Source organism: Falco rusticolus, chromosome Z, assembly GCF_015220075.1.
Source record: "Falco rusticolus isolate bFalRus1 chromosome Z, bFalRus1.pri, whole genome shotgun sequence".
Lineage (NCBI taxonomy): Eukaryota > Metazoa > Chordata > Aves > Falconiformes > Falconidae > Falco > Falco rusticolus.
In genome coordinates, this window is record NC_051210.1 from 30,213,304 (window position 1) to 30,355,207 (window position 141,904).

A 141,904-nucleotide genomic window follows, 5' to 3' on the forward strand; every position below is an offset into this window, starting at 1 on the left:
TATCATAAGGCCCCCTCCTTAACAAAAAATTTGAAAATCAGAATCAGGTGAGCTTTTGCCTTTCTGCTCCACAGGAGACTTCCCTCTTCCCTGGGCTCACCCTCAGAGACTGCATCTTGGTTTGACAGATACACTGCCCCAGTGTGACTCCCCACCTGACACTGTCCCCTGGCACTTGGAGCCATAAGCCCTGCGCTACTGTGAGTCACACATTCATGTAAGCTGAGTGGCCTAGCTGGGAACAAGCTATCATTATTTACCTAGGCCATTCTTCATAGTGTAAGGAAACTAAAATCTGTCAGGTGACAGTGACCCCCTGTTATCTCTTGGAGTCCCATCCTCTCCTAGCATGCTGTCCTGGAAGTATTTGAGGAATTGCTGAAGAGACATCCCTCAAAGGTCTGGCATCACTCTAAAACACAGCAGAGCCATTATGGACGCAATAGACCAGGGTAGCTTTCTCCCAACTTCTATGAACTCTCAGGAGCTCAGCCGAGCATACATGGCTAATGGCAACCTTTGGCAGAAGACAAAGTGTTTGGTGAAGCCCTTTCTTTTGCCTTCCAAGACTGCTGCAAGTACTCTTTGACTGACCACTAGGACCATGCTAGTCCCTTCGTCAGAGGTTGTTGTATGTGATTTACAAAATGATCATCTAAAAGTCACAGCAAGTTCAAACATCAGCTTTCTGGTACTGAAATGTTTGTCTTCACAAACTTTTGCAGTATAACTGCCAGAGTTTGCTAGCCAGATTTTCCATATTGCAACTTATCCCCTTATTTTAAATGAATGCCTTCTGTTTGCACCAAACTAAGTTTAGCAGATATTTCTTTCTTTTAGAACAAGCAACAATATTTCATTTCCACTAGTCATGCTTACAGGCCAGTTAACAAAACCTTACAGTTGTAAGCTGATGTATCACAGTCAGAGCAGGACTCCTGTCTCATCACAGAAGCCCATAATCCACGCATCCATACTTTTCTTCATACTGATCTCTGGCAGCAGCAGCAAAAGGCTTAGCTATTGCTAAGATCTCTGCGCAACCTCTACAATCAAAGGTGAAATTCAGAACAACTGAAGTTTTTCCACTCACTTCTTCCCCCTCTGTTTCAAGTACAATGGAGAACTGCAGTTAATCAGAGGCCAAACCCCCTTCAGCAAGACAGCTGCTGTGCTGCAGAGTATAAATTGGCCACAAAGCTAAGGATGTGCTGTCTAAGGGAAAGGGAGCCAGGTGGAAAAGAGACAGCATTATCTGCTGCTGTAGGGTTGTAAAGCAGAAATTTACAAGTCTAAGGCTGAGAATGTAGAAAACAGGCACTCTGTACCAAGATGAAAAAGATAGCATCAGATTATATAGAAGCTGGTAGACACTATTTTCACAAGCCAGTCCAGGAAGCAGATAATCCTTTTTCTAAAACCTTTTAGAACTACCCTAGGCAATGGGTCAGACTTTTTCAGTATTTTTCATAGTTTTGAACAAGGACAGAGACAAGAAGAGATTATGCAGGCATCAGACGTCTGAGGCAATGTTCTCTGAAAAAACCTGCTAGCTTCTCTCCCTGCTATCAGCAGAGGATCCACTTGCACAGCTCTTTGCAGATAGAGATCTTGCTTGGTCCCTTTGGAGAAAGAAATTCACTGCTTGAGGGGGTAAACCAGCTCTCTTTTCTGAGAGCAAAAAAGCTAAATGCAGGGGTTTATTACTCAGTTCAGCCCTGAGCTATTCTCAGGCTCAGAACAGATTTCAGAAAAAAGGGCAGAGTTTATCTCTTTCCCAGATCATTTTTCTCCTCTTCTCTGTTCAAAACCATCTTTCCTCTTTGTTACCCAAAACAGGGCGCTGTTGTGTTCAAGGCTTTGGTACACCTTATGGTCTAGGTACAAAATTGTCGCTTGACCTCAGCATCATCTGTTAAATGACTTGCTCAGTAGTTGTTTGAGCCTGTTGCCTTCCTAAGGAGATTGAACTCTGCACACCTATCTCAAGTTGTCTAAAGTCTTGGTTTCCCACTTTCTCTAAATGTAGGGTAAGGAATGGGTACACTAAAAGAAGGGGCTTCCCTAGGTCAGCACCAAGTCAGAAGAAAGCACTGACTAGCAGCCCCTCAGCTGTCAGTGCAACCCCTCAGCTGCTTGTATCCAAAATGCTCATGTTACGGGTACAAATTGAATACAGAATTCAATTAGTGTACATTAAGCAGTTTAATGCATATCAGCTGTCTTTTGATTTATAATGTACAGAGTTGTCCTGTGTTCTTCAAAGATTTGTTTTCCCATCAGCATCTTAAAAGCACTGACAAGTTTTCACCTGCCTTCACATATTTTATTCTGTTCCTTATTTCTCAGTTCATCCAGAGCCTTTCTTTTGTATACCTGTTTGCAATCAGGACCGCTTTACTGTCATGTTTCCACTTAGGTGTAATATCCACATCATTATTAAAAACACTTACAGCTTCCTGAGAAACTGTACCATTTATTCTAGGAAAGGAAACAACCAGCACAAGAGTATTATTAGTCCCACTGTATTTCTAGGGATAACAGATTTATGATTTACAATGGCCTCTTTAGAATTTGGTGTGTTGTTTCTTCCACAGCATGGTCAGCCTGAAGCCAGCAAAGGGAAATATGACTGAAGATTTATAAAAGCAGAATAGTTCGATGGAATCTACATTTCAGTCAAAATAAACTGTTATTGCAGAACACTGACTTAAAGAAAGAAAGTATGAAATTATTGTTATCCCATATCCTCTCCCTCCAGTAAACTATTGGCTTACCTTTTTTCCTTTGTCATTTGTTTCCTAAGCAGTAACTTTTATAATGGAGATTCATGGATCTGAAAGGGTGTTGGATGCAGATATCAAAATGAATAGAAGCAAGCCAAGTTAGTAAAATCCTTGTCAGGACTGATCCCTGGCTAATCAAACTTGTCTGCACTAGAGTCATTAAAATGCGATAATCAGAACACTTTCCATCCATGGACAAGAAATATCATGTGTTCTAGGAGACATTTCTCTCATGGGCTGATATACCCAATCAGGGATAATTCTGTTTTGGATGTAAAAATTTTTACTAAGGTCACCAAGCCACCCTGAGTGTACCGTCAGGCTTGAAATTTCTCGCAATGTGCCCATATTACAGGTCTGTAGCTGAAAATATAAAAGATGAGTACCCACAGGGGAAATAAAGATGACTCTGTAGGCAATAGCACCCTGTGCTGGTTTTGGCTGAGATACAGTTAATTTTCTTCATAGTAGCTAGTGGGGGGTATGTTTAAGACTTGTGCTAGAAACAGGGTTGATAACACAGGGATGTTTTCATCAGTGGTGAGCAGCGCTCACACAGAGCCCAGGCCTTTTCTGCCCCTCACCCCACCTCACCAGCCAGTGGGCTGAGGGGGGCACAAGGAGCTGGGACAGCTGACCCCAAAGGTGTATTCTGTGACATATGACGTCATGGTCAGTATATAAAGCTGCAGGATGAAGAAGGCAGGCCAGATGTTCAGAGTGATGCAGTTTGTCTTCCCAAGTAACTGTTACGCCTGCTGGAGCCCTGCTTTGCTCGAGATGGCGGAACACCTGCCTGCCCATGGGGAGTGGTGAGTGAATTCCTTGTTTTGCTTTGCTTTTGAGCATGGCTTTTGCTTTACTTATTAAACTGTTTTTATCTCAACCCATGGGTTTTCTCATTTCTACTCTACTGATTGTCTTTGCCATCCTACCAGAGGGGAGCAAGCAGCTGTGGTGCTTAGTTGCCAGCTGGGTTTGAACACAACACGTTATCAAACAATGTACATCTCTTCTCCAGCATCAGCTAAAGCATCTTCTCTTAGCTTTGTAATGTTCTCTGGCCTCTCACAAGTAAAACGCTTGCAAAACTTGGGAAGTCCTTTGACAGCATAGCATGTTGCCTAGGTTGTGAGCACTCATACTTTAAAACTAATGATGCCTTCCCCCTCTGAAGGCTGGCTGTAGTTTTTTTTTTTACTGGGATACACTTACACACTGTAGACAAACACCGGTGACCCCCAGGCATGCCCTGACTGGAAGCTACACCCATGATGTCTATTCCAGTTTGGCCCTTGGAGGCTGTGGTCCTCCCTGTCGTCCCTTCTCCACACAGGAGTCAGTAAGACACCACCTACACCAGAGACAGAAACTTCCTCTCCACTCCTCAAAGGCTGGAGGCTTGATAGGCAAAGTCAGGGTGCTGACAAAGAAAGATGGAAACCTAGACGAACTTTTCTGGAAGAAAAGGAGGAAGACAAAAGGAAAATTGAGAAAATAATTAAAATGAAAGGACCAAAGGCAGCAGCAGAGACTTTATCCTTCACTGAGCCAGGTGCACAACAGGTAACTGTGTGCTCAGGAAACACACCCACCCTGCCACATCAGGGACGCCATCTCCCAGGACAGACCACAGTCATGGCCTGTTGGTCACACCTTTAAGTCCTCCAGAGGTCTTACTGAGTTCAACAATAGCTATTGGCAGCTCCAAACCTTAAGGAGATAAACTGGTGATGGATGATAAGCATAAGTTTTCCCCTGTACGTGCGCTTTGGCACAAAAATAAGCACAGCAAGCACTTTATGGCAGGCACATAGCTCAAAATGGGAATGGAAAAGGAGGTTAAGTCACTGCTTAATTTAATTTATTTCTGCAGTATGTCAGTGAAATTTCAAATTCTTTGAATCTTTTTCCATTGAAAATCATAGGCTTGTTACCAACAGTCAGTTTCAGTGAAGAAAACTTAGTTTTTTTCAATCATTCACCATAAAACACAAAGAATTATTTAAAGGCATTTGAAAATAAATCATTGGGAGACTTAGGTCTGCACTGCCACTTTTCACACTGGCCCCTCAAATCAACAAACTAGCCTAGAGACCTGTGTTTCATCTCATTATTATTCAAAGGAGTTAAAATCAAAACAAGTGGGTTCTCCATATTAAAACTATAAGTCAAGTGTTAAATTTTAGTGCTAGATTACACTGTGTAGTCATTTCAGGTTACCTAACTGATGCAATACAAAGTCACAGAACTGGAGAAATGCCAAGAATAACACATTATCTGAGAACAGATTCCAAGCTCTGAATGCAAAACTGCAGCAAGAGCTGCAGCTCTGGTTCTGTCATTTGGTGGAGAGGTTTCCACAGGTCATACAGTAATCTGGATCTAATCTCTTTTTCAGCAAGGGATACATATGCAGATTCCTTCAAATCTTACCAATTCATCATATGATTTAACCCCAGACATTTGAGGTCCTGCCTGATTTTCTCTGGTGTGGTTTTCCACTGATTTATTTATATACTACTTCTCCCCAGGTGTTCAGATTGGCAATTGACCAAATCAGGCAGCCCCTGCTAATAACAACATGATTTGGATACATCAGTTAACCAGGTGATCAAGTAAAAACAAATACCTACTTTCTTCTTATTCCCAAATATGCAGCTTTTCCAGACAGTCTTACGCACCAATTGTTCTCTGAATTTACTGTTGATTCATAAATACAAAAGTTTTATTTTATTGTCCCAAGAGAGCAAGTGTACAATCATATCAACACTTGATTAACATTAAAAAATAACATTGGTCACTGTCAACATCTACTTCCCCATTTTCAGACCACTTTGTTTTGCACAGCTCTGCCAGGGTGTCACTCCAGTATAAATAACTGTGAAAGTCAGGAATTACATATGAAGAAAAATTCTGATGCAGTACTGTAATAACACCCCAATGATCAAGGCAGACATGATGCATAGTCTGAAACTAATTAGGACAATGGGATAATTACATTCTGGAGAGACCCAGAGTGACTGCTCAGTTCTTACTACAAAACTATCCAGAGGCAAATGCAAAATATCTTTCCTAAGAAACAACTGCAGTGTTCAGGAAGAGCATGCAGTGACCAATTTTTTACAAACTAAAAATCATTACATCTGCAGAGCCATGCAGCTGGAGCAATCAGGTGGGCACAGCAGACTGAATTAATTGGAGCTCATCTGAAACCTTCACCCCATCCATTCTCAGAAGGTAGCTCTGATTCAGCATAAATGTGTGTTCAGAGCATTACAGTTCACTCTGTTTCAGGAACATGGGAAAGAGGAACAAAGCTAGATACACAACAGACACAATATATTTGGCTTTGCAGAGACCTGTTCTACTGTTCCCAGCAGCCCTCCAGCTTTGCCAAGGTGGAGGTAGACAAGTGTTTCTCCCTTGATTTGTGAAGCAGGCTTCTCTCTTCATTAACCCATTCTGCTTTCAACTGGGGGCTTTGCATGTGCTTTGCAAAAGCCCCTTGTCCCATGATGGCGTTTACTCCATGTCAGTTAGGATGCACCATGTCAGGATCCACAGAGGATTTTACCCAAAAAGGGACAACTGCCCTGGGAAAAATGCTGCTATGGGAATCACTTGCTTTTCACCTTAGTCATTCTCAAAAGAAGGAGCACTTGCACTGTGGATTGAATTCACCAGAGACTGAACTTGGTGTAAAATAATGCCCTTAATGCTGCTTGACCCATTACTCAACAATTGTATCATCTTGGACGGTCTGTGATACAACCTGGTTCTCCCCTAGCAGGAGATACATGGTGCCTTAGGGGAACAACTCCACTGAAAGTTAGGAAAGAGAGCAACGCGACCTTGTGTTTGTTAAGGAGTCCTGCAATGACTATTCTTCCTCATGCCTTGGAGGCGGTGGTTTGTGCATTCAAACCTCATTACAAACAGCATTTCCATGCAACTCTGTCACCACTCTCTTTCATCAGCTAAACTCATTTGTATTCTTCCCTCGTAGAACTAACATAGCTGGTTAGGTTGCAAATCCAAGCTCATCTGCCTCTATATCTCTCTGGAGAATACTGAGAGGGCAGCAAGGTGGGTAGCAAAGAAGAGAATCTGCTGAAGGTAAACCTAAGCAGAAAGCTGAAAATACAGACCACTGTAGACAGGCAGAAATATCCCAGGCCACGCTGCAAAGTTTCCTCATGGGCTTTCAATTTGGCCCTGAAATTCAGACACTGAAGGATGGCAGAGAAAATCCTGTGCATAATGTGATAGCTGGAATGTTTTTACCTCCAACTGCACGTTCATTCATTTTCACATACCTTATTGTGTACAAAGACCTCTGATAAGCAAGCCATTTTGTGTCATTTGTAGCCCTGTGTCTGACTTTCAACAAGGACATGTGTGGTAGTCAATGATCTCACCTGAAGCACCACAGCATCCTTAAGAGCTGCACTCCACCACTGCTCTGCACATGCTGTCTGATGTGTAGTGCTCTGGTAAACTTAGCACGAACAGAAAATACTACTCTGCTTTTATTTCAGGCTGCTGTTTCCTGATGTTCCTAGTCTCACTAGCAAATTAGACAGCGTTGGTAAGTGACCCAGCTGACATGGTCAGTTTCTCTACCCATGCAGCCAGTGCAGTACTTTTCAGCTTTGTGTTATGACTGCAGTGGGCGGAAGACAAGGCCATGGTTTGACCAGCTAGTTTCTCAGAAGTGCTTTACCACCTGGGGATACACTGAGCTTTCAAAGCATGAAATATACATCTATATGTGAGAATCCCCAGAAAAGGAGTTAGGGCTATATTTCTGGAGCAAGGCTCCCACAGCACTTTATCGCTGCATTTCAGGATCTCATTCTACCACTTGCATACCACACCATTAAGATACTGAATGCATCTCTCAGACTGCCCTGACATTTTCTGTCAGTTCCTCTGTGTCCAGTCATTTCTAGTCGACGCATATAGCAACATTTTTACTCCTGCTGTCCCACTCTTTCTACCCTCTGTGTGCATACATCTTGCCTCTGTCTATGCACATCTCTAGACCTTAAAGGAGCAGGAATATGCTTTCCTATAACATTGGTACAGCATTTAATACCTAACAGAAGTTGCCAGGAATAAATCAACATTAGTTAGCAGGAAAAAAATAGCAATGTTAGCTGGAAAGGTGGGACCACACGGTTTGTTGCTGCATGTTCCATGTTAAAAATGAAGTAGTACTTGTGCACAGCAGCCATCGAGGTCCCATTCTTCACTAGTTCTTAGTCTGTTTCATAGGCCTGGCAAAGTCACGCAGCTTTTTGAAGGAGCTGCTCCTGCTGAACCTTTGACTTCCTGTTTCATCAAAGCTCGGCTTTGTTTTTCCCAGTACCCTCCCTAAATTTTGACAAGCACAAGAGTCTCTTTTGAGTGAATTCAAAGAGAACTCAGATAATTTAAGACTGTTGGAGAATTGCATTAGAATAAGCCCCAAAACAGCCATTACTGGAAACTGTGGTCTCACTCTGCCAGAAATCTAGCTAATTACAGCATAATATTAGAGTAGTTGACATGAAGATCTACGTCCTATTACCAAAACCAAACATTCAGCTTCTTTTTTCTTCTGAAGGGGGAACTAGGCAAAGCATATGACCTTTTCACTACTTATGTCTCTTGTACCTATGGGAATTTCAATCAATAAATAAAAATTCACTAGCAATCCTAAATAACAGACATTACTGGACATGTTTTCAGTTGTTGCTAAATAGTGTTTATACTAAGATAAGGACTTCCTAGCTTCTCAAGAGGGGTAAGCAAGAGGCTGTGTGGTGCTTAGTTATCAGCTGGGGTTATGACATGCACGGAGAATATATGACTCGGTGTAGACAGAGATGGGTGATATGGCCTTGGGAATCCATCCTTCCTTACAGTCTATCTCAGCTAAGTCTATCTCACTGCTTTTCCATATCCAACAGTGAGGTATCAGGTAGTACCTGGGGTATCAGCTATAACCTTCCCTGACTGTACATTCCTGTAGGACCAAATCTGGGCTGAAGGCTATTTGTCCTGGCCTGCTAGAACCAGCTTTTAAGCTTCACGTTTCCTCCTGTCTCACTGCCCTATCTCATCTACTACAAAGCCCAAGCTTGAATTTTCCTCCTATTTCCAGTGGCTCAGATCCAGAACAACTTCCTTTTAGCCTGCCATCTCTACCCTCTGTCTAAGGCATTTTTTAACATCTTTTACATATCCTCATGAGGCTAGAGTTGAACTAGAAGCCATAAATGTACGTGCAGGGGTAAAACCCACGTACTAAAATCTTGGCCTTGATGTCTGGCCCTCAAGGCCCAGATGTGTGTAAAGAAGCCGTGGTAAACAGAGGTACCTCAGGCCCCAGTAAGGTCCAAGGCCAGTGTGTCTTGCAGTGCTTTCTGAAAAGAAAACAGTTGGCAGTGCAGAGCTGCTCTCCACTTCGTGACTCAGGGCAGAGTCCTTCTATCTCTGCTGGCCCCACAACAGCTCTCTCCACTCTCCAGACACCCAGCAACATTGGTAAGAGGGGACTGCTGCAAATGACACTCCAGAAACTTTGGCACCTTTAAAGGCTCTAAATTATATTGTCTAGTTAAAAGAGACCTAGAACTATTAAAATTCTAGAGGACTTAACACACAGGGCAACAGCCATGACGTGTCCTGCCATGCCTCTCCTGTCCAATCCCTTCCTGGGGATCGGTGTTCAAGACAGTTTCTGGAGGTCAGTGGCTATGACTTCATCTCTGCTGTCTGCAGAAGACAACCGCCCCAATAACCAGGTGCCTCAGTGCCAGATAACCCAACATGGTGCACAATCAGAAAGCCAAGGAGTAGCAGCATGAAACTTATTGGGTCTGGGACCCTGATTCACTCTGTGAGTCATAACGTAAGGTCATCTAACAGATCAAACACAGAGACCTGTAACATTTTTGACTGCAGTCCCTTACTTGATCACCTTACATTCAAAAAGAACCTTCCTTATGTGAGAACAATAACAAATTTCCTCTTGCTAGGATGCCATGGATTTCTTGTGTAGGTTTGATTTCTTGTTTGTCACCATGTGATTTAGAAAAGCATTTCATTTCTACAATGAATTAGATAAAATAGGAAGAATAAGATAAACTAAGAAAGGTATATATGAGGAGTTTAAAAATAATGAAGACATTTTACCAAATGAAAAGAATGTTTTGCAAATTGGCAGGCCCATCTGCTGCTCTTCATGTTCATGGACTTAATTACGAATGCAAGGCTGGATCCTGCATAAAAACTCAGGAAAAAGCAGAACTGATTCACAAGAACTGCTGAATAAGATACAGTTTTCACAGTTGTGTATGGCCAATAACAAAGCAGGTACAGCAAGCTGGTAAGGTAATGCAGGTATAAATGTCTGATCCACTGCCTGGAGCTTTGGTCAGCTGGCTGTGGAAAGACTGCATTTACCAAATTTGCTGAACTTCTTTACATGAGTGTCTGGAATTAGAGAGAGCCACAGACAATAATGATTGATGGATGTGCTCCATCCCAAGTCAATGCAGAGGCATATTTTTTCTGACAGTGTATTTCCTAATTAAGGATTCAGCTTTCTGCTGCCCATACCAACAACACCTAGGATGCTATCCTGCAGTGAGCTAGACCTACCATTCAAATGTTCATGTTTCCAAATGGCTCTCATCATTGATTATTTCCCGCAAATTCCTGTATGTTATGGCAAAGAACCACCGTAGAGGTGGTTCTGACACTAAGTTGGGTAGGTTGTGTAGGTTGCCCACAGCTCATAACTATAGGCAGGTTGGGTCGGATGTTCCTGTAAGACCCTTCTCTTCACTCATCGGCTCTCCGTCCCCAAAGGACATCTTGTACCCAGAAGCAAAACTGCATCAACTGAAGGCTGGCAATTCACTTGAGGATAACAGATACAATAGCATGGCAACTAGTTTCTACTTGTAAGTATTTCCCAAGCGTTTCCCAAGGATCACTGCTTGAAAATTGCTTAAACTGCCAGAAGGTTTCTGAAGACAAAGCCTGTTGCCAGAAACAGCTCTGTATTGATGCAGAGCCAGATTTTCTCTGCTTCTTTCATCTGAATACATAATTTCATTATACGAAGTTACAAAAAATCAAATACATCAAATTACAGAATTTAAAAATTAATCCAGAAATAGGAAGGGTGCAAGCCCACAATTCACACAGTCCTTAATGCAGTTTCATAAAGCCCATAGCAATTAAGTTGCAAAGTACTGTAATTTACATAAACAAATAAAAACAGGGGTGGGTGTAGAAATGTTTGCTTCAGAAACAAAACACATGTCACAAACAGCTCCAATACAAGACTGTACAAAAAGCTACAGCATGGATAACATTGCTCAGTGATTCTGGCTGCTGCCTGCACAGACTCTGCTTTTTTCCAGATTGGACAGCATTTGAGAAAGAGTGGCTAGAAAAGGATGGACTGTTTCTATCAGAGGTTACCACTCCAGGCACAACAGCTAATATATGCCAAGAGCTCTGGGACAGCTAAGAAAAATCTCTTCCACATCAGCGTATGGCCCCAGAAAGAGCATCAAAGAAATAAGATGCAAAATGGGAATATCACCCCCACATTTTAAGTGACAGCCTGTGACTACAGCCCTGGAACTTCTGCAGGAATGTTAAAAATCTCACCATTTACACACTTCACTGGACAGCATATTATTCCAATGAAAGGGTGTTCACAGGAGTCCTACAAATGCCAGCCCTCACCCTTACCCACTGCCATGGTAAGAGGTGTCTGGGCCTCATAAGAAAAGCACAGATCACTCTCTGAGGACCTCTTTGAGGAATAACAGCCCTTAACTTCATTGGGAAAAGCTACTCTGCACCCCCATTAAATATGTCATCAACTGCACACTTAGCGTTGGGGCTGCTCAAGACAACAGCAGGAGTTAATCTCAAAGCTCCCCCACAACCTTTGGGCCATGATGTCTAATTTGAGTGTCTAGGCGTCAGTCCTGGCCCCAGTGGCCAAAGTTTTCCTATGTTTTTTCAGGAGCTATGGAGAACACGCCAGTCCTCCAAATTGTTTTTCAGCTAACTGTCTGACAGGTAGTGGGGTCTGGAGCTTCCAGCTTACTTCAAGCAGGCTGCTGAAAACTAGGAGAAATTTGTCTCAAAAGTGTATTCATAGGCTGGAAGAGAAATGTGTCTTTTTTTTTTTTGCCCTTTGCATAAGAGTAAAAGGTATGTGGAAATAATATGCCCCCCAGGAGAGAAACCCCAGCTTTAGACAGCTCACCTTGGAAATTCATCAGCATTCTGTTGTGCTTGCTGCCACTCCAGACAAAACAAGCGCAGCTCATCTTTCCCATCTGTGCATGCCAGCCACAACAGCCAAGGCTAAAGAGAGGAATTACAAAGTGATTCCATCTCCTGTCTCTTCAGCCTCCTCTCATTAAAGCTTTAGCAGATCATAGAAAGAGTACAGTAACCATCAACCACAAGGAAGGCTTTTACTGGTGAGAAAGTGTAATTGGCATTTAAGAACAGTAAATGTCTCTTAAAAAGGGCCCAGCAATTCCCCAACAATTTCATAGCTTGAAGATTTGAACAAATTTAGTTCTCCTACAATGTCACATTAGCAATTTTAGCATGTTTTCCAGCTGTTTTCCTCACAGAACTGTAAATAGCCTATATTTTAAGTAATAATATGCAGTCAAAGGCCTGAAACTTGCAGATGTCATGCTTCCACAGAAGGGTCAAAATATTCCAGGGCAACGGTTTAACTATTTCTAAGTCTCTCTCTAAGAGTATAATCTCTCAACAGTTTTCAAAACCATGCATTGTGAACGGTGAATGACACAATACGTGTCTGACTAGCTTCTCTATTCTGCTGGTGCCACACATTTCATACCAGAATCTTCCACCACTGCAAAGCAGCCCTTTTGAGCAGAGGAAAAAGCATGGTGAACTGAGAAGCACTGACACCTTCTCACGCCCAGAAATCAGTCCTGCTGCTTCAGTCTAGGATAGAAGAGGGACTCTGCTTTAAATTACAGATAGTCTTTAAGGTAACATCAAGAAAATACCAAGCAATTTTACCAAGATCTGTGTCTCCTCTGTGCTTAATTCTGCTGCCACTCTCTTCAGGAAGGTTGGATGTGTACATGCAGTGAGTCCAGCATTTCTGCTTGCATCCAGAGCCAGTAATATTTATAACTCATGCATGCTAATACCCAGCTCCTGTGATCATTAAATCCTACCAAAAGCCTTTCTGTTGGGGAAAAGCTTCCCTTCTAACTCTCATGGATGCAAAGAAGTATGGGCGCCCTATTCAGCCTTCACAGGGATTCAAGAAAGAGAAAAACCTTCCTCACACTTTCACAGGTTTTGTCACTTGAAGACCAGTGCTTTAGGCTTCCCACCACCACTGCTGGCAGCGCCTCTCCCACAGGGAGAGTCTGTCCACGGGTTGAATGCTGGGCCCATAGGATGATTGGAGGGGACTGGACCATGCAAAATACTTGTTAGAGAATATCTAAAGGTCCCCAAATGCACACACACAGAGTCATTCGGTCTTCTAGAAGGGAATGGTGGGAGTCACCTGTATGAATCACTCTCAGCTTCTTCTGCAGGAAACTATGAATAAACAAAACATAGACCTGCTTTGCTCAGTCTGAGTCTGTCAGGTCATTTGAACTCTGTTGCTTGGGGCTCCCCTGCCTGAGCCTTTGCGGCAGGCATATCTGTTGCCCCAAATCATAAAAGCAGCAGGAATCAAGCTCCTCCATCCCTGCCTTGCCGGTGCCATTACCAATCTGGTGTGGGTCAGGACAAACATGCCTGTACAGAGCCATCATTGCTTTGTCAACCAAACCAATAACAAATCAATCCTGTACCTTCTTCCCACCTCAGGTAATAGTCTGTTACATGCCAAAGCACGGCCCAAGGAGACCTGAGCCAGTCAGACTCTACACAAACAAAATCTGCCCTACGTGGGATCACCAGAGCACGTTCAACGTGTTCCCAGTTGCTCTGTATTTATTAGCCATGGTGACTGTCAAGAAAGACAGCATAGGTGGTGTCTCCCATTGCATTCCCTGGGAGGTGTCCACCACAGTGCATTCACAACTTACTCCTCTTAAGTCTGAGGACCAGTGGGCGGGGTGGGGGGGTGGGGGGGCACTGTCAGATCCTATTGGGAGCACCCAAGACCTGGTCCCAAAGGAGAGTTTCCCTGGTAACTCACTTCTCTGGAAGACAGCTGGCGATTAAAAAGTTAGAAGCCATTTGGGATCTGGCTGCAGGTGGCTCCCTCACAGTTCTTCACACATCAACACCTGCATACATCCTCTCAGAGAAGCAGTTGGGTGCTGGCTAACATTAACAGGCACAGACTTCCATCCTGTCCCTGGCACTGCCGTCTGCTGAGCAGAATACAATGCCAGCACATGCCAACACACGTCAACCTCAACCAAAACCAGAGTGCTAGCACAGATCTAATAAATCCTTTTAATTCTTTTATCTTCCCTTTGTACACTGGATGGAAGTTACTGTAAAAATGTAATGCTCTGAAATGCTATAAAAGGTCAAAATAATTTAAAATTAAATCACAGACAGAACAGACTACAAGCCCTTCTGCTTGTGGGCTGACACCTCTGGCAAGAAGCACAGATATGGAAGTCACAGTTGTACTGGCCATCGCAACAAGTGAAGACTAAAACAAATATTTGGGATTTTTATCTTCAGAACACTTCACAAGCATTAAAACACTCAGAAAAGTAGATCTCCTGGGCAGGCCACTGCATAGTCAGTGCAAATCTAGTGGCAAAAGAACCGACCTCTTCCCTGATGGTAATCTGGCTCCTGGCAAGAGGTAGAATTCCTGGCACCTTAAGCAATGGATGGACATTGCTGTAGGATTTGATCTTCCATTGGCATGGTTTGAGTAAATTTTCATATTCCCTACAATGTTTACGCAGTTCTGTTGATGCAGTTCTATTTGAGCCTGTATCTCCCTTCTGCAAGATTTCACACATTTGCTGTGGCAGCTCAAAAGATACTCCACAGCATCTTCCATCAACAAATCAGCTGCATTCATACTTAATGCCTATGTACTTCCCTTTGTCAGTGTGGCTTTGAACTTTTTTAACCTAGACTTATTAGGCTTGAGAAGATTCATAGCCCTCAAGAGGACTAAATATCTACATTTTCAAATTTTACCTCCTTGGCACTGCACTACTTCCAGGTAGTTACCTACTTGCTAGTAAATTTCCTATTTAGAAACTTTTCCTGAGCACAAATCACCTAAGAACCTACTGAGTTTTTCACAATCTTTAAAAGCATGGTTACAGATAAATGTAGGAGTTCCTACAGTCTAGCCCTCCTGCTGTAGTGGTTAACTTGAGTTATTTGAGAATTTTGATTTGCATTTAACCACAAGACTTGGGATCATGCAATGCTGTATTTCAACTGCTAGTACTACGTGCTGGTGTGATTGGATTTTTTAAACTTCTCAGATTTATTTTTCTCATTTTGGGCTGAAATTTTCTGTGATTCATTTCATTCCCAAGGTGGTGGCCTGAGAAAAGAAATTGGATCATGGATGTTTCTGAATGCTGCTTCCACATAAGCTATACCATTTCTTCATGTTTCAACTGCAAACTGGTAATTCAATAGCTAAGACAATACATACTGTTTACTTTTTAGTTCTATATGCCATGGAACAAGCTGAGATCACTTCATTAATTTTTTTTTTTGATTATATAAAGGGAATTCACCTAATGAAGATGTTTTTCACTATTTGCGATTCACTGAACAGGGTTTGCTGAACTGCCCCAGTATCGCCTATCGATGCACTGTCTGGCTCCAGTTACAACACCTTCATATGAAAAGGCTGAGGTCTGTGCTGCTTTTTAACCTCCAGCTCTATCTAACTGCAGATGCTGTGGTCCCTAGGTTACACTGGAAAGTTCATACAGATCACATGGGAAAAGGTGGGTGTGTGGGGCTCTAGGGTATGAGAGGTCTCGGATACGAACACTTACACTTCACCATCTGAGGATGGACAGACTTTACAGGCTTCTGTTTCTACTCCTTTTTGGGAATTTCTATCCAAAATTCTTCTCTGAATTACTTTGTTAAATCTAGAGTTAAAAATCAGGAAATGCATCATTAGATGAGAAAGATTTACATTAAAATAAATAGCACATCTACAACACATCTACAACTTTATTCACTGCCTCAAAATTTGACGAAAGTCTTCAAAAAAAAAAAAAGACACAGAGAAGGTTTCACAGTCAGTTAAACAAAAATTATCTTCTAATGTCTTTGAAACAGAAATTGTGCCTTCACACATAATAAAAAACCAATGAAGAACAAAGCCACGAGCCAAAGCTTCTTTTTGCCATTCCAGTGTATCTTTGGATAAAAGGAAATCAACAGTAGCTGGGAGATTCACATCAGAAAAATCAGCTTATTTAGGTATAAGCACAGCTTCCTGGCACCTTGAGGATGTCTGTGCCATCCCTAGGAGCAGGTCAGCCTGGCCTGAGGGCAAGAAAAGCCCACCACAGAGTACTCAGAAACCCAGAAGTGGCATGAGCCTTTGATCTCTGATAAATTGAAGATGTGGAGGAAGCAGGGGAAAGGATGCAGAAAGTTTTGATATTCAATATAGCTGAGGAATCTATTTTTAAATTCCTTCCTGTGCAGCAAAACTCAGAGAAATTTCCTTTTTTTTTTTTTTTTTAATTCCTTTGTTCTGCAAAATTCATTTTTCTGCTGGAGAGGTTTTCCTCCTCACAGCAGAATGGGGATATCTTCCTTAGGAGCGATGTATGTGTGTATCTATATACACCAAGCAATATACAGTATAAATATGTTTACCTAGGTACTCTAATTTTCTGAATGACACATATTTGGATTTCTGTGCCCCACTGAAGTCCCAAAGCAGAGGCCAGATCTTTGCAGCAAACACAGGCAGCTTCAGCACTGTGCTACATGGCACCTGCTGACATGTGGGTCTCACTGTTGGCCTGCCACCACACCATGGGTAAGCCCTCAAAGAAACTCACCAGCAGCCTTGAGTCTGGGAACCAGGAGAGGACATGAGGTGTCAGACTTTCAGAAGGTACCCTGTCCTTCACAAGACTGCACTAAATTGCAGCGGTAAAGAACTGGGACATGACTGCTAAAAAGAAAATACTACATTATAGAGCCAGACACTCCTCCTCTTCACTCACTTTACTGGTGCTAGCATTGACAATTACAAGCAGCTCTTCCTTGTCATATTTCTGGATTAGAAAAAAAGCCAATTCACTTCAAAAATCTATTTTCAAATCCAAACTTACCATGAATCCAAGCTCATCTCCAGCTTTGATCCACAAATACCAAATGCTGTCTAAGATACTTGGCACACAAAACCAGGAGACCAAACTGGAGGAAGACCAAGAGAGCTTCCCATCTTCCAGACTGCCTGAATTTTCTTTCAGAAAAGGAAATACTTCCATTTTTACAATGGAATCACTCATGACAGAGACTGTGAAACACAAACACCTGGGCTGGGCTTTGAACAAAGTACACAGAGCCTTTAACATCCATCACTTTTTTCTCCCTTCAGTTTCCAGAGTTCTCTCCCTGAACAAATGGTGCACATCCTGGAGAGGCTCTCTCCATGACCATAGTAGCTGCAACAGCAGTGTTGATTCAAGTTTTGTTACATTTTATTTGGAAATTTATGGGCTGCATCTCACAGACTGTAAAGTTTATGAGCACAAGCACTGACATAAATTTTGCTGCAATATAAAACAGATTGAATAAGAAGCAAACACAAGTTTAAATACCAGCTAGTACTGAGAGACTCACATCAGCATTAGAGCACACTAGTGCATCGGTAAAGCTATAATAAGCAATAGACAGTATAATTATGTTTACCAAGGTACTTCAAATTGCTGAAATTTTCCCTGGCTGTCCATAAAATGTTGCAGCCTTTGCTTTAGGTTATAGCAAATCTCATCTAGAAGGAACCGGCTGAGACTATTCAGTTTCATGAACCACCTGTGGGAAAGCAGGCAGAACACCATTCTTTCATTCCCTTATTTCTAGGAATTAAAGATGACTATCTGGGAAAGTGCAGATTTTTTTTTCAAATGTTGCTCAAAGGAGAAATTGCAAGATAAAAGAAACATCCCTTACTAAGCACATAAGAAATGGATTTAGAAAATCCCATGTTCACACTGCTCCTGTACAAAATTTGACCTGCCGGGGCATTGGAAAAATCCTCAGGCATAAGTGTGTGTCTGTACGTATTTTCTGCCAAATACCAAACTTCAAAACTTCAAACTGAATGAGAATGGGACAAATCTAGACATGCTTTAGTATCCCTTTAACCCTTTAAAATCCTGGAGGCTCTGAAGAAAACATTTCCAGAGTAATAGACAAATCCCCTGGGGAAATGCCTGTTTCCTGTCAGGAAAACACCTGACAGGCCTTTTATGCCTTTTTTGTATGTAATACGTAATGAAAGACAGACCAGATATTCACAGGTGCTGTCTTCTCTCAGCATACATCTTACAGGTAAAATAAAAGGTTTTAAAAAATAAGGTGAGAGAAGAATGTACACTTAGGTTTAGGAAGGACCACTTCCTACCAAAGATCTTTGTCCTTTGGTAAATTGTAACGGAGTTAAGCCAGGAGAGACAGAGTTTACTGGTAAAGGCAGGAATTGCTTCACCAATGTGAGCTGACTCAAGAATCTAGATGTGGAAACAGGGACCACAGAACTGAAGGTAGTGCCTCTCTCACAGCTTCGTACCTCAAAGCCGTCTGCCCACTTGACAGGACACTGCAGAGAAAACCCATTATCCTGATCCTCTGCTAACGGCAGTGGAAAGCTTTCACAGAGCTTCCTGAGGATGATGCCTCACTGTGTTGTAACAGCAGATGTGGAGGCTTGACTCCACTCAGAAAGAGGCAGTCAGCTGGGAAAAGTCAACACAAACAGACATGCACCTCACCTGTGCGATTTATCCTGACTCTCTCGTAGCAGTCTTAACACCTTTGAAATTCTCCTTTGGGAATCACCACTGGGCTGGTGTGATGAGATGTGTGAGAGTCCTGGTGAGGCTGGAAACTCTCTAGGAAAAGGAACTAAGCTAAGAAAAGCGGACAAATGAAAATAAAATAGGTTGTGTCACCCCAGGAAGACAGCATAGAAGAGGTGGCTGGGAAAAGAAGTAGTACTTCCGACCCTCTGCACATGCACATGGCACAAAGTAGACCCATCCAAAACATAAAATTCAGGGGAAAAATAAGAACCACATCATTGCCAATGGTGAGTGTGAGTGTGAATCTCCTCAAATCCTGATGAGGCAACTAGTGCAAGTCTCAGGGAAGACCAATGGCAGATTAACAGACAATTGCATCAACTAGCCAAAGGGTAGGTACTAAAGAACTATTCCCATGGGATCAGTCAGCCAAACACAAGAGCTGGAAGAAGACTGGATCCCAGAGACAGACAAATACACCCCCCAAAAATGTCATCATCCTGCAGCCTGTAGTAAAAGTTCTATTTCTGCCAATGGCTCCTATAAAGACATTTTAACAAAACAGGAGGTTTATAATTTTCTTGGGTTTAAAAATGTTTGCAATTCAAATTGAGTACCAAATTTGTTTCTGCTTTTGAAATATGTATGTGCAGAGGCTGATGCTTTCAATTTTTCTATTTTCAGTCCACAGTTCATTTTTAGAACCTAACCTTTTGTTCTGAGCTGGGAAGGAAAAAAATAAAGCAGTGAAAATGCCCATAAGGCAGAAAAAAAAAAAAGAAAAAAAAAAAGAAAGGAAAAAAAAAAGATGTTGCCAAAACACCAGTTCTTGAGGAAAACCCAGAGTATCCCCAGCCCTTCCTCAAGCCTCCACGAGATGATGCCTATGACTTCGCCTGTGTCATTGTTTTAGCCCTCATCTCCTTCCTCACCGACTCCTATAGCTCTGCCCCTCAGCAGCCTTCTTCCCTGACCACATCACACTCTATTTCTACCTGTTCCCAAGATATTTGCAGGTTTCTGCAATGTGCAAAAGCCCCATAGCAGGCAGGCCAGCTCAAACTTTGGCTATCTACATTCACGATCATTGCATAGATCAGTGGAGACTGGCACAGTACGTTGGAAAATTTTATTGTTTAGAAAACACTGTCATCTTGAAACATCCCTGAGTGTCACAGGGAAAGGGGGAAATATTTCACAGGAAGAACACCAAATAAAGAAATCTGCTTTACACAAATGCACTCAAGCACTTCTGTGTACAATTGATGTCACTGTTGACAAGTTAAGCTGTTTATATTACAAGGGAAATAAAGGAGAGCAGGTTTTCACTTGCAACTGGAGTTTAGCTTGATTCCAGGATAATATCATGGACCAAAGAAGTTTCTCACTTTTGCTTCCTTAGTCACTCATTTCAAAAAACATTTCTGACAAGAAGACTGGTCACTCTTAGTTTACGGTGCAACACGCATATATAAATTTTGCAGGGCAACAGGTGCTGGCATTAGAAAGCTAGACTTTAGGTCACATCAAAATTTGGATATGCATAACTGCTGTAAATCACAGCTTGCTTTGGCCTTCCAGATTCGATTCAAACCCAGAAACTGCATCAAGAGCCACTTATTGCACATGGCTAAGAAACTACATTGGCTCTAAAGCACTTACCCAGCATGGTTTGAAAGAAGTAACATTGGCTAGGGATAGACCACATGCATGCACCACACATGGACTGTGATTACTCAAGTTCTTTCACTTAGAAGAACAGCAACTTTCACAGTCTCAACTCTTTCACAAAGGTACTGCCCAGACAATAAGTTCAGTCAGCTCATTTGCTGCTTTGCACATGCTGACTTAAAGCCTTTTGAAACCCAGGGGTTTGGCAGTGCAGCAATGCTGGTTGCTAAGCTGCATGTGTCTCCTCTAACATGCTAACTGGGTGACAACTGCACAAGTGGAGCAACCCACTGCTCCCCTCCTCTCCACAAGATCCCACACAGGCAACCAACCCTCCCAAAGGTAGCTCCGAGGGAGTGCAGTACTGCAGGCCATAATGTCATCCCAAAAGAGCAAGAACCTGGTGAAACCCAGTGTTTTCTTGCTAGTGAGCACCGTAAGATGACAAGTTGCACTGCTGTGTCACCAGAACTGAAAAATAATCAACAAAGTTACCTTTTAACTGAGGAAAATTCTGCCAGTGGAGTCAGACTGAGGAAAAGTGTTTCCAAACACTGTTTTTCTAGCAGAGGGGCATCTATTTCTCCAGCCATGTTCCCAACCACTTTCAGCTTTCTGAGCTGAAGGAGTCCCCCAGAAAAGCGCCTCTTTCTGTCGCTGGCCATCTTAAAGTTGTCCAGTTTCCTCTCTCAGCTGCACACTGAATTTCTCAGCAGAGTCAAGTGTAACCCTTACTGTCCATCTGCTAGAAAAGCACTGTTTTAAGGCAAAAACCAACCTTGCTGAGTTTTGCAAATACTTTTTTCTCCTCACGTATAGTCAAGCAACCTGAGCATATGGACAAGACATTTCAAGAGTGTTACAGTCAGGGCCAGGAAATGGCCTTTGTTTCTGTTCTGTGCAAAGTTCTGTCAACAGAACAGCCAGATTTTGTTGCTGGAAAGCACCACACCTGTAGGTTGTTTCTCCCATGGCACAACCTGACTACTGGTTCACAGTTTTCAGACGCATTAGGAAAGACTCCAGCACCTGGCATCTAGACACAACAGTTTCTGAAGAAGGATTTCCCAGTGTTTTGCTGAAACTTGCATATCATCCATCAGCATCTGTTTTTTAATCTACTACAGAAGCAGGCTCAAAGACCCTTTTATCAGTTCTTTCAGGTGGTTTATATGAACTTCAGAAAGTTTTGGGAAGTACATACATATTTCCCATTGATATATAGATGGATGAAAAGATGACTATTTTTTCACCAAACAACTCTCTAGCTACTTTTTTCCAAGTGAGATAAAACATGAGATCACCCAAAAGAACAGAATCTTTCTCTGTTGGTAGACTCCTGCACTGTAAAACTCTTGTGCAGATAGATACAGGTTTTGTACTTTGGTTGGCTTTCCTCCTGTGGTTTCAAAAGTTCCCAGTTTTCATATGATTAAAGCATGGAAGAGGATAGAAGCATTTTTTGTGTGTGTGTGTCTGAGTATTAGATGGTACATGTTTGAAAGGACTTCATAATCCTCTTCTCCCAACTTACAGACTCCACTTGCTGGTGCATGCACCACAGCAGATTTTCTTTGTAACCTCTTCTCATCTCTGCAGTATTTGCCCTTTTCTTTGTGTCACAACCATGCACAGAGGCTGCCTTATACTGCTTGTGTGAACACTGCAAGGAGAAGAGCAATAAGGCCATTCTGAATCACATGCCTGTAAATCCAACTCTATAGCACAGCACAACGCAGTTCATAAGGGAAATGAGGAGGTGTGCCTAATCACATGCATTTCTACATCTGTTTCTGGGATGTCATAGAGCCTTGTCATGGGGGGAGTAATAGAAACCGTGAACCTGACTACCATCAAAAAAATGCCTATGAAGAATTACGATTCAGCTTATTAATTCTCAGAGGCTTGGGAATTGCAAAAGAGCAGATGCTGTAATGAAAAGGCTGTGACTGTGAATTCATCAAAGCAGTACCACTACCCATCCAACATCTTTAAAGAAAGCCAACTGGACAGAGAAAGAACAATCTGGTACCTAAAAATTTGTCTGTTGAGCCCTAAGTATGACTTTTGGAGGAGGGAAGGAAATCTTAATATACCTATACATGTACACTGGTCACTTAATGAATGTAAGAGAGGATTTATGGTGCTGTTACAGCTCTTTTTCAGTCACTTAAAGGAAAATGCCTTTGTTACTGTGAGACAAATGCGGCTGAAAACTGAGCAGAAAATTATAGAATCAGCCATAATAGCTTTGGAGAGTGGGGAATTCACAGCATTAGATTTTAGAATTCTGGAAGCCTTTATGATCTGGAGGCAAGGTTACCATTTTTCTGTTATATCAACAAAGAAATGATCACAAAGTGTTGAACACTAAATGCAACTCTAGGCCATCAGCTTTTCAAGGTAGCAATCATTACTTTTTCCTGCCTGTATAGCCTCTACTATAATGAAGCCTTCACTCTATTAGTCACACCTAAAACTTTCTGCTGCCACTGATGATTGCACTAGACTTTTGGCCAAATTCTGTATTATGAGAAAAGTTTAATGTCATATTCTTGGGGCAAGAATGGTACAGGAAGGTTTCATGCAAGATATACTGTTTCCTGAACAGCAGCTGCTGCAAGCAGCCCAGGAGGGCAAGAACAATTGAGGCAGTTTTAGGGCAGATGGAATAAGCTGTCATGATGGGCAATGCCGAATGTAAAAACTACTCTTGATGCAACTCCGCAATTAATACCCAAGTCATACCTCCCGAGCATGTGTTTATTTGTGCACGGGGAGAGAATAAGCTTGCGCTATAAAAAGAAGCTTGCACTGCCATGGATCATTTTTTCTACCTGCCAGAGTATTTCTGCACCTATCAAACACCATCACAGCTGGGCATAAACATCCTTACCTCTATGAGTCTATCATCAATTCTCCTCTGCCAAAGCAGATTTGAGCAGATTTGACTTTGATTTGAGGCTCAATAAACATAACCTGGCTGTTTGCTTTTATGCTGCTGCTTCTCTTATTTATGAATCATCAACAAGGAGGTGGAAATTCTTATTTCTCCACTTTCTGCATTAGTTTAGCCAAATGTCACACTATGGATACCAGTGTGTCCTTCCTGAAAAGCAGCATTCTGTCACTAGTTCTCCCATTATCTCTAAACATCTTTCTGTTCCTCGCCTAAGTTCCCTCATGCAACCTTTTCTTTCAGTCTTCTGCCATTCATAGCAGAGAGCTGAAAGCTCCTCTGTTTCTTTTTGCCCAAAGCTCTAAAGGGCAATGAAGAGCCTATGTGGCTTCTTCTTCTTCTGTTTTTCCTTTCCAGCATGGGCCCAGATAAATCTATATTTACCTGACATGGTTAACATGTCCAGATTCTGCTGCTGACTGGGAACATCTCTAGGGACTATCAGATGACCAACAGCCAAAGCCATGATATCTGGGGAGCCACAGACCTGCAGTACGCTGTCTCTATCAGGCAAACTAGCAGAAAATCTTCTCGTGAGCAGAGCTGGTAGGCACATGGACAACCCAGAAGTACTGAGGATGGGTCATAGTGGTGTTTGTGAAGGAAACCTGTGCCTTACAAACCCATTGGTGTTCTTGGCATGGCTTGGAAAACATGCCAGCTTGAAACAGTTTGAATGGCTTTCAACGCAGGTTTCAAGAGACATGAATCTACCATGGGATAACAGGTTAAAGTCCTCATACAGACTTAAACACATGGTTGAAAGAGAAAAGCTGAAGAGCAGAAGAAAGCAGTATTTTTTTCCAAGAGAGGAAAATCTCCAGAGAGAGGTGCAGTAGTGATCTTTGCTGTTCAACATAACCTCAAATAAGCTATAAAAGGTCAGTAGAGAAGTAGGCAGGTTAGAGACTTCCGTAGCTTCATCAGTTATCCAGAAAAGATCTGACTGTGCATAAGTAAATGGTAATACTGAGTGACTACGCTACAAAACTGAAGATTAATTTCCATGTAGATAAGCATAAAGTGATGCACACAGGGGAGCAAATGTCACTGATTTCATTTATAAAATGATGATATCTGAGTTAATTATGACCACAGAGCAATGAGATCTTGAGTGATGATATATCAAAAACACCAGCTCTGTGCTCAGCAGTAGTCAAAAATATCATATATTCAGAATTATTAGAAAAGGGGTAGAAGACACTGAGAGAACATCATCATTATCTTCCTGTATAAGTGAATAAAACTTGAATGCTCTGTACAATCTTTTTTTTTTTTTTTTCTGGCACTCAAGAAAATATAATGGATTCACAAAAGGTGCTAAGACAGCAAGAGGGATAAACAGATGTCTGAGACAATTTCTGCCTAAGGAATATCTCCCAAAAATGGTTGGAACAGATGGAGGGGATTGCGACATTGGCTGGAAGTACTACAATACAGAACCAAGGAATGATAAGCTACATGAAGTGCCAAGAAGCTCAGAGAGAATGACCACAAAATATTCATTCAGCTGTCTCCTCTGGTAAAAAGTTTGGGACATCAGATATATGTATCCATTGTAAGTTCAAAGTGACTTCTGAAACGTGTGGGTCATCTGTACGACTCCCTGCTGCAGAATGCCAGAGGTTTACACAAGTTCAAAAAAAACCCTGGAGAAATTCACCAATACCAATCAGTCCAGGGCAGCTAACTTAGATCTGTCATCTGCAAGAGCCCAGAAGAGAGTGCTAGGAAAGAATCATGCTTGACCCATTCTCACACATGTCTCTTGGTATCAGCTGCTGACCAGGATACTGGGCCAGAGCCAGACCTTTGGTCTAATTTAGGTCAGTTGAACTTAGCTTCTTAGGTTTTCATGCTGACAAAACTGTAAAGCTTATACGAGGAGCAAAGCAATACCATTCTTACAACAGGATGAGGGGTTTGGATCTGTCACAGCCCATTAGCAAGTTCCAAATTATTACCTCTGTCCTTATGCCCTATCTAAAGCTGAAGTTGAAATTGTTTTAACTGGTGGATAAGCAGAAGCTGCAAGGATAACAAACTACAATGACAAACCCATAGTTAGAAAAGTATATAACTATATAACTATAGTCTAACTGCAGACTATATCTTGCTTCCCTGACCTGTTAAATGTTGTCAATGCATTTATTCCTTATGCATCAGCATAGCACAGTATCTTAGAGAAGGGGGTACAGAACATGAAGCAGAGCTAATAGCTGAAGGAAGGAGGAGTTTACAGGGTTAAATAACTTCAGTAACACTGATGTCATTCTTTGCAGCATGTTATCTAGGCCGTGTGCAAACCTAATTACGGAGTATGACTGTAAAGCCTAGGCATGCTGGAATACTAGCACCTGCCAAAATCAATGATGTCAAAAGGTGGACATAATTAAAAACAATGTAATTGTAACCCTGCCAAGAATCAGGTCTGGCACGCTGTACTAAACAACTTAGAACAGAGCTGTTCCAATGGGTTCATCAGCATCCTAACTAAGCCATGGCCATTTCCTAAGGTTTGTAATTACTGCAATCATGTAATGCTGTTTTCCTCTTATTCACTCTTTCCTCTAAAGAAACAAGTGCTTGATTCCATTTAACCTCAAAGTGCCCAAGTTCAATGTCTTTTAAGTAATTTTTGGCTATAGTCTGACCACAAATACCTCCCCCCTTGCTATGCACCCCATTTCCACTAGAAGTTTCAAAATCTTACTTGGATTGTTTTAACTTGTGCCAGAGATAGGCTTAAAGCAGAAGTAGATGCTGTGAGCAGCTGAGGTCTTTAGCAGTTTCTTCATCTTTTTTCTTTCCATTTTCAGGTGCCTTTTATGCTGCCTTTTGTTAGTAGTAACGGACAAATCATAGCATATATTATCATATCATGAGGGAGGCAGAAATCTTTACTTCTTCTAGCTGAACCAGGAAAATCTCCTTTTCTCCCTCTCAGAGTTTCTACCTTCCAGAGGGAGCGGGGAAGCACATCCAAGCAACTCTCATCCGCATGCTAACAAATTAAATTCACTTACCAGACAGAAGAATCACAACCTGCACAGGCCACAGGGTATCTTCCAAAGCCCCCCTGCAGAGTTATCAGTGAAATATGTAATTTACCCTTATCCATAATGCTGCCCTGCACACACACATAGTGCAATGAATCTGAGGGATCAGACTGCTGTGTTAGCGTCCTTGCAGGGAGGGGAAAATTAAAATTCTTCCCTGCTTATATGTCTACCAAGATTTCCAAGGAGCCTTCAGTCTACCTCCCTTTGCCCAGTTCCAGAAGAGCCATCCCAGGCAGCCCTCTCCAACTTCTTGGTCTCAGGAGCCTTACATATGCAGGGCAGAGCTGCTGGTGACTAACCAAAGTGTTTGCAAGAGGAATCATACAGCTTGTGGCTCCATACGTTAGGCTGCATACCAAGCATCATGCCACATTACATTGCTGTGAACTCTTCTTTTGGATCATAATGTAATTTGTTCCCCATGGAGACAGAGAAGCAGGCAGGCAGTGACCTGCAACAGCCTCCTCCGAAACCTCTTCCCAGCCTCTGGGCTCCAAGGCTGGTCCTCCAGACCTGAAGAATACCAACGGCAGCCATGTCTCCGTAAGGTGGAATGGGCTGCTTCTGTAGAAGATGTCAATTAACAGTTTATGACATCATCAGCATGGCAGGAGAGAGGGGGGTGGGGGTGAAAATTTATGAGATTTAAAGCCAGTTAGAGCTTAGTGCAGTGTTGATATCCAACCCTTTGTCCCCCTCCCTGCAGACTCTGGAAAGATTTCATTCTGTACCAGCCCAAAGAGGCACGATTTGCTTACCGTGTGTGACAAAGTTTCAGTGGATTCAGAGCAAAAAATAAATTCATGTTTTAGAACAGCTGGACCCAAAGGATGTTCCTCCCCAGCTCTTCCCAAGTCTTTTCCATCCCCACCGGGGTCAATTTCACTAGCCAGAGCTTCTCTGTGACGTGAAAACAACCTTGCTGTCTTTCTGGAGGTGGAATAAGAAGGTGCTGGCATGCCCCACTGCAGATTGCTGCTGGTTTGGCCACACTGCTCAGCCAAACCTGACATCACTGAATTGCTCTATTAGCCAAAAACCATGTTGGGATTTCAGATGCTCCAAGTCAAGGGTCCATCAAGGAATTGCCAGAGAACTGTGAAATAACAGTATTTTGTTCAGAGCCACACCACATGATTAGACCTATCTGTAAAATCCATGCCCTGTTCAAGGGAACATGCATGCAGATGTGTGCCAGAGATACCACTTCCCCAAAATTTCTGGATTTATTCTGTCATAATGATTCTCTCTCTCTCTCTCTCTCTCTCTCCCTCCCCCTAGCAGGCAGCTGTCAACAGCTCAAACACTCGTCTGCCATTAACCCTCACTGTAACCAATCTCTTTACCCATTTCTCTGGTGAGGAAACAGGGCTTCGAACAAAAGTACTCAAAACCCTTCACCAGTAGTTACTGACTTTGCAGATTTAGTAAACAGTGGTTGTTTCTGCCCCAAAGCAGTCTGCTGGTCAAAAGCAGAAAAGATTTGTCCTTCCCTTCTCTGAGCTTTTGTCTTCGTCTCTTGTCCAGGCTGAGACGCAGTCAGGCTCCATAGAAAATGTAAGGATCCCATCCACTCTATTGCAAATTCCATACAAGAACATGGAGTAGAAGACAAACACTATTCCTAGCCAGAAAAAAAAAAATCTTATCTGTAGATCTATGAACAGTATGTTTTAGTTCAAAGTCTAGTGTAACTTTACGTAACAAACAGGTTCTTCCCATTCATTTTCTAGAGCTTGGCAGTGCATTAAAAATTATCTACTCTGATACTCTATTCTTACAAGGCATAAAGTAATAAATCATAGAGAAATAAGGACAAAAAAATAAATCAAAAGATGTAGTGGTACTTTCCTCTGTATAAAATCATCTGCATGACTTCCTTGGTCCCGATAGGCTAAAAAGTTTAATTAAAAAAGAACACACTTATCAGACCAGTTGCCGAAAACCCATTTTAGCATGCGTTCCAAGGTACAATCTTGGTCTCCTGGGGCAACTGGAATTGACTTTTTCTGACCCGACTTCTGGAAGCGGGCTAAGCAAAGCACAGGTACACAGGAGTTACACCAAAGAAGGTGTATGTAGGAAGTGTGCAGTGACATTCTCTGCATTAATTAAGTAATGAGACAAGGGCTTGCACTCTCAGAAAAGGTAAATACATGACAAGTCTGCCAGAAAACAAATCTAGATTACTGAACGTTCTTATGCATTGAATTAACAGGTGGTTTAGTACGCTCTGTAGCATTACACAGAGTAGAAGTTTTCTGAATATTTATAAGGGTGGGTTTCAGTTTTGGGTTGTTTTGGTTGTTTTTTTTTTATTACCCACCCAAACTACACTGCTGCCGTTCGGCTGTGGGGCTGCGGTCCGCAGAACGGGGTAGCGGCATTTCAGCGAGCACCAAGCCGTGTCGCCGCCGAAGCCGTGTCGCCGATGCACTTTGGGCAATTTTGCCAGCTGGGACCGGTCCCGAGTACAAGCCAAAGGCAACGGGGGGCAGCTGCCCCCACCCGCAGCGGCCAGTGCCCGCAGCGCAGCCGGGGACCCGCGGGCGCCCGTTACCCTTCTCAGCCGGTGCCGCAGCGGCGGGCAGCGCGCGATCGCCACCGGGCGGCGCCAGAGACCGGCGGCGGCGAGCCCCGCCCCCCCCCTCCCCCTCCCGCCTCCCTCCGGGCGTTTGATTCCCCTTGCGAGCGGCGGCCGCTGCGGCTGCGGCTGCGCCGGGCGGGAGGCGGGGGGGGCGGCGGGGCGGCGTGCGGAGGTACGGCGTGCGGGGGGGCTGCGGGGGTGCAGGGGTGTGCGGGGGTACGGGGTGGAGGGGTGCGGGGTGCGGGAGGGTGCGGGAGTGCGGGGTGCGGTGTGCAGAGGTGCGGTGTGCGGGGCTGCGGGGTGTGGGGTGCAGGGGTGCGGGGGTGCGGGGTGCTAGGGTGCGGGATGGGGGGGTACTGGGTGCGGCGGTGCGGGGTGCGGGGTGCGGGGGTACGGGGTGCGGGGTGCTAGGGTGCGGGGTGAGGAAGTGCGGGGGTGCGGGGGTACGGGGTGCGGGGTGCGGGGGGGTGCGGGGGTACGGGGTGCGGGGGGGGGTGCGGGGTGCGGCGGTGCGTTGTGCGGGCGTGCGGAGGTGCGGGGGTGCAGGAGTGCGGGCTGCGGGCGTGCGGGGGTGCGGACACTGCTCCAGCGCGCAGCGAGCACCGAGCTGGTGCGGGGCGAGTGGCGCCGGTGCCGTTGCGGCTGCTGTGCGGCACGGGCGGCCGGTGCAGGCGGAGGAGCAGCCGCCCTGCGAGGCAGGAGCCTTGCTCCAGCTCCGCGGGGAGAGCCCGAGGCGGAGGATTCCCCAGGTCCGCCCAGGGCGATTCCTGCGGCGCGGCAGGTGGGGAAGGCGGGCGGCTCACCGCGCTGCGGCTGCTGAAACAGCCCCGCTCTTCCGAGGGGCGGTGTGGGGATGCGCGAGAACTGCAAGGGATGGATATGGAGCAAGAACGACTGAAGAGTCTTAAGTAACTAAAGGCTAAGCTAAAAACTAAAAGGTAAATAATTAACTCTCTTGGATCACCTTTTTGCCTAACAAAAGGTGTTTAATAAAAAGGTGATCCAAAAGAGTTAATTATTTGGCAGCCTGTTTTTTAGACTAAGACAAACCACATGATACAAACATCTCCGAGTAATGACGTGGGGTCTTCAAAAAATGACCCTTCCCTTCTGGATCAATTTTTAAAAAGTCTTTGATCTTTAAAAGTTTTGAACTTTAAAAGTTTTTGTATCACCTTTTTGAAAGGTGATCCAAAAGGGAAGGGTCATTTTTTGAAGACCCCATATCATTACTTAGAGATGCTTGTATCATGTGGTTTGTCTTAGTCTAAAAAACAGGCTGCCAAAAGAAATATGTTCCTACTGCTACGGCTCAGCTAGGAAATCCTCAGCAGCAGTCAATATTGGCAGGTCAGGGAACGCAGAAGAAATAGTAACACAGAAACTAGGTGCAGAACTACCGGTTTCAACTGCCTTTCCAAAAGAAATCTAACACATTTTTTTTGTTCAAGTAACTGATGACAATACTACGGCAGATTCGAATGAATGAAATGGCCTGGAAACCAAGATCAGAAAAAATGCTCACGCCAGTGATGCATCAGTGTCATTAGGGCTGATTTACCCACCTGCCTCTACACACAGAAAGCAACACTAACCCACAGGCACAGGGACATGGGGGAAATCTGTCTGCAAGGTCAGTTCACATACAAACCTCCCGGGGTACTTATGTTGGAGACTCTGACTGAGGCATCTTAAGGCTTTGCAGCCATAGTCTGGAAAACACAGGCAGTCTGTATGGAATGGAGAAGATGCAAATCTGCAATGACAGAGGAGTTTTACTCAACCTGCACCTGCCGGCTGGCCAGGCCCTGGCACTCTCTGCACAGTGACATTGGCTGCCGATGGCACCAAGCTGCTGGGCAATTGCACAGATGCTCAAGTCAAAGACCCGTTTTCTTCTGAAAATCTAAAGTAGACACATGTCAGTTGGCTTACCAAAGCACAGCACCACCTAAAGAATAGCTGTCTAAAAGACAAGGTAAAGTGAGGAAAGGAAAAAAGGACAAGTCCTTCTGCAATTTAGTAAACTTTGGTTACTTAAAAAAAGTGCTGCTGCAAGTGGCCTCAGAGTTACTAAGAAACATAGCAGATGACTCCAGAGTTCAAAAGCTGTATTATGAGCAACCTGCTGGTGCCTTCCCTCTAGCAGACACGTGTTAGCTGTTTACCATCAAGCTACAGGGAGAGATCAAACAGGCAGAGATGACCACAGAGATGCCTGTTTGGTGTTTGATTGGTTTGGGGAATACTAAAGCTTATCTCAGTGGCCCACAAAAGAAGAAGCTGTGAAATAAATGAGCCCTGGGTCTGAAGCAAAATTTCTTCCCTCTCTCAGACAGAATCTAAGTCAGTGTCTGATGTCTTGCAGATTTTGCAGTGCTTTGTTGCATCTCCCATGTAATAGTACTGGACAGTACCACCAGATCGCCATGAAAACCCTAAAATATATCTTTGATTTCGCAGGTGTCAGTACCTCATGAGCATTCCTGACGGTTCTGAAGATGGTTTTTGCAGAGAAGATGAGAAGGCTGTCCAGAAGCTGAGGCCTTAGAACAAAAACCTAGGATGTTCACATGCCATCTCTGTGTTGTAGCTTCTGAAACAGGAAAAGCTGTTCGAAGGTACTGCAGGAAGGGTTCTGAAAGATATGTGCTCTGGGAGAGGTTCTGGGGGGTAGGGAGTAGAAGAAACCAGTGATTCTTTCTGCCATTACATGTCCTTTGCTAAAGCTTGAACAGAAGTGACACCACCCGACCATTCTGGTTCAGAGTTCACTACACTAAAGGTAACAGCCTTGGTGATTAGGGCATATGCTCCATCCCACTGTTCTGTCAGATTATCTGTCTGTTTGTGTATTTATCTTACTGCAGAGCAGACCTGACGTCTCATTGCTTTCAGACAGTGCCACTTCCCGGTTCAATTGAACCACTGCACTTCTTCAACCACTGATTTGTAAGAAAAGCTAGAATGTGGACGAGACATTTTGTTCCAGGCAGGAATCAGTTCAGGAACCTGGCTTGCACTACTCTAATGAGCTAAAGCCCTAGGTCTGCAAGTGAGGGTGCTTGAACCAGGAGAACTCTCACAATCTGTTCATATCCTGAGGGAAGTTTCACTAACTGTTTTGGGAGCACCCCAGCCAGTTCTAAATCCTCCATTTGCCCTTCCTGACTAAAGCAGCTTAACAGCCACTAAGCTACAGCATGCTTCAAATGTCCCCAGCTAGCGCACCAGGACAGATGGGAGAGCCTCTACTCATTACAAAGCTAATGTATTACTAGATGAGCCTCCTAAATTTTACATCCTTCTACTATGTCCTCATCATTTCAGATGTTCCTCCAGAAAGTTAAATAAAATTCCCAACAATAAAATTCCCAGAAATTGCTGCTGGCTTTCCATAGCTGAGTGCATTGCATACATCTAAACTGAATGTTTCCTAGGGCCAAGAGTTAATTTACTTCAGGTATTAGCTGTGAAATCTCACAGAATCCTGTAGTCCTTCGATGTCTTTCTAAAGCAGGCAATGATCAGCTGCAGGTTTAAAAAATAAATATTTGAATGTGAAGGGACACCATGAACGTTTAATCACTTGCATGCGTTCTTGTTAGGGTACTACAGATATTTGGAGAACAATAATCTCTGTCTTTCTCCAAGTGTAAGATAGATGGTGGTAATGAAACTGCAGTGGGTGGGTATTAAAAATAACCTCCCTGCAGAGATTTTTAGAATGGTTTATGTGACTTTCACACAGCTTTCTCTAGTACTCTTTATAACCAGCCCAGCCACCTGAGGTGCCCTTGAAATATCTCATTATGTCAGCACGTAGCATTCTGCATTCACTGCTGGTGTCCTCAGGCACGAAGCAGTTAAAAGACATCTTCCTGCAAAGAGTAGTACTTTTGGCTTTAGGTTATGTTCCAGAAAGCCCAGGAAAGCCTGGAAGAGCTCCAAAATGATCCAAAGCTCCAGGACTAACCTGAGTTACACCCACAATCAGTTTCTGTGGCAGTTGGAAAAGCTCAGCTTCACTTAACTATGTCCAAGCTTACTGCCAAGCAGCAGATCATGAGAGCTCTGCTTGTTCTGTCCTCAGCCCCATTAATTCTGTCCAATACTGTAATCAGTGAGCCAAGCCCATTGAAATACCTTCATGCCCACAGACTGCACAAAAAAACCCATGGCTGGATGAGGGAAGTTTTACAAAATGTCAGGAATAATGCAAGGCTGACCAGGCTGAAGGGAAGACATCAAAATTCACATTAAACTGAGCTCAGCTTTTGTTGCACTACCTGGACTAGGATGCATTCCACTGAACCCACAGTTAGCTTAAGAAAATTGGCTTTTGAGGGTATGAGTAGAGACAGCCCCAGAGTGAAAATCCAGAGGAGGTATAGCATAAAAACAGCCATTAGTTTGAGTGCTCTATAAATGACAATCCTCCCTCCTGCCACACAACACAAACAATCCACCCCTGACTGTGACCTCACTTCCAGACCTCTAAAAAGCCTGGTGCTTTGAAAAGCCATCAGGTAGCTGCCACGCTGCTGTTAGCACACTCAAAGCCTGTGGGCAGCACAGCGTGTGCTTCCTTTCCCAGCTATAAGGAAAGCTTTCCATTATTCTTGCCCTGGAGAAATAGATTCCATCCCCAGCAAAGCTGAACACATGAGGAGAAGAATCTGTGCAAAGCAGTTATCAGACCTCAGGATGATCACCTATAGAGGCTTTCCAGAAAGTACTGCTCCTCATGCAGAAGTGAGCAGCACCACCACCACGTTTTAGAGAATTCAACCAGCATGGTATATGATGTCAGCACACCTGTGTCACCCTACTTCATCATATATCCTCCTGCAAGGTACTTGCCACCACCCCAGCAGCATTCAAGCTCTCTTCTTTTTCCCAGGAATCAAGGCACAGTCTTTTGTTTCTGTTTTGAGGAACACTCCTGTTGCTGGAGACCTGCAAGGTGTGGAGCTGAGGAGCACAGAAACCCTGAGCTCAGATACTTACAAGTGAGGAGGAAGGTGTCAGAAAGCTAAGGAACTTTCAGACAGCATCGCTTGGGGTTCGGTGATATGAGCAGATATCTAAAGTAATTTGATAGAAAAGCTGTGTGGGACAAACACAGCCAAAAGGCCAGTTGGCCCACCCAAGCCTATAGCTCTGCTTGAGACATTCATCTTAGATTATGCCAGATTGTGCCCAATTTCTGAGCTCTCCATTGGAGTGTAAGACCTTAGACATATGAAAGACACCTCTGGCAGCAAGCCAACAAGCTTCCAATCATCTTGATTGGTATGCAACATTTAGATTTAGCTCCTCGGGAATTTGTAATTAAGTTTATTTCCACCTATGACAGACTAGTCAATGTTAAAGATTCTTTCCCTCAAACAAGTGATTGTTGTAATTAAAAGGTTTCCAAATAGCTGTGTAATGAGGCAAACAATGCTAGTTTGCCCAAAGACATTGAAAAACTTTTTTGTTGTTGGTGTTGTGTTGTGTTTTTTTGAAAGATAGTCATGGGATGAGTCAGAAAGCTCTTACAATGTGTTTCACTCCATCTCACCGATGGGACAGTTGTTGCAGCTGAAAACAAACACATGCAGTAAATACCACTTTCACTGCCCGTGCTGTGAACTCCACCTAGTGCCATCTACATCCCTACAGGATCCTGGGTATCACAGTCTGAAAAGATGAAACACTGATGGCCAGAGCTAGAAGAATGTAGATGACTTTACTGGCAGGGGATGGGGGCAGGGTGGGTTCTGAATGTAAAGTTTTTATGATCTGAATGAAAACCTGGTGGGGAAGCCAGTCTGGAAAACACTCTCCTGCAGTCAGTCTGGGTGTCTAAGGTGATCTTCACTTCACTTATCATGGAGATTACCTCTTCAGCAGAGGAATAAGTGAAAAAACAGCCAGCAGGAATGACATGTATGCCTTTATTCATGAGGGTTTAACACAGCTCCAGTGAACTGGAGAGATTATTACAGCAGAAGCAACAGTAAAGGTTGTAAAAAGCATCAAGAAAGTTCACATATATGTAATCTGGATTAAACCTGCTAAAAGACAGCTCACATCCAGAGGTCTTGGCCAAACCACTGCTATTTTTTCATGTGGTACAGCCCAGTAAAAGGATCTTTTCCTCATACCTTTCTCTCCTGTGTTGCCTTTTCAGCGTTAATGTAATAGAATATTGGAACTTGACCAGTAAAATATTGCTCTAGAGAGACCTGTGAACTGTAAATCCAAGAATCCTAGGTGTCAACCGCCCATATTCCCCTGCTCTCCTAGAGCTGTTGCCTCGAGCACTTTAAATACTACGTTGTATGCAATAGCATACAAAAACCCTCAGAACCTTCCTGTCTTTGTAAATCTCTGACTCATTACACATGAAACACGAAAGTTGAAATAGCAAAGGAACTGAAACAGAGATTTACAATATGATGCCAATAGCCATTTGACCCTCAAACTCAAGTGATTAACAGTGGCTATGCCCTCTGCATGACAGGCAAGCTAAGCTCTGGTGTGACACCAATACGTCTGCTTAAAAACATACTCTGGGAGCCCTTCAGCCAGCAACATGTCAAAGTATTGCTCCAGATAGTTGGTCTGGGCATCTGTGCTAAAGAGCAAGAACTCATGTCCCTCACAAAACACCTTCTTACCTAATGGTGGAGCAGCGTTACCCCCACCAATCTGCAGTGGCAGCCTGGACCCCGTCCTCCTCAGCCGGCAGCATCAGCACCGTACTGTTGCGCTGCACCGCAGAGCGTTGCCCCAGTGCGTGACACCCATGTAAAAGAGCACAACAGGTCCTGTATTTATGTTTTCCAGTGTGTGCTGAGGATGACTCTGGTTACGACACATATGAAATACTACTCCAAGGACAGTTTCTTTGCACAGTAAAATGACACAGCATCCGAAAATTGCCCCAGCTGAGCTGAGGGAGAGCCCAGAACTCGGCAGTGGGCCAGGCAATGGGCCACTGTATGGCAGGCATGTCCAGGAAAGTTTTAAAAGTAAATTGCTTTCCCCTCCCTACAAAGTAGGTGGGGGCTTTAAAAAGTTTGTTCAAAATGCCTTGGAAAATTTGTAATGTAATTTAAAAAAAAAAACAACAAACCCACACAAAATAACCCCCCCACACAAAAAAACCAAACAAACCAAACACCACCAAAACAAAAGACCACAACCTACCTGTTTTACGGATTAGTGATAAAAAACAATACTAAGGCTGAGGGAATTTGGTGGTGCTTGAGCCATAAGACAAAATATGCATCCCCATAGGGCTAGCAGCATGTTTGTGATGCAGCATCAGCCTGCCCATCCCTCGCTTCTCTGCATATTTCGTAAGCTTCAGGGTTACAGGTGCAAAAAAGAGACAGTAACTTACTCAAAATGGCATCAGGCAGCAAGAAAACCAGGTGGTGGTGTGTTACTAGCCCTATGAACGGTCACAGTAAGGTACTTGGGCCATCTAATGAAGGAAATGGGCTCCATCCCTGGTCTGGCACTTCCTTTCTGCCGTTACCTGGTTGATTCTCCCCAGATAAAAGCCAGGCAAGTGCTTTGTTCACAAAACACAAAAAGTGTGTGACAGATGGTTAATCCCCTGTTGGCAACCATCACCTCTGCAGCAGAATGACAGTCTGACTGCCATGCATGCAGCTGAGCTGAGAATGTGTTTCGTCATCCATGCAAGGATGACTTGCAGCAGTGAGAATCCTGTCCAGTCTTTCCAAACGAGATGTGGGAAAGGCCTGCAACCAACTATCCTCTGCTACCTCTCCCACTATTCTGCACATCCACAGCAGAAAAACTCATTTTTGCACCAGGAGGATTTTTTTTCATCTCTAATTCTGAACTGAGGCAAGTATACCACTGGAGGATATTTATTTGCGCTTCATGTCCATTTCTAAGGATGCTTGAGGGCAAAGGAACTTACTAGTAGCCATGTTATTTGCATTACTGAGTCTTAAAATAAATAGGCTGGTGGATGGCAGCAGGGGCAAAGGGGTAGGAGTGCAGAATTTATTTTGTACTGTAATTAAACGTTATAATTTAGCATTTGACACCATCACTTGACCATATCGCAGCTGTCCCAGGAAGCCTTGAGCAAGATAGCATCCTCTGAGCTAGGTCTAGTGGGACAAACAAGCAATCTGAGGGGCCAGAGGATCTCATGCAACTTTGCCATGTTTGTACATCACCTGTGAGACCTGTTGTTACAGCCCCCATCATACTCCAAAAGTGTTCTGCTCTGTCAGGAAGATGCCTCTCCTGTCAGATGCACGTACCCCAAGATGGGCATGACCCTGACACTGCCACATGGGTTGGACCTCATGTCTCAGTCTTTCCATGTCACTTCGCCTAATGCATAGTTGTTAGGTTATGTGCTCATCACTTCAGCTTATCTGCACACCTACAACAAAGCACAGAAAGGCAGAGGCAGAAGGCAAACAGTACCCTGCTGGGCTGCTCCCAGCCCCACCATAGGAGCCGCCAGCCCACAAAAGGCCATGTCACAAGCCCAGAGGAGCACAGGGGCACAATGGCAGGCAAGTTAAGGACTCCAGAGAAGCCTGGTCTGGCCCCTCCCGGGGCTGTCCCAGCAGAACCATCAGCCCAATGGCCAGATGTGTAACAACCATGATGAGTCATCAAAGCAGCTATCCAGATGAGGTATCTGAGGGGGCTTGCTGTTGTCCTGGTTTAACCCCAGCTGGTAATTAAGTACCACTGCCTAGGGCTGTAAGACATACTATGGGATTCAGGGGGAAAGCAGTTCTGGATTGCACAGGACTTATATGTGATGTTTAGGAGAAGAACCAAAGGCAGGAAAAAGTAGGAGTTTAGGTGGTTTGGGGAGGAAAAAACATGGGAAAAAATAAAGGGAAGGGGATTGAAATGGCCAGTTTTGCATAAATGTAGTCAGATGGCCCAGTATTAGATGAGATACATGCATATATGTGGTTAATAAAGGATGAATCTGTTATTTACCTTGAAGTTTAGACAAAATATGTAAATATCTATAATGAAAAACAAGAAGGAATTTGAAAAACGGAGGATGTTCCAAACAGTTAACAAAGCATGGCCTTGGGAGGAGGAATAGACTCCATAAATATGTCAAGCTGGGGCATAACAGGATAAGCTCTGGGAGGACCAAATGGTTAACAAGACCAAACAGAAAATTACTGGAACTATGTGTGAACCATCCCAACCAGCATACTAAAAGACTCCTCCAGTAATGAAAGGTCCCTGCTAACAAAGCCCCGTCCCCACAGAATGTGTGTGGTGAAGGAAAAAGAATGCTGTATCTTTAAATGGAGCCAAGGCTCTCAAGAACCAGTGGGAATTAATTTGTAAACAATTGTTCAAAGTGTATAAAATGTTTCACTTGGTGTTAAGAGGGGCCTAGCTTTGTGGATTACCACCTACTACCCATCTCTGAGCAGCCCTGCAGTAGATAACCTCTGGGCTCTGTGTGAGATTGGCTCTGCCTGCACTGGGTAACAACGGCATCTGTGAGACCACATAAACAGCTGCTGGTCAGTACCACCCGTAACCATGCCCTGGGCCGGATCAGCACCTGTCTTATCTCCACCGTGAATTCTATGTCCTTCCTGGGGGAGCGGCTCTGTTCTGTGTGTCTGGGGGTGCTGGGTGCCAGCCGCTCTGCGGGTGCAGAGTCAAGGCAGGTGAGACAGTGAATAGGTGAAGTGGCCTGTGAACAAGGCGTCAGGTGGGCATGCAAGGGCTCCAGATGTGAGAGTGCCTGTGCATCCAGGGGTGAGAGCACAAGGGGGGTATGTGTCGGGGAGCAGGGGAGTCCTGGCCAGCTGTGCGTGTGTCTGTACCAGCAGCTAGAGGGGACCAGTGGCCTTGAAGGCATGCATGCCCAAGTGTCAGAACTGGGGAGACTACAATCCAGGGGCCAGCTGCTGGGCAGGCTGAGGGTCTGAGTCCAGCTGCTTGGAGGGTTCACCTTGTACCAGTTAAGTTTTCCCTGTGAATGACTACGTGTGAAGCTCAGGAGCCCCAGCACACACAGGCATACCGAAGCACACACAGTCTGCATGTTTTGTTACTGGTGCCAGTTCTGAGCTTCTGTTTCATCTTTGACTTCCAAATAGAAGAGCCTGTGTTTCTCAGTACTTTGCTTTTCCGTAGATCCCTAAGGACCAATACCATCAATCTGTTCTTTGATTAACAATATCAACTAAAATCTGTAGTTCCCTCCATTTTCTGCTCTGTCAAGCACATACCTTACCTGGTGCTGTCAGAGCACAACCTTTTCCACATGGAACTGAGCTCCAGGAACTAAGCACAGCTTTGTATGCTGGACTGCACTGATCAATTTATGGGCAGATTAAGAAAGATGAGGATAAACTGTGACTAACCCCAGCATCAGGACCATGTAAGGAAGTTAAAGAACAGCAGCTAAAGAGAGCTTTTCTCCAGTATTGACAGAGGAACCTAATGTATCCAACAAGCTTCACTGAGCCTGAAATGTGGCTGTGCTACATGGAAGCAACATTGGAAACAAAACAGCAGAGTGCTGTTCAGCATCTGGTTCTTCTGCTACATAGCCATCTTTTGCTGTTCTAAAGCAGGCTGCGAATGGATCACCAGCTGGTGATGAACACAATTTTGGAATAGAAACCCTTTGCACAGTAAGACAAAAACAGATGCACGCGCCTTAAGGAAATCCAGTAGCTCATACAGCTCAGCTCTCATGCCTGCTAAGCAAGAAGCCAGGCTTAAGCATGGTGGAGGACAAAACCAAGAGGCTTCCTGCATTACAATTCTTAGGGTGAAAAAGATGTATTAGCATACATCCCCGTGTACCTGTAACAAAATTAACTGTCACTAGTGTGCATCAGATTACCTGCAGCCACCACCTACCCCATCCACTTCTCTGCAGATGTATAGACCCTGTAGTTGTAATGAAATTCCTAACTGCTGCTGTGTTGCAGTTCAGAGCACAGATCCACTTTGCCTTCACCCAGCTGCTTGCTCTCATGGTGAATTTTTTTGTCAGCTGAGCAGTCCAACACTGTCCTGTTAGCATTAATAACACTTGAATAAACAAGACAAAAAAAAAATAACCTTGGGAAGGAGCTGCTATTGTGTTAAACAAGATTCCTTAAAGGGAAACAAGATAAAAGGGAAAGCCAACCCGTGTTCTTTGATACTTAGAAAGAAAAATTGCAGCTAAGAAAGAAAAATGGCAGCTAAGACAAGAACATCTAGTTCTAAAATAAGCAGAACCATTTCTGCAGTCCAGGACTAGGACAACATAAAAAAAGGTGGGACAAGCAAGGAGCCTGAACATGCTATGAAACTATGAGCACTTTGAATGCAGGAGCTGAGCCTGCTTTCATGTTGAAATCTGGCAGCCCTGTGCTCCCAAGACTCCGTGAGTCCCTGCCAGAAGATGGGTGGGATCTAGCTGACAGTGGCTCTGGGTCAGTGCCAAGTTTAAAATAGTTGCATGCATCTCTGACAAAACGGATCTGTCTGGATAGATGGACCATTAACTTCTCAGTTAACGACTGCACCCTCGCTGTCACTTTTCTGGTGTGGCACACCCATTCTCTGAAAGATACAGCTTCTCTGCCCTGATGCTGCCTGGCCAGTGGCTATGTGTTGTCCCCATCTTTGGATGTCCTTCTTGTTACTTCCAGGGCTTGCCTCCCCCATTGGTTGTTTCATCACTGCAGAGGTGTTCCAACAACCCTGGGATACCCCAGGACATAGCTTCTTCCCCACCAGTTGTGACTGCCAACCTCAGAGTTTCTTAACGAGGATCAGACTCCCTTACAGCCACTCAGTACTGGACTTCTTGCATTACCTTCTGCATTGGGGCTGTTGGGTCACCAGGACATTTGCAGTGATGCATGCTCAGCAACCAGCAACATGCAGGGGAAAATTAAGAGGTATTCAACTCAAAATTCAAAGCGTTGTTATGTACTGCAGTAGGCATTTCCCTACTAGTCTCTCTTCCATTGTGCCCTTTTCCAATCAGCTAATAACTTCACACTCATACATAGATTTGTGAGTCATCCCAAGTACTCCCTGTGAGGTCTGTGCTCTTTATGTTGTCCAAGCATGGCCTTCAATGTTTCCAAGTCAGCTCACTCCTCCTGACAGCCTTCAAGATCTTCTGCAGAATTTCATTTTTTCTTTGACCATTAATAAACAGCCTTCAAATTCAGCCTATCATTAGTTACGTAACTGTGGCTGTACTTTCAAATCCACAGGCACAATAATTACATCTTTTATTTTCCAGGCATTTAGCGTGTTAGTCTACACACAGTTCCTACCTTTTTCCATGAATTGTATCTAGTAGCTCATTAGTGATAAAACCAGCCTCTTCTCCCAGTTCCAATCACAAAACCAGACAACTGTATGCAATTTGTACTATCATCAATACCTATGTATGCGTTTTGTACAAAAAAAACGGATCACGACTACCTTTCCTGTGCTTCACTGCCTCTTCTACCCTAACACCCCATCACTTATAACGGGCCATTGCACGGGCCATGCTCTGTCCCACAGCTACTTGGAACCCCTCAGGACATTTTAATGCAGCATTTGTTTTGCAGTAAGATGCTTATTCTGCACTGCCCTTGGGGAAATTGAGTGGGGCTGCTGTTTGGCTGCAAAAGCCTGAAGGTTGCACTCCAGTGTGTTGAGGGAGTTGTTTGATTTGAAGCTAGGCAGTGGCTGAAGCAGACACACATTTCGATGCCTGACTCTGCTCTAACCAGGCATTGCATGACAGTGGCACCTATGCTAGGAAGGTCTCTGGTTTCTCTGGGACAGCCATAGCAGCAGATTAAACTGTACCCCTGGCACTTAAAATCTACAGGAACATGCCAGTGCTGCTCTGGCCAGTGAGGATCGATGCATCTCAGAGACCAGCCATGCACCGGGTGATCTCTGCACTGTACCAGAAACATAGGGCTGTGCTTAAGGTGCCTCTGCGTCTCACACCCACTCTGCAGGGCTGTGTTTCCCTGTCACAGCAGGGCACTAGCCCTTACTGTGCCACCAGGCACTGCGCCAAGCACCTCTGGCTCCTATTGCAAAGCACAAAGCTGAATTGTCATCTGCACCACTTGGCCATGCTTCATGGAGAAGTTCTCTATTTGCCTCTTTTTCTTTCAAAGCATGCTTACACAGCTCTGGCTTAACTCAGCCAAGGCACTGTTAAGCACTGAGCAGTCAAACTCTCCAGCAGCTGCCATTGATTCCTTGGCTTTGCCATTTTGCCTAGTATGACAACATTTAAAAGAGCCTGCCCTGCTCCTAGTTAATGCTCCGGTATGTCCTCAAGTTCAATGGTAAGCCAGGAACACACAGCAGCTTTGCTAATATTTGCAATGTGTTTTCCTGGGCACAGAAACACTTTGTTTACAGCTGTGCCTGTCTTCAGCCCATGGCAGTTCTAGGGCAGAGCACAGCTCTTATCGCTCCAAAGATAAAACAGAAAGCATACCAGCCAGAGATGTCCAGGTACGGAGTCACCAACTGTAAGAAAGATCAAGCCCATGTGCAAAACATGCTGTAGGACCTGTGTTCACCTGCTCTGTTACCCTCATTAGTAATTTCAGCTTAATTCATTCAACTGGATAACTAGCTCTTTTTCCTCTCACCCTGTCTCCTCCCTTCCCCTTTTCTTATTTCATGGTAGTATAATCATGATAGATGTCTGGCCAGGGCTGCTTTGCAGCCACCTCTCACATGCTCTCTCCCCAGTGCCATCCTGTGAATCGTAACCATCAAGGGGGCAGATCTGTATTTGCAAAACTGCATCACCACACCCAGTCCAGGGAGCACTGGACTAGCAATTTGTACAGCTTTCTTCATCCCAAAGCAGCATCAAAAGCTCAGGTACACATTTGGTTTGGTCTGGCAAGAAGAGCTTGCTGCTTTCAACCTCTAACCCTACCATTCTTTTGACAAAGAGGAGGGCAAATTCAGGTATGGTTAGCATCTTCCCTCCTTCCAAGCCTCACCAGGATGCACATGTCAGGTGCTCACACAAACAGCTTGTGAGATGCTTTGTCTTGTCCCAGGAGCAGAAAGCTGCTTTGTGGAGCAGATAGCATAAGAAAAATTTCCATTCCTCTTCCTCCAGGTAAAGTCAGAAAAGCATCAGGGAAGTTTGGCACAGGACCACTTAACAGTTCACTAGAGCTTCCTGCACAAGAAAGCCTCGAAGGCAAGTGCCCAGTCACAGGGAAGACCCTGCAGAAGCAGGAAGTGGGTCATACTTTTCCATCTCCCTGGCTGCAGCTTGCAACCAGGACACTGCCAAGGTGATGAGCTGAAGCTCAGCAGCTGCCTCAGCTGGCAGCAGGAGGTGGAGGGGCCGGTGGAACCAGCACAGAAAGAGGTTTCCCTACAGTTTCACACCTCAGAGTCTGAACAAGCAGCTGCCTGAGGAAAAGAGCAGAGGGGCACATTGCTGTCACATTTCACAATAAGGGAGAAAGACTCTAGTTCCAAGATCGCCAACCCAAACTGGCTGCTTATGAGAGTTTCTCATGTGCTGCAACATTCAAGAAGCCTGAAAAAGACAGAGTGATTCACTTGGCAGTGTGCAGGAGAAACGCTAGTCACTCTGTCACCAGAGCAAGAACAGCTCTACCACAAGTGCCCCTTCTAACAAATGTGCTTGAGCTGAGACTACAGTATCAAATAGACCATGTACCAGGGTAAGTGAACAAGGAGAGATGACAGAAGTTGATGAAGCCTTCTCATCCAGCAAGAAGAGCTCCCTAACCACAGAGACAAAGCCAGTCAACACATCAAAGCCAAGGAAGCAAGAAGATGAGGCCCAAAGCAGTTGAAAGCATGCTTGGCTAAGGAGGACACCCAGAGATCAGATGAATGATACTGAGATGCCAGTCAGCTATGGAAAGTGCTGAAGAAGGGAGCCATCTAGTATCTCAGAACTGTGAGGTTTCTGCAAGGCAATGTGAGGTATTACAACTGCCCATCACAGAACACAAACTCCCCTGCCAGCAACCCTTCGCGTGTGTTTAGCCTCCAGCTATTCTGACCAAACTTTCTGCAAGACTTTGTGAACCAGAGTAGAGCAACATAAGCCTTGTCTGAATACAAGAATCCTGTAATCTCAAAAGTTCTTGAAGAGAGCAGTAGTGAAGCAGTCCTTGTCATATCAAAATACATGCAGAATTGAGACTGTTTTTGAGGGAGAGGAAAGAGGAGGCTCTTTTGCCTGAATAAGAAGCCAGTTGAGTCTCAAGTCAAGACACTCAAGATCTGTTGAGGTACTGTCCTACTTTCAGCTGGGATAGAGTTAATTTTCTTCTTAGTAGCTGGTGCAGTGCCTGCTGTAGGGGCTGGAGTAGCTGCAGCACCAATGGTAGAGGGTCCAGAAAGAATTACTCATTCTCTTTGTTTCAAACCAGCACTATCACCATTTTCAAGTAATTTCCACTGCTGCAGTAAAATTCAGAGTTAGCCCCAAAGCTGAGCAGAGGAAACAGTTGAAATCACCAGGTCTCAGGTGTTGCAGCTGTAGACCATAAGGCTGAAATGAAGCAGAGAAAGAAAACTTTTCAGGGGGATGTGAAAGCCACTCCAGAAGATACATTCTACTTGACATGCAGGTTCACCAGTATACTATCAGCCTCTTTCCAGTCACCCTCACAAATCAGCAGAACACATTTAAAACAATAATCCAAGAAATGCTGTCACAAGCCATTGTGATACAAGAATTATTTATTTTAAAGAAGAAAAACTAAATATGTGAATAGCTGTAATGAAAAACAAGAAGGAAAGTGAAAAACAAGAAGGAAAGTGAAAAACAGATAATGTCAGTTAATCATTGCAAATAGTTAACAAGACATGGCCTTGGGAGGAGGAATAGAAACCATAAACATGTAAAGCTGGGGCATAACAGGATAAGCTCAAAGAGAAACCAAGTGGTTAATGAGACCAAACAGAAAATTACTGGAACTATGTGTGAACCATCCCAACCAGCATACTAAAAGACTCCTCCAGTAATGAAAGGTCCCTGCTAACAAAGCCCCGTCCCCACAGAATGCGTGTGGTGAAGGAAAAAGAACGCTGTACCTTTAAATGGAGCCAAGGCTCTCAAGAACCAGTGGGAATTAATTTGTAAACAATTGTTCAAAGTGTATAAAATGTTTCACTACGTGTGGATTACCACCCAGCACCCATCTCTGAGCAGCCCTGCAATAAACACCTGTCCCAGCTCTGTGCGTGTATCAGCTCTTGCCCAGGGGGTGAAGAACCCAGACTGGGGGTAAGAATTGCAGCTGGTTACCAAGGCACTGCTTAAGTGGGAAAACAAAAGCATTTAGTGAATATATTGCATTATGAAATATACCAAAGCAGAAATTTTGCTCTGCAGCCTGTTGAGAACTAGCAGTACAGCCCAGAAGCAGCCATTATTTGCTGCATCAGCATTTTTCACAACAGCAATAGAGACTATCATGTGATGTGCCCTTAGAGCATCCAGGATCAAAGGCTTTGCTTTGTTTTGAATGAAGGAGTCAGAAATCAGGCAAGGAACAGTGATCTTCGCATCAAAGGAGAAATTAAATAAATAAATAGCCTTAAAGACTTTAATGAAAATCAATCTTCCCTCAGGTGTGCGAAGGAACAATGACATGCTACAGGCAGGGGCAGAAAACAAGAGGCAAAGCTGTAACGGCAGCATCCCCTCATGCAAACCACCCCATCAGTCTTTCTATTGAAGCCAGTTGCTTGGATTTTTGCTCTGTTTATTTTCACAGATATGGTGTATGTTTGGATACATCAACATAAAATCATTACACACAATACAGGAAGCACAGACTTGTCTAAATCACACCTATCAAGACAATATCTCTAGACAGTGACAGTACAAGGTCCAAGAATATCGTCATGTGAAAGACTAGACACGTTTGGATAGATGTGGCCCACATCTTACTCTTAGGGGGAATCTGTCTGAGTTGTCTTGTAAACTTTTTTCTCCACAAAGGCCAGGCCACTGCCTGAATTTCTCACAGAAAAGCTAAGCAGAAGGAAGCTTGGGGGGTTGAAGGGGGTGGGGAGGCAATCAAGAAAAGAAAAAGCTAAATGAATCCCATGTTAGAGGTTGAAGACATGCAGGGACTTTCTACATAAAGGTGCACAGAGAGTTGCATTGCATTGTAACTCCATTCAGACACTTACTCAAATGTTGTACTGGAGAAAGCTTAACTGAGCCGAGATCAATTTAATTCTGACTAAGTCTATACCTGGGTTTAAACGGCTGAATTTATCGATCTTAAGTTCACATATTCAATTGATATGGATTTTTTCTGACTGCACCAATCTCGAGGAAATCCCAAGGAAGCAATTTCATAAAAAGAGATATTCCACTTATAAGTATTGATTTTTATCGCAGAATACTCAATCAATGGAATATCAGTTACATATAAAATAAGAAATACCAGTTTTGTCATGTTGAATTACCCTCTGGGGAAAAAAATGCAGTTGGCTGCCATTAGCTGCAGGGCAGGTTTATGCTTTCAGGGCTAGCTAATGAGTATTAGTACAATTTCTAGTTGTGGGGCTTGGGAAATTCAGTCAAACTGGAATTGTTTTTACTCTTATTTATTACATTAGCACCATGTTCAGTGCTAATGAGGAGTTTGGATCCATCACGTATTTCTGTGGCTTAGGTTTTCCACAATGTTTTGCAGTCTAGTTTTAAATGACTCGAACACAAAGTAATGACAACAAGAGATAAAACTTTGAAGAAGTTATTTTTTCCTGTCCAAATCAAAGCCAGAGAACAGAACAGTCTGGATTTCTGGAAGTATATTTTACATGGGACAATACAAAGCACTGACTTACAAAACAATTTTTTGCCACAACTATTTCAAAGGTCACACTCATAACAGATGCTGATAGTGGTGCTTTAATCATTCCCCAAGTGAGGTATACATGTTGTTCCTCCTGCACATCTAAGCCATTTCTCCACAATAAATGTGCCAGAGAAATCACAACTTGTGTACAGCAAGAAGTGACTATGTACTTCTACTTGCATAGAGGAAAGCTTATGCCATCTCTTAACTACTTCAGCATTTACAGAGGTCAGAAAATCCGTAATCACACTCCCACGAAACAGAACACCTCCGTTTGCAAACATCTTCTCTAGATTCTTGTAATAGCTCCTGAAAATGCAGGAAGGAGAGAAGCAGACTGAGCCAGGCCCACACTGCTTAGATCACAGGCGGAGGCAACCAGTAGTACCAAAGTTCAGGGAAGTGTTAGAACTACTAATAGAGAGCACCGAAGGGTTACAAAATGTAATGCTTGTTCAATTAGTGCTAACATGCACTCACTTTTAAGTGAGTATACATAGGCAAAGAGACCTTTCTGCATTAAGTCTCTCAGGCTGGTATTTAAATTAAGCCAGTAAGTGGCAAATGTCCAATTTCCTCAGGACAATTATACATCAGTACTATTACTGCAAGAAATATGTGTATGAATATAGCCCTGAATTCAAGCCATTCCACAGCTGTTGGAAAGTTCCTAACAAGCCAATAGCAGGAACAAAAGCCCTTCCTGCCCTTTGTATGTATAGAGCAGTTCACAAGCGCTAAGTATGCATTACTGCATGTAGATACTGCAAGAAATTCAACTACTGTAGCATCTGATTTGCAGCTTTACTCTATTGTCTTGACTAGGCATTTTCAATTAATTTTACCAAAAAATTCCCCCATGCCTTTGATCTGTTCAGGTATTGAAACTCACAGGTCTTGAAGCTAAAAAGATCTTAAGTTATAAACAGGGCAAGCACCAACATCTGCCAAATACCACAATAGGCCATTTTTTTCCAAAGGCAAAACATTTTCACTTCATTAATCAAAGCTCCCTGTAAAAGAACTCTTTTTTTTTTTTCCCTACCAGCACACTGAAGCAAAATAAAATACAACCAAAATGTGTGTGGATATGCTTTTTCATTTGGCGTTTGTCTAAGTGAATGTCTGTGTTCCAGAATACTGCAGTCTGCCCCTGAGCATCTCCACCAGGTAAGGGCAAGATCGAATGTAACACGTACAGGTCAGGTAAGTACCTTCTATCCACATCCACAGATACATAAGGACATCAGGGAACCTGTGCTCTTCCTCTTCGTAGCTGAAGCAGTTTTGTTTCCTAACTGGCATGTGCTTACTCGCCACACACTTGCCACAGCCATACTGCCGTTCTGTGCAGTGCAGTAATACTGTGGCCATGGTTGCGTTTTGAGTAGAGTCAATCATGACAGTGGAATGCCACACCACCATTGTTTTTGTCACACCGTGTTTGTTCGGAGCTATGATGATGGCTAGTTCCTTATGTTCTTGGGGGAAAATGGGGCAATAACTTTCAGCCTGACAGTATTTCAGTTAGTTTCTCTGCTTTTATTAACAAGCATATAATATTAATTGGCAAAACACTGGATACAAGCTTCACTATCATAAAATCAAAACATTAAGCAATAATCCCAAAAGGCTTATTCAGACAAAACTAGCCACCAATAGTACAAAAATTACACAGCAACACAAAGCATAAAAAATTGTAAACTTTCAAATGAAGCTAAGCCAAAAATATGGTTTTACACTGTGACAGTTCCAGAATCTTTATTATGCCACATATGAGGATAAAGGCTTAGTGGTTGCACTGGCTTATTGTCCCTTAACAATCAAATAATCTTGTTGCAGAAGGAAAGAACAAACTCTCCTTTTGTCCAGACAAGTCACTTGAATTCAAGATTCTGTTAAACCAATGCTTTGAGTTTCAAATAAAAATACTAAAAAAACATACTGGAACATCAGTATTCAAAAACCAGGGCTCCTTCCTTCAGCCACACCTAACCGTTTGCAAGAATGATCACACTGGCTTCTTCTAATAATCTGGATGGTTCCACAAAGTTACCAACATCAGTGTTCATAGAATTGGACATTTAGTTCCTACCTTACCACTAGGATCTGTACAGGTCATTGTGGCTTTGAAAAATTTCCAAGAATCCTGAAGGATGACCAAACATGGATCAAACAGCAGGACAACAGCTTTAATTTGTATATAAATAAACCATAACTCCCCAGTAAAACATTACTGTTGACTTGCCACAAGACACAAATTCCCAGAAAATGTTTGTACTGATTGCAAGTTTTGATTAAAGCAGAGATTGAAGTATTGTTCCATGTTGCCTAATGTTTTTCTTTCTGGAACTTTTTACTTCAGCAACAGATGTCAAGACCTTAGTTACAGTTAACTATATCTTACGTAGAGATTTTAGCGTGTGGAACAATTTTTTGCCTTGTTACCAACTGTAGGCAGACTAACTGAAGTATAGGTTGCATTAACATTTCCAGTGAAACATCCAAACTGAAGTGATTACCTGAGGAAATACAGAAACTTGATTTTTCTGTACAGTCAAGCCTTCTGTACAAAATGCATTTTAAGTACTTAAAGATTCATCTTGCTGATGTACAGAGTGGTTGGCTTTTTCCTATTATATTTAGCTCAATGGTAAGATGCTGTAAAATAGTCTAGTTGTATGGTTATATTTATCATCTAGTAGAAAAAACTCAAATGAATCTCCTAGGACTAACAATGTTGTTATAAAGACAATAAGAGCCAGATAAGCTTTCAAAGGCTTATAGCCTATTGGAAAAAAATAGCACCATCATAGCTGTAGTCTGATATTTTTTATGGTCCCATATCCCCAGAGGTGATAGTGTTGTGTATACTATTGCACAACCAATAAAAATAAATATTCCCAGGTTTGATGGTACACAAATATACCAGACATAACAATGGCACAAAACATTTTCAGATAGGCTGCAAGTCTTGCCGATTGCTTCCACAATTCACATTAAGGTTTCTTGCAAGATCATTTATTTTAAAATATTGCTGACAGATAAGTTCTTGTACTTACACAAATTTAAATCCCACACTTCACTCTTAAAATAAAAAAAGAAACAAATCAAAAAACACACCCCCAAATAATAGCCCCAAATAAACCCCCATTTGAACAAGTGAGAAAAGCCATCTACATTCCTTTCAAATTTAAGGGTAAGTAGATGTTACATTTACAATTTAAACATATGCCTAAGAAATACATGTTTCAAACCTATTGCACAAAAGCATAAGTAATGCTCTTTATCCACAGAAAACAAAATACAAATAAAAGCTACTCAAACTCAAGGTAAAAGGAAGAAGCTTGTAAAAACATCTTACAATTTCATTTTATATGCCCGTAAATAAAGCTGGACCACTGAAACCAAAAATACTTGGATGGTAAAATAAGACAGAAGGCTTAAAATAGAATAAATAATTTTATAAAGTTAAAATTTAAAACCCCAAATCTTATTTAAATTCAATATTATATATTCTATCTGAATTCTCTATTTTTAATGAAACTATATTTAATGAGACTCTGAGCCTGGGTGATTCATCAGCCTCACTGCTGCTAAGGATAATGCAACAAGATACTTCTTTACTGCAATTATTTACCAGCATAAGCAATTGTGAAAATTACTTCACAGTAATGGCATCTTCATGAGGCCAAAACAAACTAATGATCTCACTAGGACTAAGAGATATCTATGCTGAGTCCAACTTTTAGTCCAACTTTGAACAGTATCGGTGTTACTTTACCCAATATAATCTTGATATAAATTAACTGTCTCTTAAGCTTCACCGAAGTGAAACAAGGCTCTGACCCAAAGAAGGCCTCCCTCTGACCTCAATCCAATTGCAATGTAGTCTTTTAGTGAGGCTAAAGGAAATTAACACACGGTCCAGATACAGTCACATCCCTCCTGAGGGAAAGAATTTCTATAGAGAAGATGTGACAGGCAGTTTAGAAAAATAACTGAGTGGGTTTGGGTTTTTTTGTTTCTTTTTTTCTTTTCCCTGGTGAGGTTTTATCAGATTAAAACATTGCAAAATCGGTTACAGATAATTATGAGAAAAAAAGCCAAACGGCTGTAGGTATTAATACTGGCTTGAATGTATGTATTTCTGTAGGTATAAACAGAGTTTTCAATATATTGATAGCACCATAACAAATTTGAGTGATGCTAAAGATGGTTATAAACTTATAAATACATGTTCTGTACTGTCGATTGTTACAGCAAGAGATAAATTTAACAGGCTTCTCAATTCGCATGCTTGTAACTAATTTCTCAGTTGCACAAGTTCACAGGGAAGTACTAAAATCCCAATATACTTTAACAGCACTGCATCGGTATCTAGTCGTACAAAACATTTCTGCAGTATACATACTCTGAGGTAGACAGATCTCATATACATATATATATATATATATTTGTTCTTATGTGTGTATACATCTTGATGAAGGTGGTTAATCAGAATGCTGTCAGGCAGCTTTAATTTTGTGTCTACATCAGGTACAGCCAGTGCTTGTGTACTCAGGGTGCACAGAGGGTGGACAGTTACAGTCCTGTTCATATTCTCAGTGCCTCAGTGGCTACAGCCAGTCCCTTTACACTAGGACAGTAACAACTACATGAACAGCTCCAGAAAGGCCCAGTATGTCAGTTTGTGTACACATCCATACTACCTGCATTCACTGTTTTGAAAAGTTTATAAAAATGGTAGACCCATGATCTCATTTGTTCTTTTCTGCCAGTTCAAGTAATGTTAAAGACAGAAAAAAAAGCTAACATACATATATCTGAGTTCACAAACACTAAGACACAATCAGAGCCAAGTTTGATTCCATTGCTCATATGCATGCACACACACCCCCTACACAAACCCAGCCACCCAACCCAGATGTGGAGTTCTGCATAACCCAAACATTCAAATGCAGCTATCCTATACCCTTATCTTCAGGGACAACAGTACTTTTTTGGCCTTTGTGTGGCTCTCCATCTCCACAGTTCAGTAGGCTTCCTTTCATTCTCTGCTTGCATACTTTTTGATTTCCTTCCTACTCATATCTGTGACTGTAATTAAAAATTAGGACCCCTTTTTTCAAAGGGAAACACAATTTGGAGCATCCCTTCTGCAGCAGCAGAGCTGAGAAAGGAGAACTGAAGACTCCAAAGAAGGAAATTACGGGACACACGCTGAGGAATTTGGTACTTTGAAAACTCAAGAAGAGGAAGAAGATTTAAAATGCTTGGATAAATCTCTTGCGGTACCAGCTTCCTATTATCGAGTAACAAGTAATACCTTCTAGCATACGAGGGGAAGGAGCACAGCTAGAGGAAATAGGGCAGTTACAGGCAAGCTCGTTTTCTTATTCCAAGACAATTTATCAAAAAAAATAGCAGGGTTTAGTATTAGGCATAGCAACTAGCATTTTAGCAGACTGGAAAACTCTCCCAAAAATTAGAAGGTTAACTATTTCCAGCTGCCAATAATACGGTATAGCCTGTTTTCAGTGACTTGACCCCTGTGTCAGACAAAAACTCTCACAATCATACTACATAAGCTATACTGTATACAGCTTGCAGAAATCACTTCCAATTACCATTTTCTAAAAGCTAACTATTCCAAAAAGCCTTAAAAAAAGTGCAGTGAACCCTGCTAAGTGCTATTCAGGGTGCATTCCATAACATATATCTGCGTATAGATGTATGCACACATACATACATGCATGTGTATTACCTTGCATCCATTAGGGCTGATGCAAGCAAAATTATCAGTTAAGGCCAGAAGGTGCTAAGATAATCTTGTTTGATCCCCACCTCCTCCACAAGACAGCTAGGAATTGTGCTAAAGAAAATTCTATGGTTTCATAAGAAAACAGGTAAAGAAAATAAAGCTGTTCATAATGGTCTGAGGAATTCTTTGATCAGTGAAATGAAAAATAAGCAGTATCGCCCGAAGTTGTCCAAGAGCCAGTGTTTCAATAGTTAGTGAGAGCAAATTCTCCCTAAATGAAAAACTGATTTCTGCAAGCCACAACTACATAAGAAATGTTTATCTTTTTAAAAGTTCACAAATCTAGCACTTTTGAGTATCTGTCATTACGTGGTGCAATTTATGCCACCGCAAAATGTCAGGGCACAGTAAAATCAACTGAAATTATTCATATTAATCTTACCAAATCAACATGCATAGGGAAGTATCAAAACTTTACTAAAACACAAAGTCAGGAAAAGCAGTAACTGGGAAAAAATGCAAACTTATTGGTTTCCCAGATTTTCAGAGGTTTTTGATGCAGCATAATAAGTTACCACCAGTCACTGTATCATTAGGTATGTTTAATGCTCTACAGAATAACTTTAATAAAACCAATGCAATCAGGCATACTGGATAAGACAATAACACTTTGCAAAAATATAGTTTTTAAAGATTCAGGATGTGAAAAGTAACTAAATGTAACCTGGTGTCAAAAGCAACATTTTTAAAACATCCCACAACATTCTAACTTATTTTTATGTAACTCTAAGAGATAAATCAGGCTGAGCTACATGGAACTGTGAAGTGTTTTCAGTATCTGTAAATTTAGTGCTGGTAGTGTCCTGTTGAGTTGAGACTTCTTTCTTCCATACAAAAAAAGTATAAATAGATTCTATCCAGAAATCTAGGTAACACATCGCTAGAAGAAATATTCAGGACAGTCCACTATGAAAGCGCTACAGTCTTCTAAAATTATTCGGCTGGTTTGTGTCATGTGATTAGTGATGCACTAAGAAGGTGCCAGATGATAGTCTCTGCAAAAAACTCTGTCCAGAAGGACAATAAAGTTCTCTCACAGCAAGTCCATTTTGGGTCTGTAATGCAGCAGTAGAGGTGCTTTCTGCAAGACAGAAATATCAGAGAAGTTAGGAAACAAAACCTGAACTGATCTGTTTAGTAGGCAAAACTTTTGTTTCTTAAACTAAAGCTTAAATGAATGATCAGAGTAGTCATCTGACCTGTCAAAATTTCACTTAGACAAAGACAAGATGCAATTTCATCTGTGGAGCTCAAACAAGAAGAAAAGAATCCTTTCTCTTTTGTCTCAGGAGCTGATCTGTTTAACTTGGAAAATCCATTCCCAGTAAGGGAGAAATGCAGATGTCTAGAAAGCAGCATAAGAGCATGTAGTACTTCGTATGTAACAGCTATCACTTGATTCCTCTTCTGTGAACATATCCATTACTTTTTCATGAATAGGTAAACTTCTAACATCAGTAAAACCCTGCACCAGGGAGCTCTGTGTCATGTGAACAATTGCTTCCTCTTGTTTGTTCTGGACCTCCCACCTACCAGTTTCATTTGACATCCCCCATCTGTTTCACTTGAGATGGAGTTTACAACTCCCTTTTCCATGTGACTCACATTTGCACAGATTTACATGACAAAGGTGAATAGCAGATTTGTACAGAGGCACATCAATTTGATGCTCTTCTTTGGTCGGTCATCCCCCCCAAATCCCTTTGTATCCTTTTATTTTTACCTACAGTGAACTTAAGGTGCTCAGTAATCAGAACAGTAAAGGCTTGCTCCAATCCTTTGTCAACAATCTGTCTTCACTATCCTAAATAACCAAAGTGTTCTCAGTGCACTGTTACTGCACTACTCAGATCCCTTTCCAGGTCATTCAGGAACACCATACCGAACAAATTCCAACAGAATTCCACTCATGACCTCTCCGCATTTCAAAGACTGACCACCATCCTGTGACTCTTAGGTAAATTATTTTTCTACACAAAGACAGAAAATACAGTTCCCTACTCCCACCTGCACCTCCTTTAGACACGCATCCAAAGACATGAAATGGTTCTACAACAGTGTGCACTGTAAGCTCAGACTGTGTTGCTTGCACACTGAATACTAACTCTTAGTTCAAATTATCCCCAAACACACATACACTGACTGTTGGCGTGACTTACCTCCAAAGTGTTAAATTCTGCAATTCATTCTTACACCCATTTCACTTGAGCTGCCATTATTAATGTGATAACTGAAACTCAGAATGAACGCCCCACTGTTTAGTATTCAGTTTCGAGGAAGTTGCTTGAAGAAACCACAATAAGAAAGGCAAAGCTGTACTCAAACAATTTAACCAGCTTTGTTTATGCCTACTAAACGCTGCTAGAAATTTCCTTAACTAAGGCAGACAAGACTGCAATTACTGCCTCTCCTTTAGAAGTAGAACAGCCTTCCTGAGCTACAGAAGAGAAATGTGTTGAAAATTTCTGCCTTTTCTCTGTCACAATCCATTTCCCCACCTTTGGATTAAAACTAGTTTTACCTGGAATAGTTAAAAAATAACACTTTTTTGGGGCTTCCGCTTCCACTGATAACAATTTGACAGTTGGTGCATGTTCCCTTTTCCCTTGCAATTAATATTTAATTCCCCTTTCCTTAATTTTCTTGGAAAGAAAATTAATTCTTGGTATTTAGGGATGCTGTATTAAAGTATCTTTAATATTAAGATACTTTAAAATTTAAGATATCAAAGTGTCTTTTTATTGGATTTGCAGCTACTACAATATAGTTCCAAATTATGCTTATTTTATAAACATTTTATTTGGCTGCTTCATGATTTACTTGGAACCACTGCATCATACCTTAAATCTCCATCTAGTAACAACTACAAACTTCAGCGTGTGGTCCTTGCCAAGAATCTCTTCGTTGCATAATATGTCCAGCTGACAACACAAAAGATGACAATTAATTGAGAGGCATACACAAAAAAATGTATTTCAGATAGCACAACAAATGTTTGAAATGATTTTTTTTTTTCTCTGAAGACACTGGAACTGTTCACCTTGCAGACAAAAATAGGACCAGGAAGGAAAAGAGAATGTCTTTTCTCAACATAAAGTGCTGAAAGATCATGTTGCTGCTTGTGCAGGAAATACGGTGTGAACTGGACCTAACTGTTTGATTTAGCTCCCCAAGCAGTACTAATGGCCCTTTACAGAAAGCTTTACATGCTTTTAAAAAGGCACAATAAAATGATCAAGGAGACACAATTCACAAATCTCAAAGGCAGCTCTGTTATTTAACATGCCATGAAATTTTTTTACCTAATACCAGCCAGGTGGCTTTCTGCTACAAGGATATATTATTTAAACAAACTTGTCTGCTACCTCCTTTATATTCTATATTTATTGGTTTTTTTCAGATACTCAATAGCTATTTTTACTTTTCTATCTCAATGCTGAAAAATCTTGATATTAGAAACAGTGGCAAGTCCTGTATAGACCCAAAAAAGGACAAGAAAACAACCATGTAACATATAATTCAAAAAATGAGGTATGCTTCTGTTTTCTGAAAACGGTCAGACTAAAAGACATTCCTTTGCCAAGGAAGAACCCTGCACTTTTTGTAAGGTTTTTATATCTACAAATCAATTTTAAAAAATTAAACTATTACCTCGTTAAAAGAAGACAGGTTAAGTTTTTTGGCAATGAACTTCTTTAGATGCAGGACTGTTGCTTGTGCTGAGCAACGAATCCATTTTCGTTTCAATCCACGCAATTTGCTGCTATTGCATTCCAAGCAGATGCTCACCTTCAGGAAAAACTACAAGTCAGGGTTGGCTGGAACAATTTTCTGCGATCGTCATCATGTATTCCATATGCAGTTTTTATTAACACAATGAAGTGAAAAAGTACAGTACCAATATTCCTTAAGGCAAAATGCCTGTAGTCTGCTAAATTCCATTTTCTAACATCTCCTCAGTTTAGTGATAGCACTGCTGCAATCAAAAGAGATCTAGACAAAAAAGCTCAAGAATTTTTGATGGTGGAACAAGGCTGCTTCAATCTGAATTCATAGGCTGTCAACAGCTCAAGAGGAGCCTATGTCAAAAGCCCGAGGAAGATAAATAGTAACAACACCATTGCCAATTTTTAATTATTGCTTCTAATGTAGCTTCTTGCTCTTAATGCAACTCCTATATCCAGTTTAAAACAAGAAATTTAACTCATTTAAAAGAAAATTTAAAGTTTGAAGAGAACAGATACAAACCGCATAACAAATCTTTTAAATGCTAAAGATTATCCTCCAAAAAGTGTCTCTAAGTTCTTACTTCTTTTTTCATCCAGTTATTCAGTCTAAGCTCTTTGTGATAATTTACTTTAAGTGCTTAAGGATATACCACAAGGTACAAACCCTTTGAAAGTTCCATTACATTATAATTGAAAACAAAATTAATCCAAGCTTAGTTTACTCTGGACACACATAACAGGAAAACATAAAAGGGATGTTTTTTTTATCCCAAAATGAGATTTCACTTCCAAACATGCTTTGTGCTTAAAACTTAATGGTGAATTGCCCAACTTTCATGCTGGTTTTAGGCTATAGGGCTACTGCTGCCTTAGTATTAGAAGTTTAAAACAAAATATATAGTAAGTTAGTAATAAGTGCAAAAGATTTTATTCATAATTATTGATACACATTCAGCTCAATGTATCACAGGGCTACACTCCTTTAGAAGGGGAGCCAAATAACCTTTTACTTTTTTTTTTTTAATTAAAAAAAAAAAAAAAGTAAAATTTGCTTTCAAAACAAATTCAAATAAATACTTTGGGAACTCATAAGCAAACAGCCAGAACTATCAAATCTTAATGAAAATGTTTTAACTATATTCTTCATTCCTGTCAAAACTCAAAGATGGAACTCAGGCACACAAAAAAGCACTGGGTATCTTGTTTGTATCAGAGGACAGAAAAAGTAGCGTGAAACATTTACTTTTCTTCTCTGCTAGCTTACCAAAGCACTAAAGCTAAAACACAAGATAAAACTAAAATATGCCCTATGAGCTCACCTGTTCATCACTTCGGTGGTAGTCATTATCTTCTTCCTGTTTTTCCTCTGAAGTTTCTTTGTTTGAATTTTCATCTGTTTTAGCTTCACCTTAGATAAGAAACCAGATACATGGGATAACACTTAGCAGCAGCTTGTAATGCTAACATGATTACAATGGCACAGTTCAGGACTGCAATATAGAATAAACTTTGCTCTTCCCAAATTGTACTTAACTGCCTAGGCACCACTAGCTGCCAACAGTCCCACACATGATACACACCAACCACTAGCAGCCTAGAAGCTGGGTAATTTCAGAGTCCCCATGTAGGTGCTACTATGGAGATCTCATTTGCCAAGAGTAACATGCTACAAGCAGCTAAAAAGAAAGATATGCACAAATATGGGACAACGCAAAAATCCTACACTCGCTGTTTTCTGCAGTGATATAAACCAATTTTGATTGTAATAAACCAACTACGCACATACCTCCAACAGGCCTGTTTATCAGTTCAGCAATTTACTAGTCGCTACCCACACAAGAAAGAATAAATAAAGTACCATTTACCATTTCGATGGGAATCTAGGTGCTGTTTTGCAGAACATGTCTCCCCTTTGATGTCCCCAGGAACTTCCATGCCCAGTTTGTGATAAAACTCCCTTTGCTTTTTCACTTCCGCTGTTTAAAATTGTAAATATTAATCCCTGTAATAAAGTTCTAATGCAATATTTATGAAGTCATTCCAAATCCCTTCCCTCTTAAGTGAAACAGGCTTCCCAACAAGTAGTGGTATTGTCAGTATTTACTATATTCCATCTCTGCTATTGTATCAAGTCATGCCTCATCTTATTTTTCAGAGTTAGAATCCTATGAATTAATTTCTATAGCCACTATTATAGCATTCTTATTAGAATAAGACAGTATTTAAAATACTATACCTTATTTTGAATCCTTCCCATGTTATTTCAGTCAAACTATTGTTTTTGAATTTTTATTTATAGTTCAGATTTTAAATATGATAGAAATAATTTTTAAATAATCCATCTAATCTTATTGATGTTTTGAGAATGTTCTGGTTATGCAGCTTCAATGGATTAAAATACTCTATTTAAATGAAAGTTGCAGCATACATTAAGACAAGAAATTACTAAGCAGTTACTATGAAGTACTTCTTAAGCTGAACAGATCCACTCTTAAAAAGGATTATGAAAAAACAAATTGAAAGTTACCTGCTACGGACAGACTGACAGTAGCAGAAACGGCACTGAAACTAAAAGCTGTTCTGCATTACATTCTACCTCTGAGAATTCTAAAAAGCTGGCACAACAGGTTAAGTACACAGTTTAACAAGTGAGAGTTACAGTATGCCAACATTTAAAAGTTGAACTACTATTCTGCTTTACTTAGTGCTACTTAGTATATTTCTTCCACCACCTCCATCTGCTGCTAGTACAGGTATGAAATTAAACTAATCCCTACAAATGAGAGAAATTAAGGAATATGGCTTTTCATTGTATTTTTTTCTCAGTTCCACCCCCCCCCACCCCCCTTTTCATCACCTTAACACTTTTTTAAAAAAAAAAAAAGTCTTAAGAAGTATGTGCAAAACAACCTCTAAAAAAAGGCCGTACCACAACTTACCTTCTTGGAGACCTGGCACAAGTTTGTAAACAATATCTTGCATTGTTCGGTCATGACTCGCAAGAAAAAAACAAAATTAAAAGATTAAGTCAACCATCTAGATTCAAAACATTTCTCTTAAAAAAAGTTCTATTATTAAATTGATGTGAAATCTCTAAATTCACATATGAAGAATTTAAATTTTCAAATCAGTATTTGTATCAAATGAGAGACCAGTAACATGAAACAAATTATGAAAAAAGTACAAGCTAAAACAGAAGCCCAAGGGAAGTTTGAAGAAGAATACTCCTGGACATGTGGAAGACTATGCCCCATGGAACACAGCCTCCTGCATGAAGACAAGTATGTCATTAATAATTTCAAAATTAGGCACTGGTGAGGCTGCACCTTGAATCCCATGCTCAGTTTCAAGCCCCTCACTTCAAGAGGGATGTAGAGGTGCTGGTGCGTGTTCAGAGAAAGGTAACAAAGCTGGTGAAGGGTCTGGAGAACAACTCTTATGAGGAGCAACTGAGTTGTTCAGTCTGGAGAAAAGGAGGCTCAGGGGGGACCTTACTGCTCTCTACAGCTGCCTGAAAGGAGGATGTAGGCAGGTGGGGGTCGGTCTCTTCTCCCAGATAACAAATGACAGGACAAGAGAAAATAGCCTCAAGTTGTACCAAGGGAGGTTCAGATTGGATATTAGGAAAATTTTCTTCACTGAAAGGGTGTTGAAGCAGTGGAACAGGCTGCCCAGGGAGGCAGTGGAATCACCATCCCTGGAGGTGTTTAAAAAATGCATAGATGCAGTGCTTAGGCACATGGTTTAGGGGAGGATTCAGCAGCCCTGGGTTTATGGTTGGACTTGATGATCTTAAAGGTCTTTTCCAACCTAAAGGATTCTATGATTCTAATTCTCAACCCCATCCAGGAGGTCAAAACCACATTCAGTAGTACTAGCAACAGTATCAGGACTAGTGGCTATGCTGATTACAACATTCCAAAGACATTCAGAATTTCCAAAAAAGAAAAGCCAAAGGTATAATTATCAGCAGATAGATAGCACCCGAAGTACAGGGCTGACAGCAATTCCGAGTACACCGACCGGATGAGCTTCACAGCCACCAAATCCAGCATTTCATAAGCCAGCACTATACAGTACAACACAGAGATGACTTTAGCTTAGACCCCAAGGACAACAAGTGGCACAAAAGGGAATGAATACTGCAAGTAAAGTAAATAAAACAACCCTGAGATCATGGGCAACAACTTTAGAAGCAAAGAAATCTGCATTTTGGCTAGTGACCATTATAATCATACAATGAATATTTACAACAATTTGTTCTAACACACTGAGTCAGACCTGTCATTATATCAAAACTTCGAGCCCCACGCTGGGTGCCAAAAAAGAATGTCATGGTTTAACCCCAGCTGGTTAAAGTACCATGTATCTAAGTACCATGCGGCTGCTCAATCACTGCCCCCTAACCCACAGGGAGGGGAAAAAGGATCATGAAAAAGGTAAAACTTGAGGGTTGAGGTAAGAACAATTTAATAATTGGAATAAAATAAAAGCAATAAAAACAACAATTATAATGAAAAGGAGGGAGAAGGGGAGAAGAATAAAATTCAAAGGGAAGAGAGAAAAGAAAACAAGGGGGACACAGTACAATAGCTCACCACCCACAGTCCGATACCAAACCCGTCCCTGAGCTGCGAGCAGGGCCTGGCCAACACCCTCCAGTTTATATACTCAGCATGACGTTCTATGGTATGGAGTATCCCTTTTTCGTTTCCCTGAATGGTTAGTTCAGGTCAGCCATCCTGGCTGTGTCCCCTCCCAATTTCTTGTACCCCTCCAGCTTTCTTGCTGGCAAGACCCAAGAAACTGAAAAGTCCTTGCCTTAGTATAAACATTACCTAGCAACAACTAAAAACATCGGTGTTATCAACATTGTTCTCACACCAAATTCAAAACACAGCACTGCACCAGCTACTAATATGAAAATTAACTCTATCGCAGCTGAAATCAGGACAGTAACTTTAATGACCCAAGCATACAGAATGAGGAATGACTAAATCCCATTACAACACACACAGAAATTAAACAGTACACACTTTGCTTGCTTTTAAGTCTGCAAGAATCTAACAGATGTCAAGGACTTGCAAATTCATAGCAAAATTTGATCCCACATCTCCTAAATCAGCTTCAAACTTCCTTTTAAACATTTAATGTGCTGATAAGCAAGTAAGAAAATGCAGGAAAAAGCTGTGCTATATTAAAGAGGCTGGAACAGTCTAGAGTGAAGCTAGTTGCACTTCTGCTTTCATACTTACCCAATATACTGTAATGGGTGGCTCTGATGTATAACAATTCTGCAGGTGGGACAGGTGTTGTTTTCCTCCAAATATTTCACTAGGCAGCTTCTACAGACTGATAAAAAGGACATTCATAATTAAGAAATAAAAGCAGCATAATGAAAAAAAGAGCTTGGTTTTATACAGTCACAGATACGCACCTTAGTTAAATTTACACAAAAGTCATGTCTAACATGCAGAACAGTTTCCAATATCTTTCATTAATGTTCTTGATAGAGGGATGTGATGCACTAGAATTAAGGCATATGTACCTAGCCAGATTCTTCCTAAGAAAGTATGTAACACACAATCCCACTCCAGAATTTCCCTAGAATGGCAGTTTCTAGCCAGTCAATATCATAGTGCTTGCACCATTCAGCTTGCACAAATGATGTTACAGGAACTGTACGCCATTAAGATACTAAGCCTATTTGCTTTATCTGTGGCCACAAACAGAAGTAAAGTGTACAGTGGCAACGAACCCAACAGATAAAAATTATTCCAAAGTTGGATAAGTTTCAAAAAAGAACAGAAAATTTTCAAAAAGTGCTATTTTAACTGTCATACGAGTACACTACAGTTAAACTTCCACTGGAGAAAAAAAATTACATGGGCACAGACCTTCAGTATTTCTAAAATGTCCTGGCAGAAGTTGTTAAAGCAGTGCTCATTATAAAGCTGCATCTTTTGGAACTGTTTCCATATGCATAGACACAATCATCCATATCTCATTTAAAGTAAACTCTTTATACCTCCCTACCCTGTTTCTCCAGAAACAGTACTCATAATACACACTGCTATATGATATCCTGACTCACTTGAAGTTACAACTCAAAAATGTAAGGGAAAAGAAAAAAGCTGGCAGGAGGGAAATAGCTTTTCCTTTAACATCAGTAGTTCACGCAATCTTGGTATTAACGCACTCTTTCTTATCACCTAAAATGAAAGAATTTCTGTAACTATAGTGCCATCTACCTCTCAGACAAATGACAGCACAGTTAAATAAGCACTTGCTAATACAAAAACAACCTTACACAGCAGTGAACAAAGCATAGTAAGTTTGCATTCTGCATTCTATTTACAGAGTTAGGATGATAGTACTGATGTTGGCAGAGGTTAGACCTCCACCTCAAAGCTTTGCACACTAAGCACAGATGTTGCACAGCAGTCTTTCAGTGGAGCGTCTGAGCAGCAGATCCATTCACAAAAGTGAAGCCAAACCCCAGTCTTATCAAGTCAGTGAAAGCAGGACCTGACAGTGGAAGCAGGGACAGGTATTTTGGGAAGAGTGGGGTGTGGTTCAGCTGTGTAGGGATGGGGTCAGGAGGCCCATGGCACAGCTGAAGCTCAACTTGGTAAGGGACGCAAAGAACAATAAGGGCTTCTATAGGTATGTCCGCCAGAAAAGTAAGGTCAGAGAAGTGTACCCCCCCCAGTGAACACAACTGGCAAATTGGTAACAATGGACTGGGAGAAGGCTGAGGGACTCAACAACTTTTTTGCCTCACTCTTCACTGGCAACCTTTCTGCCCACACCTCTCTAGTGGACGGACCTCAAGCAGGGACTGGGGGAGCACAGTCCCTCCCACTGTAAAAGAAGACAAATTTCATGACCACACGAGGAACCTGCACATACTGAGTCTGTGCGATCTGACGAGACACATCCCAGAGTCCTGAGGGAATTGGTGGGTATCATTGCCAAGTCACTCTCCATGATGGCCATGACAGCCATGTGAAATCCCTGATGACTGGAAAAAGGGAAACACTGCACTCATTTTTATGAAGGGTAGAAAGGCAGGATCCTGGGGACTTACTGACCTGTCAGCCTCACTGCTGTGCTTGGGAAGATCATGGAACAGAGCCTCCTAGAAGCTATGCTAAGGCACATAGAGGACAGGGAGGTGATCTGAGACAGTCAGCATCGCTTTGCCAAGGGTAAGTCCTGTCTGACCAACCTACTGGCCTTCTATGATGGCTGTGTATGACTACGTAACCAGAAGTGGGCCCATGTGAACCTCACGGCTTTCAACAAGGCCAAGTGCAAGGTCCTGCACCTGGGTTGAGGCAACTCCCAGTATCAATACAGGCTGGTGGATGAAGGGATTAAGAGCAGCCCTGAAGGGAATGACCTGGGGGTACTTGTGGATGAAAAACTGGACATGAGCCAGCAGCAGGTGCTCGCAGGCCAGAAAGCCAACCAAATCTTAGGCTGCATCAAACAAAACATGGCCAGCAGGATGAGGCAGGTGATTCTTCCTCCCCATTCTGCTCTCACGAGACCCCACCCTGCATACTGCATCAAGCTTTAGAGTCTTCAGCACAAGAAGTACATGGACTAGTTGGAGCAGGTCCAGAGGCGGCCCACTAAAATGATCAGAGGGATGGAACACCTCTCCTATGAGGAAAAGCTGACAGAATTGGGGTCGTTTAGCTTGGAGAAGACAAGGCTCTGGGGAGACCTTATTGTGGCCTTGCAATACTTAAAGGGGGCTTATGAGAAAGATGGGGACACACTCTTTAGCAGGGTCTGCAGAAATACCACAAGGGGTAATGGTTTTAAACTAAAAGAGGGTAGATTCAGACTAGATATAAGGGAGAATTATTTTTTTTACCATGAGGGTGGTGAAACACTGGAACAGGTTGCCCAGAGATGTGGTAGGTGCCCCATCTCTGGAAAGATTCAAGGTCAGGTTGGACAGGGCTCTGAGCAACCAACCTATCTAGTTGAAGATATCCCTGTTCATTGTAGGGGTGTTGGACTAGATGACCTTTAAAGGTCCCTTCCAACGCAAACCATTCCATGATATCTTTTAAAACAACAGCCCATTTGGGTACATCTTCCAGTTTGGACTGGGTAAACGTTAACTCCGTCTAAACTGAACTTGTCACAAGACAGCTCAGGTTCTGGAATGTTTATTTGTTTAAGCACAGCATCCAAATAAATGCAACTAGATAGCTTATGGAGGGTGCTGAAGCCTTCTAGATTGGTTCTTTATTCACAAGGCCTGTGAATTTTCAGGCATTAAAATCTCCTGAAACCACAAGTCCTAGAAGTATGGGCCAGCCAACATAGGAACTGTTCTAGGTTCTGAAAAAATAGTATTGCTACAGTTTTTCCATTACCTGTTATTTCCAAAGTCTCTAACCTCCATTTATTCAAACAATCGGGCACTGATTGTAGGCCTAAACTGAGCTGTACCTTTTCTGATTACTTTTACATTACACTTAAACTTATTAAAGAACTTCCATTAGAAAAGGAACAGACAAAGTTAATCCCCACTTTTTTTTTTTTTTTTTAATTTCATTCCTGTTGACTTTTTAAATTTCTGTTTCTAGTTCAAAAAATATGGTTGGTCTTTCATTGTCCTCATGAATTCACAAAACAATACCTTTCATAACACACAAGGACAGCTTTTACACATGAACAGTAATGAAACTCCTACTACAAATGTGTAAGTTTAACAAGACTTGCATATATCTGCTAACCTAGAATTCTCATCAGGAAACAGATGTAAACTGAGATACTACTAATGCAGCTTTTATCTACTGACTTATAGGCCTGCCTGTCACCAACAAACTAAAGCTATAGCAGAGAAACAAGTAAGAAAGGGAGCAAAAAAGCTTGGTTTCCCCTGAATTCTGTTACAAAAGAAGTTGGCCACGTCCCTCCAAAGGGCTGACCCTGGTCCTCCAAATTATTCTCAAAGGACTCATGATCTGTATTTACTACTAAAGTGAAGAGTCTCTGAACAACTGAAGGGCAGGAAATTAGAAAAAAAGTAATGACAAAGGTAAGACAACTGTGCAGTTCTGAGTAGAAACAGAACATTTCAAGGTAGTGTAATTCAGCAGAAAATTCACAATCTCAACAGACAGGGCAATTTCAGGATACATTTTGCAAGAATGTTTTTCCAGAAATGACTATTATTACCAATAATGTACATAATACAAACAATGTCAACATGTATAAAGTTTTTAAAAAAAGAGAGGGCTGTGTGGCTCTTCTCAGAAACTGCAATTCTACAGGACACACATGGAAGTAGTATTATGAAAGATAAACAGCCAAAATAAAGGAGGGACATGCCACAATGGAAGAAGAAAAGAAACCCAAAGGAAGCAGAAGCTAGCAAGGAGCATTCCATGGCTTTTGAAGCAAGAACTGTAGCACTATGGATTAATCTAAAAATTTTCACTATAAGCAAATATAAGAAATGGTGTAGATTATGTCAGTTAAGGGATTGTTCTGGGGTTTTTTTAAGAAAAAAGAAAAATGACATGCCAGTTCTATGTCAGCCATGTCAACTTGTTATAATACTGCCTTTGTATATTATGTTGTTAATCACAGCAGTAAAGAATTGTGGGGCAAAGCTAAGTAGAAGTCAAGCTTAAGGATCCCTGCACTTCAAAAAGAACACTATGGAAATTTAGATGCAAAACAGACACAGAAGGGACATGAGAATAACCAAAATGACATGGAAAGTATGACAAGAAAAACAAAGTCATTAAAGCTGATGAATAGAACTTTTAACTTAAATACAATGGAAAACTTAGTATCTGACAAATCATGAGCATTGTATTTCCCCTTTGTAAGATATTTTAGGTGAAGAATAAGTATGCTAAAACTTTCATTTTGTGGAGATGGAGACACTGCCACCAAATAATTTCCCTCCAAGAAAGTTTAGAACTATGACTCATTGAGCTACTCAAACAACATACTAGCTTTATCAGAATAAGAATAAAATACTGTGACAGAAGCATTTTAAAACATGGGATGTTTGAAGTTGCACGGCAAATACCATTTCATAGATTAACAGAGGTCTGTATAAACCAAACAAGTGATATTCCAAGCTCTGAACAGACAAAACTGGAGAAATGGAAGCTGCTGGGTGACAAGGATGGACTGGTAGACTGCAGGGATTCTGAAGACACAGAAAAAATACTTTTGGCAAAACCCTGTAAGATAAGGTGTAAAAGCCATCAATGTGGCTGCTACAGAGGATATTTAAAGTCACTACAGCAGGCCTTCTGAACTGAAGGTTAATTCCTCAGCTGATACCTACCTTGGCAAAGGAAACTGAGGATTGGAACAGATCCAAGACAGAAAATAGTTTTGGAGTTACTACTCTGCACTATAAGGGTGCTTCTCCTCAGAAGGAATCTTTCCAGATCTTTAGTTGGAACTGTGCTAATATATAAAGTTTCCATCAGAATACTGCAAACCCCAGCACTCCTATATCCCATGATGTCAACAACAAAGATGCTGGAATGGACTTACACGTCCAGTTTTCTTGATGACCAAAGCTTTGCAAGATACTAGGGCGTACTTCACTGTTGTGAAACTAGAAATTCATAAAGAAACATAACAACAAACAACTACCTCATCACAGTATTTTGGAACAAATACTTATTTCTGGGGTACAATACAATATACTTATTCTTTATCGATAAACTAGGGCTGCTTTCTGCAGAGAAACAGGAGAGAGCAAGAGACATGTGGAAAGCTCCAGGTAGAGAAACATATGCTATGTCAACTAAAACAGAAGAGAGAACTACGCATTCCACACTCCGACAGAGTGCATGCTTGAATGCATACATTATCATTAATTGTATATGGCTTCAAGTTTGTGCAGTACAGTTTTAATGTTCTCTACCTTTGCTTTGCTAAAAAAGCAAATAATCTGTTAAAAAAACCCAAACATTGTGTAGTAAAGCACACATTATTTTGGCTGATGCACAATAGATGTTTTTATTTCAACTAAAACCCATTAAAATATGTTGCACATCAAGTTAAAAAAACAGTTTCTTTAACTTAATTAAACTTCTACTTACAAGTATGTAAGCATTCTGTTACAGTAGTAGCATCAATCAGGTATCCATTGCACAGACGACAGGTTATATGGGCATTAATGTCCCAAAGCTTAATCTTTCTCGTTAGCATCTTTGGTGTCTGCAGAAAAGACATATTATAAAATAACACAGCTGTAGTAATCAGGTAAAAGTCATCTGGGAATAAATGATTAATTAGAATTAACCCTAAAGATATTTCTATACAGCTTTAGGCTCTATATACTGCATATGCATGTGCATGCATACACGCAAAATGATAGCATTAACTTTTAAATGACTTAACGGAAGTGAAACTATGTAAAACACACACTATTTTGCAAGTCAAAATTTTAATAGCATAGAAAACAGTCTTTCCAGCATGCTATTAGGAAATTCCTTTACCAACTAAGGGACCTGGATTCAAGTTGAAACCCTACTATTCTATTGATCTAAGCCACCACATTCAGTGCAGTAACAGGGGAAAATTCACAAAAATTTGGAGAAAGAAAAGTTCTCAAAGCAATTTGATAAATGAAAGCACTTGATAACTGAAAAGTCGAAATAACCAAGTCTGATTTGGCACAGTAGGTTTGACCACATTTGTGTTTGCTTTGTGCCAGTATGGTTGAAGCATAATTTTGAAGCTGTGTCTCAACAATGGAGCTGAAAAAGAAACATCCTGGAATCCCACTTTACTTAAACTCAAGTTAATTAAAGAACACATTACAAACTAAAATAGTCTAATTGGCAGAGCTTAAGTTTGTTATACTAAGAAACTTGAACTAGAAAGTTTTCTCTCTTCAGAGCAAGGGATGGCATAACATCATTAAAAGGAAGAAAATTCAGAAATGAAAAGTGAAACAGCTCATTTAACTTTTTTGCAGCAACCCCAATTGCTTTTACAGAAATCACCACACAGAGCCCATGCCTTAACAATCAAACTGTTACCTTCTAGATATAGGTATATTTTATTTTTTAAAATATATCAAAAATAAAATTGTGCTGTTGCTGTAAGTTGACAGCATTTGAGTTAATTAACAGAGCAGGCTAAACTGCCTTAAAGCCTATTACATTTTGTTCCTGCACTGCAGAAGTCACTGAATTACACTGTTTTCCATTAAAGTGACTTTACTGTCCCTGGCTCACAAATACTGGTTTTCATCTAACTTAGATTGGAATACATTTCAGAATTTGAATGGTGGCACTTGCTCCTCAAATTTCACAGAAATACTCTAACAAGGTTGTCTGATTTTAATTTCATTTGTCATATTCTTTTTCTATGTTTAATGAAGTGATGCTAAGAAAAAGAACCATCAAAAGGCAAACTTTCAGACTGATCTGAACCATAACAGCACTGAAAAAGTACTTTATACTTCATTATAACCTATGGAAATGCACATCCGACACCCACCCATTAAAGTCTGCACTGTCCTATACAAAAATGACTAGGAAGACTTCCAGTTAAGAATTCACAGATAAGTCACTTCAAAAAAAATATCAAACTTACTTTATGGTATTTGAGATTTTATAATTAAGCTAGAGACTAGCCATTATCGAAGAATGAAAGCACAACTTGGTTTTGCAGTACACAAGATAGGTCAGAATCTCCACTAGAAAACTGAATTACTTTTCTAAATTGTGTTTGATACTTTTATTTCTAACTAATTGAAAACCAGCCACATATTAAAACCTTCAAATGTTAGCGCATGAGGTCTCCAGTTAAACAATCTACTGCATGAAGTACATATCTATAGCACTGGGGAAGAGCTATTCAACATCACTCTTTGAAAAGAGTTCAGGAGATGGCTTCAAACCACAAGTTAAATAGAAAGTCAGCACACCGGAAAACATTCATGATAGGCAAAAGAGAAATGAAGCTACAAGGGTACTTTAAAAGGCACTGTCAATACAACTGTAGTTACCTGCCTAGGCAGTAATTCAGAAAAAGGTGTTCAGGATCACTACAGACTGAATCCAAGCACTAATAAGGTAGCAGAGCCAAAGATATTATGGTGAAAACTGAAGCAAAGAAATTATTTTCTAGAAAAAGTATGACAGTTTTCCCCCACTACAGCAGAGACAAGGATTGCCACTAGAAAAAAACCAACACCCTGCAACAATTAAAAAACCGTTCAGATGAGGTATAATATTATGACAACAATGAACGAACCATACAATGAACAAGGTGAAAATACTTCAAAATGTTAATAATGCCCATTGTGCCAGAAGAGGAGGATAGCAAAGATAATACACACTTCACTGACTGAATGGGAAACAAAATCACGTGCTTTTTGGCAATGGCAAATATATGTCTTCTAAAATATCCAGATCAAGCTTGTCAAATCAACCTTACGAAAATGTTATACACCTTTCAAGAATGACACAAAACCCCTCTCATTAGATGTTCAAAGAACAGAAACTGGGAACTACTGGAAGAAGCAGCAGAATGGCAACAGGTTTCTCCTGGGCAGTAGAAATCTCAGTTTCAAAACAAGACACAGTAACATGTATCTCCAGAAGACCTGGTCCACACTGTTATCTTAAAGCTGCTAAAACAAGAGAATGATATCTCCTCTGCATATGCAGAGGTCCAGGCAGGGTAGCTTCAATACAGCTTGGAACCTCCGATATACAATGCAACTTTTAAGGTCTGTAAGCAAACTGCCAGTGTCAAGACTCCACTTTAGCCTGCATTTTGTGCAGTTGAGACCTGTGTCCTCTAGTCTCAAGAAAAAGAGTAAAACTGTAATGCCTCTTATTTTTCAAAACAGTTTAACAGTAATAATAAGAAGCCTTATTAAAAAAGAACAAAAAGTCAGACCAGTTCATATCTGTTTAGAAAGGGAGAAGCCAGCAACAAAATGGCTGTTACCAACATGACAACATAATTAAAGACTCAGACTGAACAGCTTCAATTGCTTCCCAGAGTGAAAGAGGAAAACAAAAAAGTTTAGCAAAACTACTGACGTAGATAAAGAAGCAATAGGACTAATGTTACAGCCTCATAAGAAATTAAATAAATTACTAACAGCATCAAATCAAAAATACAAAATAATTCCACATTCACCACCTGTCTGTTCTGTATCACTTCAGAGGAAAGTAAATAACATAACTGCAAATTTCACCATCAACTACTTTTTTATTATTAATGTCTTTGAAAAGGATGCACAGTCATACTACAAAATATGAAGCTAAGCTACCTCTCACAATACTTAGTTCCACATTCCTGGCTACAAGGAACAGGGGTATTAGCCTATTCAAACCACTCATCTGTTCTTGGGAAGGAGTCCCAACATTCCCATGTTCCTACAGTCCACTGCCAAACAAAAGTTAAAAGTGATTTTCATCATATAAGACAGCCAATTTCTTATCAACCCATGATAATTTTTCAAGTAAAAGTTTTCAAGAAAAACATATTTTTCAAGTAACCGTATATATGTAAAGTATACTGCTGCAGGGGAAAAAAACCCCATGGATTAGATCTGAAGATTAGAAGCAAACAGAAGATACAAAAATTTCCAAGACATTAATGCTGACAAGCATATCATAAATAAATCCCCGAGCCCTATTTCTATGTCATCTTAGCTCCACCTTAATATTATAAAGACTACCTATTACTTCAACATTATGAGTAGGCACAACAGTAATGAATTAAAAATTTAATTTACTAAAAATTTAGGATTTTACATCACTCTAATCAGCTTGCAAATTTCAGTTGGAATACTATTTGAGTTTATCAACAAAGCAACTGAAAACCTAGCTAATGTTTTTTAATTGCTGGGCTCCTATAAAAGCAAGATGACATCTATCGATAAAATCTCAGCATCTTTCAGAAGCCTCAGTACCTGTTTTTACTCTCAGAGTACCTTTAGCGTATTAACATACAGCATCATCAATAAAGGAGGAAAAGCATGTTTACCAGCTGCTGGATTTCTCTGAACAATTCTGAATGAAGTGACATACTTCTGCTTAGACTGCTGGCACTTCCCGTACATACAATTAATCCATGTTAAAAATCGCATACAAACTGGAACTAAACAGCAAAACTACAGAATGCCCAAAACATGAAGTTTGACTAAGAAACATTAAGATTAGCCAGCTTGCTTTAACCAAACTATTTTTCTATTTTCTAGGTAAATCCAGGTTTCCTTTTAATATCTTCCTTTGAAAAAGGGAATGAGCTTTTTCCAGATCTGAACTCCAGGTGGTATCTTTCACAAATATCATCTTCCCATCTCTCAAACATGACACATTAAAACGAAAGCTAAAAGTGAATTCAGAAACTTCCAAAACATGTAATCTAACTTGAAGAAGAAAAACAAGAAAAGTCCAAAGCCACCTCCAAATATACATTGCCAAGTAAGCTCACAGCTTTAGAGCATGGAAATGTTCAAACTGGATAAAGCACTGAGCAACCTGGTCTGACCTCACAGTTTACACTCTGCTTTGAGCAGCTGGATTACATTATCTCCTGATGTCTTTTCCAACCTGGATTATCCTATGATCCTGTGAACTTCCCACACTATTACACTACCTTTACCTACGCGTGCACTAGATAAGCTGGCTGAGCATGAGCCAACAGTGTGCCCAGGTGGCCAAGAAGGCCAAGAGCATCCTGGCTTGTATCTGAACCACTGTAGCCAGCAGGACAAGTGAAATGATGGTCCTGTACTTGGCACTGGTGAGGCTGCACCTCAGATACTGTGGTCAGTTCTGGGCTCCTCACTTCAAGAGGGATGTAGAGGTGCTGGAGTATGCCCTGAGAAGGGCAACGAAGCTGGTGAAGGGTCTGAAGCACAAGTCTTTTGAGGAGCGGCTGAGGGAACTGGGTTTGTTCATTCTGGAGAAAAGGAGGCTTGGGTGTGGGGACACACACCTTATTGCTCTCTACAACTACCTGAGAGGAGGCTGTAGGCAGGTGGGGGTCAGTCTCTTCTCCCAGATAACAAGTGACAAGACAAGAGGAAATGGCCTCAAGTTGAACCAGGCAAGGTTTAGATTGGATATTACGAAAAATTTCTTCATGGAAAGGGTGGTCAATCACTGGAACAGGCTGCCAAAAGGACACATTGGAATCCCCGTCCCTGGAGGTATTTAAAAAATGCATAGATGCGGTGCTTAGGGACGTAGTTTAGGGGTGGACTCAGTAGTCCTGGGTTAATGGTTGGACCTGATGATCTTAAAGGTCTTTTCCAATATAAAGGATTCTATGATTAGTTGTTCTATGCAGTTACCTGCTACAGCAAGCAATCTCCAATAAACTGAAAGAACTATAGGTAACTTTCTGAGACTCTCAATCCACTGACTGAACAGGGATAAAAAAAATCTAAAAACTTTCTCACCCTTTATCTAGACAACAAGTGAAAGCTACAGGCAAAGCATGATCCTCCCTCTCAAAACCATGCTGCTGGGATAGGGATAAGTTACTCTAACTCCTTGGTTCTATAATCACAAAACGCTTCTCAGCTACAGATGCTTCTTTTTAAAGAAAGCCAAAGCAAAACACTCTGACCTGCACCTCACCTGTTTTTACAGGAAATGTAAAATGCAAAAAAAGTGAACCTGCAGCAGGCTACATAGATACATAGGATAACGTAGATTGAAAGTAACCTCCAGACTGCTCTAATCCATCCATGCACGTAAAGTACGCCCACTAAAACTGAGTTGCTGTTGGCCTATCACTGCTGCCTTTAGAAAACCTTGAAGAATGGAGATTCCACAGCCCCTCTAGGCAACCTGTTCCAGGCCCTGACCACCCTCACTGGCAAAAAGTACTCTGACTTTCTCATAGGAATGTCCTGTGTTGCAATTTGTCTGAAATGCCTCTTATCCTACAAGTGTGCACCTCCAAGAATAGTGCAACACCATCTTCTTGATTTCTGTCCACAGATGCATTGGAAGTATCAGTATCTTCCTTTACTCTTAGCATCATTTTATTCGGGAGCTTTGTAAACACAGCATAAAAACCTGCAACACCAAAATCTCAGCCAATAGCACGAGGAGCCACTTTTAACTCAAGTTGTTAGTACTACTACATTGGGAATTATTTTTTAATCAGAACAAAACAAATCAGCACTGTACAGGAAACCTTCAGAAGCGCTGTTGTAGTTTAACCCTGGACAGCAACTAAGTACCATGCAGCCGCTCACTCACTGCCCCCTGCTCAGAGGGACGGGGCGGAGGATCAGGAAAAAGGTAAAACTCAAGGGTTGAGATAAGAAAAAAATAATAATGGAAATAAAATAAAATAAAATACCAACAACAGCAATGGCAAGGAGAGAGAATGGGAGGGGAATAAAATCCAAAAGGGAAAGGAAAAAAACCCAAGTGATGCACAATACAATTGCTCATCACCTGCTGATCAATGCCAAACCAGTCCCTGAGCAGTGATTGCAGGCCCTGGCCACCACCCCACCCCATTTATATACTCAGCATGATGTTCTATGGTATGAAACACCCCTTTGGCTAGTTCAGCTCAGGTGTCCTGGCTGTGTCTCCCCCCAACTTCTTGTGGCCCTCCAACCTTCTTGCTGGCAGGGCCTGAGAAGCTGAAAAGTCCTTGACTTAACATAAACATCACCTAGCAACAAATAAAAATCAATGTGTTACTAATATTGTTCTCACACCAAATCCAAAACACAGCACTGCACCAGCTCCTAAGAAGAAAATTAACTCTATCCCAGGCAAAACCAGCATGAGTGCCTAAAAAAGAATTAAGAGGTCCTGTTCAAAAAAAATGAAAACAACAAGAGCCCTGAAAAGACTGTTAGACCAATCTGTCTCTTCAGAAGACAAACAAAGCCTGCTTTTTCAAAATCTACCACTTATGATTCCTGAAATGGATGGCAGACATAATAGAAGAGTTATCAAATTTAATTTTGAAGAGACTGCTTTCCTAACAGCCATAAAGCAACAAGTTATTCAGAAACAACATATCATCAATGGAGAGAGAAGAGGAAGTCCCCTTAAATGCGCAAACATGAAAATCCAGCACAAACACACACAAAATGTTCCAGACATCCAGATAATACACAAAAAAGGCGACTTGCACAAGGATTTGTATTTCTTCATCTTGTTTCCAACTGACATTACTTTATACCACACTTGGTATGTCAGCCGCTCACTGTCTGGTAAGTCTTATACCACCACCAGCAGGAAGCACGTGAAGACAATTACAAAGGCATCTGGACTACTACTCCCAATTAAAAAACAAAGAACAAATAAACCCCCACACACAGAGTCAGAACAATGTCAGCAGGGATATGCACATGTCAGATAGTCAACTGGTTTTGTTCACACTACCCTTCACCCACGAAGGCAGTCTTCTGTTAAGATGATCAAGCAAAAAGGTAAGCCGTATATTACAGATCTCTCTCATAAAACTGTGTCACCAATAAGACAGGCCTGATTTAAACCAATTTCAGCACTGAAAACTATCATTCATGCAAGCTGACAGCGAGGATCAGCAGAGGGACTCCTTAGAAGTATGGCCTTATCATTTATATACACACTAGTCCAGAGTATTAGGCCTACACGAGGCATACCTCTTAAAACAGCATTTCTTTTCAGAGTCTGCCATCCAGAGACCTGAAAAGACAGAAAAATATTCTGAAAGTTAACATCCAAAATTCCTCAAAGTCCAGCTGCCACAAAGAAATACTTAGCTAACTAAATTCACCTAGAAGTATCTAAGTATATCTATTAATTTGAGATAACAGTGGGGGCAGGGGCACTTCTGAGTAAGAAAAAGAAAGAAAAAGAATTAGATCCTTCGAGGAGGAAAAAAGAAAAAAAGACATAATACAGTCTCCTATGAAAGGACACATACAGGCAAGGAAAATTACTCAAAAATCCCAGTAGTCCCGTCACCATGTGATGGTGAAATGAAAAGAAATTCATAGCCTTCACAAATGACATATGTGACATAACACAAAAAAACCGAAATAAATAAGCAGAAACCTTGAACCATAAAACCTATGGACTAGATACTGATCAGTCTGCAGGAAAAGAAAAGATTTTTGGATTGAAGATCCACAGCCAAATAAGTATTATTCTGAGTTTTCAAGCTATATTTACTGTTAATCTGCTCTTTGTATCTTAAGTTTCAAAAAATACTTTCAAGGAAGTAATTCATATTTCTAGAAACTCTGGATATTTTTCCAATTAAAATTACATTATTTTTTTTTAAAAAAAAGATCTTCACATTGGCTTTAGCCAGAAGACAATATTACATGAATAGATTAGCTTGACAGAAGGCAGCAATTCTTACTGAGGCACACACAAAACACTCAGATGTTAGAGACAGGTGAAGAGTACTACTGCTTCCATCTTCCTGCTCAAAAAAAATTACAAAAAAATACCAAAAGCGCAGCCTATAGTTATTGATTTTACTGTTGTATTGCTAAAGGAATTATAAATACAATGATGCAACAAGATACTAATGATAGCACTAGGTGAGAACTTCAGAACAATGCAAATAAAAATCTCTTAGCAGTTCCACTGTGAATTGCTTTGACTGCATTCAAAGAAGAAATTACTACCAACCAAAGCAATTCATGAGATGCTCTTTTGCTGGAACCCATTAAAAAAGTCCTCACTGAAGATGGAAAGTCCCTCATATGGACAGAAGAAAGTCCAGAAGGCACTTGCCACCAAAAAAGATCTTTCTGCAGCAAAATCTGAACTGAGCAGTCAATGACACTGCTTCTGAAGAGAATGAGTCAGAGGTTTATCAACATTCTTAGAGCACATCACAACAAGTCTTTCAAAAGAAATCATCATGCATTTTCCTTCAATGCTATTGGAAGAGGGCAAGGGGATCAGCTGGAAGCATAAAGGAGCACTCAACTTGGAAGGAAAAAGCCGACAACCAAGTTGGTCCTAAATCACCAACCATATTCTTCATGTTCTGGTTACAGGAATACAGTGATGCACTATAAAAGCTAAAAAATTTTTTCATTTTTTTAAAAAAACAGGGAAATTCAGTTCATTTTTATATCCAGACAGTTGTCGAAGACCAGACAAGTGGATCACTCTCCTGATCCTGCACACTGACAATTCAGACGCGAGTAACTAATATTCTAAAAGGATTTTCTTTAAAGGACTGCTCAACTGCTATGACTGCTCTTAATAACTTGACCGATTATCAAACTGTAACTCTCGCTGGTACCATCTAGCTTTGTAAAGCAAAACAGGAAGTTACTCTTACCAGGTACAAATCCAGAACTTAAGTCAATGCCTCAAGGATTTACAATTACAAATTTGCTCTATTTTAAAAGGATAAGCACATGTATCTTTCTTTTGCTGAAATAGAGCATAATAACATTACTTCATCAAATAGCAGAAGTATAGTGCTCACAGTGGAGAGCCTGGGAAAAAAAGCTCCGTATGGCAGATGCCAGTATTTTTGCTGAGTATTTACTGCAAGGTACTATGGTCATACAGCACTAAAAGCTGAACAACAACAGTAATAGAAGCAGCAGATACACCTCAATTCACAAGGACAGTTATCATCAAAGTCACAGCTCTAAGAACAAAACATTACAACAGTGGAACTTTGTTCAGATGCAGAACAGTGTGGAAAAGAAAATTTACAAATCTGATGCTTACGATGGCCTGGCTTTTGCCAGGCATAAGCCTCACACACTTTCGTTAGTGACTGCATGCAGATGAAACCCAGTAGACAAACCTAGGTCTACAACAAACTGAATTAAACTGTAGAAAAGATGACAGTCCTTGCTATATTGCTAAAGGAATTATAAATACAATGATACAAGATATTGATGATAGCACTAGGCAAGAATTTTGGTACAATGCAAATAAAAATCTCTTTAGCAACTCCACTGTGAATTTCTTTGATTGCATTCAGAGAAAAAAATTAGTATTACCTGAAAGCAATGCAGAGTTGCATGTGATGCTCTTTTGCTGGAACCCATTTAAAAAATCTCAATTATTCTCAAGGATGTCCAATAAATAATGATAAATTAACTGTTTAAATATTAATTGAAATATCAATATTCAGTGCTTAAATACTATTAAATATTTTTTATTTTAGCAGCTGTTTCCATCTAATTCCACAACCTACATTAGCTGAACAGGCCTGCAAACACCTCATTCCACCAAGACAGGATCCACAAAAGGTTCCTGACATAGTGAACATAATCATGGAACTAGAGAACTAATGCCTGATTAGGTTAAGTCTTAATTCACACTTTTAGCATAATGCAACTGAAGGCAGTGTTGCATGGTCATGAAGTCAGAGATTACAAATACAAGCACAGAATTCTTCGTGCCTCTTCATCTAGCTGGATTAAAACAGAAAAATAGCCTGTTACGGTACTCAATTGCAAGAGAAAGTTGGAAGTTGTTAATGGCTGAACAGACTGACCTCTGTTCCACAAGGAAATGTATTTAGCAGTAACTTAGAATAACATCATGCTGACCTGCAACAGATCAAAAGACTTACAGCTAAGTCAAATGAATTTAAAAACTGTAGCATCTTTATATAAAGTACCCTGCACTTCTGCAGATCTTTCCATCACAGAACACGACATTTATGAGTCAGAAATTAATTTCAAGAAAACTGGAGAAGTAGTCATAGTTTTACTTTCATTGCTAACAAAGTCAATATAGCCTACACAGTATTCTAGAGAATGATGAGGGTATTGCCTCAGGTAAACAACTTAAGATGCAGGACACCTTTTTTAAAAGATGGAAGGATAAAGAAAACAATACTTGTGGTAGCATTGGCTTCAGATATCAAAACTGTTTATTTCAAATGTTGTCAGGTTTACCTTGTTGAATTTTTATTTTCAAACTTAATGTCTCAACCACTTAAAAAAGTAAAAAAAGAACAGCAACTTCAAACATACTAACAGTGAGAAAGTTGTGCTAGGTTCAACAAATCTATTAAAAAAAGAAAATTTTGCTTCCAAATTCCATTTTAAAATATTGTAAATGTCAAAATTCTTCATGTTATGTTTGCAAAGCACTATTTAATAAAAGAAATACTAGAAACAAACCTTTTTGTTGAGCAAAAAGAAATATGGTTCAAGATTTAAATTTGCTATTACCAGCCCATGTGCATCTTTTATGACTTCCTTCAACTGCATAATTATATGTTAAGGCACCAACTACATCCGTGTATTCTTGTTAGTATCATGCCAGCAATTTCTCACATCTCACTGGAATTCCTCACAAGCCGTTTGTTCCACCGCTGGGAATGCATTAACACCACCAGATGGCACCAGTGCCCTAACTTTAATAAAGCAGGTATCCATCTTAACACAGAAAAAGCAGCTCCTCCCCATCCCCAAACAGAAAAAGAAGTTTAAAACAACCTTTACACATTTGTTGTCACTGTCTTCTTAAAACAAAGATCTACTAAGCACAAACGCAGCATGCAGTTAATTTGAAACAGTACATAGTATTTTGACATTACTGTGAAACCAGCACTACCCCCAGAATGCAGAGTGCTGCATGCTTCCTGATGCATTTGTTCAGGGGGTTTTGTTGCTCTTTTAAGTTTACCTTCTGTTGAGTGGAATACTGCGTTTTAGTTCTGTACCCACTTCATGGGTGTGCTGAGTAATTCACAGTAATTCACATACATAAGAACTAACTGACAGGTCAGGTTTCTCCAGTTTCAGTGGAAATTCAGGTATTCATTTTTCATCAGCTCAGAAAAAATAAAGACGGCCTGCAAGAATAAGTACACTACTTCTTTTTTCACTCTTCTGAGCATTTGTCTCACAGTTACATGGCGAAAGCACTACTAAAATCCAATATGTAGTTGGTCCCAAAAAAGGAGACTGTAAATCATCTAATATTACTTATGGAAATGAGTGCCATACTCTTATTAAAATACTCCTGTAAGGAAAGCCACTTGCCTTCCAGCATACTTAAAAGCATTTGTGAGAAGACTCGAGTCATGAACAAGCTCTCCGCTTGTAGTGAACACTGTGGAGGTGAAAGGCCGGCACCAAAGGAGACTTAAAAGAAAAATCAGGCTGCACCTGGCAGCCCAAAAGAGGCAATACTTCAGCAGCTCCAAGCCCCCACATACAACTAGTAGTGAGGAGGTTGTAGACAGGTGGGATAGGTCTCTTCTCCCAAGGAACAAGCAATAGGACAAGAGGAAACAGCCTCAAGTTATGCTAAGGGAGGTTTAGATTTGATAATAGGAAAAACTTCCTTCACCAAAAGGGTGGTCAGGCATTGGAACAGGCTGCCCAGGGACATGGTGAAATCACCATCCCTGGAGGTGTTTAAAAAAAAAAAAAAAGTAGATGTGGTGCTTAGGGACACGGTTTAGTGGTGGACTTGGCAGTCCTGGGTTAATGGTTGGACTTGAACATAAAGGTCCTTTCCAACCTAAATGATTCTATGATTCCTACCAGGTGCGCGCGCACACACAAAGCACACGTATACAACAGATACACACCACAGCCAGTTACAACAGATCAACCAAGACACACAGCATGCACATGAACACAAATGGCACCAACAGCCTCACCCTGCTCCCTTCTCTGGCTGAGCAGAACAGAGGTCCATTAGTGAGAATACATACACATACGTGCAAGATGGGTCCCCCAGCAGCTGGACTTGGACGCCCAGCCTGCCCAGTAGCTGTCCCCTTGCAGTCTCGACAATTGCTGTCACCTGGACATACATGCCTTTGATGCCAATGCTCCACTCCAGCTGCAGGTACAGACTGGTGTCTGGTTGCTAGTACACATGCAAACACATAGGCATACACAGAGTTGACTGGGAATCTCCTGCTCCCCCAGTAGTTCCCCCCTCCATGCCCCACCATGGCCTCACACCCTGACACACAGACACCAGATGGCCGCAAGTCCACTGCTCTCGCAGTAGCCAGGTCCCCATGGTCTTGCCCTCAGAGCTACACATTCCCCAGAACCTATGGCATCACACTACAGACTCACTTAGTCACTGCAACAGCCAGCCTCTCCTCTGGTCTCTCCCTTAGAGAGGCACACACACCTGGCCACTTCACCTACATGCAGGCTAGCCTGGCTTGCTCTTCACATTTAATGCTCAGTCATTTACTCTAATTGCTGGCACTATGGACACAGGGACTTCGACCCTGGTCCTTCCCCACTGTCTGGCACTTTGTTTCACTCACTCCAGCCTCTGCAGCCGCTGGTGGTCAGGCACACTACCCCTCTGACCTGCAGTCACACTCCAGCTGCAGAGCGCAGAACCTCACTTGATCCAGCTCCTGGCACCACCGACGTATGGGCCCCACAGACCCAAGTTCCCACTCCTGTTGCTGGCACTCAAATCCACTCATGCCAGTCTCTCCAGCTGCTTGCACCCTTGGCTGACTTAAGGAGTTGCTGGCACTCAGGGCCCTCACAGACACACATGCACACAGAGAGGAGCTCCTCCAGGAAGAAGTTAGGAATTAACAGAGAAGGTAAGACAGACTGCACTGATCAGATACAGGGCATGGCTAGACACATGTACTGACCAGTCACGTAGTTACACATGCTTGGCCTTCTAAATCCCCTTGCCCCTCTCTTTTCCTATGTTTGCTCCTCCCCAAACCACCTAAATGCCTCCATTCCCCTGCATTTGGCTTCCCTCCAAAACAACCAAAGTCCTTTGTAATCCCAAAGTGCTCTTACCCTGCACCCTACATGTTCCATACTCTTGACAGTAACAACTCCAGCCCCCAGTTCAAAAGATGGTCCCACACTGACTCATGGGTATGGGTGTCATGTCTAGACAATGGGACTGATGGCTCCCCAGGGACAGCCCAGGTTACACACCTGATGGGCTGTGCCCTCCTTCAGGTCCTTAATTTGGGTTCCCTGCCTGTCACTGTGCCCGTGTGCTCCTCTAGGCTTGAGGAGGTGGGCCTTTGACAAGCTGATAAATCCTGCGATGGGCCTGAAAATCGTTCATTAGGCAGGGTATGATTATCCAGCATTGTTGCTCTGTGCTCCTGTGTGGGTGTGCAGATGAGCTTTACCATGTAACCTAACAGATCTCTCTAAACATGTCTACAGAAGCATGTTTCAACTAAGGCAGGAGAGATGGGTTTGATGGGTCAGCTGTTAGATGTATAAGGAATTGGCTGGAGGGCACAACCAAAGAGTTACAGTTAATGGCTCAATGTCCAAGTGGAAACCAGTAATGAGTAGAGTTCCTCAAGGGTCTGTATCAGGAGAAGTACTACTTAGTATCTTCATCAATGACATAGTGGCATTGAGTTGCACTCTTACAACCTTCTGCAGGACACCCAAGGGCAGTGGTGTAGTTGATATACTTGAGGGGAGCAATTCATCCAGAGGGACCTTGATAGATTTGAGGACTAGGCAAGTGTTAACTTCAACAAGTTCAACAAGGCCAAGTGTAAAGTCCTGCACCTGGGTTGGTACAATTCCTGGTATCAGTAGTCTGGTGGATGAAAGGATTGAGAGCAGCCTTGGAGAGAAGGCCTTGGTGACAAGGATGAGCAAAAAATTGGACATGAGCCAGCAACGTGCACTTACATCTCAGAAAGCCAACCATACCCTGGGCTGCATAGAAAGAAGCTTGGCCAGCAGATCAAGTGAAGTGATTCTCCCTCCCTAGTATGCTCTCATGAAACCCTACCCAGAATACTGCGTATGTTCACAGAGTACACCTCTGTGTCCCCCGCTACAAGACAGGTGTGGACCTGTCAGAACAGGTCCAGAGGAGGGCCACAAAAATCATCAGAGGGATGGAACACCTCCCCTATGAGGAAAGATTGACAGAATTGAGGTTGTTCAGACTGGAGAAGACAAGGCTCTGGGGAGACCTTATTGTGGCCTTGCAATACTTAAAGGGGGCTTTTGAGAAAGATGGGGACACACTCTTTAGCAGGGTCTGCAGAGATATCACAAGGGGTAATGGTTTTAAACTAAAAGAGGGTAGATTCAGACTAGATACAAGGAAGAACTTTTTTTTTTTTACCATGAGGGTGGTGAAACACTGGAACAGGTTGCCCAGAGATGTGGCAGGTGCCCCATCTCTGGAAAGATTCAAGGTCAGGTTGGACAGGGCTTTGAGCAACCTGATCTAGTGAAAGGTGTACCTGCCCATGGCAGGGGGATTGGACTAGATGATCATTAAGGGCCCTTCCAACCCAACCATTCTATGGTTCTATGATTCTAAGCAAAGTAAATGTAAACTGTTCTTCAGCCCTGCAAAAGGGAAATACTTAAACAGAGTGTGCAGAACACAGGAATCCTCAACAAGAACAGTTCTTCCAAGAAGTTTTTTCTCAGCTGGTCAGCAAGCAAGTCCTCCATACCAGACCTATCAAAATAGGGCAGTCTGCTGCATGCTTAGAAACTGTTATCCCTCTCTAGTCTCCCACAGTAATGCTTGCAGAGCATACGAATGAATGCCAAACCAGAGTAAACCGCTGACAATTAGATACATATTCTTGCTGCAGTTCAGTAAATAACAAACACATATGCATGACCAAGTAGCATAACTTTACTTCCATGTTCTCAGGTCTTAAGATAGTGCAGATGATCCCTTAAGGAAATCACTAGGAAAACTGTTAAATGAACATTTTGTGAAATCCCCTTAATATTTACAGTTTATCCCAATTAAAAAGCACAATAGTTACCAAGCCTGGAAGTCATAATGTATTACTTTCAAACCTAGTTAAAACTAGACCAAATGCTATTTCCCTCCACTTCCAAATCCAGAAGAGTCTACCAAATCTACTTAAGCATAAGGTGAATCTCCAGGGACTTTAACTCAGATATGATATCTATTACTCTATGTATTGAAAACTGGAAACATGTAGGAAGAATATAGCCTCTCAAAGTTCATGTTATCTTAAAATATGACATTTAAAGAGCCTTAATTTACCATCACATCTAAAATACTAGCTGTCTTTACAACTAGAAAAATGGGTTTAAGTACCTCACCATTCCAATTATATAGCACAGAGTGCACATAATTATTCAGATAAGCCACTACCCTAGTGTTTCTTTTTAGGGACTCAAATGCCTGCTACAACTAAGTGTGGGTTAACAGCTCGACTCTTGCAACCAAAATAACACTCCACTATTTGAGTTTCTAGCTGATTACAGCCCAGTTTCAGTTCATTTGTAATTGCTACTTCAAAATACAGGTATAAGTTAATTTCACTACATATCATGGAACCATAGATCCATTTAGTTTGGAAAAGATCTTTAAGATTATTGAGTCCAACCGTTAACCCAATACTGCCAAGTCCACCATGAAACCATGTCCCTAAGCACCACATCTACATGTCTTTAAATATTTCCAGGGATGGTGACTCAAATACCTCCCTGGGCAGCCTGGTCCAATGCTTCAACACCCTTTTGATGAAGAAATTTTTCCCAATATCACAACTAAACATCCCCTGGTACAACTTGAAGCCACTTCCTCTCATCCTATTGCTTGTTATCTGGGAGAAGAGACGGACATCCATCTCAGGTAGTTGTAGAGAGCATTAAAGTCTCCCCTGAGTCTCCTTTTCTGCAGAATAAACAACCCCAGTTCCCTCAGCCGCTCCTCAAAAGGCTTATGTTCCAGACCTTTCACCAGCTTCATCGCCCTTCTTGGAACACACTCCAGTACGTCTACATCCCTCTTGAAGTGAGGGGCCCAAAACTGAGCATGGTATTCAAGATGCAGCCTCACCAGTGCCGAGTGCAGGGGGACAATCACTTCCCTTGTCCTGCTGGCCACGCTCTTTTGGACACAAGCCAAGATGTTATTGGTCTTCTTGGCCACCTGGGCACACTGCTGGTTCTTCCACTTTTCATGGGGTGGTTGTGACTCAAGTGCAGGACACAGCACTTCTTGTTGAACCCTATAACAGCTGGCCTTGGGCCATTGATCTGGCCTGTCCATGATTGATGATCCCTCTGCAGAGCCTTCTTACCCTCAACATTCCAGCCCAACTTGTGTCATCTGCAAATTTACTAAGAGTGCACTTGATTATCAGTCATGTGTATGAGGGTTAAGATACTAAACAGGACTGGGCTCAATACTGAGCCTTGGGGAACACCACTTGCGACCAGCCACCAGCTGGATGTTAACTCCATTCCCGACAACTCTTTGGGCTTGGCCATCCAGACAGGTTTTTACCCAACAAAGTGTGTACCCATCCAAGCCATAAGCAGGGAAATGGTGTTAAAGGCTTTACTAAAGTCTAGGTAGACAACATCCACAGCCTATCCCTGGTTCACTAAGTGGGTCACCTTGCCATAGAGGGACATCAGGTTAGTCAAGGAAGATAAAACCTAGGATATTACAAGGCCTATATAAAAGTTATATTATCAGAATGTACTTATCTGTCATGAAGGGATTAGAAAGTAACCATGTCTTCCTGAAGCAAGCAATCATCAGTATCTATTTCATTTTTACATATTCCAATATTTTTGGTTTTTCTGGGGGGACGAGGAGTAGGGTGGGGGTGCTGAGCTATTTCACTGTTCCCTAATGAATCAGGAGCTTTCTTTAGAAATTATAACTTTATAAGCTGCAGGTGAGTTATTGATTTCTTCCAAGTATCTTGAATTATCAGAGGTTTGTGCCAGAGGTATTGCCTCCAAGCATCAAGAACACTTGCCTACAAAAGATATTCACAAAGCCAGTCACACAAATAAGCAAAAGGAGAAGTGAAAACAGGACAACTGCAACAGTACCTAAAGCTCTAGACTGCTATAACATTTTTCTCTCTCAAATATTCCCCAAGTCTATCTGTTTTAAGCACTGTTTTGAAGAACTAGCAAAAAAGAAATACCCACCTTTTTCTGTCGACTGCAAGTAAAAGCCTCTTCCAAGACAGACACCTAAATTTTTTTAATTAATACAGGAATACTACTGTCCTCACAGAATATAGGAAAAAATAAAAACAAACAAAAAAAACCCCCCGAAGCTCACAATCCCTGTTTTAAACTATGTGAACTGGTAACTGGGAAGGGTTTTTTCGGTTGTGCATTTTTGGTGTTTTGTTTGTTTGTTGTTGGGTTTGGGGTTTTTTAATTCCTACTGCTGGTTCCATAACTAGACAAATCAGTGAGATTTTTTTCTCTCCCTCCCTGCAACTACCTGGCAACCAAAGTAAGTACAATACTTCTGTAGTAAAAGTGCCTGTACATAAGTATGACTTCATGTTCAGTATTACTCCCCAAGAGACTGCTTCAGTGATGGGTTTTATACTAGTCAGATTTTTAAGACAGGAATTCTTACTGTTCACTAGTCACTACACATTACTCTTAAGGTTTTTACAATTTATTCATGATCAAAAGTCAAAGGTTAGTAGGTGACTAGACAAGCAATGTATAAGTAACGCAATCTTTAGCCAACTTGCTTGAAATAAAATCTGTCATGCTATTTTAGACGATTTAGATCATGATTAATGGTGATGTCAGTCATCAGGTAGCAAAAAACAAAGAGGAGACTAATACCACACCACTTTCATGAAAACATCCTCTGAAAATGACCATGTACTACTCATTTCGTTGATCTTTCATGCTCAAGAGTACTATGGTCTTTTTTGAGGAGACTTGACTAACAGCCAAAAGAGGAACTACCTGGGCTATAGTCACGCCATAACTAATAGTTGCACTAGGGTGGCTTACAGAATTTCCACTCCAAAGGAAAACACATTCACTTTTACACAGGTCTCATTCATTTAAATGTAAAATAAATGACGCCTTGCTAATAAACAACATGTAAAAAGTGACACGAATGTTTGAGATAACTTAGAAGTAATAATCAGGGTACAGTAGAATTAAATCTACTCATTTACTCTTCATTCACCCCACATACTTACCTTTTATGGTATGATGAGAGTCTGATCTACCTAATACTCTTCCATAAAACACCTGTTTCTGTCTACACAAAATGAATTATGCCCGGCAGTAACTGTCAAAACATGACAGTTCAGAATTTCTGTCTTGCATGTTATTACTGAAAGACATTATGAGTGAAAAAAGGACTTCAGTAAGGCAGGAGAATATCAATGTAGTTGGGAGACAACTGAGTGACTCAAAACTGGGTCCTACATCCCTTCACACATGCTTTGGTAAATTATTTTCCATCATTTCTGTTTGCAGAGAGAAATGAGGAACAACAAACACCACCTCCTGTCAGCTGTTGCAGGAATTAACTTTCTTAGAAAATTCACAAAATATAAGTACTATCAAAATGTTAAATATATATATATATAAAAGACCCATTCAATCTCAGTTTGGCATCTAATCTTGAAAAACTCAAAATTATTAGACACATGTTTAATACCAGGGCTGGATACAAAGACATTATAATATAAGGGTTTATTTAAATATTTTCTCTAATACATTGCTTAGATTTGGAGTCTGTATTAAAAACAACTGTATTAGTGTCCTGAATAGCCAACTACTACCCGCTTGCTAAGTTTTACCTAAAAATTGTCACACAGGTGATCTCTCAAAGTATCTGCAGCCAAAGAGAAATCCCAAATTATGGAAGCTAGTTCTTTTCTTTAACTTTTCACCTGACAACAGATGCTTATAAAGCTCTAAATTAAGAAAGACACTTTGAAAATCAAGTAAATAATTAACTTTTACTCCTTCAATAAAGTTAACTAAATACAGTAAATGCCACTTTGTCAGTAAAAAGGCAAAACACTAGAGTTGCAATACCCAGTATTTTACTGTACTTTAAAAAGTCATCTACATCTTTGTCTATCTGTTAACGTAATAGAATCCTACAAAGAAGATGGATGTTATGCCTATATTGAGACTCGTACTATTTTCTAGTGTGTGTTGAGTTTCATTAGATTCACAGTAGATCTGAATTCACAGTCACCATGACTTAGTAATATAAAATCCTCCATAAACAGTGACTTTAATCCAAAGACATGAAAGCACAAGTTTCAAACAGCAGCAGTATTTACTGCAGTCATAATCAGATATTAATCCAGATTGCGTCACGGGTCAAGTTCAATAGCCACAGTCTACTGTCAGTGCAATTTTGTAAGCCACTGATAAAACACCTTCTAGAATCATCTTCAATTCTAGTAGAACACATTAAGGAAGAATGGCATCAAACTGGATCAAGTACCAGGAAGAGTTATCAGAATTAGGAGAACACAGAGCATCAATGAAAAACACCTCTGTCTTTCCTGTATTCACCTATTATGTCCTGGTCTCAGAGGGTAGTATGACTGCTACTTACAAGGAGAAAGCAGAAAGAACACACATATATAAATTATCTAAGAGTTAAGTTCAGGAGGACTTTAGAAAAACACTCCCAAATACCTGTAGCAGTCTTAGACTTCAGTTAATGTAGGTAATCAAGAATCTTGCTTACTTACTTGAGGGAGACAGTGGAGACATAAGTTAACTAAATGATCCAAACATTTCAGGCTTTTATTGTTTCTCTAAGATGAAGCCCCTGATAACAGTAACTCACAGCAAACTCAGGAAGATGACAATAAATATGTGTTTTTCCTTCTCAGTATGCCAACTGCAGATCAGTAAACACAAAGTATGTCACACCTTCAACTCTTCAGTTTGCAGTGCATCCATTCTTAATCCCCTCTTGTAAAGACTACCTGTAACCTCTTCAAATCTTTCTTACAGAAGCCCACTACAAAGTTTTGTGGCAGATGTATAGACAAGGAAAGAAAATGAAAGCGCACTGAAAATCTACAAATGGGAATTCAAAAAAGCACAGAAACTAAGCACCCTGCTTCTGTCAAGCTGGAGACAGATTTTGGCATTAGCTGCCTTCAGCTCTGAAGGTGAAAGCAAACACACTGCAAAGAAATGCATGTCTAAGGTTTTCCTGACTTCAGGCAATGATGATTGAAAATTGCCCTATATGAATATGCATAAAAGATCAATACTAAATCAGAGCTGGCATTTTAAAAGGTTCTGTTTAGGAAGAGGAGAAGTAAGAGTAAAAAGTAAGACTATGGCAGATTTTTAAAGTAAGGAAAATGTATATACACACTAAATGCAACCTGGCCTACTTACTTGATAGCCTGCCACCTATCACAACTGTCAGCCCCAGCGTATTATTCCCCATATCTTTCCTCCTCCACTCTTTCCACTGCCTCAGCTCCTCTTACAGAGTCAGGCAAGGGATAAATAATGTGTAACATCCATCCAAGACACATTGGCAAGTGTAATTATGGAAGAGATCACATTCTCATAATTCAGCAATAGGAGGCTTTTCAAGTTGTTGCATCAAAAGGCAACAGATGGCAGGCATCTCTTATCAGAAATAAAACATGATCAGGAAAAAAAAAGAATACATGATACGAGAATTTTTTAAAGGTACTTTTTGTTTTCTTTCAGTTAAGAGTATTAACTTAAAAAACTACCTTAAGTGCAGTAACCATGATCTAACTTGAGCTTAGAGATTTCAACACAGATTTCATTGTATAACAATGTATTATCTCAAAATCAATACTCAGAAGTCATTGGAACTATATGCTAACCATTGGCAAGGGCACTCACCCTAGAGAAAGAACCGTTAATTACAAAAATCATGCATTCATCTAACTAGTCAAAAATGTACAAAACACAAGATCAATAAATTCTCTGAGTACTTTGAGTGGCTAAAAATATTCTCCTATTCTTTTACTGAAGTGTATTACAGTATTAGGGTGGGGGGGGTTGTTTATATGGTGGTTTGGCTTTTTTCCTTCAAATAAAGTAGCTGTCTCAAAAGCAGCATACTACAGCCAGGGTTCCTAAATTGTATTGGTCGTGTGTACTAATAACATGAAACTAGCCTGTAAACCTCAAAGAAAAAAAAATTGATTAAACTTTGCTGGGTTTCTTGAATGGACATTTAAAATGGCAGTGAACATACTACCACAAAAATACAGGGCCATTTAGTATTGCGAATTTATATAATTTAAGACAGCACAGATTAATAAACTTCTACATCAGCTGCTAGAACACACCTTAGCTAGCCAGTCAAATTTCAGACACTGAATCTCCATTAGCACCGGACTCCAACCACCAGGATCAGAACTTCCAACTTTAGAACCAGTAGTGAAGTTCTTCATCTGTGGAGGAGAGGTGTCTTCAGCAAAAGATCTGCAATGAGTACCAGTGCCTGTGGAGACCGGCAGACTGAGAGCATATGAGGTGGCCCTACTGCAACAGCACGCAAATTTTAAGTTCTGTTGTGCCTGCAGCGCCACCTGCTAAGGCAAACAGGATCCTCTCCTCTTCAACCCCAGCCTTCCCAATCACTCACTCCTTTTAACCAAGTGTTGTAGTGGGCAGGGTAGGAGTCAGCAGCAGAAACGCAGAGGGAAGGGAAAGGGCAAGACAGGTTCTGGGAACATCAAAACTCTTTTAAACTTGGTGTCTTGCACTGGTTTTGGTTGCTCTGCTTGTACTTAACATCACTGAAATTAAAGGTGTAGCACTTAACTACTATGCCAGTTACTACGATAACATTAATCCTATTTAAACAAAGTTAGGATGAAATTTTATTACTGAGAATGTTATGCTGTCCTTTGACACATCGCAACAGACTATCACCTCAGAATAAAATTTAAAAAAAAAGTTATTAGATAGAAAGAATCATAGGACAAGTAAATATCTCTCATAACATTTGCACTCATCTGTTAATCAGGAGGCGCAGTTTTTAAAACTTGACTGTCACCGACAAACCTCTATAGGATTGTATTTAAGCTCAGCCCATACCTTACCCTCCACTGAAACCATTTTCATGCAGTTCGCTTTCACTGATTTTGAGAGCTGCTGAGCTATGCAAACAGTGAGTAACTGCAAGCATTCAATGTATCTATCAATACTCTGACATTGTGTTATCGTGATGTAAGCCATTTCCATTTAATTCTCGTAGAGCTTAGGCAGCTGTGGCATAAGCAGAGAAGAACTAAGATGGAAAATGAGGAAATACATTGCCTCAAAGCAGATGTTTCATTTAATATTAGATAACCTAAAGAAATCTGTCCCATTTGTAATATAATCAATCAGAAAAGGTGATTTAATGATCTCAAAGCTCTAAAACATGAACACAATTCTTTTTAATTTTTATTTTGAGGGATCTTTTTTAATCAAATGTACGTACTACTGTATTTGTATTTTATTGTATACCTGTATGTGCACAAAGTTCTCTCACATAGACTAGTTTATAGATTACATCATTAGTAAACTTTCTAGCAAGAAAAAAATTCTTCTGCATTTTGAAGCAGAATACATTTTTCCTTATCTGCCATCTAGCTGCCTTGATTAGAAGAACTTTAGAATACTGTCACTAAATTGCTCAAAGCAGGACTTTAAATAGCATTAAACCAGCATCTTCCATACAGGTAGTGCTCTCAAGGCTTAGGGATGCTTTGGGAATGACTCATAAATCTGTGGACAGTCTTCTGCTGGACTGATAATTTTACATATTCACAGGAAGGTTAAAAGAGAACTTGAGAATGCTCAGGGGAAGAAGATGCACTGTACAGTGCAAACTGGCAGCAGCAAGACATTAGCTTAGCTCCACAGCTTGTGAAACCACATCCTTCAAAACACTTAAGCAAGGTGCACTCCAGACACCTCTTCCAATTAAAACATGCCTAGTTATACAGATCACGAGTTCTTCATGGTCGGGTCTTGACAGTCCTAAGAACAGACTAACAAATACTGGGATGCAGGAAAATATCCATGCAACAAAAGTTAAAATTTTCTGCAAAATAGCCTGCAAAAAACAATGTCTGACTGGCCAGATTTGATCCTACTACACAATTTTCTATTTCTGACAAAAATCACTAGTTTAATTACATTCAGATTACTCTTTCCATTTTGCTATTTCCTTTGTTTAGTGCTGAGGGTACAAGATAATTTCCAATTAACATGCATTACAAGCACTGATAAAACTGGGAAGATGATCTAAAGTGTCAAAAGTTCTTAAAAGTCTTTAAAAATACTATAAAAACACAGCATTATATCAGAAGTGACTTTCATTTCATTAATGACTACTACTACAACCTTCTCTGAATAGAATCGGGTTCCTTATCAGAAATTAAAATCACTGCTAGAGGCAGGAGCCTTTTGAAGGAAAGACTACTCTTAACCTGAGTACTATCCCAGCTTAAGTCTTGACAAAATGTTATAGACATACTTGTCATACACTGGAAGAGTATGTTTCACCATGCTCCTTACTGAGAAATGAGAGACAGAAACTACAAGCCATTAAAAGGCACTATGTTTTAATTCAGTACACATCGATCAGAAAAAGATGAAGGGATCCTTGACTTCCACTGATCAAGTCAGTCAAGAATAGCCTTGAATCTCATGAAGAGCAAAGTCCTTTAAAATCAAATCTTCTGTGAGATTCTATTGTCTGAACCCACACCACTTTTTTGAATAGTATCCGTGCACTTCAGAGAAAGTAATCTAGGACTTAACTACTGCTGAAACAGATTGTAATCTTGATTACTATGTCCTCTGCAGATGGCTGAGCAACTCAAAATACCATGTGACTTTCAGCTGTTATTTGAACTGATGGGTGTACATTTCCACTTATTGCTCTATGACTCCATGGAAATTAACAACAGCTTGAAAAGTTCACCATGGAGAAGCAAGAAGCCTTATGCACCTATGTCATCAGCTCCGAAAAAACTTGAGTTTTGGTGATTTTTCCCTTCCTCCTTCCCCTTATATAGGTATGTTTTAACTTCCATTGTTGAAAAATCCTAATCCTACAATGAAAACATCTAATTGCATAAAATGTTACATGTGATTCTACAACCCCAGAAACCAACCACTTATTAACAAAGACACAGAAAAGGCGTATCCCTAGTAAGTCATTGTATGGTAGCCTGAATACTAGGATTTTTGTACCTTTTATCTGAACTTGTTACAGATCTCTATCAGAAACAACAAATTTTCCCACTCTCATGCAAATACTGCCTATTTTTGAAAAAGAGAGGATAAAGAATATTCATGTAGGAACAAAAGACAATTCATTATGGTATTTAGTAAAAGGCCTTTAAAAATTAAGGTTTTCAGTCACTTGACTCCATTTACTGGTCCAGACACACTGGCAGCCCAATAAAACAGTAGCTGTCAAAATGGATATCTGTAGTGAGAGGCCAGAAGCTATCTGCAGGCAAGAAGTAGGAAGGTGCTTGCAGTAGTGGGCTGGAAATTAGGACCATGCGTGGCAATCAGTTAGCTGAGGGGAATGTGCTTGAGCTTGTAGGTCAACCCTGGGAGGACAAGGAGTGTGAATAAACACAACAATTAACATGATGAGTCATGCTGACAGAGCACAGGGGAGTGGGGGACGGATGGCGCCAAGGAGAGGTAACCACCAATCAGGGATTGCCTAGTATGCAATGCTTAGCTTCAAGAACCAATCTGTTTAAAACACGCAGCTTCTGAAAGTGTATATAAACTCGTGCTTCTGTACAATAAATTGACATTTGCTTGCATCAAGCTGCGTCCCGTCTCTTCATTCGCAGCAAATTGGTGACCCCAACGTGAGGGGTTTATGAACCGCCAGGCTGAGCGGCAGGCTGCGAGTCCCACAGAACGTTGAATGAGCTGCTGAAAGGAAGCAGGAATTGAAAAAAAGTCCCTCTGGAATTGAGAGGTGAGCTGTGTGAAACTTGGGAATCAAGTGTCTTCCCCTATGGGAGATGTATATGGAGTCATGAAGGGTCTTCTGGTCAGATCCGGGACTCCGTGCCTCAGTCTCCTCAAATGGTGACCCCTATGGTGGTGTTTTGAAGCCTTGGAAGAATAAGGATGGAACTGGTCGATATAAACTCGTGCTTCTGAACAATAAATTGACATTTGCTTGCATCAAGCTGCGTCCCGTCTCTCCATCACAGCAGGTGCTACAATTAACTGAACGTATATTCCACCAACAATCACTTTTCTTTTTAACATCCCCACATAGCATAAACCCAGATTACAACACTTGATGGTTAATTAATACAAACAAAACAAAGATTTGAAAGAACCTGAAAAATTACATAACCATGACTCTGGTTAAAAAAATTCAGTCAAAGCCTTCAGCTTCACTCATATGTCCAATAATTGCCTCTGTGCTGTTATGACAGCAGATGAGCAAATGTTGCTAAAATTGACCCATACCTTGCAAATGCTTAGTAGGTATTCTGTATTCTTCCTGGACTCAAATATACACACACTAACTTACATAGAGTTAGCTACCCATGAAACATACAACTCAAATGAAAAGGAGCCTTGCAAAATATTTCTTCTTTTGTTCTTGAAACCCCAGGAGGGCTTTAAGATACACTCTGCTCACACTTCTATTGTATTTAACTTCAGCTCTTTCAGATATAAATTGAAGCAACAACGTAACTTAGTCTCCTTTGAACAATTGCTGCTGCAGCCTTCTTACCCCAGACAAAATCTAGCCTTTCAATTGGCTGCAAATATGAAAAGAAACCTGATGGTTAGCATTGTTTATTTAATATCAAACTATATAGCAGGATTTTAATCAATAGAGCAAAAAAGCTTTTCCAGTCCTCCACATTTTGCAGTATTTGGAAGTATTCGGAAGTTGTGCAACTTCAGTTTTGAAAACAGTTTCATTCTTTTTTTATTTTTTTCTTTCTCAAAACAAATACAATTTTTAAAGTAAAAACACTGGGGAGGAGACACAGGAATGCAATACAGAATCAGGACCATCTGAGCTAGAACTTGCATAGAGCAAAAGCACCAGAGGTTTGTATATGTTACTTCCAAAGACTGCAAAATTACCAAAGACTGGTAAATGCACTCTCAAAAGCTTCCTTTTTCTTAACAAATAAACATGTACATCATGTCAATAGTACATCAAACCATTAACAGCTGGAATAAAGCTATAGCTGGCAATCACTGCCAGAAGGGAAAATATTCATAACCCCTGAAGTTTTCCCAGTAGCATGTAATTCTTTGTCAATATACTTGCAAAGGGCTGGAAAAAAACCCAACAATGCTACCTCATTTCACTAGTGTGGCATATTTTTCAAGTATCCAAGCAACCTCCCCTTACTGTCTTCAAGAACATTTTACTTTGTTCAATATAAAGGAGCTTGCACAGCTAGACATTGTGAATTTTAAGAGAAACAAGTTAGCTTTGAGTCTTCACTAGTATAAATCCAAATGATTATAAAAATGAAACCTATATGGGCTTTAAGCCCTGCATCAAATTTAGATACCACTGATAATTTTACAGCAGACAGCATTCTTCAAGTACTTGATGTTTAGAAGATGCAAAGTACAGTTAGTATAAATAGCAGAAAGCTCTGGTTTCATAATGCAAGGCATACAACAACTTTCTTTTAACTAGCTGTTAATGCAAGTGAAACAGAATGTTTTCACAGGGACAATTTCCAAAGTTTTACAGGACAGACCTGTTGCAACTACTCATCATCACTTGAAGAACCCAAGTACAATAGGAAGGGAGAGAGGGAGATATTCAGATCACCTGCACTGACACCACTTATGACAAAGACTGAGCAACAGCAAATAGAACGGCACAGCAGAGCTAGTTTTCTTGACAAGTTGTTGTGGTTCAATCCCAATACCATGTAGCTGTTTGCTCACTCTCACCCCGCCCCAGTGGGATGTGGAGGAGAATCTGAAAGTAGGTAAAACCCACGGGTTGAGATAAGAACAGTTTAATTGAAAATAAACTATAATGATAACAAAGAAAAGGAGAAAGAGAGAGAGGAATAAACCCGAAGAAAAACAAGTGATGCACAGTACAATTGCTTACCACCTGCTGATCAATGCCCAGCCAGTCCCCGCGCAGCGATCCAGCCAGCCCCCCGTTTATATGCTAAGCATGATGTTCTATGGTATGGAATATCCCTTTGGCTAGCTTGGGTCAGCTGTCCTGGCTGTGTCCCCTCCCAGCTTCTTGTGCACCTGCTCACTGGCAAAGCATGAGAGACAGAAAAGTCCTTGACTTAGGGTAAGCACTACGTAACACCTAAAACATCAGTGTATTATCTACACTACTCTCCTGCTAAATCCAAACCACAGCACTGAACCAGCTGAAACTAGGACACAAGTACTCATTAGTTTCTGGATTTCCAACATTGCCCAGTTCAGTGTAATGTGAAGAATCTGAGGGTGCCAAAACAAGTTGTGAAGTCTAGCATACCCGCATCTTAAGCTCCACTAGCTTAACCAAGGACACGGACAACAGCCTTTGCCAATCTAGTTCTGGCCTCCTGTGTTTGTATTCTGCAATTCTTGCTCTACTATGCACATCTGCCTCTTCCCTTGAACAAATACACCAGTCTGAGCACACACTCAGCCAGTTCAAAGAGTTGATTCAGTCCAACACTAAGCTAAGATATAATTACTCAAATTACATTTGCTCAAAAGCTCCAAAGTACAGAAAACTTCATCAGGTGACAAAAACCTCCATCAGTACACTGTTAATCCTCATTGATAATACTACACTGTACAAGTCAAGCCAACCAAATCAAATTCAACACCATTTTACTTGCAAAAGGCTTGAGTATTTGTAATAAGCAGGAACCCAACAGTCCTAGACACAGTAAACATCTGACTTTTCTGTTATGAGGACTTGCAATTCTCTTCACTAAATACTTCGATCTTAGTCAAGTAAACTACTAAAATGTAATAGCCCTAGGCTGAACAGACTAAAGCCATAAGTTTCATGCTTTCAGTGAAACATGAGTTGTCATTTCCACTTCTTTGCCGAGTAGAATCTTTTGCATAAATGAAATATCGGGAGCCTAAGTATTTTTAAAACAAAATTAATCACCAGTTCAGTATGCTGATGACTAGAGAGTAATACCTGATGTAGCCAATTCTATCTTCTCAGGTGCCTTCAGGGAGAAATCTACAGTACTTTATATATTAATTTCAGTGTCAATGCCTTACAAGACAAACATACTGTGAAAACCTACTTTGACCACAACAGTAGCATGAAACCTTTCAAATCCTGCCATGAAGCTGTCAGCCCAAATCATATCACCTAACTTTAAGCCAAGCTACCCTGGTGCTTGTTTGCTATCTTCCTCCCTCCCCTTCCACCAGTGACAGACATACTAAAATACCAGGAGAAAATCATCACTTATTAGAGGATGCACTTACCACAAAGCTGCATCAACTCCTACTCTAGCAGACCCTCCTTTAGTGTCAGCCTTGTAGGCCCTGAGCAGCACACATATTTCTTGTAAGTCTTCTATTCAAGTATCATCCATTACACATGACAAACTTCCCTTGAAAGACAGTGGACAGCCAGCCACAATGCTGAAAGCACAAAGGGCATTTCAGCTGATCTGCAACAGAGCAGCTGAACTATCAAGACACTGTGAGGCCCTCTATTCCACAGCTGTGCAGAAAATGCTGAAGGCTATTTGCCCTCTGCAGAATCAAGGCCAATGAATAAGCACTTGTCAACCCTAAAAAGGCATGGAAAATCCAGCAACCTGGACAAAGGAAGTGTGCTCAGCAGAACTCTCCTTTTCTCCTGCTGTACCTGCATAAACTGCACTCAAACCCACTGAGAAATAGGCTTCTATATAAACAGCAGTTAAAATGAAGACTGCCATAAGAGTGGCAAAAGCATATATACTTGTAGTAGAAGAATGAATACTTGAAAGGAATCAGGAAAGAAATGGCAACATTCAACAGGTAATAGAAAGGAAAATGAAAAACTGCAAATCATGCCCAACCTGGCAGCCTTCTGTGATGGAAAGACTGGCTGGGTAGATGAGAGTAGAGCAGTGTGCATTGTCTACCTTAATCTCAGCAACTCTTTTGAGACTGTCTCTCATAACATCTTCACAGGTGAGCTCAAGAAGCGTAGGTTAGGCGAGTGGACTGAGAACTGGCTGAATGGCAGAGCTCAGAGGGTTGTGATCAGTGGTGCAGAGTCTCACTGGAGGCCTGTAGATGGTGGTGTTACCAGGGGCCAGTACTGGGTCCAGCCCTGTCCAACTTACTCATCAATGACCTGGATGAAGGGACAGAGCGTACCCTCATTAAGTTTGCTGATGATACAAAGCTGGGAGGAGTGGCTGACACACCAGAAAGCTGCGCTGCTATTCAGCAAGACCTGGACAGGCCAGAGAATTGGGCAGAGAGGAACCTCATGAAGTTTAGCAAAGGCGGGTGTAAGGTCCTGCACCTGGGGAGGAACAACCCCACACACCAGCACAGGCTGGGGGCTGACCTACTGGAAGGCAGCTCTGTGGGGAAGGATGTGGGAGTCCTGGTGGACAGCACGCTGCCCATGGGCCAAGAGTGGGCCACACATGCAGTGTGCCCAGGTGGCCAAGAAGGCCAATAGCATCCTGGCTTGTATCCAAAAAAGCGTGGCCAGCAGGACAAGGGAAGTGATTGTCCCCCTGCACTCGGCACTAGTGAGGCTGCATCTTGAATAGCATGCTCAGTTTTGGGCCCCTCACTTCAAGAGGGGTGTAGACATGCTGGAGCGTGTCCAGAGAAGGGCAACGAAGTTGGTGAAGGGTCTGGAGCACAAGTCTTCTGCGGAGTGGCTGAGGGAACTGGCGTTCTTTAGTTTGGAGAAAAGGAGACTCAGGGGGAACTTACTGCTCTCTATAACTATCTGAAAGGGTAGGCAGGTTGTAGGCAGGTGGGGGTTGGTCTCTTCTCCCAGGTAACAAGTGACAAGACAAGAGGAAATGGCCTATCAGGAAAAATTTCTCCATCAAAAGAGTGGTCAGTCTTTGGAACAGGCTGCGCAGGGAGGTGGTGGAATCGCTATCCCCCAAGGTGTTTCAAAATTGTGTAGAAGTGATGCTTAGGGACATGGTGTAGTGATAGAGCTGGCAGTCCTGGGTTAACAGTTGATGATCTTAAAGGTCTTTTCCAACCTAACTGATTCTATGATTCTTTTCAGTAGTGCCAAGCGACAGGACAAGGGGCAAAGGGCACAAACTGCAACACAGGAAGTTCCATCTGAGTATGAAGAAAAACATCTTTACTCTGAGGGTGACAAGAGCACTGGAACAGGCTGCTCAAACAGGTGGTGGAAGCTCCTTTTTTGAAGACATTCAAAACCTGCCTGGATGCAATTCTATGTAACTTGCTCTAGAAGAATCTGCTTTAGTAGGGGGTTGGACTAGATCATCTCCAGAGGTCCCTTCCAACCCTGACCATCCTGTGAAATAGTATTTTGAGCAAAGGAGGAAGAAAAGGAAGTTACTCTCTTGGAAGAAAGAAACACTGAAATGTAATCTAGCTTACTGTGGGAGGGTTTTAATTCTTTCCCATTTATAAACAAAATGGACTACAAATATAGGGGAAAAGCCTGTACTCATGCAGTAAGCACAGAAAACATTCCTCCAACACAGTAATTCTAGCTTTTTCAGCTCTTGGCTTATTTTGACATGCTGACCACACCATCTTCACCATACTAAAACATAACAAGAGCATAAAGAGCAGCACTGAACTACTAATGCAAACATCTTAACAAGTTTTTACCTTTTCGGCAAATGCAGTAACTTTATCCATCAGAAGCAGCAGACACTGCAAAGTTTTCGAAGTACCTTTTACCAAAACACAGAAGACATAACTACATTTCATCAGCCACGTTTCTTGTAGGTCGTATGTTCTGAACTTGCCTTAAGGTGTTTGTATTTGGTATCAGTCATATTGCGTAAGGGAAAGATTCCACCTCATGCTTTTGGCAGGCTTAATGAATTGATTACAGTAACATGAGCCTAGTATCTCTGAAATTTCCTTAAACTTCTATGTGTGCTCATGTAAAACAAATACTATATTTTCAAGTCGGCATGCAGAAGCCAGCATTCTCAAGTACCTGTTTGACTACAAGTACATAGTTTTAACGGTTTTGTTTGGGTTTTGGGGTGGTTGTTTGTTTTGTTTTTTGGGTTGTTTTTTTTTGGGGGGGGGCAGGGATTGTCTTTTAAGAACTGAAATAGCCATCCTTTTCCAACCCAACCACATCACAAATGACTGAAGAACGCTCCAACTTTCCAGTTCAAAAATGTTCAAAACATTCTCAACAGAGTAAGTTTTTGAAAGCTTACACTTTTAAAAAGAATTATAAAGGCCTCACATTCCATTTATTTTCATTTCTACATCATCATTAGATCTAGTTTCTGCACGCATCTAGGAAGGGGGTGAAAAAGTTAAACATCTAGCAATATGAAACCATGTATTATCTTCCACTAAGAAACAGCACTTCACAGAAAAGGTATCTGCAGTTAATCAAACCATGTTGTTGTGTTTGGGGTTCGAGTTGGTTTGTTTGACTTTTTGATGTTTCACTGGCCATGCTGCAGCAAGGAAAGATTTCAAAATCTTCACTGTTAAGACATTTTTTCACTGCTGCAGCAGGTGCTGAATAAGCTGTGGTAAGGGACACTGGTAATTGTTTACTTTCTCTGAGATTTGGTTAAGCTGTTAGTGTTTGGCAATTTTGAGAAAGTTTGCATGGCTTATCATTAAAGTGTGTATCTTAGTGAACATAAAAAGGGAAATACAGATCATCATTTTGGGAGATCTTACTAATGTATGCCATAAGAACCGCACTCCAGAATTGTGGCTGACAGCAAGTTGGTGGATCTAGCTCTCACTTCACCTGCCTTTCTTCCTGAAGTTTCCCCTTGCTCTTCTGCTACGCTGAGTCTGTACTGGAATAAAGTCGCCTTCATTAGTGGTTTGTGCTAATATTCTGTACTGTTAAAATAAGCACCTGATATGCAAGGAATTTTTGAAATCTATAAGCTAAAACTTGTATCAATCTTTTATTCATTCTATATGAAAAAGTATCCATCATTGAAAATATCACTGAACTTATAGAATTATCAGAGATTTGATAATTAGCATTCAAAGAGATGGCCATTACCAACAAAACTCTTCAACCACACATTGATACAAACCATTAAAAACCTGTAGGAAGAAAATATTCTCTGAAAACATTTAGCCTAAATAGGGTCTGATAGTCCATGCAAGGAATAAACCAGTAAATAAATAAACACTACCTTTGTGATTTATCATAATAATCGCATTCCAGCTATACCTTAAGTCTCCACCCAAGAATTTTTAAAAGCAAAATCAATTTCATAGACCTTTATTGCTTCCCACAACAAATTTAAACACTAGATGGATGTGTGACACATACAGCAAAAAGGGTAGAAAACAGTACTTCAGTGCAGGATGTTAAATATTGCAGCCTGCTAGCAGTATCTATAGGCTTAAATTTGGTTCCTCTGCAATTCACCAAGAATTGCTTTTGGAGATTGAACTATGCCATAAGGGACAATCAAAATAACTTACAAGCATGAATAAAAAAGTAGTAATTGTTTAAATAGATGACATCTTCACTGACATTCTCTCCCTCCATTCTTTAGAACACAACTTAATAAAATACCTCACAAGAAATAACGTATTTTGAAAGTTTGGCTGACAAGGACTGAAAGGACGCTGCCTCACAGTGATCTCCACACAGCAAATCCTGAGCATCTGGAAGACTTTTTGTGTCAGGATGTACCATGTGTAGATCTCTTCATACGCTATGAACAGTAGAAAAAGTAATTTTAAGGAAAAAAAATTTCATTCCTTTGGTTTTGAATTAAAGCTGGGAGAAGAGAGAGCTGGTTGTTTGGTTTTTTTCCATTTGCATGCTAAAATTGTCAATGTCTGCAGATGGTATAATGGATGACTAACTTGAAAAAAGGTTACTTATCATAGGAAGCAGTAAGTGTCTAAGGAATATAGCAGAGAAGTTAAAGCAGCTCATTTTTCCCTTGTCTTCACTCTTCCAGTGAATATATCATACAGTAATATCAGGGCTAATAATGGAGGCTACAGAAGAGGAATCTTTCACTTATGTCTTTCCACATTCTAAAGATAAAACAAAACTCCACGACACGTTCCAATCATCTCCAGAAATCCAGTTCAGTCTTGACTCATGCTTGTGATTGAGGAATAAATGCCCTGCAGTGGCTTTGGAAACCTACCTCAAGTTTCACTGAGGCAAGTCATTTGACCCATTTGGTGGAGCGACTGAGGGAGCAACTGAAACATGGGGACAGAACGTACTTTCTCTTCCCAAAGAGAAGTAGCAAAATACTTAATTTCAAGACCATAAACCATTTACATCCTTGCTCCCAAAATGAGTTATATAGTTAGACCTACACTTCTCTGTGTCCCCTTGCAGTGTTACAGTAAAAAAGAATAAATTAACTTTTTGTCAATAACAATAAGAACAATAATAAAAAAAAAGCAAGGCATTATCCTCTCTTTGTAACACTTGGTCCAAATTCAAGCCATTTTTAGTCATAAAATCACAATCACACAACCCATGAGCTATTATCATCTGGGCACAATAACCTTACATTATCTAAATAACTACTATAGATTAGAGCAAACATATTCCTGATAAACAACTTCTGGTGTCAGCATCTAAGATTATGCCTAAAAAAGTTGCATTAAAAGCGACTGCAACTAATACAGTACTTTCTACACCTACATATTTCAATGACCTTAATAAAATGAAACCTTCAAGTGCCAACATTCACTTAATACCACGTGGATCAATATACAGACTGCTTCTGATAACATCTGACAAATCTTGAAGAAGGTGAACTGAAGAAAATTAGCTCCACTAGCTACCCAGAGCCTTTTTATCTGCCCAGGTGCCATTAAGCTACTTCAGATATAAGCCTAGTTTTCTTGTGGATAATGGCCGTAATAAGAAGTACAAATGAAGCATTTTTTTTTAATATACACACAAGTTCTGAAATTATTACATAATGACCTGAGCTTGGGCGGGATTTCTATGTATTCTAGCCAGGCAAGAAATGGAAGTACAGGATTAGAAAACAAGATTAATAAATTGGTAGGCAAATAAACTGCTTATTCTGATGCCACCAAGCATAATGCTACTATTAACAAGGATAAATGTTATTAAAAAGCACCTTTCAATTAAACTACTCCTGCTCAATAATAGTTAGATTCAAACTTTTGGTAAATTGAGGTATTACCTCAGTATTTGAAATAGACTAGATTTTAGATTTCACTGCAGAAATAGACATAGACTGGAATTTAAAAATACAGATTCAAGGTAAGTTAGTGCCAATTTACTTGCAGAAGGAAAATGCATATATGGATTTTCCAGGGGGGAAAAAACAAACAAACAAACAAAAATACTGGGCACCTTGCTGTAATTTGTCTGGTAACAGCACGAGCATAGACCAGAGAATTTTTTTTTTTACCAAGATTTTAACCTGTGAAATAATCATCATTTTATGACAACGCAATACAAAACCCATGATCTTAAAGCATAAACTGATTTCAGATGCAAGGCTACTTTGCAATCAGTCTTAGGAAACTGCTATAGCAAAAGGCAGCTTAGTTACTTCTTCATTCAACAAATGAAATCAAACCATGTAACTGTTCATAAAAAACGTAAATGTTTGTTTCTAAACCTGATGGATTTCACTCAGAGAATATAATTTTTTACTATGTTGTTTCCACACCAACAGAAAAGAACTTTTCCACAAGCACTGACTTTTGCACAGGGCAAGAACAACTTGTACTTGTGGATAAGAAATTCTAAGTGAGCATTTAACAAGTGGTGGTGTTATGCTTACTTTTCCCTGAAAAAGATTCAGTACAGCTTGGAAAACAGACAGGAAACAACCAACTAGTATAAGAAAGTCTACGGGAATCGCTTGCTGTAGCACTGCAACTGAGGCGCTTCACAAATATAAACAGAACCAACCAGGCAAACACTGTACACTGGTTTGGGGTCCACACCTAGAAATGAATAATTCACAGGTGGAAAGAAAAGCATTTCAAGTATTAACAGGACTGATTTGATTACAGTGTCTTAGCACTCTCTTACAGTGCGGAAACAGTATCAGAAGTATCTTTAACTGATACAGGTTTAACAGAAGTTATGAGTTCGAAATATAAATTATTTGATTTAGAAACAGGGGCATATGTATCTTCAGCAGTGTGTATGCTTAAGTCCTTAAACAAGCACATAAAAAATTCTCTTACCTCTTGCCTATTTTGAATCCTCCAATCAGACTGGAGTCCTTGTGTTTAGAACATACTTTATATTTTAGGAAAAAAACAAACAATGAAACAAAACTCGGTTATTATCACAACAGAAAAGTATGAAATACAATCATCTGAAACACAGTTGTTACGAAAAGATCCCAGTCCATTTTGACCTCAGTCCCAAGACACAACTTTAACTTTCAAATATCTGTATGTCCAAATAATTTTTGGGAAAAGTTACTCTAAAGGAACAAGGCATGCCACTATGTTAAAAAAAAATAAACAAAACCAAACACTCCCATCCCTCAAATAAATTCTACTGATTGCCACTGCTCGGTACAACAATAAATTTGTTATAATAAATATTTTGTCTAGTTAAACTACATTTGGCAATCTTTTACCTAAGTAACCAAGTGACCCATGGCTTTTGTTACGGCAATCTGTGTACTAAAACTAAACATTCAGATACAAGAAATGTCAGAGATAATTATTTATACAAAAAGAATATAAAAGTTAGCTATCTGTATTGTACCTTTCAGCTTGTCCTTTCCGGTGAAAAATTTGAAAAAGCTGTACAGCACCACACATTACCTGGAAAATCAGCCAACACTGCACTGGCAATGCTTACATATTTTCATTAATAAATGAGATCTTTGGTTACAAACATGTTAATGTTTGCATGAACACTGCAAGAGAAGACAGCAGGGATGACCTGTTCTGGCATAGTATCAGGCATAATTCACGCAAGATTTGCATTATATCCAGTAACATCACAATGATTATTATATAATCAACTACAGATAGTGTTATACACTGACTGTCTGGTTATGCAGAGTGTGAAAAGAAAATTCTTAACTAAAAATGAAAAACTTGGCAAGACAGCCATTTGTAAGTCAACAAGTAACATGATAATCATTTTGGCAATCTGAAAAAATAACTTCCCTCTCTTAATTAAGCAAACACTGCACAGCACATTCTCACCCATTCCTATCATACACAGAATGCTTCTGACCTTAAATGAAAATGAATTTACGCTGTTCACAAGGCATAGATATCCTCAGTTCCCAACAACTAGTATAGCCTCAGTTTCAAACAAGAAGGATCCTTATTGCCACCAAAACATGAGCCCTTTTAATGCAGACAAAGTTCTATGCTATCAGACACAAGGTTAGAATATGAAATAGCTATCTGTTAATGTCAACATAAATATATGTCAGTAGGGATAATAAGCCTCCTTCTTGCCATTTTGCAGAGAGATGGAAAATAATGGTAGAGCTAGGTTAAATAAGTTCTACTTGCAGCAAATCTTGCAAAAAAGCCTGGTTTTCTTCATAGTTGCGTATTTCCTCCTTACAGTCTTACCCTGCATTGTAGTAATGCCAACACACCTCGATTATCTCCAGTTTTCCCCTCAACCCCTTCAACAATTTCCCCCACTGGCTCTGTCAACTTAAAATTGTGATCTGAAAAAGAGGCAGTCATAACTGTGAGAGCAGTCATCTTTTGGCACAAAGAACAAGTAACTTGAGCTCACCATACTCAGTCATTCCCCCTACTTTCGAATGATCTGTACTACCCCCTACTTCTAAATAATACATGCTGCGTTTGACAAAGAAATAAAAAGACCCTTACGTCCTTACACATAGTGTGATGGGGGAGGGGGAGAGAAAAAAAAAGGGAAAATAGTATTAATGATCAACGTACTGCTGGTTTATTCCTTCCTAAAATGCTAGCTCTGCAATATGGCTGCAAGACTTCAGGTCCTTGCAGCAAACTTCAATCAAACTTTCAATAGCAAATAAGGCTTTCAATCTCACTAGTTCCCACCACACTGAGTATTTCATTTTCATAGTCTGCTGATTTAAATATAGATGCACTTATTCAGTAAAATTAACTTGAAAAAAAAATAATTCAGATAAGAGCAGCAAGGGTTTTTTTGGCTCCTTAGAGCAATTATAGAAAAACATAAAAAATATCTTTATAGTATGTCTTCAGTTAGCAACAAAGCTGTGTTACATATCACAATAGCAAAGATTGCTTTTAATACAGAATAACCCCTTTTGCTTTTCAGTTTTAGTGCATTTATGACTTCCACTTACTAGCTAAACTTACAGTCTAATACAGCAAGCTTGCATTTTAAAAAGGGAGGTGCAAAGAATACAAAACTGTGAGTTTACTTCAAGACAGAGCTTCAAAATAAGTCTTGTATAAGATCAAAATACACGGACAGCTTGTGCCTGGCTTTTAACCTACTCTAATCAAACTGCCCTAGGAAGGTTTCCTTTAAACATGACAGCATACCTAACCTAGCAAATCAGAGTAGTTTCAACCATTGTTAAACATCTTTAGTAGCAATAATGAAAAGAGAACAGAGTTTAAATTACTAAACTCTCAGGAATGCCAACAGTCTTAAATCCACTGCACCTGCAAATACCATTGTCAATACAAGCCTCCATTTAGTAATGCTTACTTCCACATGTGTACCAATTGGACAATAATTCCAAAACAACAACAAGAGAGAGAATGTTGTAACATACAAGATCTCATCAGACTTTCTTGTAAGCTGGTATCACCTCTTAAGACAGTAGCTGAAAAGTGAAACGCTATCAACATACATGTTTTTAAAACATCATGCCCACATTCTCTTTGTTGGTTGCATCTAGCTTAGAACTTCAAAGGAAATGCTTCTACTTCTTCTTACAGAGTTTCCCAGAGAGTATTTCAGTCCTGGGAGAACATTACTAAAGCTAAAAAGGCCACCTAGATTAAACAGTCACATGGGAAAAAGGAAACAGAAGCTACTAAAGCAGACATAAAATGGTTCTTGCTAAGAAAGCTTACCTGTATCACAAACACAAAGCTTAGAGACGACGTCCTCTAAATCAGGTAGGTAGTCAGGACAAGTAAGGGTAGGTTGGGCAGCTGCAGCAACTAGAAACTACACTTTAAAGTCTCTTAGTAGCAGAAGTATTTCATAGCATTGTAATTAATTTCTGCCTTTCTCGGCATTAGTATTAGGCTAGCATAGTTACAAACTCTTGTAAGTCGACTTCAATACAACATTTACAAGTGTTCAGTCTTGATTTTATATGGTGACAGCAGAGTAAGAAGATCAAGCTGGCTAGATCAGCCCACATAAAGAAACCAAATAGATTTTTCTCAAAAAGTGATTTACAGAATGCTTTAAAATTTATTTCCCAGCTTTCTGTGGCAGAACCCCTATGCACCTCTTTAGAAAACCACCTAACCCTTTTGTAGTGCATCCTACATGATCTCACCAAGTACCTTCAGTTCTGCACAAGTTCTGTATTCTTTTAAAGTCATTATAAAATATCAACAAGTACAACTTAAACTGAATTGAAATAGGGAAACTACTGCAAGTGTACAAGGTTTCCATTTCTGTGTCACCAACCAAGAATTTTTACAAATTGCGGAGCATCTTTATGAGACGCATGATAAATATCACAGTTCGGATTCTCACCTGACCTGCCATTATAAGAACAAACATAAAATTCACAAGTATCCTACCAAAAAATAATCAACAACAGATTTTTAAAAGCACACCACCTAGTACTAAAAAGACTCATAACAATGTATTTAGCATATGCCTAGTTGCTTGTGCTAAATAAAGGAAAGCAGTTTACAATGGAAGATAAATAGATGGGATGCTTCTTGAACATAAGGTTAATCTCAACTTTTTTCTTTCGAATTCAAACTTTTTTCATCCACAAACTTAGCTCTTCTGTGAAACTCTGGAAGACAATTATATAGGATTCTTTTGAAAAATACCAAAGTATTCCAGAAGAACGTTCCAGAACATACACAGATAATAAAACAGAGTATCTTGAACTGGTTTCTCAGAGGCACACATTTCATACAGAAATCAGGAAACAGCTAAACTGATTTGACACAAAGCATGCATAGGCCGACAGTTTTACAACTAGTAAAAAAAAAAAAACAACCAACCAAAAAAACCTCAAATGTGAAGTAACAAAGGAACATCTAAGTACTTAATCATCAAACCTCCTGTGAGTCTTACTAACTTTAGGACATGCTCAACTTTCAACACGGGACACTCCGAAGTAATACCCGCCAGTTGCAGTCTAAAACAGACCTACTGAAGAGACCAAATCTGACAGCATCACAACTCACTAAGGCTCTGAGGTTGAGAAAACAGTCAGAATTTTGTGGTATTAAATATGTGTGTGTCCTTAGACCTCAGAACAACTCACACCACAATCATTCTGTATTTCACGTACAAGTCCTACTTAATTTCCTCTTTCTCACAAGACCTGAAATCCCATATGCCACTACACAGACAGCACTGAAGCCAGGTCCCTGCATAGCTAGGGTCGCACAGGCATGGGACATGTCTCCTCCATTCCCCTGCTTTCGGGAAACGGTACCTCCACCGCTACCAGCCGCCATCCCCTCCCTCAGACCGACCCCTTCTCCCAAAGGCGCGGGGTTCCTGAGCCCCGCAAACCCAGCCCTGAAGGGAGGCGCGCACTCAGGGACAACTCGGGACAGCGCCATCCCCGCGGCCCCCGCAGGCTGCAGCACCGCCCTGGGGGCGGCCGAGCGGCCCCCCCCCCCCCCCCGCCCCCCGCCACGAGCGGCTCCGCGGCCGGCGGGAAGGGGCTGCCCGCGCGCCTTGCCCCCACAGGCCACGGGCCCCCGTCCCCGAGGCGGGCAGGAGCTGTCCAGTCGGGCTGGGAGACACCGGCGGACCTTTCCCCGGCCCACGCCAGACTCCCTGATCCGGGAGGGGCGTCAGGGGACGGAATCCCACGCAGACCCCGGCCTCCCCTACTAACGGGCACCCCCCGCCCCCGAGAACACACAGCGCTTGCTGCGGCACGGAAAGTTCAGGCGCAGCCGCGCCCGCCCCAGCCCCCGACACCGTGAGGCAGGAGGCCCGCTCCGCCGCAGACCGCTACCCCTGAGGCAGAGGCGACCCTCGCCCCGCGCCCCCCGCACGCCCTCGCCGGAGGCCCCCCGCGGCTCCCACGGCACACACCTCGGGCTGGGGGGGTGGGGGGGCAGCCCCGCCCCCAAAGCCCTCGCCCGGCCCCACACGGCCCGCGGCCCCACAGCCGACCCCCACACCACCCCACGGCCCCGCACTGACCTGGCGGGGGAGGGGCGGCGCCGTGTCCGTTGGCAGGGGAGGGGCGCGGTCGCCTCTCGGGGCCGGTGAGGGGTTTTGCTCCCCGCCACCGCCGCTGATCGCCTGCTCGCCGGCCCGTCCTTCCCCGGGCGCCGCCACGGACAGCGAGCGGAGGACGCGAGGGAGGTAACGCGAGACAGGGGGAAACACCGGCCCCTTTTCCTCTCCCCCGCCAAAAAAATTAAAAAATAAAAAAAAAAGGGGGGGGGAGGGGGGGATAAAATTTAAAAGGCTCGGCCCGGAGTTTAAAACAAAGAGGCGGAAATAGCCGAGCGCGGCCCGAGCGGAGCCGAGCGGGGGCGCCACGCTCAGGGCGCATGCGCGCGGGGCGCTCACCCGGGCACGGCTCCGGCCGCCCCCTCCCCCGCCCCCCCCCCCCGCCCCCTCCCGGAGAGATCGGGGCTGGCCCGCGTGCGCGTGCCGGGGAAGGTCGGCGGCCGCGGGGCTGCGGGTGGCACCGGCCGCCCGGCGGGGGGCCTGGCCCGGGGAGGGGCTCGAGGGTCCGGCCCGTGAGCGCGGCCGACCCCGTGAGCGCGGGGCGGGTGGCGGAGGTGGCTCCCGTTGGGGCGGGGTACGGCCTGCCTGTCCTGCGTCTCAGGGCTCTCCCCAAAAGCCCGTAGGTGGCCTTCCAACTCGTGGATGCTGAAAGTTGGGATAGGAGCTGGGCGCGCTGGTGGCCGGGTAGCACGGTTTGGTGACAAACTGCAGGTGACTCAAAACACCCCAGCTGACGAAATTAGATTTTGGCTTTCTCAAAGTTGAGTAGTGTGAGGTCTCAGGTCAAGGAGCACGCATAAAGCTTGGGAAGCCCATGCCAAGTTCAACTTCACATCGAGTGGCAGAATGCCAAGAGAAGTACTCTATAAATTGACCTGTCCCAACTCTTAAGCCACCAGGGCAAGCTTTGTGTTCCCGATTACAAGTACTTTTTTGAGTATAATGCTTTAAAGTGCCTGCTTTTCCCTCTTTCTTTCCTCCCAGCAAACAAAGAATGAGCCCGAAGGCAGTCTTCCGTCTAGGAATGCAACCAGCAATGGTTGCCTGACATGGCACAGCCCTGGAAGATGTTTTCCTCCTTGTCCAACAAACTATTGAGCCTTTGTTGTGTACCAAGACTTCAGGGTCAGTCCTGGGCTCTAGTAGCACCATTACCCAGAAACTAAGCCTGTGTTAACAGAAAATATTGCAGCACTGCAGTTTTGCTCTGTTCAGCTTCAAGAGTTGTGTGGTTAAATGGGTGCATCTTGTCAGAAATTTAAATTATGTTTTCAGTTTAACAACAAATGACTTTGCATGGGCCTTTGCCTACAGAGATATATGCTAGAAAGTATTGGGGCTTCTTGCCTGGTTTCTGGAATTGGGGTTCAGGTAGCCAGAAGCAAAAGTAAGAAACTGTAAGAATGTGCATGAAATTATAAACTGGTTGAACTGGATGCCTGCTTCCCCCTGCACCCACCCCACCACCCCCCAGTATTTCCAGAGCCAAACATTGCAGCATAAGAAAACCATTAAGGCCAGAGTCTATGGGGTTTGGTTTTCTCTTACTATAGGTATTTTTAGAAGATGATGCCTGAAGCAAGGTGATATGGCCATGTCTACTCAAACAATTAATCTGCTTTAATATACCCCTTGTGACAAGATTGTTGTGACCCTCAGAGTGCTAAGGCAATGGTTTACTTTCTTTTCAACCTCATTACCCTAACATCAGTTGTAATGCCTTTGGCAATGCCATTACAGAGTGTGTTAGCCTATAAGTGATATTTCTGAAAATAAGCTTAGCCAGTGACTAGAGTATCTACAATCACAACTGAGTAGATATGAGTGCCTTGTGTGAACTGTAACACTTGGTATTAGGAGAGAAGTGAAACTTTTTGTTAGCATTGCAGTCAGTGAGCTGTAATCAAACTATAGAATTTCAGAGAATGAGTCGGGCAGTGGAGGGGAGTGGGGAACTAGCAATAGCATTTAAAGGATTGTATCTGTTATCTTTACATGCATTAGTCCTCACAGTTTTCACACAAACAAAAGCATAACGTGAGCACAGGTAAACTGAAGCTCTAGCTTCTGGAAGCATGTATTTCCTAGCTAAAACAGTTATATAGGAGAATTTATCTGAGACAGAAAAAAAAACCCACAATAACCAAACATTTCAGGTAAAAGAAGTTCATTGTCTCCTTTAGAACTTCGAACAGTGGAAAGGTACTGGTCATCATGAGCACTTTAATGGTAATGGTATAAACAGAGAAATGACTAGAAACTCAACAAAACAGGATATTCTCATGAAAGGTAGTAAAGCACAAAGTGGGCAAATATATGACAAAAAGATTCTGGTTTAAGACTGACATATACAGTGTTTACAACCAGTGAAGTTGAGAACTACTATTTCCAGTAGTTGCTCAGAGCAATAGAACTACAGTCAATCCTGTAGGTCTGTGAATTAGATAGGTTGCATCCAAGGGTGCTGAGAGAACCTGCTGATACCACTGCAGGGCTGCTCCCTCTATTACTGCTGCAAGATCATGATGCCCAGGGGACTCCCCCACTACTGGAGGATGGTAAATATTTCACCCAACTTTGAAAACAGCAAGAAAGATAATTCAGGAAACTACAACCTCTCTTTGGTCCCTGGAGAGAATCATGGAGCAAGTCCATCTGTGCCATTTCTGAACACCTGAAGGACAAGAACACGTCTTACCGAAGGTAAATCAGAGTGGACCAACCTAATTTTCTTCTATGATGAAATGACTGGTTTTGTGGATGCAAGGAATGTGGTGGATATTCCATACTTAGACTTTAGCAAGGCTTTTGATACAGTCTCCCACAATATTCTTGGCCCACATTAGGACATTATGGCCTGGATAGTTGAACTACTGGATGGGTGAAATACTGGCTGGATTGCTGGTCTGAGAGAGTACAGGTTAACAGGTGATATTCTGTCTGAAGGCTGGTGACCGCATGAAGTTCTTCAGCATTTTTCCCTGGTACCTGTTTAATATCTCTGTTAATGACTTGACATGCAGAAATGTCTGTGCACAGCACCAAAATGAGAGTGCAGTCTATATGTCTGCAGACAGGGCTGGCTGTTGTTAGGAGGGACCTAAACAGGCTGTAGGAATAAAATTCAACAATACAAAGTCCTGCACGTGGAACAGACAACTTGCTGCAGCAGTACAAGATGGGGTGTGACCAGCTAACTGGAAGGCAGGTCTGTTGAAAACACTTCATGAATTCTTGAGGACGATAGGCTAAACATGAGCCACCAGTGTGCAGTGGCACTGATGAGAACTAACAGCATCTTGGGATGTATTCACAGGCCCAGTACATTGGGGGACGTGATTGTTCCTCTTTATGTGGTACTTGTTAGAACAAGTCTGGCATAGTGCATCCAGTTTTGGGTGCACCCATATAAGAAAGATACTGATGAACTTGATCAAGTCCAGAAGAGGCTTTCAGGATGGTCATGGTCTGGAGAACATGCCCTTCAGGGAGAAGCTGAGGGAAGTGGAACAGTTCAGCCTGGAGAAGACGTCGCTTCAGGGGGACCTAATAGCAGCTTTCAACACTTACAAGAAAAGAAGGTAATCTACAAAAAGTGGAGCCAGACTCTTTAGTGAGGCACATGGCAGGAGAATGAAAGACAGTGGCCATAAAGGGAATCAGGGAGATTCTGATGGGACAGAAAGGAAGAAAAAAAAAATATCAGTATGAAGATAGTTAAAATTTAGAAGAGGTTTCCCAGAGAGGCTGTACATTATGCGTCTTTAGGTTTCAAGACCAGGCTGGGCAAAGCCCTGATTTAAGGAAGAGGTTGTACTAGAGACCTCTGGATGTCCCTTCCTATCCAAATGTTACTGCAATTCTGGGATTAATTGTCAAGCAGAGAAATCAAAATTGTCCAGGAGAATGTAGATTAACAGACGGAAAAGTATCTAAAATGGTTGAATCTTCTAGGGAAGACAGAGCAACTTTCTCAAACCACTCAAGAGCAGCATTGCCTTTTAGGTGATGTGTGAGTAGGCTGATCAAAGTGACTACACTTTGTCAGTGAACTGTTGGCTGCTTTTTCCATGTTTCACCTTTCACCTTGGCTGCTATTAGCTCCCAACAGGCCCTCATCAATAACTACCACTCTTGAGTGCAAGCACTTACCTTTTAGTTGTGACTGAGAACTCGGGAGCATTTCTAATCACCACCTTTCACACTCTGTCTTTCTCAGTCTTTCGCAGTTGTAAATACTGAGTCAGCACTGGATTTACTCAGATTGCTTCATTCAAGTTCCAACGGCAGGCAGCAAGCAAAACACTGTAGTAGTAACCATAGATCTCAAGGCTGGGCTTCAAACATCTTGCAGCCAAAAGCCAAAGAACCCAAACATTCATCAGCTTTTGTCTTCTAGATGAATGTACCATGCAATGATTATCTGAGTAACACATTCTTAGAGGAAGTATCTAGAAGATTTGGGCATTAGCTGCATAACTTGGTCACTTCAGAACACACACATACACACTATATACATTTATATAAGTATACATATAGATATATATGTAAAATCCTGCATTGTAACATCTTTTTTTTCAGATGTTTTCCTTCTACACTGTTAGGTTTCTTTTGTGGATATCTGCACACATGTACCATATTCCACTCAAATGCATTTACGTTACAGGCCTGCATTGTGTTGCATTAGCCTGCACTAAACCTTTACATCAAAAGTATAGAATATTCCTCATCACCAACTTTCGCAAAGTTAGCATGGATTTAATTTAAAGTTTCAGTTAGTGCCCGGAGATGCAAGATGCAAGTTCTTGTTCCTGCAAGAATATCGAGATACATGTTACAAACTTGTAGATCATGCAGGTTTAAAGAAAGCTTAGACAATGTGGCTACGCTTCAAGTGTTCTAATAGCAACAGAATTATATACAAGTGCACTTCTAGCATTGGGGATGGAATCATGATTTTTAAAGTCTCAGGGAAACACCACTTTCATTTCTGACTGACTTTGTGGTGTTTCCAGCCATATAAGCCTCCATTCTCTTGCTAATGACTGGAGAAGTCTCTTAACAATAAAGAGATGTTGTGCAGCATTTTATAATTGTGTTGGAGAATGGATGAGGTTGGAATGGACCTTTGGAGATTGCCCTGGACAGCCTCCCTGCTCAAAGGAGGGTCAGGTAGAGCAGGCTCTCTTGCTTACTCTATCACAAGATCAAACACTGCCATTCTTACATTGTAGGTTCTGCATGAACATCGTAATGACTGAATGATAACTTCATTCTTGCTCAGGAACCACTTGAGAACCAATCCTCTGAATGTCACCTTTATGGCAAGTAAATTCTGGCTTCAGAGATTTAGTCTATTAATCTTCTCATTTAAAAATGAAGACCTGTAGAGGTCCTTTACAGGAGGAGATATGATTTAGCTCCCATATGCACACAGCTGCATAGGTGACAGGCCAATCAACTGGAGAAACTGATGAAAGAGCATCTGTTGCTTCAGCAATAAAACAGCTGAAGCAGATGAATGGTATGTTTCATGTAGGTAGTGCACACCATTTGCTAGGACAATGAGGTAGGACCTTGAAAGGGCATTTGATCTACCAAGGGATACAATCAGTGGTATCTGTACTGTGTAAGCTTCTGACAGGTGAGTCATGAAGACATAGTGTCAGTACTCTGTCGGATACGTTTGAGAGCCTTGGTCTGACTGTTAGAAGGTATTTCCCAGTTTCTGATAATGCTCTTCCTGCTATGATTTTAGTAGACAAAGCAGTTCATACCCTTTGTCTTTGCAGATAGTTGTGATATATCTGACATAACCTCCAGTCAGTCTTCTTTTGACTAACTACTTAGTTTCCCTCATTTTGCATTCTAGGTTTTGGGCTTGCATACTGCTGTGTTTCTTTATCACAGCTTTCCCAGTTATCTGCCCCAATAGACCTTTCTTCCTCTTCAAAAGACTAGCTGAAATTTCCAAGACAGACACCTTGCCTTCCCTCAGGAGAGCACCTTTGACAAGATCTGCTTTCACCCTCCAGTTGCTTTGCTCTAATATGTACAAACCCAGAGATGCAGTCTGTTGACATAAATCTGACTTGGGATCCACACTTTCCCAGAAACACTATGGCAAACAGGGAAGTACACTTTGTCATATAAATCTAGGGAGCTGTAAATCAGAGGCGAATTGGAGGTTCACTGCCCCATAAATTCAGACACATTCTGAAGTATTAATCAATAATTTGTATAGACTTATTTTATATTAAGCGTAAACCTAAACAGTTTTTAAGTCCCTAAATATTATGCAACCTTAATCTGTAAAGCAGTAAGGTACTTCTGTTTCTTTTAGTAATGTTAAATCTTTGGGGTTTGGGGAGTTGATATCTTTGTCCCTGTAGTCCCTGCTATAGAATTGACAACGCATGCTGTCTCAGCCTCTAGATGAACAGGTTTATCCCTGTTCTCATCCACAGCAGTTTTCTACTATTAAAGAGTACCACACAGGTGGTATCCATCAATCACACAGTGTCATGGTTTAAACGCAGCCGGTAACTAAGTACCACGCAGCCACTCACTCACTCCCTCCTTACCCAGAGGGATGGGAAGAGAATTGGAAAGGAATGTAAAACTCAGGGGTTGAGATAAGACCAATTTAATGGTTGAAATAAAATTAAAAAATGAAAGAACAGTAATAATAATAACAATAACAGTTATAATGAAAAGGAGGGAGAGGAATGAAATCTAAAAGGGAAGGAGGAAAGAAAACAAGTGATGCACAGTATAGTTGCTCACCACCCACTGACCGATGCCCAGCCAGTCCCTAAGCAGCGACCAGCAGCCCCAGCCAACCGACCCCCCACCCCGCCCAGTTTATATACTGAGCATGACGTCCCGTGGTATGGAATATCCCTTTGGCTAGTTCAGGTCAGCCGTCCTGGCTGTGTCCCCTCCCAGTTTCCTGTGCCTCTCCAGCCCTTTCACTGGCAAGGCCTGAGAAACTGAAAAGTCCTTGACTTAGCATCAGCAACAACCAGGAACATCAGTGTGCTGTCAGCATTGCTCCCACACCAAATCCAAAACACAGCTACTAATAAAAAAAATTAACTTTATCCCAGCTGAAACCAGGACACACAGACATGCAGAAGTCTATGGGGCCAGATGGGATCCACCTGAGGGTACTGAGGGAGCTGGCAAAAGAGCTCACCAAGCCACTTTCCGTCATTTGTCAACAGTCCTGGCTAACTGAGGAGGTCCCAGAAGCCTGGAGGTTACCCAGTGTGATGCCCATATGTGAAGAGGGCAGGAGAAGGATCCAGGGAGCTACAGGCCTGTCTGCCTGTCCTTGGTGCCAGGGAAGGTTATGGGGCAGATCATCCTGAGTGTCATCATGCAGCATGTGCAGGACAGCTGAGGAATCAGGCCCAGCCAGCAGGGATTCATGAAAAGCAGGTCCTGCTTGACAATCCTGATCTCCTTCTATGGCAAGATAACCTGCCTAGTGGATGAGGGAAAGGCTGTGGATGTTGTCTGCCTAGACTTCAGTAAAACCTTTGACATTCTTTCCTACAGCATTCTCCTGGAGAAACTGGCTGCTCACGGCTTGGATGGATGTGTTCTACACTCGATAAAAAGCTGCCTGGATGGCCAACCCTGCAGAGTGGTGATGAATGGAGTTAGATCCAGCTGGTGGAGGGTCACAAGTGGTGTTTCGCAGAGCACAGTATTGAGGCCAGTCCTCTTTATCAGCAATCTGGTTGAGGGGATCGAGTGCACCCTCAGTCATTTTGCAGGCAACACCAAGCTGGGGTGAGTGTTGATCTGCTGGAGGGCAGGAAGGCTCTACAGAGGGATCTGGACAGTCTGGACCTATGGACCAAGGCCAATTGTATGAGCTTCAACAAGGAGAAGTGCTGTGTCCTGTACCTGGGTCACAACAACCCCACACAGCACTACAGGCTTTGGGAAGCGTGGCTGGAAAGCTGCCTGGTGGGAAAGGACCTGGTGGTGCTGGTTGATGTCTGTCTGAACACAAGCCAGCAGTGTGCCCAGGTGGCTAAGAAGGCCAACAGCATCCTAGCTTGTATCTGAGTGTGGCCAGCAGGGTAAGGGAAGTGATTGTCCCCCTGCACTCCGCACTGGTGAGGCTGCACCTCAAGTACCATGTTCACCTCACTTCAAGAGGGTCATTGAGGTGCTGGAGCATGTCCAGAGAAGGGCAACGCAGCTGGTGAAGGGTCTGGAGCACAAGTCTTGTGCAGAGTGGCTGAGGGAACTGGGGTTGTTTAGTCTGGAGAAAAAGAGACTTGGGAGGGACCTTAATGCTCTCTACAACTACCTGGAAGGGTAGGCAGGTGGAGGTAGGTCTCTTCTCCCAGATAACAAGTGACAGGACAAGAGGAAGTGGCCTCAAGTTTCACTAGGGGAGGTTTAGATTGGATATTGGGAAAAAATTTCTTCACCGAAAGGGTGTCAGTCATTGGAACAGACTGCCCAGGGAGGTGGTGGAGTCACTGTCCCTGGAGGTATTTAAAAGCAGATGTGGTGCTTAGGGACATGGTTTAGTGATGGACTTGGCAGTCCTGCATTAACAGTTGGATGTGATGACCTTGAAGCTCTTTTCCAGCCTAAATGATTCTATGATTCTATAAAATCTAGAGAAATCTAAGGCCAATAGACAGGTATTTAACTACACCCTAGGTCATTCTAACCCCCCTGAGATCTTCATGCCTCACTCTTACTTGGCTTTCAAATTCCTCCATATCCCTTGGCAAAAATGGTTTTCTTTCTAGTGTCAAGCTTAAATAAATGAGGTTCATTAAGCCCTTTGGCCAAATCCACTCAACTATACAAACCAACTGGTTCAGCAATCATTTGGAAAAGATGAAACACACTGTTTTAGCAAATATCAGTCACTTAATTTAACTCTGGGCTTACAAATACTCCCTCCCACTGGTAAGTGAAAGACTAAGGCTATTGGCAGAGCATGTCAGCAACTGTTTGCTAGCAATTAGAAACTTCTGGTTATGTATTCTTCCTCACCAGAAGACCTCTTAGTACTTCAAAGATGAGCATTAGGTAGAAAAGTGGAAATAGAGGGGGATTTATGACTCAAGAAATAAGTATCTGTTTGTTACCACTAACTACTTGCATAAACACAGCTGACTTTCAAGGGTTTGTCTTCTAAATACAAAAAGCTTCGGGCATATCCTTACTGTTAAATGATAAGATTTACACTGGGAGCAGGGGGCAGCAAGGGAAGCAAAACAAAGCACCACGCTTAGTTCCCAGGAACTGAGGATGAGATGTTTCATTTTCAGAACTTGGATCTTGCTCCAGTAAGAGGAAATTTGTCAGCAACCTACTGCACTGTGCAATTCAATGTGTTGTCCCTTTGACTGTCAGCTGTATTTACTGCATTTACCTGAGGAGGAGGTTACCTTTCTGACTGGTACAGTTCTTTATGACATCAGTTATAATTTGTCTGCTAACATACCGATTACATGTATATGGAACGCTGGTGAGATTTTTAATTGCCTATGCATGTAGAAACTACTAACCACCACTTAAATTCCAACAGTTCAGTTTCAGATACACTCCCACACAACAGGTACAAAATCAAAACCAGAGATGTAAAATCAGAAGTAAATACTGGGAAGAGGAGCAGGCTCAAGGAGGAGGTGGTGGACATTTGGAGAAAGGGCTCAAAAATTTTCTTCTTAAATTACCAGCATGTGCTGCTACTAAGTTGCAGTGGTAAGGGTGTTTTAAGCAGATAGGTTCCAGGCTATTAGAATGCAGTATATTATGTCCTTTCCCTTGGGGATTTTTTTCCTTTTAATCTGAGTTGCAGCTTTGATGTGAAACTGAGGTGCAAGACGCACAATGAGACTTGGCAGAATGCTGCCTATTCGTTGTGATGAGCCAAGGCACACTTTGCACAAGGCATGCTTGACTCACATCTCTTCAGGTTCCTGACTTCTTTTTCCAACAGACTGCTGCTAGACCAGTGCATAAAGAAATTGTTAACTAAATGGACAAAGCTGTATGCATCCACTCTGCTCACATTTAGCTGCTGCTGTGTTGTCCCATGCATACATTCAACCTTCCACATGTTTTGCAAGTTACACTACTGGTTATAGGACAGTGTGGAATTCACGGTCCACCTGCTACTTGGTTTTCTGGTTATGATCAGTTCTGGCTTGCATTCCTCTTCAAAGAGGAAGAAAGTAGCGACTCTGACTTGGATGTTGGTCATCCACTGCTGACCAAAACCAGCTTATGATAGAATTTTGCTGATTTCTATTATTTGCTTTTGTTGTTGTTGTTGTTTTTTGTTTAATCTGGGGTAAAATCTGTCCTTCAGCAGACAGACTTTATTAGTTAAAATCATGCAGGAAAAGAAGGAGGTTTGTCTTCCAGCTGAAGCGTATCACCTTCATATATATTTAAAGTTTGGAATTTTTTTTCACCATATACATGTTGTGATAGACAAATAGTCCTCTACACAAACTGTGCCAAGTGCACTATATACAGTCAGGTACAGTTAGCAGTCACTGCTTGTTCACAGTTCACTAATGTTTCGGTGGATCCTGACTGAAATTTCAGGTGTCAATTCTTGAAAGAGTTTCATTATATGAGCAAGGTATGAGTTAAGAGATGAGAGGCATATTCAAATATCTGGTTTTCCCCTTTAAAATACTTGCTTATCGAAATAGAATACCAGGAATCCTGATCAGGTCTCCCTTGAGAGAAAGCAGGTGAAATGCAGAGTCATGCAGTGTATAGTATGTGTCACCAGGGTCATGTAGGCAAGAGGACACCTCAGACAACACTCTTGAGCTGGAATTAACAGTGGTAAATGAAGGAATAAACAGAACATCAGCTGTAATGTCATCTGGGAATCTCCTGAGTGACTGAATACATGTCTTTTTTCGGTCAGCAAAGTTCTTTTTACTACATCAGACGAGAGGGAGGGAGGGAGGGAAGGAAGGAGGAAAGGAAGGAGAAGAGGTCCATGCAAATAACCAATACGGGAGCACTGTTTCTGCCTGTTTGCATTTCTGGCTGGGCATCCCCTCAGGAGCTCTGATGAGCCTCTGGAACTGTCTGGAAAGCAAATGAGCGTCTCAGCTGCATGCAGTGAAGGAAGTCAGCACCCGTAGTGTACCTCAGTCTGTGAGAAGACTGACTCTGAAAGTAGAACTGATGCAGTGGGGTCAACAGCAGGGTCTGGGGCCCAGGAAAGGGAACTGAAAGGACTACAGCTTCCTATAAGCATTTTATCTTGTGCAAAAAAAAAGTAAACCTAACTTCACGGCATGTAAAAACAGTATGATGTCTAAGTCAGTGGTATGTTTTTTCCATATTGTTGGTACTACTGGCCAAGTATCATGCTCGAAAGAAAGGAATGAGAGAAAGTGCATGAGGATAAAACAGGCATAGAAAATACAAGAGGAAAGACTAGTGAATCGTGGTTTTAGTCTAAATGTGTTTGAGGGAGACATATCAAAGATAGCTGAAAGTTTTGAGGTATTAGGGGGGATATTTTTTCAGCATCGAACTATGAAGATGCAGTGAAGGTGTGCAGCCTCTGTCCTAGGAGGTTAAACAAGCATCTGCCAGGCTGATAACAAACAAGTCTGTAAATTCAGTTGATCTTACCTCGGGGTGGGGGGCCTATTTTTTACTTGTGGGAGTCTAACTTCCAGCGCATCCTCCCTTCATCAGCACTTAGCTTAAGTGAACTTAGTATAATCACCAGTTGCTTCTATGTAGATTTCCCAGACAGTTTAGTGATCATACAGAACTGTATTTTGTAGGGTGACAGCAGCCCTCATTTCTGGGATTAAAGTAATTTCAGTGAACAATTCAGAGCTGTTAGCCCACAGAGATCATCTCTGACAGCTCCCAGTTGAGTTTTCCATCTCTTCCTGCATATACAGCAGCCCTGTTGATGCTTGCATCCTGACTTGCTTTTGCAAGCACTTAATTTTAGCTTCACGTTTGCTCTGATCAGGTCTCACTGGAATTTTCCTTGCTTTAGGGTGAATCACTGCAATGTAAAGGGATTAATGTGTATAGTGTCCCCCTACTTCTCTCCTACATTTTTGTCTCGCTCTTTCTGAATTCCCCTGATTATATAATTCCAGTTACATCTTCTAATTTTTACATTTTTAATCTGCTAGGTGGTTATCTATTTCTAAAGGCAAACTTGCCTCAGGTTTCTGGATAATGTTTTTAAAAACACAACTTTAAAATTAAAACAGACAATTTTCTTTTATTACATTGGATCAATCAGCACAAACCATTTTTTCTGCTTACTAGAATAGTCTCACTAATACAGGAGCTCTATCCCCAGGTTTCAGTTAATTAGAGATCTGTATCACCTGTTGTCTTGTTGGCTAAAGTGGCACGTCCTTCCTTCCATGGGAAGACACATATAGCCCATGTTGTAATCTCCAGCACGGCTGGGTGATTCCTGTGGCCTTTGATGGACTCCTTTTTAGTTTTTTCCTGAGCCTCCTTGGACTTTCCCCCTAAGCTTTCCATTTCTCTGCAAGGTTCCCATACAGCATTGTACACAATGGTATTACAAGAGATGTGTAAATTGTCTTGGAAATATTTGGGCAATGTCTACTATGCTATCAGAAAACTTATCCCCAGTAAGTGTACTCACCTGGTAAGTCATCCACATGGATTTGGACAGGTCATCAGGAAAGACCACCACAAGATTTATAGATTTGGGATCAGATTTCTCGTGGAAAAAAAAAATATGGGGACATGCTGATGATATGCTAAAGCTTGTGAGATCAATGTCAATAGCAGAGCAGATTCAGCTGATGTACTAGAAGGCAAGTGTTTCAAGATGCTGCTGCAGCCTTTGAGGTGAAGCGTACTAATGATCTACGAATCAGGAGGGAGACAGGGATAAAAGAAAGCTCAAGAAGACTCATTGACGACCATCAAGACTTCAGGAATTCATATGTTCAACTTGTAATCATACCTGTTTGTGAGACTAACATATTCCTAAGTGCACCAGGCACGACAAGCAGCCACCTCACTCTGAAGAAATTTTCATAGGCCGTTACAAAAAGGGCTATTATGATAAACTGCATCAGATGGCGGGACTGGAGTAGACAAGAACAGGCTGCACCTGCAGGCATCGGGAACCATGTCCTGAAATGGAGAAGCTCCAGGTGGGGTGAGCTGTGACTTCCTGTCCTGGTTTAACCCCAGTTGGCAACTAAGCACCACGAAGCCCCTTTCTCGCTCCCCTCCCCCCCACCAGAGGAATGGGGAGGAGGATTGGGAAAAAGGTAAAACTGAAGGATTGAGATAAGAACAATTTAATAATTAAAATAATAACAACAATAATAATAATAATAAAACAACAGTTGTAATGAAAAGGAGGGAGAAGGGCAGAGGAATAAAATCCAAAAGGAAGGGAAAAAACCCAAGTGATGCACAATACAATTACTCACTGCCCACTGACTGATGCTCAGTCAGTTCCTGAGCAGTGATAGACCGGCCCCGGCCAACTGCCCCACTTCCTGCCCTCCCCCCCCCCCCCCAGTTTATATACTGAGTATGATGTCCTGTGGTATGGAATATCCCTTTGGCTAATTCAGGCCAGCTGTCCTGGCTGTGTCCCTTCCTGATTTCCCGTGCCCCTCCATCCTTCTTGCTGGCAGGGCCAGGGAAAATTAAAAGTTCTTGACTTGGTAGAAACAATACCTAGAAACAACTGAAAACATAAGTTTGTTATCAGCATTATTCTCCCACTAAATCCAAAACACACAGCACTGCACTAGCTGCTAATAAAAAAATTAACTCTATCCGAGCTGAAAACAAGGCACTTTCCATTGTGACTGTGTCCAAAGGGGTACAGGGATTCTGCATGAGACCTTCTGTGCTAAGTGACACAGAAGATACAGTCTGAGCCATCCTGTGCAATAGCTGGGTCTGCCTCACATAGGTGATTCTCACAGCCTTTCTCAAAGCAGGGATGCTTACACCACCACCTAATTATCACAACGCTCCCAAGGAGCATGTGAGACACACAGCTTCAGGTAGAGGCTCTCAGGACTGGAAAGGATACAGGTGTTTATATGTGAAAGGGAAACAGGATGTCTTAAACTGCTCTAATAGTGACCAGGACTTACCAAGAGCTGTACCCACACCTGGGAAGCACTTTTTATAATTTCACATCCAGTTAACTTATGTGGCCCAGTGAAAAATAGCTCCACCTTCCCCCAGTAAAGACAAGACACTTAGTTTATTGTAAATCAATTTCTTTGTAGTTGATCTTTATGGTGCTGTCTCACAGAGGAACCAAAGCACTGTGCTTTTATGGTGTTTACTTAGAATACTTGATACTTAATATATTACCCAGGAAGGAGGAAGACATACAGATGGAAGACAAAAATGTTTAATGGTGAGTGTAAGTCCCCAAAGCAAATATTTCTTTGGGATGGGATACTGATGCCTTGAAGCCAATACTTTTGTGGGATAATTGTCCAAAGGCAGTCTTGGACATCTGAAGTCGCAACAACTCTCTTGTAGATGTTAACACCAGAACATACTGCTCTTTATTACCACAGAACCTCATCATTAATCTTTACCTGGTTCCTCCACCCTCCCTATCATCTGCTACTGTGTAGTATTTCTCCTTTAAGAAAAATGTTACTCAAAAACACAGGGGCAAGTGAGGAGTAATTAAGGACAACATCCCGTTGTCCCATTAACATATTTGCACCATAAGGTCCTGTGGAATTTGAGTATTTGTCAATCCTTGTGGCTCCAGGGACATGGCCAGGAAGGCAGGGAGCAAGAGGGAATTTTCACCCCCAGCATAACCAGGGGGAAGTCTGCAGGTTTTTTGCAGAGACAACACAGCTGTCATGCATGGGAACTTGAGTTTAAGGTTCTCTGGTTGCTGAGTCAAGTAGAGCCCTGCTACCGTGTACCCAACAGGGAAAGGATAGTCTCTCCCAACGAAAGAAACAGTAGATCAGCAATTGAAGCACACCCAAACCGAAATTGTAGAGTTTCCACAGATCTCTATCATTCTGGCTCTATTACTTCTTCTGTGCTTCCACCTTTAAGCTAGATGAGGAGGAATGTGAGACCACATTGGTCTGAGCAAAGCTTTCCAAGCTTTTCTGAGGTACTACTAAGCCAGCATGAGGAAGAAGGCTGCAATTTGTTGGGGCAGAATACCACTCTGAAATTATTTGCATACCCATACCACTTCTAGGACATATAATTTGGAACCCCCTGAACCACAGAAAGAGGAAGATAGAGGGATTCTGTATTCTTACGTCTAATAGTTAAATGGACAAATATATTGCCTCCCCCTTGAATCCTACCAGTGAAGTTGGCATCACTCCCTGGCATGCCACTTTTTTCCTAGGTGACATTTTGAAATTACTTCAGTTTTTAGGACTCGGCAAGATTAAAAAATATGGGCCACAGAGTCAGAGCATCCTTGGAATTTTGGAGAGTTGGTGGGCAGGTAAGCAGGAATCAGGATTCTGGCAATGGCTTCAAAACATTACAATGAATAATTGCCCTGTGTAAGAGGAAGAATGGTTTGCCAGAGCATCAGCAGTTATATTTTTTTCTGAGCTCAGGCAATAGGTAGAAATCACAACAGCTTAATATTTCACAGACAAGAAAGTGGCTCCCAATTTTCTTGTAAGTCAGAAAATGCTTCATTCTATGAAGCATGAAGAGAAAACAGTTGACTACCAGAAAGGAATGCTGTGTACCGAATATCCCATCTACTACCTAATCCACCAAGAAAACTAAGCAAAACTGAAGGATGAAAAGAGAAAAGTTGCTTTTGAAAGTGTTAAATGCAGTTACTATAATTTAATTTTCAAACTGGTACCATTTTGCCTCATTTTTATGTCTGCCCAACTCTAACTATTACTTCAGACATTTAAATACGTAACAAAAAATAACAGTTCTGACTGTATCTAGGAGACAAGGCTAGCTCAAGGTAATGCATAACCATGCAAAAGCTTTAAAGAATTGTTCTCCTAACAAAGGGCTTTAATTGTACTAAACCTTGGTACTTACCACTTGTGGGAATAGTACACATTGCCCACTTTCTGAATGACTTCTAGTATAGGTCAGTACAGTTAGCAACTGGAGACCAGAAGCAAATGAGCATGTCAATTGGCCATCCCTAGTAAGGGGGAAATCACCTCCAGTGCAGAAGTATGGTTGACAGCTGGAAAGCAGAGGTGGCCACCATTTCATCTGCATACACCCACAACCAGATGTCTCTATATTTGCCATCCCTTGCAGAATCTTGCCCTAGGCAGAACCATCTGTTCTGTCTGCTTGCTCATGTCTGCCCTGCAAGGAGATATATTACTCAAGGCAATAAAAAAATCATTAAATTGTGAAGTAATGTACATTTTCTGTCTGCACGACTGGAAAAATAAGGTCCCACACCAAAGTCATGGACAAGTTTCCTACAGCCCAGTGCCTGAACTCAGACAAAACTCAGACCAAGCACCTTGTTATGTACACCTCAAAACTAATGCCACACTTATATTTTCTCAAGAAGCTTGTTTCAAACATTTCTCTTCTCTTCCTGGCTCTTTATTTTCCTCATGCTTAAATTCTGCTTTGGAGCAGGTTTGTACAGCACTCTTATTTTTCCATCAAGACATGTACAATAACTTGGAACCAAGGAAAATTTACCTTTATTTAATGCTTTGGTTGCAGCCAGAGCTTCATAAGTTCTGCTAACCACTGCACCAACATACAGTATACCCAACAATTCCTCCAGGATGCTTCAGCTTCGGCCTTAGAAGCTGTTGAGCGGAGTTGGCACTTGCTGTTCTTTCTGAATGGGAGCACAATTGTCAGTGGACATGTTAGGTCACAGGTCAGATGCTAGATACGTTATCTGTTTTAACGTAAAATGCTTTTGGAATATTCTTGGCCAGAATACAAGCTGAAGGTTTTCAGCCTCCTTGTCTTTTAAGGACAGCTCTGTTTCAATGTTTCAAGTTGAAAGAACACGTCTGCTTTTGTAAGTTTATGTGCTCCAAGACCCAAGATCAGGGTTTGTAGTTCTGTAAATAGAAAAGGGTTTGAGGAAAAAAAGGATTGTCTTTGTAGGCTGCAGGTGGGCTTCCCTCAGTTTCCTAGGGTTTATTCCCCTTAGGACAAGGAGACAAATTAAAATCATTTGTAAGGACTCAACTGTTAAGTGAGATTGTAGATAAAGTAGGGGAACAAAGAATGCTTCTCCAAATGGTACAGAGACTTAGGGATGATCAGCAAGAGGTATACCTACTAATGCATGTCTTCCCAAACCTTCAAGCTACTGAAGAAATTTAGCCAGAACCATCCACTGCACACCACAGGCAACCTAGACATGCTGCCACAAGCAGAAAACTTCCTGACAATTCATTACTGGCTATGGAAACAAGCATTAGTGTTTCCATTGACAGCTGTAAGGACTTCTCTGGGAAAATAACAAATCAGTAAGACCACAGACAGACAGACCTAGCTAGAAGCCATTGGGGGATGGCTGAAGTCCAGCAGAACCAGCTGCTAAACCAAGCAGAAGGTCGAGGGGGAATAGAAACTATATCCTAAAGTGAGTTCTGAGCCACTGGTAGGCTCCACTGACAAGCCCGTGTCTCCAGTGACAGATCTGAAAACTGGAGTTCTGGAAGCTTGTATGGAAACTTCAGCCTAAGAACAGACATTCAGTCTCCTTCATAAGGTGGAAGATGGTCATATGGCCAAGACATTTGGAAAAGTCTCACAGGTTATTACATATCAAGGGGTTGGCAACTCCCAAATAAAATACAGAGTTTTGTAGCAGAAACTTGTCATCTCCTATGGGCTAGGAGAGATCTCAAGTGATGTCTTTTCCAAACAAGACAATCTCCCAGTTCTCCACTGTATCAATGTCCCTCTCTTCTCCAAAAAAGAGTCTCAGTTGCCGCTTTTTCTGGTGGCAACATCATATTGCTTGAAAAGATGATATGAGGAGTCCTCCATCCCCCCAGCAGGACAAACTAGTTTATGCACTGTTTCATTCCAGCATAGATCAGTCTTGATGCATCCTTATTTATGTCCTGCATTGGCCTGAAAGGACTAGCTAGGCTAACACGTTTGTAGTACTCACTAGACAGGAGTTTAAAGCAGCAAGCTCATTTTCAGGGATGAGCAAACCGAATTTCTCTTTGCCTGGGAGAATTACTGCCCTTATTTCTAGTGTGGATGTGCTAGGATCATTCTTTTGCCCAGGAGGCTGAGGTAAAGCTAGGTATTTTGCCTCCCTGATGCTAAAGAACTCTTGAATGTATGTGGTATGGGAAAGGCAGAAGGTGGTTAGCACTTTCATCCATTTCCCTAAGGTAGTCCAGCCCAGTCATGACTAGAATGAGATTGTCTTCACAGCATGGTGTCAGCTTGCACATTATTGCTTTCTCCAGACAAAGCAGTCAGCATCAAGCAGGATTGCCCATAGATGTTGCTTCTTGTAGGGGCCAGGAGAAGCTGCTGTGATGCCTTTTCCTCTGTGCTTGGCTGTTAGCGTCTAAGAGCACAGTGAGGCAGCCACTGCCCCGGGAAGCACGAGGAAGCTAAGCAATATGTGGGGATAGTGTAGGAGAAGTTTGTTACATCAAGGAGGTAAGAGTAGATGCCAAGGTGAAGTTCAAGCCAGATTTCAGAAGGCAACTGGTTCCTGGATGTACTAGGGCAGGGAACTAAACAGTGAGAGAGGGGGTGGGCACATATCCACATGGTTGGAGTTGCCATATCAGAGTGGGACAGTGATGGGGTCCCACAGCAACAGGCAAATCAGCAGTCAAGCAGTGAAGTACCAGAAAGTGCTGGGGACAAAGAAGACAAGGGTGCTGAGGCAAGTGTGGAGGACGGCTGTGGTGGAGAAAAAAAAAGAGGATTCCTTGGGCCTGACAGTACAGTTAAAGGAACTGGACAAGGGAATATGCTCAATGAAGAGTGATGTGTGGGTTTGACCTTGGCTGGCTGCCAGGCTCCCACCCAGCTGCTGCTTTTCTCCCCTTCACCAACAGGACAGGCTGAGAAAATAAGGTAGAAAAGTTCATGGGTCCAGATAAGGACAGGGAATTTGCTTGCCAGTTACTGTCGCAGGCAAAACAGACCAAACTGGGTGTTTAGTTTGTTTTAGGCAACAAAATATATACTTTTGCCAATTAGAAATAGAGTAGGATGGTGAGAAACAAAGACAAGACTAAATCACTTTCCCCTCATCCTACCCCTTATTCTCAGGCTTAACTTCACTCCTTCAGTCCCAACTCCTTTACCTCCTCTCACCCTAGACATGGAGGGGAATTGGGAATGGGGGTTGTGGTCAGTCCATAATGGTTCCGCTCTGCCACTCCTTCCTCTGCACACTGTTCCCCCACTGCAGCGTGGAGTGCCTCCCATGGCATAAAGTCTTTCACAAACTGCTCCAGCGTGGGTCCTTTCTACAAGGTACAGGCCTTCAGGACCAAACTGCTCCCATTGGCCACAGCTTCTGCTGGAAAACCTGGTCCTGCATGGGGTCCTCTCCATGGGCCACAGCTCCTGCCACGAGCCTGCTCCAGCATAGGCTCTTCACAGGGTGCAGCAGCTTCTTTCAGGGTGTCTCCACCTGCTGCAATGTGGGGTCCTTCATGGACTTCAGGGTGGGTATCTGCTCCACTGTAGTCCTTGGGCTGCTGGAAGACAACCTGCTCCACCATAATTTTCTCCATAAGCTCTTTTTACCCTTTCTAAAGTACTTCCTCCCCAAGGTGGCACCATCTTGGATGAGAGGCTCAGCTGTGTCCTGTCTGGTACAGAGCAGCCCCGGCATCTCCTCACAAAGGCCCCTCTACAGCCCCTCCACTACCAAAACTTTGTCACATAAGCCCAATACAAGTGAAAAATTCTACAGGCTGGGTCTAGGTCTCTCTGTGGGGAGATGAGGAGCACTTGCTAATGAGAAAGAAGGGAGGAAAGGTGGAGAGAGATCAGGAGTGCATGGGAGCCTCAGTCACTGATGGAGAGCAAGACAGAATGAAAGAAGCGGCAAAACCGCAGATGACTAAGTAGGAGGGGCAAAAGGAGCAAATTATAAGGACTGCAAGGAGGCAGAGACACAGGGGAGTGGCAAATTAATGGGCCCGTGGTTGCAGGGAATGAGGAGGAACAGTCATGAGCAAAGCTATGGGCTGTGCGAGACGAGCAAAGGGAGGCTAGAAGACACACACCGAGATCTGCTAGGAAAGCTAAGCAGGGGAAAATTAAGCACAAATTAATACTAAGGGAGAGAAGAATACTGCGGAGGGGAAAGACTGTTGTGAAAGCCTGTAGGAGGGGAGGAAGAGAGAAAGCGGAGGAGACAGTGTATGAGGCTTGGATTTGTTTTTTTCTTAAGTTTTTACAGGAAATATAGTACCTATACATAAAAGCTGATTCCCTGTTTATCACTTTCAGGTATCCGTACTACAAACACACCCCTTTCTTGCACACAGCTTGAAAGCATTGGTAGGCAAAATGAAATGGTTGGTCCCCCTTCTTTTTGGTGTGTGAACTGTGACTGAGCCCAGGAGGTTAAGTGGCAGTAGCACAAGGCTATGTACCCTGACATAAAGCCACCTGGCTTGTTGGATTTGGATTGTGTTTCCAAATTCACATTAGTGCATTGCTTTCTCTTTTACTTTCCAACCAAGGTACACTGCACTAAGGTACAGCTGAAGCTGTGAATTTACACCTAGTTTTGAAAGGACATTTGAGCATGTGGACCTTCTTCTAAAAGCCAGCCACTATAAAGCCCGGGGATTTCTGCATTGAGCTTTTCCAGATTTCTTTTAAACAGCTTTAGTTAAGGAACTGCCAGGCTGGGGCACTGAGCTAGTCTTTGTCCAGTTCTGGGTACAAAGCTCTGCAGTACTTTCAGGCTTTTGACTAAGATAGCTTTTTAACAGTAGTTTATACTGGAGAATCCTAAGACTTGGGTAAAGTCTACTAACTGCCTCCTCTTAGTCCCCTTCACGCCTGCAATATCTGTCCTGTTCTGTAAATGCATACTGGGATGTGGAAGAACTGTTCATCTCAAACCCAAAAATACAAATAAATCAACCGTCTGAGTGGAAAAAATGCAAGTAATTCCTCTGGAGATCTGTAATTGCCTATCAAAACCCCCTTCTGTAGTGGCCACCAAGGTGCACAGGAAGGAGAACCTTCCTCCTGCTGCCATGCAGTCACTGGATGTAACGGGCAGTGAAGCCCTGGCTCCTATACCTCTTCTTCCACCCAGGTTTAGTAAGGACTACAACTCTTTCTTTCAAGAGGGCTATAGTAATGTGGTGTCTCTTGACCGAGCTACCTGCTGTCACAAACCTGGTGACAGCTAGAGACTGAGGTCACTACTTTATTGATGATTTTGTTGGAGACTGGCAAAGGAAAGCAAAGATTTTGGGAAGGCAGAGAAATATTTTCTTACGAAAACAGGAATCAAAATGAGAAGACCACAGCTTAATATAAGACATGCAATTTATTTCAATCAGGCATTCCCATAAAGGAGCAAATCTGAATCATGGCTTTGTGGCAAACATAGCAGCATAGCAGTCATCCACTGATTAACAGTCCCCTCCCCAGGGTTAATGAGTCAGCCAAATCACCCACACATTATGAAAACTACAGATAAAATTTAGAAGTGCTGTCATTTTCCTTGAGGAAAAGGCAGTGCTGATTAATGAATCTTAGTCTGTTGATGGTCCCCAGTCATGGACAGGAACATATTTATCCCTTCTGTGAACTCTAAAGATGATGTTACTCACCAGTGACTAATCATTGGGGTGTTTTGAAGAGGTGCAGTGCAGGGAGTATTGTGTGCTCATGCTGAAAACCAGGCATCTAGCATCTGGTTTCGGTTTGTTAAATTGATACCTTTAGTCCCTTTTGAAATATTTTGGTCTCTCTCTCTTCTTTTTTTTTTTTTTCTTTCTTTCTTTCTTACTTTTTTTTTTTTTTTAAGAGAAGTGAAATTAAGTTAGCAACGTACTTCCATTCCTAAACCCAGTTTTAGGTTCCCTAAAGTTTTTGGCTTGAGTGGAAAAGTGCCATGTTCCTCTGAGAACAGAGAATATTGCTTAGGCCACTCAACAGAACTGCAAGCAGTTCTGAAGTACCAGCTGTTGTACTAACCTGCTTTGAAACCCTGGATTTTTCCCTAACATTTTTCTGACTTCTTTATACCTCAAATGCTAGCTTATTAGCATTTTTTAATTGTTTTGGAGAGTTAGTCCTCATTGTTAACCTGGGAGATAAACAAGCTAACAGTGAAGGAGTTCAGAGCAGGTGAGCAGTGAACAGGGCTAACAGCAATTAAGTGGCTCCTTTAGCCAGCAGTCTGTGAAATTGGGTTCAGCGACCAATGTCAACCTAAACAGGTTTGTGAATACAAAGGTTTGTTCTTAAATCTATGCTCGAGGCATTTAAGTGAAATTTTCATTATATGTAAAGAGAAAGTCAATTCTTCACATTTACTTCTGATCTACAGAAGCGGGCAATCTGCTCAGTGGGCTGCTGCATGGACCGAGGACAGTGTTGCAGCTCCCCAAGCACAGGACTGCAGCTGTACTATCCTCCTCCTTTAGGAATGGGCATCCCAGCAAATTCCTGCAGGAGGACCCTTCACTTCAGTGGGGTGTGGGTAAGGGTGGGAACAGGTCTCTGGCAAAAAGAATTCTGTTGAGTGCTGCAGATTAGAATTGAACCGATTACTGAAGATAAATTTCTAATGGTTAATCAATACGCATTTATTTAAAGATTCAACTTGGCTCATGTAACATTGGGTAACTCATCATTTTCATGCTACATTATACCCTGTATAGGTGCTGTTCTTTTTTCAGAGTTCGCTGTTGTCATAGCATTTGCATACTGAGCAGCCATCCAGCACTTTGTCAAAATAGCCTATTTGGCCAATAATACCAGCTCTATTACCATAGTATCTGAAATAAATATAATGCTCAACTATAGTTAAAAAAAATATAGATAAAAAAAATCTGCAAGAGCTAAGAGACCTACACTTCAGTAAGTGACCTTGAAAATAATTCTCCTCGTTAGCCCCACATCTAACACCAGACGGACACTGAACACCCTAAAACTTTTCTGAATACAAATTAGTGTACGATTCTCCTTTGAGGAGAAGGAATTCTCTCAGAAAGATTTTCAGCACATCCTGATTTGGCAGCATGTGTAGCCTTTAAGTGGTGCAGTATGCAGGGGTTACTGTGCCCTGAAAATAGGAGCCATGAAGAAACAGCATTGCGGGGAACAGTAGGGAATGGCAGAAGTTACCTCCATTTGACCTGAGATGATTCTTTTGGGTCCCTGCCTTGTAACTTGCACTCTGTGCAGGCAGAAAACAGCCATGGTTAGACTTCTTATCCTAACTGTCTTTCCCTCATTAAAAACCTACATTTCAGACCCACTTATGGCCTTCCTAGAGGTGCTAAGAAATCCATTTCCACTGTGGGTTTCCAGAGGTACTCCTCTGTCTGTGGTCAGGAGACAGCCTCTCAAGCTGCACTTCCCTGTCTGGGACTGGACCATCCCAGAGCTGAGATATCACAGCTCTTCCCCGTGTTCTTTTCCTCCCACTAACCCCATGAGCCTCCAGCGAGTGGGTTTAAATGCTGACAGGGTTCTTGTACGTAGCCACTCTCCCCAAGTATGTAATCTTCACCAACAGTACAGCTCCATCTGTGCCACATTTCCAAGCACATGGGGGAGGATCTGCAGGCTGCAGAATTATTTCAGTGGCATATGACTTCCACAAGCTTTTGCAGCCCTGAGTGGGCAAGAGTTTGTGGGCAGGGAAGGTGCTGTCCTACCTTTCTCTCTTCCTGCCTCCCAAGTTAGCCTCAGGATCAAGGTTAAGAATGCAAACACAGGATAAACTGAGGCGCCAGGCTCCCACAAAGCAATGACAGCGATTAGTAGTGTAATCATGCCAAGACATTTGTGGGTTAGCTTACTGCAGTTCAAATTTAAAAAAGAAAATTCAGGAATGTTTTTGCATGATGAGAAATGCATGAAAGACTCACAGTGACAGGGTATTTCTATGGTGACCAGTGCGGCATCATATTTAGACTGTAGTGGTAAGACATGTCGATGACAGAGTCCTGGCTTCTGAAGCAGCCAGATCTTTAGGGAAGCTGAGTATACTTTAAAAGGAGCAAGAAGATGTTTCAAATAGATAACAAAACAAAAACGCAGAAAGACTGTCCCATCCATGTAGAAATTTGTAGCTGAGGTATGAGGTCTCTTGGATTCCCAAGTACAGCTCTGCAACTACAACACTTTTTTCAGTATTACTGAAGCATTTCAGTACTTCAACAGGCAGAAAACAAGCAGACACAATAGGCACATTTATAAGCTGGATACCAGAGGAATACAAAGGCTGTATTTTCAGCTTCTCATTATTTTTAGCTTCTCATCACAGCTCATTTATTTGAGCATGCGCATTGATGTTTTGTTACTAAGGAAGCCAAGGCAAATCATGGGACACAAGACTCAGACCCAGGAAATAGAAACTAATTCCAAAGTCCGTATCTAGATATAAACCACATAGCATTTCTTAGAGGAGCTACCTGTAAAAGGGAAGCACATTATCCCTTAGCTCTGTGCTCATTTCCACTGCTGAACCCTCACATTCGGACCAAGCCAAGCTGACACTATTCCCTTTTCTTGACAAACTGAAACCATGTACCCTTGTTAGATTTCAGCTCTGCCCCTTTCCTTGCTAAGCTGTTTTTTTCTAAGTAACACCTTCATAAACATCTCGTACTACTTCTCTCCCTAAAGGAGGCCATTAGCCCTTTCCACCTGCTTGTACCTGGGACTGCTACTATAGTTTCTGCCATCAACTTTTCTTACCCCTCTCCAGTGGCCAAAGCATCATCTAGGTTTACTTATGGAGGCCCCCAGACTCCCTTTCTCCCTGTAAGGCTTTCTTAAAGCTTTATACCTGGATGGATCCCACCTTATTTGCCTGGCTGTAACACGACACATTAAAAGTCTCTTTTTTAAAAACACTCCTAACTTCTGAAATCAGGATAGATTTGGGGATCCTAGTTTGATGAAGAACAGGCAGAATAAATATGTTTGGTGACCTGAGGCCAGGACGGTTGTCACCAATCCTACAGCTTCAGGGCAAAGAAGCCTCACAACAAATTATCTCCTCTGGCCTATTATTTGTCCCCCAAGGCAAGAATTCAACCAACACACCGAGTACTAACACTGTTAGCTCTGGAATGCCAATGCTGCAGAGGATATTTCAGGAAAATGAGTGGAGTTAAAGCAATGTTCAGGAAGCTGTGAGATAGTATTGTAAAATAATTTTGTTCACAATGGACCTCTGGAGGTCTGTGATCCACCACTTGCCCCATCACCACCCATGGAGCTTAAAGGAGTGCCAGCTGAGTCAGGCTGCTGCAGGCCTTGTCCAGTGGAGCTGCGAAGACCCACGGGAGTGGGGATCCTATAGCTTCTCTTGGTCTCTCTTCCTGGGTCAAGCATCCTCCTGGGGAAGAAGGGGCTCCTTTGGTCTCTGGCCAGTGTCTTTGTTGCTGTCCCTCTGCACCTCTGGGAAAAGCCTGGCTTTTTCCTTTTTGTTCCCTCCCCCCAGAGAAGACATCCCAAAGATTCCTCCTTTCTCTTCCTGTCTCCAGATTGAACAAAGGCCTTTCTTTCCACCTCCTTCCAGATGTGCTGTGCTCCAGCACCCTCATAGTCTCTGTGGCATCTACCAAACTTCCCATGGAGTAAACGGCAGCCCTGACCCCAAACTGGACACAGGTCCCTATATGCAGTCAGGGTCAGTGGTGCTGATGCAAGGGAAAGATGCCAAGGACTGGGATGAAGTGGCACAGAAGCAAGTTTAGGTATCTCAGTCTACTGGAGTTATCCAAAGCAGTGGCCTTGGTGCTTGCCTGGGTTTGAGAGGGGAATTACTGTGTCAGAAGTTGATGCACAAGATACCGTTTTTTCCAGGAGGAGACCGCAAAGTGTGAATGACACCAAATAAGGTGTATAGAATATTTCCTTAACACTGTGCCAGTCCTGCAGGGGAACATGGTTTAAAACTCAAGGCATGTCCCTTGTCCTCAAGGGATGCTGGACTAGATGTGTTTCTTTCTGCTGTCTCGTACCTGAAGTTCAGTCTGATTTTCTTTGGCCTCATAAGAGAAAAAAAAGTGACAGGTTTAAGCTTGTCATATATTTTTTTGCCATGAAACCCCCTAAATAATTGCACTTATTAATTTTGGTTTTCATTACTGGCAGATGCTGATGTGTGAAACAGTGATCCGAAGTCTTGCGTAATAAAATATATGCTGTTCCACTGCTTGTCTGTCCAGGACACAGAGTTTTCTTGTCCAACAGAAAACAACTGAAAGACTGCCTAACACTGCCACCTTGGGACTTCTACACACGCCATACTAATTCTTAAACGTCCCTAGAAGTTTTTTAGTTCAAATTTTTATAAGTACCTTCTAGAAATTACACAGAGGCTTGTCTTTGTATGAGATGATCTCATACGAGATCTCTCTCCAGTGATCTAAAAGCTATGCATTTCCATTCAAACAAATTATTTTCAGGACTAATTAATTATCTAAAAGTGTCTTAAAAACTTCTCTCTCAAAACCACAGATTAAATTTGAGACATAAAAATGTCTAGAAATTATCTTAGGTTCTTTATATAAGCTATTGATTTTGGAGCTTGACTTCAAAGGTGATCAGTTACAACTGCACTCTAAGCAGCTTAAGTAAGATCTAAATTTGAAAAACTAAAATGAATGGTTTTAGCAGAGTAAACCCCATGGTTCAAATTCAGCCCTACTGTAGTCATTTTAGTACTTGCAAACCACTCTAGAGGAGGAGAAAACATGATCAATCCTTTCCTTTGAGTGGAAGGAGCTTGTTGTTCCCAAACCTATAGTCTCAGTGCCTGTATGATGGGGAAGTGAAAACCACATATAATTACTGTATGCAAGATGCTTAACAGTGGTCTGGGAGCCACCAGCTGCTTTTAATTGCAGAGAGCGCAGACCCTGTCTATATAAATGCAGCCATTAATTCCAGCTTACTCTCCTATCTCACCTGAGCAACTGGCTCTTGGTGGCCCCGCTGAAGCAGGGTGGTTGGACTAGATGACCTCCAGAGGTCCCTGCCAACCTCAGCCCTTCTGTGCCTCTGTGATTCCATGATCCCTACCATAGCAATAAGGAGATGCTATCAGCACCCACCTTGAGACAGTCCTGTCTGAGGCCCTAGTCAAACCCCAGGTCAGGAGGTCTCCGCTCTTTACTCCTGCCTTTGCTCTAACCAGAGCCCAGCAAGACCCTTACCAGCTGCAATGGCAGGCTGAGGGGAAAGAAGACAAAGCATTTCCTGCTGGCCTGAAGTCACTTGGTAGGAGCTTGCACTGAGAAGAAAGCTGAAGAGGGTGTGAAGATGGTGAGGCGCTCACCTCAGCACAGTGTGCAGAACTGCAAAGCAGAACCACAGCACCAGAGCTGAAGCCCCATGCATTCCCCGGCCTCACCTGGGGGATCGAGGAGACCCCAAACCTCAGAAGTCCATAAAACACAGGTTCCCACATGAGGTCGGATAGAAGTGTCTTTCAGGTGACAGGCTGCTTCTCTGGAGGCCTGTGCTGGTGATGAGGGTAGCTTTACATTGTTGTGGAAGAAGAGAGACTGGTGCTGAAGAAGCAGTTCTTTAGGAACTCACTGCTGGCTGTCATTGCATATGGGAGGAAGCCCTTTGTACAGATTATGCCTTCAGCTGGCCTTAATGGAATAGCTGTGGTCAGTACATGGGACATGTCAGCGAGGCAGGCAATACAAAAGTCCACAGGCTCACAGGCAGCATGACGCAAGGCACAGAGCTGCGCCGTCCTAGCAGGATCATTGACAGGAGGCACAAGTGCATCCAGTGTGATAAACATGAGAAACCCTCCCAAACACCACAGGCTTTGGGAGCCCTGACTGTGGTTGCCCTTGCCTTTGTAATAACATTTCCATGCTCCAAATATCCTCCCATATCCACCCACTGCAAACTACCAGCGGGAAAAACAGGCTGCACATCACAGGCAGAGCATTCAGTTTGGCGTAGAAGGAGGTGACATGAGTCTCAATTCATTCTCCATACCCTTTAGGACATTGTTAATGTGAACAAATACATTCCTGCTCTGAAGTTATTTTAAAGAGCAATTTTACAGATTATATGCAGAAATGACCTGAACATGGCTGATGAAATTTATTATGCTCTTTAATGTTCTTGCAACAAAAAGATCTTGTCATTCTGCCCTCTATGCAAACCCGATTCAAAAGCATGCTTAAAAAAATATTAGCCTAACAAGTCATTCTTGCTGGACATAAACTGAACAAATATAGTTCAGCTGCTGACTCAGATTAAATAGAAGCAAGAGACAAAATTCCTGAACACAGGGTGATTTAGAGGTGTGGGTAGGGCAACAGTACATTGTCAAGTTTTATGCTAAGCATGAGTCTGGGTAAAAAGACTTACAAGAAAAAACATATTGGACAACGCAGAGACTGCTGCGAATGGGGATTGGGGTTTCCATACCTTATTGCAGTCCAGGTTGCTCTGCAATGAAACCTTGTTCTTGTGGCACTGAATGACTGTATTTGAATGTCAAATTTTCACTAAAAAGCCTCTTGAAAATGCAGGAGTCTTTTGGGAGGAATGTGGAAATTAAATTAGGAAATCCAAAAAGCTTGGGACCAGGAGGCAATGATAAACTTCAGATTTTTTCTCTTAAATGAGAGATTTGCTATCTGGGTAGCATTGGGGAAAACAGGGCAGAGCAGGGATTAGCTTTTCTTCATTAGTGAATATTTAGGTCAGGCAAGTCTAGGGCTGACCCCCAGGCGAAAAGCCTGCTCTCATGTTTTACTGTTGTTGCATTGTCTGAAAAAGGATTTATGAACCACATTGTCATACCAGATGTGCTATTGTCTAAAAGTTGCTTTTTTCCCAGTTTGCTTGGGACAGAGCAGAGTTTTATAGTAGGCATTTTTCCATTTATGGTTCTTGCCCACTTGGCTGCCAAGCCTGTAAATTATCTTGTTAGAAGCCTTTTTTAGGAGGATTTGGTGGAGATAAGTGCTTTGGTGTGCAAAAAGATTCATTATTTTGAAATGTGCTTTTTCTCCTGGTTTTAAATTCAAGCCAGATCTTTCAGCATGCTCTACAGAGGGGATGCAGCAGCAGATTTGGGAAGCTTTTCCCCCCATTTCTGAGGCAGTAACCCTGCAGCAGGCTAGAGACCTTAGCTCCCAATATCTGCATGGATAGATGGAAAATACTCCAGAAAAGATAGCAACAACTTCCCATCAGAACCTTCTATGGCTTAATTAAAACCAACATACCTGTATCAGGTGTTTTCATCTTGATAATCGGGCAGGTTCCCCCGCATTTTTTTTCCCCAGGTATTTAGCATCAGCAACATATGACTAATGTGCTAAAACAGTGTTTCTTTTCACACTGCTGCTATGGAAAAACTCCTACAATTTCATGCAAATTAGTTTTAGCCTAGCAGTTGCCCTCCAGTGTGTGTGGTATACATTTATTTGTGTTATGAGTGGGATTTGTTAAATTGTGGTGTTTCTGATGTGCCTTAGAGCTACAGGTCAAAGGCGAATTGACTGCCAGTATGTGACTGACTCTCATTCCGCAGCTGTTCAACCATATTTCCAAGGCAAGCCATTAGAGCATTTGACCCTGGGATCCAGAACAATCCACAGTAGGAGGAAGCATCCAGAAGAAAGGCAAAGCATAGCCAACATCACAGAGCATAAGCTTTGGCTTGAGTGCTGCTTGTTGTTCATGCCGCATGCACATTCTCAGCAAGGGACAGTCCATGCTGTTATGTTTTATCTACTTTCCCCTATCAATGGGCTTCATCTTAATAAGAATCTCCATCCATGATTTGTTCACTATTAACTTCATAATAGTTACTCTAGTTTAAATATTGAACATTATCTAGCCCACTTGCTGCTGAGTGATGTTATTCTACCTAGTCTTTTATTTCCCTGATTAGTTAATATGCTGTCACTTGAAATGGTGCTAGTCTGCCAAATTAGAACCAGATTAAAGAAAAGAAAACAAACTATTAATATAGGACCTAACTAAATGCTGAAAAGTTCCCTGAGAGCTTCAGTGATTGTTTTACTATGAAGTCTTTTATCTAAGTGAACTTTGATGTTGAACCTAAATAAAGGTGAGAAAGTTAATTGGACTTTTTACTATAGAATTAGCATAATCAGTCTACCTTTCAAGCTGCCAACTCTGTTATAGCAGAGGCCAAACAAGAAAATTAGCAAAGTTTGAATATATGAATGTCTTTGGTTTTAAGAATGATATCAACAAGTCTTATGCAAGATACTTCCCCTTAGGACAATGAAAATATGGGAGAATGGTTGTATAGCTAAGTTGCAGAGAGATAGTTCTTTGCCTTCTCAAAGGTATTTGAAATTTTTATTCCAATATAGAGGGAAGCCTTATTATTGGACAGTCTTTGCTTGTACACTAACACATGCAGATTGCTATAGGTGTTGCAGGGCTCAGGGGAGAAAACCTGGCCTATATGTATTAAAAAACAGATATCAGAAGCTAGGGTCTTAATCCCTGCCCCAGGATCTAAATAGATTGCACCAGTGTCAGAAGTGGTGAGCATGCAGCAGCTGACTGCAAGGAAGGCTTATGAGCACGCGCTGGTGAAGTGCAAATCCCATGGAGTCTCTAAGCTTCCTGTAGAAACCAATACTTTTTCACATTGTTATGTTTTATTATTTTTCTATTTATATGTCGCGATGGAGGGAAGACACAGTCACTCAATATGAGTGATCAGCAGACTTCATTTATTGTGCCTTACAGTCATCTTTTATACCTTGTTATAATTAGCTTATACGTATTACAAAAGTTAAGGTCATTATTGGTTAGTTGCCTAAATACCAAGCCCGCCCCTAGTTTCTCTTCTGTAGTTATCTGTTCCCACCTGTAACGTTCTTTTCCCACCGGGATCTTCCTGTTACTGTGTAACAAGAACAGCCAAAGACAGTGCATTTTTGCTTTACTTCACATAAGCTGAGAGCAATGTGCATTGTTGTCCAGCCAGCTGGACTACGTCTATGTGAACTTTTTCAGCTAGCCAGTTATCCACATTTATATGCTTTATTTTTTATTATAAACTATAAATAGTATTTATAATTTTTATTTTACATAAAATTTGTCAACATTATTAAAATAAAATAACGTACTGATAAATCATTATTTATTAAAATTATATTATACTCTCATTATAAATTAAATATTTTAAATATTATATTTATTAAATTATTATTTAGTATTTAGTAAACAATAGCTTACAGTCCATTGCAGACATCATCTCTACCCTAGCTGTGGGACAAAGAAAGGAAGTCATGGAGGAGGAGAAAGTGAATTCTACGATGCAGCCCTCTCCACTCCGTTTTTTTTGTTTGGCCTGTTTCTAGATTTCAGCACCAAATTGAAAGCTTACCTTGAACAAAGTTCCTCGTGCCCTGTTGGCTGCTCAGTAACTGCGCTGACTGAGCAGTTTTACTGTGGTGCTTATACTGACTGTACTTGGAGACAAAGCAGAGGAGAGCAGCTTGATTTATTGTCAGTAGCAAGCTGCTTTTTCCACTTTGGGGAATCCGGTGTCTCAGGAGGCAACAGGAGCTTTGGCTGCAATTCACGGTATGCTCCCATGAGAAAGACAGGGGCACGCCTTTTTGCCCAACATTGCTATTCATTTTCTGAATGCGTAGGTGCGTAGGTGAAAAGTAAGCAACCTCACCTGCATGAAATGAGTGTGCACATTTCCCCATGTATATTTAAAATATGGGATCTTAACTGGAAACCTTTCAGTCAGCAAGGGAGCCCACCTAAAAATGCAATTGATGGTGTGCTCCACGTGGAAATGCACAGCTGGATTTTACAGCGTTAATGCAGTAGATTTTGGTAAATTATTTTCATGGAATTTTTTCTTTGCATTATTAATGAGTCAGCATAATGTATTGCAACATCAGCCTGAACGGCTGTCTGGGTTGGCTTTGCTATTACAGTTTACATTTGTTTTACAAGCAATCAGTTCTACATGGATTATCTTTACTGGCCTCTGCTATGAAGTTCATCACAAGCTCTTTGTATGAACAACTCTTTATGCTGTCTCTGTGCAACACTAATATATCTTCTGAGCATGCGTAAAGGCCATAATGACAGTTAAATCTGACATTTCTTCTGGAATAAAAAATGCATTCAGGTCTGTCACTGAGAAGTCTTGCAGTCTGTGCAGTCTATCGGGTTTTCTAAGTCAAATGATTATTCCAGCTTCCTAGTCTGAAGCCACAGGATGTAAAAACCCCATCATTTATACAGATCCTAATTACTTGCTAAAAGTATCCAAAATTATCTGTAACAATTCTGATTTTAAAAACTTGTGCTATTAAGAACACTTAAATGGTATAATTGCATTTCCAGCTATACTAGCATGTGTGACAGCACGGAACAGAGAATGAATCAGCCTCTAGGTGGTTAGTTTGTGATGGGAGTTTAGCTCTGCAGCATCAAAAGAAACTTCAGTGATTCTGCAGGGCGATAAAGGGAATTTCAAATTATAAAAATTGGGATGTCTATAAAATATTTCTGCCTTTAGATCTGTTAATAATGCATTGGAGCAAGAACTGGGTATTTGCTCAAGGTGGGAAGCAACTGTGGAGTTCAGCATGGGAATACAAAGAAGATACTTTCTGAAATACGATCCTAGTCTAGCAGATTTAAAGGTAGGACCTGAAATATATTCCACACATTTTCTTAGCAACTCTGTGATCCTCTGAACCAAGAATCATTAAGACTGAAAAAGCACCAAGAAAATAGGCATTGGTTTGGGTTTTCTTTAGCAGCTGATTTTTACTTTCTGTTCTGGTATAATAAAAACCCAAATTGTTCTTTCTACAGAAGCTGTATTCTC

At 41.7% G+C, this 141,904-nt stretch overlaps 1 protein-coding gene and 1 long non-coding RNA gene across 8 annotated transcripts; one reads left to right on the top strand and one right to left on the bottom strand.

Annotated features, from left to right (window-relative positions):
• Nucleotides 1-29,694: 29,694 nt before the first annotated feature.
• Nucleotides 29,695-34,577, top strand: LOC119141929. Of its 3 annotated transcripts, none has more exons than XR_005102089.1 (2): nt 29,695-30,037; nt 31,563-34,577. It is a non-coding gene; the product is annotated as an uncharacterized LOC119141929 (long non-coding RNA). The 3 variants fall into 3 exon arrangements; XR_005102090.1 differs by having other exon boundaries at nt 29,695-30,007; XR_005102088.1 differs by lacking the exon at nt 29,695-30,037 and adding an exon at nt 30,367-30,732.
• A 13,943-nt stretch (nt 34,578-48,520) lies between these two features.
• On the bottom strand, nt 48,521-109,132 carry PCGF3 (polycomb group ring finger 3). Of its 5 annotated transcripts, XM_037373501.1 has the most exons (10): nt 108,796-108,896; nt 103,662-103,716; nt 67,657-67,774; nt 61,807-61,903; nt 59,491-59,546; nt 58,417-58,527; nt 57,871-57,959; nt 56,475-56,612; nt 55,664-55,744; nt 48,521-53,904 (listed from the first exon to the last, which is right to left on the bottom strand). In XM_037373501.1, exons 3-10 carry the CDS (start codon nt 67,763-67,765, stop codon nt 53,857-53,859), a joined length of 729 nt encoding a protein of 242 aa, XP_037229398.1. In that variant the 5' UTR covers nt 67,766-67,774; nt 103,662-103,716; nt 108,796-108,896; the 3' UTR covers nt 48,521-53,856. The 5 variants fall into 5 exon arrangements, with proteins under 5 accessions (XP_037229398.1, XP_037229401.1, XP_037229400.1 ...); XM_037373504.1 differs by lacking the exon at nt 103,662-103,716 and having other exon boundaries at nt 108,796-109,132; XM_037373503.1 differs by lacking the exon at nt 108,796-108,896 and having other exon boundaries at nt 103,662-108,239.
• Nucleotides 109,133-141,904: the final 32,772 nt, after the last annotated feature.

What these genes read in the sequence shown, in the direction of transcription:
- PCGF3 (XM_037373499.1), bottom strand. Translation starts at nt 67,789, where the DNA reads ATGTCTTTTCTGCAGACACCAAAGATGCTAACGAGAAAGATTAAGCTT. An exon ending in ACCACCGAAGTGATGAACAG is followed by an intron (nt 56,613 to 57,870) that starts GTGAGCTCATAG and finishes TTTTTCCTGAAG; the next exon opens with GTGAGCATCTGCTTGGAATG. An exon ending in TTACTAGATGGAGATTTAAG is followed by an intron (nt 53,905 to 55,663) that starts GTATGATGCAGT and finishes TCTGTCTTGCAG; the next exon opens with AAAGCACCTCTACTGCTGCA.